Source organism: Physcomitrium patens, chromosome 19 (genome assembly GCF_059467195.1).
Source record: "Physcomitrium patens ecotype Gransden chromosome 19, ASM5946719v1, whole genome shotgun sequence".
NCBI classification, from domain to species: Eukaryota; Viridiplantae; Streptophyta; class Bryopsida; order Funariales; family Funariaceae; genus Physcomitrium; species Physcomitrium patens.
The window spans coordinates 13,464,867-13,609,045 of record NC_143428.1 but is presented as its reverse complement, the minus strand read 5'-3'; the positions used below and the strand labels follow the sequence as shown (position 1 = coordinate 13,609,045).

Here is a 144,179-nt window from a genome sequence, read left to right as displayed (position 1 = left end):
TTATTAGAATTTACTCTTAACTTCTTTCTAAAGATGCTTATATCTTTTATTTTTTTAATCTACTTTTTTTTGCCTTATTTATGGTCCTACAAAGTAAGTAGAAGTCACCATTCTAAAAAGACAGCATTTGTATTTTTTAATTTTGCTACCCTTTTGACTATTAACTATATTTCTAAGATAATTTGCTCTATTACTTTGAACTAAAAATCTCCTACATTATAATAATTTCCTCACTCTTTTACCTATTAGTCATGTTACATCACAACATCGTGACCAATTCAATCAAATAAAGATTTACACAAAAATAGATCTATGAAGAGAATACAACTTGGTCTATATTAAAAAAAGGAGGTGGGCAGAAGATTACTTTTCAAACTAGATATAGACATTTTGAATATAATGTCATGCCTTTAGGACTCATGAATGGATCAACTATTTTTCAACATTTCATGAATGATGTCTTTTATGAGTTTCTTGATGATTTTGTTGTTTGTTATTTAGACATCATTCTAATCTACTCTAAAAATATAGAAAAATATAAAATTCATATTTATTGTGTATTACAAAATCTTAGATTATATGCAAAGATAAAAAAAATATGTATTCCATACTATTCAAGTTGATTTTCTAAGGTACATCATTTCTAACAAAGGATTAATGATGGATCCTAAGAAAGTCCAGACTATCATAGATTAAAAGATTCCAAAAATAGTCATAGATGTGCATTATTTTTTGAAATTTGCCAATTATTATAAAATCTTCATCAAGATTTTTTTTTTTTTTTTTTTTTTTTTTTTTTTAAATTACAACTCCTATTATATATTTCATATGCAAAGATGAAATTCAGTTGATCAAAGAATCAAAAACATCTTTTAAAGCCTTAAAGACAATATTTATTTCTATACTAATTTTGTATTTTGTTGATTTTTTGAAGGCATTCTTTATGAAAACAGATATATTGGACTTTGCTATGGATGTTGTTTTATCACAAATAGAAGAAAATATTAAGCTCAATCTACTTTCTTTTTATTCCAAGAAATTTTTAGCAACTAAGATTAACTACAAGATCTATAAAAAAAAGCTTCTTGCAATTGTGGATTCATTTTAAGAATGGCATCATTATTTAGAAGGTGCTTCTAGTTGAATTATTGTATATACGAATCATAAGAATCTCAAATATTTTATGTCGGCACTTGTTTTGAATTTTTGCCAAGCCTATTAGAGTATATCTTTGTAAATATTTGATTTCAAGATCACTTATAGATCTAAAAAATAACAAGGTTAATTGTGAGTCCTACAAATTCATTGTAATTGGTGGATTAATTAAAAATATATTTTTAAGTTATTTAATTATATAAATATTTAGATTAGAAAGTCTATTTGACTTTTTAAGTATTTATTATAATTTAGAAGTATTTATAAATTAAAAAAGTCTTATTAGAAAGAAAGTTATAAAAATGGAATCTTAATAATTCTTAGAGACAATTATCTTAGTTAGTTTAGTATTTTTTTTTATTCTTAAGTAGTAAAAATTAATTATTGAGACTAATATCTTCATTGGCTTCTTATCTACATGTATAACTTATAAAATCCTATCAATGATTAGTTAATAGTTAGAAAAAGCATGAAAAAGAATTTCATGACTTTTTAGTTAATTATATAGCAAATAGGATTTTTAGTAGATTTAAATTAATTTTATTACTATAAAAAATCACTAAGTTATAAAAATAAAAAATTATATGGATAATAATATTATAGAAATATTATAATATTTATTTATAATTTATTTAGAATTTATTTAGGATTTTTTATGAATTTTTAGAGAAAATTTCAAGACTTTGATAAAATTGAGTTTTACCACCTTGAGAATCATTATGAAGAAATGAAGCAAGATTTTGAAGGCTACTTAAGATTTATAGGCTAATTGGGTGTTTTTAAACACCTTAGTGAAGTCAAAAATATAAGAAAAGTAGTTCTAGTAATAGAAAATAGGAAGACCAATAGCTAGTGTAGTTCTTGTAGGAAGAGAGGTGCATAATTTCCATATTGGTTGTAGCACCTCAAGTATAGGTAGGAAGATAAAACTAAGGCCTCAAGGCCTCTTTAGACAACCAATGTATACTACTTCTGAGCCTTGGTGAGGCTTGAACTTCTAATTTCTTAAGCAAGTTACCTTTGAGGTAAAAATTATTTACTAATTTTTTTTGTTATTTATATTCTATCTTTAATCTATCATAAACTATTCATAATAATTTGAAATTACATAAATTTTATGTCATTGGAAAGATAAAAAATTATCTATCTAATTTTTTATTTTATTTTATTTTATTTTTTGAATTAAAATCTAATGAACAAATTGTGACTTAGTTTTGGATGTTGAGATTACTTGATTTCATTTCTTTCACTTGTATTGTGGTTGTTCTTTTTTCGTCTTTTGTAAATTGCTTACTTTACTTCACACCACCAATTACAAGAAACTTTTAATTGACGCCATCTTATAATTGACGTTGAAGAGTGAAATTTACACTCACATTTATCAAATATTTTTTTTAGATATTCTTATCTTACATCAAAAGAATAAAATGCAACTTTTGATTAATAAAAAATTATTCTCTTGAAGTTAGAATTTTTTTTATCTTTGAGCAATAAAATCAACATTGATTGTTGATTCATTTTTTATCAAGAAAATTCAATCAAGTGTATTTTTTGATTGTCTTGTTCATGATTTCAAGAATAATTCTTTTAAGTCTCATGATACTTCTAAGTTTGAATTTTAGAATAATCTAATCTACTTTGAGGGACAATTATACATTCTAAAAGGTGAAGCATGATTACATAGTCTTTAAGCTTGTTATGTATTTCCAATAGTTAGATATTTTGGATACAAAAAGACTTTGGAGATAGTATCTAGAGATTTTTCGTGGCCTCAAATTTGGAAGATAGTCAAAGACTTTGTATAACCATATGATATTTGTTTAAAATCCAATATTCCTTATCATCGACTTGGTTGACTTTTTTAGCCATTATCTATTTTGGAACAATAATGATCTTTTGTTTCTATGGATTTTATCACAAATCTTCCAATCTTAGGTTTGTATGATTTTATATTCATGATAGTAGATTGTTTTATCAAGATAGCACATTTTATACCATATAAAAAATCTATAATAGGTAAAAAAAAATAACCAAGTTTATTCTTGACAATATCTATTGCTATTATGGATTTTCCAAAGATATTATATTAGATAGAGAGATTCAATTTATATTAAGATTTTAGAGAATCCTTTTTAAGATATTAAAGGTGGATATAAAATTCTCTTTGAATTTTCATTCTCAAATTGATGGATAAAAAAAATAGATGAATGAAGTTTTGGAGCAATATTTGAGGTATACTATCAATTATCATGAAGATAATTGGACAATTCTTTTATCATTGACAAAATTAACATAGAATAATTTAATACATTCTTTTACTCAACAAATATCTTTTTTTGCTAATTATGATTATCATCTATGACTTGATATTTTTAACTTTTTAAAAGTTGATAATCATACAATAAAAGATTTAGTAAATCATTTGTTAGAACTACATGCAACAATGAAGGCATAATTAAAGGAAGTTCAAGAATAATAAAACATCAATGTGGACACTTATGACAAGGAATATCTATAATTCAATATAGGTGAGAAGATATGTCTACCTTGTTGCAATGTCAAGAATACTTGTTTTTGTGACAAGTTGGACTATTATAGACTTGGACCTTTTCTTATTAGTAAATAAGTCAATCCTATTGCTTATCAATTAAATCTATCAGAGCCTATGAAGTTCTATCTCATATTTCATATATCTCTTCTTGAGCCATATAAGACAATGAATATCTCAAAAAAAAGACAAAAGCTACCTCCTCTCATAGAAGTGAATAATAATCAAAAGTTCAAAGTAGAAGAAGATTTAGATTCAAGGTGGTGCCAAAATAGATTAAAATATATTATTCATTGTTACGGATATGATATTAATGAATGTACATGGGAGTTAGCAAAGAATCTTGTAAATACAATAAAAAAGGTTGAGGTTTTTTATTGACAATATCTATCAAAATCAAGATGAAGAATAATAAATCTTTATTATGAAAGAAACAAGATCTAAAAAAGATAGCATTCTATTTCTTATTCTTATTTGGTATTTTTGTCCATTTGTAATACTAAAGAGATGGAGAACCAACAACTAGCAAATTCAACTCAAGAGCTATCACTTACTGATTTAATAAATGAAACATTGTGATTGTCACAACTTTCAAGATGATGTAATTAAGATGAAAATCTTAAAGAACAACATGTTATTCTCATTGTGTTTAAGCTTTAATATACCAAAGTAATTAAACTAATAGAGGTGGGTTCAAACATGGAGAAAGACTGGTTATATGAATTGGATGTGTTAGTGTCACAATTGATTGTACTCTAGCTATCTAAAATCAATTATCAACTACAAAATACCAAAGCGTTCTACTTTCATCTTAATTCAACCCATAATCCATTCTACCACTATCAATTCAATAATACTTCCATATTCTTATCCGTTCATCTCCCACTTACTCTCCTAGTGGTTTATATATATTCAATTACTGATCTCCAACTTACCTATTGTATTCAGTTTTTCAATTCATCAGGCAAAATTTAATATCTTGGCTTACGACTTTCACAGTCAAGCACTCCAGACTAACTTCTCAATATTCAGAAACTATCCATTACTCATCAACAAGAAAGAAAAAAAAAAAGAGATAGTACCAAACTTGCCTCGACTTATGACTCTTACAGTCTGGTCTTTGACTTACGACTCTCACAGTCTAGCCCTGATCTCTCTTTTGTCAACCTCTTTATCCTACCAAAAGATGGATCATCAACTAGTAGATTCCAAAGGTTATGACCGTTTGAATTCTTAACCATGTATTCTACTAACAACCTAATGTTACCAATTAAACTACCTAATCATCAGTCTAATTCTCAAGATTATCAATAACCAATCAATAACTTATCACAAAGTTTATTTATCTATTCTATATAGCCCCACTCCTAATTGTACAGCATCCTCATAAATATTATTTAGCCTCAACTTATAAAGATGTAGCAGCGTTGGCTTCTTGAGTCAATGACATTGGCTTACTACCCTTTGAATTGGTTACCTTCTCCTCTTTACATCTTTGTCATCTGCCTCAGTATTCAAGGATTCTCCATCCAAACGCACCATCAGAACTTCATTCAACAAATCCAATTCCCATACCTGAGACTCACGTTAGGCAATTTGGTTGTCACGCTCCTCCAATATCTTCTGCCATTCTTTTGTCGATTTCAAAGGTATCTTCAAAGGTGTTGTCGCTAAAACTGACATATTGGTCAACACTAAATTATTGGCCTCCTTTGCTAATACGGCTAGTTTATTCTGTAATATTGCAACCTCTACTTGCAGCCGTTCTTGCCGTTCCTTCCAATTGATCTACAACTTTGCTTTCTCAGACACTATGTTCGCTATCTTCTCTTTAACTACAAAAGAAAATACGATGCTTGTCAAGAGTCCCTCTCCTACTTCTTACTATGGTCCAATCAATTGGGTGGACTCCCCCTTATTTCCCACGATTCATCATGATGAAATATCCTATCATCATCATTATTTATCTCTCCCTCCTTTTTGGAACAGAAAACCCGTCCCAGATTTATGTATAGAAAAGTTTAAACCAATTGCCATTGATCCATGTCATAAATTTAGTATCCATAAAATCTTCCAATTACACGGAACCATTTGGAAATCCGTGAATAACTCGATATGGCCCATGCCATCGAACTTGAAATTTTCTTGGAAATTTTTTAAATTGACTATCATAAAGAAGTACCAAATCATTTGGCATAAAAGCCTTTGGTCTAAGCTTACTATCATAATAAGTCTTCCTTCGTTTTTGTGTAGTTTCCATGAACATTAATGCATTGGCTCTAGTTTCATCTAATTTTTCTAATTCTTCTAAACGGTGCCATAATGAATCCTGATCTCCCAATCTAGTATCTATAGCAATTTGTAAACTTTGGACTTCGAATTCAATAGGTAATATTGCTTCCTGGCCATAAACTAATTAAAAAGGGATAGCATTGGTAGTAACTTTATATGCAGTATGGTATACCTATAAAGTTACAAACAACTTAGTGTCCCAATCTGTTCCCGCTCCTGACACTGTTTTTGTTAAGATTTTACATAAAATTCTATTAGTCTTTTCCGTTTGTCCATTGGCTCTAGGGTGATACAGTGTAGTCTTTTGATGTTTTATCTCGTATTTAAGCGTGAGTGCTTCGATTGTACTATTTATAAAATGAGTTCCTCGATCACTAACCAATTCTTGTGGACAACCAAACCATGTAATAATATTTTCATACAAAAAGGTTGCTATTGTACTTCCACTATTGGTTTTCGTAGCTACGGCTTCAGCCTATTTTGTTACGTAATCTGTTGCTATCAATATATACTATTTTTTTCTATTTCTCGAGGTTGGTGCAATTAGTCCCACAAAATCAATTTCCCATTTTTCAAAAGGTGCTTGAGCTAGAATTGGTACCAATGGCATTGTTGAAGTTCTAGTAGGTTGATCCATTCTTTGACATGGATCACAATGATGGATGAATTGGTGGGCATCTGCAAACATTGTTGGCCATCAATAACCAGCCTTTAAAGCTTTACGCGCTGTGTTGTCTTCCGCAAAAAATCCACCATAACTATCCAAGTCGCAACCTTTTACTATAGTACGCACTTCAATCTGATAAATAGAGCATCGCAAAACTCCATCCTTGCCTTGTTTATATAAAGCTTTACCAATCATCGTATAAGGTGCATATTTTAATATTAAGCGTCGTTTAAGCTTTTCATTAAAATTGAGTGGGAAGGTTTGAAATGTCAAGTATTGAATTATTTCACTATACTTTGGAGTAATTACATCTACCACAAACAGTTCTGCATCGGATAGTGCATCGTTAATGGATTCATTACCTAATATATTGGATAATCGAGAAAAATGGTTCACATTGGAATGTGATTTTTCTGGTCTTATCTGAATAGTAAAATCAAATTTATATAATAATAAAACCCATTGTGTAACACAAACACTCAATTGAGGCTTATTAATCATATATTTTAAAGCAACATGGTCAACATAGAAAACAAATTTATAACCAAGAAGATAATGTCAAAACTTTTGTACGGAATAAATCATCTCCAATGCTTCTCTTTTGGTTGTTGTATAATTTCTTTCAAATGCTACCAATTGATGACTTATATAATAAATAGGGTGATCAAAACCCCAGTCATCTTTCTGGCTTAGCACAGAACCAATCACGACATTAGATACATCCACATAAACTTGGAATGGTTTTGTCCAACAAGGTGCCACCAATATTGGTGCTGAAACCAATTTCTGTTTCAATGTTTCAAATATAATTGTACATTCTTTTGTCCAAAATAGACTGGTCCCATCAGTTGGTGGTTTCTTCAAGAGATTTGTCAAGGAAAGGTATATAACAGTAAAAAGATAGATAAATTGCCAATAATAACTAATATGGCCAACAAATGTTTGAACACCCATAGCAATGTCTGCTTGCTTTAATTCTACTATAATCTTTATTTTATCCGGATCTGTAGCAATGCCTGCCATCGAAACTATATGATCCAAAAGTTTACCAGAAGGTACACTAAATTGATATTTTTTTAAATTTAAAGAAATTCCATATTTGACACATTGATTCAAATATTGACCTAGACATTCTAAATGCCTGGCTCTTGTACTAAATGTACAAAAATCATCTAAAAATATTTCCATTAGAATTTGTAGATAATCTTTGAACGCTTGCATCATTACCTTTTGAAATGTGGCTGGTGCATTACAAAGTCCAAACGGCATAACCTTATAGGCAAAGGTCCCCCAATCTATAGTAAAAGTAGTTTTTAACTGGTCTTCTTTTGCAATCTTAACTTGATTATAACCAGAGAATCCATCAAGAAATGAATAACATTCATGTCCAGCGACAGCATCCAATATACTATCCATGAATGGTAAAGAAAAATAATCCTTCTTGGTAGCCGCATTTAATTTGTAGAAATCTTGACAGATGCAAAATTTTCCATTCTTTTTCGGTCCCATAACAATTGGTGAAATCCATTCACTGAAAGGAACTCGATAGATAAATCCAACCTCCAAGAGTTTATCTAGCTCTTTTTTTACCATAAGTGAGTATTTTGGATTAAGTCAATGTTGTCTTTGGTGTACTGGTGTAGCGTTCTCCTCTAATATAATTTGATGCTCACAAACTTCAGCTCGAATTCCTTTCAAATCTGCATATGACCACGCAAAAGCAGTTTTATGCATTAAGAAGTAATCCACCAAAATTTCTTTTTCTTTGCCTTTTATACTGTCGTAAATTTGAATGATTTGAGGAGCCTCTCCTATACCTAAATTAATTAGTTGACATCGTAGAATTTCAAGAGTCTCTAGAATAATATTTTGCTCAATTTTAAAATCTTTTATAAAATCCGACAAATTAGAACTTTTCAACTCCAGTTCCATAGTACTAAAGTGATTAATATCATGTCTATTCATCCAATATGTTATCATATGATCAAAATCATCAATAACATCTGGAGGAACTAAGTACTCTCCCGGTCTCCTACACTGATATTTCATTCTAGTGTGCTCAATAACTTGCCTTGTATCAGTATAAATTAGGTGAGATGCACCAATTTCTTCTTCTGTAGACTCATCTTTACAATCCGATATGAATTCCGAACTGGCAACTTGACTTTCTCCGTGATATTGGACAAGGTATATTTGAAGCACAATTTTATCATTATCTTTCCCAATTATCAATGTACCATGGCCCCAATCATTTCGAGCTTTAGCTTGATACAACCATGGTCGCCCTAATAAAATTGGGTATGACAATATAGAGCTTCACAATCAAAAAATAATATAATCAATTTTGTAGGTAATCTCCGGAATTATTGTATCAATACTTCGTAAAATATCCATAGGTTTAACTCGACTAGACTCAACCATTTTTAAAACTACTATAATAGGTAATAAGTGATCCAAATCCAACTCCTCCATTGTAGCGACATTCATAAGATTTACAGTAGATCCTCCGTCTACTTGCACTCCCAATAATAACACTCCATCAATTGAGACATCAATCATTGATGCATCCAGATCAGGATTTAAACTTACTTCTTATATTTCTTTATTTTGAGATCTGCAATGAATTAATGAGGAATTCAAGATAGTTCGACACTCAGGTGCTACCGCCAATAGTTGCTTTATAGAGATCGTGGGCTGTATGGTATCCAAATCTTTTAGAATATCATATGGTTCTGTATTAGTGGTAATTCCCAATGTTCATTTCTTCTTCCCAATCTTAGACACTGACACAGATAAATTGGTTTTTTCTATATTGGAAATTGGTAAAGCTATTGGAACTAAATTTGACGGAGCCTGTAAAATCGTTTCTTTCAATGGATAAGATTGTTCTCCTAATTGGGCTGATATTGGTTCCTAATAATTCTTGCCTCTTAGAGGATCTTTCAACAGAAAGGACGTTTTTTGAAACTGTGTAGGAAACGGAATAGCTTGACACAAAATCGAAGCCTCCGTAATTGGTACTTCATTGGGGTCCATAACTGATTCAGGTCTTATATTGAGTAAGGGACCCATGTCAGGACCTAGATTGGATGGCCCCATAATTGGATCCAACTAGCCCTTCGCTTCAAGATCATCCAAATATTAAATTGGTCCTTTCTACTTTTGCTGACTTCTTGTATGGATAGCTTAGACAACTTTTACTTGATGAACTGATGATTCTTGTATCCCGTTATTTTTTTCCTTTACAATTTACATAGTCAATTGTATCTTCTGATCATGATTATTAGGGTTAAATGAAACATTGCATTGATAATAAAAATGACCCAATTACTTGTAATTTCCACATACTCGAGCATATTCGTCTATAAACCTTGGATTAAGACATTTACTGGCATAATGACCAATTAGTCAACACCGGTAGCAATGTAGTGGTTTTCGATCCATACCGTCAGGTACACTTGGAGTCTCCACTGGAATATATCTACTAGGCCGATTCCAAGTAGCTATAGTAAATGATCCTGACTGATCAATTGCTATTGGTCGAGAATTGGACTACTGAATTGGTATAGCTTGGAGATTACCTCCTTGATTATTTCCACTATTCTGCATCTTTGTTCCATAAACTGAATTATAATTAGTATTTTGAAAATCCCCAAAGCCATGATTAGGTCAATTTGAGCGATTACTATTCCAACCATCCATATTTTTAGTTTGTACTTGATTAACATGCCATTGAGTTGACTGAATCGTTTGTTTATTGAACTATTATTGCCTTTATAAATACCAGCAGTTTTGGGTAGGGTGCTTTCCTTCACAAAATGTACATTGAACACCCATTTGTCTAGGTGATGGACATTCTGTATCAAAATGACCTTGTCCCTTACAATTATTACACCATACATTAGGTCTCGTATTAGAAGGCTTATGTCGTTTCTCCTTGTCTTTAGCTAAATTCAAGGCCAATTCTTCCATCTTCTTTCTTAGATTTAATAACAAGGCTTTATTTGGATCTTTAACAGTCACATTTGTGAGCAACTCCGATTGTTGACAGGTTGGCAATGTATAATAAGGTATCATTGTTATTTACGCTATTGCTTGGAGTAGTGTAGCATTAATTGATTTTTGCAACATAACATTCTTCATATTGGATGCAGCCATTTGTGGATAATTACCCATCAACACATTTTTCAATTATATTTGTTGGCTTCCTGAACTTGGAATCATCGTGGCCCCCACTGTTAACAATTGATCATAATGACATTCTTCCCATACCTTTGCTCGTGCCAACGATGCTTCTACCATAGCTAGTCGAGCCTCTTTTACAAACATTTTCAATTCTCGTGGATGCAAACCATTAGATAACATTAGTTTGCATTGTTTTTGTGAAGCGGATAGGGCTGAAGATGCAAATGATAGAATGTCAACAACAAGATATGTATTCTTTGTTAGAGTGGGAGTAATTTCATGGAATTGCAAGAGACAACCAATAATTGCAAAGTCAACAATGGAGGCGGAGTATATGGCAGCAAGCCATGGTACAATAGAGGCAATATGGTTAAGACAACTTTTGGAGGACATTGGAGATATGTAAATGGAAGCAATTCCAATGAAGTGTGACAATCAAGGATGTCTTGCATTTGCAAAGAATCCAAAGCATCATTCAAGGACCAAGCACATTGACATTCAACATCACTTTATAAGAGAGAAGATTGAAATGGTAGTGATTGATATGAAGTATTGTGCAACGGAGGACATGCTTGCTGATTTGTTGACAAAAACATTAGTAAAGGATAGACACCACATGTTGACAAAGGTATTAGGCTTAAAAGGCATTTGACTAATAGCAAAGTGGGAGTATTAAAGTAAAAGTAGAAAATATTATCTTGTATAGGATATTACCTTAGGTAAGTTGCTAGTGGTCAAAGGTTTGACTCTTGGTATATGGTAAGGGCATCCAATGGATATAGGACGAAGTCATGGACCAAGAGTCAAAGTCAAAAGGATAAAGTATTAACAAGGAAATATCCCAAGACTAAGTATGAGTCATTAGTGTGTGTCATAAGAGACCCTCATAGTTCGTGAGATGCTAAAGGATCCTAAGAGCATGTATATAAGATGTAAGAGTAATTAGTATTGGACATAGGATACTCTTGGGACTAGTGAGATGCCAAAAGGATCCTAGGGCCATGTGTGTAAAAGTCAAAGAGTGAACATTATCTTTTAGGGCAGCAACTACCACATATAAGTAATGGGTGTTGGAAGTGAGAGATATCTTATTCCATACTCTCTTTGTGTGCAACCTTGCTGATGCTAAGTATTGTGTCTTCTAAGTACTTATTTTCTTAATAGTTATCAGTGGTCTCGTTACTATTTGAATCTGAATTTTTCTTCCTTTGATTTTTCTTGGACCTACAATTCTTTTTTGTCGTTCCCATAGGATATTTCTTATGCATAATCGCTCTTGTCTTTCTTTCACATATTGATTAATTCTTTGATAATCCTCCCTTTCATGCTTATCACTCATAATCTTTCATTCTTCTTTACAAAAACAATATTGCCTTGAATTATAACTCATATATTTGTAATCCTAAAACTGATTCTACTTACATTCTCATTCAACATATAATTCCATCTCTCATACAATCAATTTCTAGCATTTCATATTATTATCATTTTTCCATCAATTGCGCCAAAATATTGTTCTCGTTGTGTTCAAGCTTCAATATACCAAAGAAATTAAACTAAAAGAGGTGGGTTCAAACATGGAGAAAGACTGATTATATGAATTGGGTGTGTTAGTGTCACAATTGACTATACTCTAGCTATCTAAAATCAATTATCAACTACAAAACACCAAGGCTTACTACTTTAGTCTTAATTCAACCCATAATCCATTCTACGACTATCAATTTAATAATACTTCCATATTCTTATCCGTTCATCTTCCACTTACTCTCCTTGTGGTTTATATATATTCAATTACTGATCTCCAGCTTATCTATTGTATTCAGTTTTTCAATTCATCACACAAAATTCAATATCTCGGCTTACGACTCTCATAGTCAAGCACTCTAAACTAACTTTTCAATATTCAGAAACTATCCATTACTCATCAACAAGAAAGTAACAAAAAAGAGGTAGCACCAAGCTTGCCCTGGCTTACGACTCTTACAGTTTGGTCCTTGGCTTACGACTCTCATAGTCTGGCCTCGATTTCTCTTTCTTCAACCTCTTTATCCTACCAAAAGATGGACCGTCGACCAGCAGATTTCAAAGGTTATGACCGTTTGAATTCTTAACCATTTATTCCACTAACAACCTACTATTACCAACTAAATTGTCTAACCATCAGTCTAATTTTCAAGGTTATCAATAACCAACCAATAACTTATCACAAAGTTTATTTACCTATTCTACAATGTCCTTCTTTGAATAGATGGTAAGATACAATGTGTTTTATATCACAACTTTGGAAGAAACTCTTAATGTTTGGTGATTTTATTAGAAGTCAAAACAACTCTTGACAATGTTTCCAATATTTTATTTTGAAATGAGTTATAAATGCCTCAACAATAATCAAATAATAAGGTGGTCTTCTTGCCTTAATATGGGACATTATTGGTAGCTGAGAGGACCTATCAACCATCTTTCAAGAAAACATAGATCAAAGTAAATGGCAAAATAATTTCTTCTATCTTAAATTTACTCAACATATAATGACTGTTCTTTGTAGAATTTGTTTCTAGAAGAAAAGATAATATCATAGACACACATATTTATTCCAATATTTATCTATATGATTAAATATAATTGAGTAAAAGCAAATTTATTTTATAATATTTTTTAAAGAAGCTTCTTAGAAGCTCTATAGATATTGCTTTGATTTTACATATATTTGTAATTAATTCGTAGCTTAAAAACTTAGTCAACAAATTAAACATGTATTGATAGCTTGCAGAACAAGGTAATTATGTGGCACACATATAAAAAAATTCTCTTGCAGGTTAAAATATGTTGTCATGATGTAACACAACTAATGAATGAAAGAGAAAAAAATATTATATTATATAAGATCTTATTTTAAAATATTATAGTAAATTATCTTAGAATAAAGATAATAGTCAAAAGATAATAAAATTAAAGGATATTATTGCTACTTTTTTATGAAATAGGCTTCTACTTACTTTGTAGGACCATAAATAAGACAAAATAAATTAGATTGGAGAATATAATAAAATAAGAATGTGTAGAAAAGAATTAAAAGTATATTTTAGAAAAATTTACATCAAGTAGTTAAGAATTGATGCCCAAAGAGGATTGGTTGTCAACTTGGATTGAAATTAGACCTCAAGGCACAAAATCATGCACCGACAATGACATTGGGGTTCTTTGGTAGATTGGAGAGTGGGATTTGAGATCAAACTTGATAGGATTTTCATGAAAATTAGTTTTTTGTGATTTGGATTTGTAATGAATTTGTAAGAGCTTTACAAAGTTAAGATTGATTCAGATGACTTGGGTTTAATGAAATAAAATAGGATTGATAGTTTAAAAAAAATTAGAAGTTTTGTAATAGATCTATAAATATAATTTCATAGGTAGGTAGATATAGTTGTGCTTGATGTGTATTATAAATTTAAGTTCAATTAAACAATTAAATCAAAGCATGTAAAATTTTTTGTAGGTTGAGGTCTCAAAAATTGGAATTTGAGAATTAGTGAGTATTTTTAACATCTTTAGCAATCTATTGATTGAATTGAAGTAAGTTTTTTAAAGTGGAGACTAGATTTGATTTCTAACAGTTTAAGTGAATTTTGGAAGAAAATAAATAGTTCAAATGGAAGATATTGGCACTAAAAATTCAATATTTAGGTTGAAGTAAGAAGTCAACTAACACTCAAGTGGATTTTAGGATTTGTTTTCTATTTGATAAGTACAATTATCTTTGATTTTGTTGTACTTATTTTTAATTAAGAGGTTGAAAGGTGTATAAATTTTTAAGCAACAATGGTTTAATCAATAGATATTGGAGTTTTAATCTGCTTTAGAATTGAATTAAGTTTATTTAAGGCTTAAGATTTGTCAAGGATTTTGTAAGGATTTAAGATTTGTTTAGGATTTGGATTAGGATTTAGGATTTTTTTAGGATTTGATTTAGGATTTAAAAATTATTTAAAACTTAGAATTTATTTAGGATTTATTTACGGCTTAGGATTTAGGATTAATTTAGGATTTGATTTAGAATTTAGGATTTTTTTAGAGCTAAGATTTATCTAAGATTTGATTTAGGATTTAGAATTTAGTTAGAATTTTAAAAAATATTTAATTAAGGTCCATTATGATTTCAATTAGAATTAAAATAGGACTTGATTAGAAATTATTTTATTTAAGATTTTTTCATGTTTCTTTTGTAATTTCTTTTACATTTCTTTTGGATTTGATTAAATCTTGATTAGCATTATTAAGATTTAATTAAAATTTATTTAAGATTCTACTAGAATTTTTAGGATCTTATTATTATAATTTCTTTTTTATCTTCCATAGTCAAGTGCCCAATGCATTCTCATCAAAGACTTCATATAATACAACAACGTGTCTTGCAAAGTGAAAATGTTTTGGAGGTTGTATAAAACACTCCCATATAGCTATTAGTTAAGAGTATATATAGAAGCAAGAGTGAAGCTTTTTTCACTCTTGTTAACACCTTTCTAATTCTTAGTCTTATTTCAAGACTTTCTAATCTTCTTATCTTTAGCAATAGCCATTCTAATTTAATACTATACCATCATTGATTGATATTTTAGCCTCTTTGAGTGACATAAGAGTGTATTGAGGTTTTCTTTCTTTAAGATTCATATCCTTGATATTAAACTTCTTAAATAAAGTAATTTTTAAAAAAATATTAGACTTATAAAAATAAACACCATTTAAATTAAGTATAATAATTAAAGATGCCTTGGATTTACAAAGAATCTAAATTACAAACCTTGAACCAAATACATTGATGTTCAACAACACTTAAAAGAAAAAAAGATTAAAGAAGAGATAAGAAACATAATATATTGTACAACAAAGACAATGTAATAGATTTACTTACAAAAGCATTGATAAATAATAGATATTTAAAGTTTTAAAATGTAATAGGTTTGAAAGTCTTGAACTACTTGCAAAGCATTATTATGTTATGTAGAAACATACCTGGGAATGCACTAAACATCTTAATATGGATGAATTTGAACTTATCTTATGGTTTAGTTTATAATTCAATATAATACATAAGATGTTTAGAAGTAGCCTTTTATATCTTTAAATAAATTAAATAAGCTAAAAATTATCTTAAATATATCCTATTAAAATTTTAAAAATAATTCTTAAATTTTTTTAACATGCTTTAGTTAAATTTTAATTAAACCTTCATCAAATCCTAAAAAATTCATAATAAAATCTCATTCAAATCTTAAATCCTAAATCTTAATCAAATTTTAACTACATTCTAATAAAATCCTTAATAAAAAAATCCTAATCAAATCTTAATTAAATCCCAATCAGATTCTAAACTCTAAATCACAATCAAATTATAATTAAAACCTAAATATTTTAAAAAATCTAACTAAATCTTTAAAAATCCTAAAACTTAGTCAAATCTTAAATCTTAATCAAATTATAATTAAATCCTAGTAAAATCCTAACTAAATCTTTACCAAATTCCAAAGAAGGATAAAATCTTAATATTTATTAAATTAACTATTGATTTCAATTCAAACTTTTCTTAATTTTTAATTTATTATTTAAAAATAATTTTAATAATTTTGAAGAAGATTGAATATCTCAAGTAGAAGATAATCCTTATAATCTTCTTGGATATTGGCCAATTTTTTTCTCCAACCTTGATTCCAATCTTCTAGTGCCAATATCTCTTGATTCCACTATTTAATTGTTGTCAAACTTTGCATAGATGTAGGATTCATATTTGCTATTAGTATGCAAAATTTTATTTCAATCCAATGAATACATTGCTACAAGTCTTAAAAATCTTCACTTATCTTTTAAATTCTAATTTCTAGGACTTTAGTATTTTTTAATTTAAACAACCTTCAAATAAATTGTTTAATCAAGCTCAAATTTATAACAAATATTCAACACAATTATAATCATACAACTAAAAAATTTTGACCTATACATCTATTACCAATCTTTTAAAAGTTTCAAAAATATAAATTCTTTATATTTCTCAAAATAACAAAGTCACTCCTAAACAACCTTAATTTTGCAAAGTTTTTACATAATCATCAAAAATTCAAATTATTCAAAACTAATATCTAAAAAACTTCTTTCTAGTTTTCTTTAAAATTCCACTTTTCAATCAACAAAAGAACCCTAGAATTATCATAGATGCGTGATTTTATGCCTTGAGATTTGATTTTAATCTTAGTTTGTAATAATCCTCTTTGGATATTAATTCTTGATTTCTTAAGATAATTTTTGCTACACACTACTATAAATTTCTTTCTAAATATGTATATTTTTTTTATCTACTTTATTTTATTTCATTTATGGCTGTATAAAATAAATAGAATTCTATTTTGTATAAAAGAGATATTAGAAATTATTAGTATTATTTTTTCTTTGACTATTATCTACATTTATAAGGTAATATATAAATATATTTAAAATTAGGTTCTTTTATATAGTAATCTATATTTTTTTCTTTCACCTAATTAATATATTATAATATGTCAACATAAATATTGAAGTAAATAAGACTCAAAAATAAATGTAGAGAAAGTGAATCGTCTTTACTATAATAAGTTATTAATTATTAAAGGCTTTGTAAAGATAATATATTATAAGTGATGTGGTGGCTTAGGTTGTATAGTAGATAGAAATATTGACTTTTTTATTCTAGAAAAAAGACCAAATTATTGTTACAAATATATTTAGAATATAAAATAAATATAGAAAAAATGATGGATTTTGATATTATAGATTAATCTAAAAAAATAAATAGTTGATAAATGATATTTTGTATGGACCAATCATAAAATGATAGATTTATCAAGATAAGAGGATCAATAGTAAGGCATCATAAGTTGTATTCGCTACCTATGAATAAAGAGTTGTAGATGTGATAGACATCTTAGTCCACATATTCTTTTGTATATCAATCTTGGTATTTTGATAGTTATTTTTTTATTAATTAATAAATTATTTAATATAATTTATAATTATAAAAAAAATTAATTTTTGTCAATATATATCATAAATTATTGTTAAATTAATTTAAAAATATCTCTAAGATAATTTTTCTTGTAACTTGAAATTATTTTACTTTTATGTCATTTATTTTTATTAAAAAATATTTACAATAATTTATCATAAATGAATGAAAATAAGTTCTAAAATTAATTTATAAAGTTTTTTCTTTTTTTATTGAGAATCAATAACAAACACATTTATTTTAAGACATATTATTTACAAGATTTTCAAATGAAGTACTTCAATTTTTCTTAACTTTCAAGGTGTCAAAATTAAGATGAAAATCTTCAAGATAAACATGTTAGTTCTTGAGTAGATGACAAGATATACCATGTATTGTATCATTATCTTGAAAGAGATTTAAAATGCTAAGTGATACTACTAAAAGTAGATACTATACTTAATAACATGCAAAATGTGTTGTTTGAAGGTAGTTATATAAATCTCAAAAATAAAATTAAATAGATGGATAGTATTTTTTTCTAATAGAAAATCTAATTAATAGGTAAAAAAACTAATCAACCACCTTTGCTAAAAAAATCATCAAATTTTACTATTAACATCATTTGAAAAAATCTAAAACTATTAATTTATAAAATTATAAAGTAGATATTCAAAATTATTCCATAAATTATTTAATTCAAAAATAATTGCATTAGAAGAAATCTATAACTTGACTTTTAAGCCATAAATCTTATAGTTTTTACGAAGCTTCTTTAAAGCCTTCTTAAATATTGAAATTTTCCTAAATTTATATCCTTAAAATAACTTCCTACGGATTAGAATTCTTTAGATAAAGTTTTAGTCATATCTCAATTTATTTATCTTAATTTTTAGCCTTCTTGAATCTTTATTGGATGACATCTTTAACATATTTAATAACCTAATTTAAATATCATATATTAATTTTAATTAATTAATAAGTATATATATATATATATATATATATATATATCTTTCTCTCTCTCTCTCTCTATATATATATATATATATATATATATATATTTTTTTTATTTTTTTCTAATTTTGATCAATTTTCTTAAAAAAATAAATATAAAGTTCCACTGTTATACTTATCAAATCCTTTACTATTACATTTTTAAACTTAAAAAAATAAAAAATAAAAAATCATGAATAAAAACCACAATAAATAAGAAATATAATTTTTCAAATAAAAGAATGTTTTATATTATTATGTAAAAATCTTTCTAATATCAAAAGAATTTTCTAAAAGTCTAAGTAATAATTTATAATACATTAGAAATAACAATTTTATACTTGATTTATAAGTTCTATTTGTTTATCAATTTGAAGATAAAAATTTCAAAATAGCTTGATCTCACATTTTAAAATATTAGAAAATATATTTCGAAACCTCAATACAAATTAAAATCTCTAATAAAATATAGTATTAGTTGAAAGTCCATAATATTGATACATGTTGTCTAAGAAAAATTTGATTTGATTTGATTTTCTAATAGTTTTTATATAAGATATACAATATATCCTTTTTATTAGAAAATCCACCATTACAAAAATAAAGTTATAATTATTTGAAATTAAAAGGTTTATTATAAAGTTTGTTGAAAAAATTGATTAAGATTGCTTTAGAATAGATAGAAGTTAAAGAAGTTTATATGATTGATGATGTATAGCCTTTGCTTTAGAATAAGTATTACAAGATTAAATAATTAATTTGATATCTTTTTATATTTGAAGCCTTCTATAATTATCTTGAAGTTTGCTCCAATTTTTTTGACATCCAAAATGCCATGTTGTTGGAAAGGCATGCCATGTTTGAAGTACTTGTAATTATACTTAATAAATGATTATGCTTGAATGTATAAATATCCTTCATAATAAAGAAAGTTATCTTTATAATAAAAAATAGAATTATTATAAAGGTTATTTTTAGTATTAAAAATATAAAATCTATTATGATATTCAAACGAACTTCTTTACAAAAATAAAAATAAAAATAAAAATATAATAGTGAAAATAGTTGACTAATGGTTTAAAGATATACTTGTTGTGGTTTGAAAAATCTTTTGTTGTTGATTATAGATTTTATAGCCTTTTTTATATAATATATTTAAATAAAGAATTTAGGATTTTTTTTATATTATAATAATATATGATATCAAATATAAATAGTTTTAAGAATAGTTTATAAATCCTAAATATTATTAGATATTTCTTATAGCTCTTGGAATTGTTCAATCTATGATATTTTGTATCTTCTTAGAATCTATTAATAAATTTTTATTTAAAATTAAATATACTAAAACATTTACCTAAATTATGTGAAATACATATTTTTTAAAATCTTAGCACAAGTCCAAGTTTTTGTGTTACAATATAAATATGTTTTTTTTTATATTTAAAAAAAAACAAGGATGTTGTCTAATAAACAAAAAAAATCATCTAAAAGATCATAAAAGACATTATTCAACAAATGTATGAAAGAAGCTAGAGCATTTTTAAGTGCAAAAGGCATGTCATCATATTTTTAAAAATCAAACCTAGTTTGGAATGTAGTCTATTATTTATCTTTTATTTTTTTGTATGCCAAATTTTAGATTCTTTTTTGATTTATTTTAGTACTGATTTTAAGTTTATTCAGTTGATTAAAATCCTTAATATCAAAAGCAAATGATATTAATTTTTGATAGTCAATTTTTTGAGTCTACAATAACTTATATACATTTGTAAAGATCTATCTTTTTTCTTTATAAAGAGAATTTTTATACTTGCAAAAGATTTTGAATGTCAAATTAAATTCTTTGGAATTTTTTCATTAATAAATCTATTTAAAATAATAAAATTTTTTCTCAATGAATTCTTGATTGATCTAAATAATGGTTGAGCTTATTTTTAGAGGTTCATTGTTCAATCATTAGGTCAATTTTTTGGTAATATATTAACATTTTTCCTCTCAAAGATGTTTTAGTATTTCTTAAGATATTTTAAGATTCTATTACAACTTTTATTTGAATAAAGATTTAATGCTATACAAATTATATATATATATATATATATATATATATATATATATATGTTTTGAAGCTTGGATAAATACCTTAGCTCTTCTAAATTTAAAGTTGAAATAACTTATAACTTATTAGTACTTAGACTAATACTTAAAGTGATTTTTTGTAATCTCTAATTAACATCAAACTTATATAATTTGAACTAAGAAAGGCCTAATACCACTAGATATAAAGGACATTGAATGATATCAAAGATAATATTGGAAACTTGATCTTCTAAGGTGAATTTCAATGGCTTCATTTCTTTTAAAGTATCTCAAATATAATTGCTTGATTGATAAATTGTTGTAATGAATTTATTTTTAACAATGTCAAAAAATTATTTTTGACATTATCTTTTAAATCATATCAAAATTATTTAATAAGAACCTTATTATTTTATACAAGCAAGTTATTAGAATATATCATAAATAATAGCTAAATATGATTTTTATTTCAATTATTCAAATTTTATTTTTATTATCTATTGTTAATTATTCTTTTTAAAGATGGTTGTAAATACTTTCAAAAATATATTTAAGTTATATTAAAATTGTGAATCTTTTTCTATTAAAAATAAAAATTTAAAAATATTATTTTTAACCAAAATTATATTTATAAATAAAACTTAAATAATTCCATTAATATGTTAAAAAATCATAATCCTAATATATATATATTCATAAAATTTTGATCTTGTTGTATTGAATTTCTTTGATATACTAATCTTTGGTCTTTTATAAATTTAGTAACAAGATTATTGAGATTCATTTATAAAAGAGTTCTACTTATATTTAGCTTTATCAACTATATAACTTTATAATCTAAACATTAGACTTTATTGTTGACTTCTTTTGTAAGAAAATAAATAGTGATTCTATAATTGAGATTTCTATCACATAAAAGTTTTGTTCAATAAGTATTAAAATTCTATTTTTTTTATTTTCTACTTAATATAGCCATTGAAGTTTATTTTTCTTCTATCTTAAAAATAAAAATTCTAAAAAATCCACAAGTCAAATTAAAAGAAAGTAATTCTACATCTCTAATTTTAAATTTAAAAATTATAAAAAAAAGTGATTTATTTTCTTTAAATAAAAATTTAATGTTAAAAATAAAAATATTTATTAAAAAGTAGATAGTTTACAATTTTAAAGAAAATAAATAGACTTTTTAAGAAGTATCATATTCTATTGTTAAAGATTAGAACTCAAAGAATGTAAATAGATAAGTGAGACATATACTGAAGAAAAATAATAAAAAAGGAATAAAAAAATATGTATATTCACGAAGAAACTAAAATGACTATTGTCAAAGTTTTAAAAATTAGAGATTCTTAAAACTAGACTAAAAAAAATGAATTGACAATAGTAAAGAAGGCCTTATTCTTACTTTTATATATACTATCTAATTAAGAGCTATATAACAACCTTTTATAAGACTTCAAATACATGTCCAACTTGCAAAACAAATTGTTGTATTATAATACAATTATATACTAAAAATATAATCAAAAATAAATTTCTAATTAATATCTAAACATCTTGGTTCAATAATAATTCAAGACATTTAAACATGGCTTTTATAAAAGCATCTTTGGTTTTATTTTTTTCTTATCTTAATAGATACTAGATTAAAGGTTGGTTAGTAATTTTACCTTCTAGGCTATAAAAATTCTTTTACTACCTTAGAAAGGCTATAAATTAATAAAAATAGGATAAATGAGATAAATAATGAATATAGTTGATATTAGGATTAAGTTGATGATAAGGTTGGGCTAAAAAATTCCTATGATAGATTTGATTGATACTCAAGGGTCAATTATTTGTGGGACAAGGTCGAAATCAGACCTCTAGCCACCAAAATGGCTGCCTAGGGCAAAGTGTAGAAGCATTTGGAGATTAGTGACTTGAATTGAAGAGCTAGCTTTAAGGTTTTTTTCAAAATTGTAAGGCTCATTTTCATAGGATTTAGGATGACTTTGTAAATTTTGTTCAAAGTTGAAATTTACATTAGTGACTTTGGATTCATGTAATACAATTAAGGCTAGTACTTTCGGCTAGTACATGCAATTGGTATCATATCTAAGGTTCAAAATTTGATAGTCTTCTGTTGATTTAGTGTGCTAATTGTGCCTAATTTTTTGTATTAATCTAACAATGCAATTAAAAGATATCTAGTTTTTGGTACAAGAGGATATTGAAAGTTGGTAATTTAGGATTGGATAGGATTTCTATGATATTTGAAGTTCTACTAGTTAAAAAAAGATGAAATTTGGCATGGTTTTAGAAGACTTAAAGATCAAGCTATATACCAATTTTAAATAAAAGTTAATAGTTGAAGAAAGAAAAATTATTACTGTAACATTTTCATTAACTTTTGAATTTGTAGTCAAGTGACATCAATGCAGTTATTTTGGATGTTTACTCGCAATCTATAAGTTGGATTGAGCTGAATTTTTTTGAGTATATAAAAGACATATAGTGGCATTTGTGTACAAAATTGTGCATCAATCTGTAAAAGTCTATAGATCTAATTTATGTCTAAGAAACTTTTTTAAAGCTACTTAAAGAAGATATGGTATTCCTAACATATTTCTAAATATTTCTACTTGATTCTTTTATTTCTATTTATTCAAAAAATATAGATATTTTTTATTATTTTTTAATAATAGTTAAAATTTATTACAACATAATATCATAATTTAAGATAAATTAAACTATCTCTAATATTTTAGGCTCTTTTTTATATTAAAAATTCATATTACATAAGTTATATATGATATACATCAAAAATCCTAATTTATATTCTATAAATTATGTTTTTTTTGTCTCTATGATTTGTTTTTGTTTTGTTTTTTTTTTTTTTTTTTTGATTTATTATGTATTTTTGTCATTCATATATTAATTTTTTTTATAATTTGTTAAATATTTTTTCCAACCTTGATAAGTAAGATCATATTTTTAATTATCATAAGACTCAACATTTATAATTTAGTTCTTGTCAAATACTTTGAATCTTTAAATGTTTTACATTTTATGAAGATAAGAAATAAAAACATGCAATTAATTGGTAACTTCTTAAATTCAATAAATATCTTTAGTATTACTGTTATTATTTTATAAATATACAGTAGCTTGTATTTAAATATTTTATTCTTTTTTCTAAATTCAAAAACATAAAGAACTTAGATACATGTAAGATACCTTTATTATAATGTTTTAAAAGAACCTATAAAGGAATTATAAAGAAATTATCTAAATAACACCTTAGTAGAGATTTTAGAGTATTTATTCTTGCATTTGTGTATTACCAATATATATATATTAATTAGTTAAACTCGTGTTATTGTCACAAAAAATATGTTGTTTTATAATTCAACAATACAAGTTATAAATCTCTTCAAAATCTCTTCAAACCACCCATCTCAACATTATCTTTCTTGTCAATTTGTGATTCTTTTCCTTCACATGAAAATCCTAAAAACAACTAATTAAGGTATCCAATTGCAGTCAAAATAATAATAATAATGAGAAAAAAAAAAAAAAAAAAAAAAAAGCTTCACAAATATCTACAAAATGTAAAATGATGATACTTCTGGATTAAAGATAGTACTAAAATATAGAGCCAATCTTACTTAAGAATAGGGAGCAATTTTTGGATCTAAAAATGCTAAATATGACCACTTGTAATCTGATTACATCTTGATCACTTTTATCATGCTATGTAATTATGTTATAGTATTGCCAAAAAAATCATGTAATAGATCAGTAATAGATGTAGTAAGGTGAAACTACATGGTCAAATTATTGCAAAGTTGATGCCACAAATTCACTCCTTTATTCAAAATTTGTAATAGATTGTACATTTACAATTAAGCATTCATTTATGCTCCATACATACAAATTGGACATAGGTATGCCCTGTACATATTTTATATATTATATTTTCTACATTTCTACAATTTGATCTTCAACTCACTCACCCACACACACAACACTCACACATATACCACAGGCCACCCCACCTACTTCCTACAACCATTCCTTTGCTTTGCTAGCATCAAAGAGAAACAACCACCATTTCCATACACCATCTTTCTGCATCAAAGTAATAGAGGGCAGGTCTACAAAATACATGTGCACCATACTAATTAGTGCAATCACAACTCCATTACGCATCTCCCAGCACAAAACCAACCCAATATTCTTCTTCTCCTCCTCATGGATTATGTTGCAATAATGTGAACTCTCCACATAGATTAGTTGCAATTGAGTTTTATAAATGACCTCCAAAATATTCTAAGCATCATTGAGCTGGATGTCATTGAAAACAAATTCAATCTTGATACTGTGTATAGTATGCCTTCACTGCTCTTAAACATTTCAAGGCTCTCTTAAGGCCTTGTGAATTGGCATGGCCATGGTTCTGCTAAGGGATTATAAACTCAACTTTTGGTTCCCTTTTAATAAAAAAAAATTGATGAAAATAATGTGATATGCAAGCAATTACAGAGGGGTTTTGTCTCTTCTTGTTTATCCCATGTATTTATCCCATGTATTTATCCCATGTATTTGTCCCCCTTTGAGCTATTTTATGTAATGCATATATATATATATATATATATATATACATATATAGAAAATAAGAAATCAACACAACTGCACTTTAATCTAAGTGGTAGTTTCTCTCCCCCATTAAACAGAGCATTAACCCACTTTGTCAGTGGCTATCCTAATGAATTATCTGAAACCTAATACTACCCTTTTAAACCATAACAACAACAACAACAACAACAACAATAATAATAATAATAAAATTCCGGATATCAACACCCAGTATCTTGCATCTGTTCTGTAAAGGGCATGCTCTTGTGAGCCAAAGCTCTAACAGAGGGGAGCCCTTTTGATATCATGTCCCCTTTAAAAGCCTCCTCAGGTTCCAAACCCAGTGACCACGATCCACAACGATTTAAAAAAAAAAAAAAAAAAAAAAGAAGCAAAAAAAGAAGAGAAGGGGGGGTCCTATCTCCACGTCTCCCACCAATATCACGTCACACACGGACATCAGTCAGTCATTCAAGCACAACCATTTGCTCATTGCCAAATCTTTAAAAAGCTGTTTCTCAATAAAGTGCTCTCAAATGGACCCCTTTCACAACTCACTCCCAACTCACCCCTGGCGAACCCCATTCACATTCGACACGTTTTTTTCCCTCTTAAAACGTCCCAAAATCATAATCGAAAATTCCCTATGAACCAATTTCCACTATTATTATTATTATTACTATATATTTCCAATAAGATTGGGTTGAGAGGCACGGTGGACTGCGCAGTCGAAGCAGCGGTCATGGGGACGGTGCCAAGCTGGACACTGCCACGTCGGTGGAGAGAGCCCGGGATAGTATCCAGCTCGTATGACGCGGCCCAAGTGGGGGGCCCGAGGGCGGGGGCGGGGTAAGCTGCTGCTGCGCCCTCTCCTCGGAAAGCGAAAGTGCACCATTCAAAAAGGAGTGGATCGTAAGCGGGACAAGTCTGCCCACCCCGCGAGATCTTCCCTTGCTCCGATGTGCTCGCTCGCCATTGGTCCCGTCCCCGCCATCGATCTCGTCGCCTTGTGCTATTCTGGGCTTCGCCGATGCCGAGGTGGACCTTCTCGTCGACGCGGCCTCACCCTCGACGACGCACTTTACCCCATGCGGCCTCTCCTGAATCGCCTCTCGCCTCCGCCCCCTTGTTGGTTGCATCTCCGTCAGTGGGACTGTCGGGCGAACCTCGAATCTGCTCTGCCTCTGCAGCAAGCAGCCTGTTGGTGGGATTGGAGCCACGAATCGTCCCGTCTCCCGGCTGCGTGCGGTGGAGAGTGAAGGGGGACCTGTGCGGTGAACGGGATTAACCTCTATGGTTGTCTCCGCTGTGAAATGTAATCGGATGCCGGGACTGGGCTTATTAGGATCTGAGGTGGACGCTGGAACGAGATCGTTGGAATTGGGGTTTTAGTTCGGAGAATGTGAGCTGGGGACTGAGTGGTGGAGCTCTTTGTGGGCCGCATTGTGGGAGTGATTGGAGGAGGGATGCATTATCAGGGCCGGACTTTTGGTTTCGCGACTTGTGTGGTCTCGCGTGTGGTTTTTCTGAGAGGTTCGATGTTTCGCATTGCTGGGATGCGGTGCTGTGGGCTGGAAGACAAGGAGTGGTGAGATGACTATGAAGCTGTAATTACTCTATCGGCTTAGTATGAATAGATGGAAGAGTAGTTGGTTTGTGTATGAGAGTGGAGAGCATTTGCGCAGAGCTCTGGTCGCAGGCTTGTACTCGCGGAACATTGAAGAATCGCTAGTTATGTTCTTAGATTTGAGGCTGAGATCCTGTTTCTACAGTCAAGCTGCACTCTTGAGTTACCAGTGTTCAGCCGAGAGCTTCTCCCTTCGATGATCGCGCACTAAGTGACAGTATTCACTAGTTAGTCTGTCAAGAGCAAAGTTGAGAAATCATGACTTTTAGCGAGAATTCCTCTAGGCTCTGGCATTGCAAGAACTGTAGGTACTGCGAGTTGCGTTAACCCGGGCATAAATTGGTGAATACATAGACAGTAAAGCATGTTTCCTGCTGTGGTTGATGTCTAGGTGTACATTGTGAAGCACGGCATACCCTTGGTGCAGCTGCTGTATGATGGATGGCAGATTGAATGAGGGTTTGAATCTGTGTTTTAATGGAGTGAATGTATAGCGGCAGAGGCTAAAAATGCAGCAAGTTCCAAATTCGGAACCTTCCGGCGGCAGGGTCGTTTCAAACCACGAAGCTCATCGTTGGAGTAGGGTACCTAGGGTGTCGCTTCTGCGCAACAAGAATGATCAAAGGGTGCCATTGTATCTTGACCAGACAGTTCCAGTGTGGTCCACTCGTGAACATACACGGGGATCCTCCACAAATGCCTCGCCCTCCTCTAAAACCCCTGCAGACGGTATGTCCAACAGAGAGGAGGAACAGGGTCGTGGCCATGGCGTACAGAAATCTGCAAGAAGATGGTTGGCTTCTAGTCAAACGGCGTGGTTTCGTAGAGTTCTGAGGGCATCAAGCACTGAAGATCATGCTTTCAATGTGAGCGAGATTTTACAGGGTTGTTCTATCAGTTCGTCAAACTGGTCCGGAATTGAGCAGGATCTGTTTACCTGCACCAGTGTCGACCCCAAGGTTTTTGTGGTACCAACAGCTGAAGATTTTGTTACGAACAAAAAGAGCAAAAGTAGCAACAACCCTCTTTCTTGAAGAGTCCTCCCAATCCGTCTCTACATCTGTAATGTAGCCACGTCCTAACCTGCTGGATCGATACGATTAGCTTAAAGAGAAGATTGTCACGAGGACGTTTGGCAGCACCCTGCAGGGTCCCAGACGGGCCTTGAGGATGACAAGCAGTTTTTGATTGAGGTGAAATAGACGGAAGCGAAACCAATTCATAGATTATAGTCGAAATTCTTACCAGCTCTTAATTTCTTTGAATTGATATCTTCATTTATATTGTTTGAAAGCCACCAGCTACTCAGGACGTTACTTGTAGATTCTCACGTCCTACCCATGTCTGGTCGAGTTACAGTTCGAAGGTCTGTATTGGGTGCTTAGATGAGAAAGTGTTCCCCTCGTTTTTATGTTTTACTAAAATGTAATTCAGGCTGCTGATTACAGCTCTACGATCAGCTAGGTACATGATCATTTGTAATTAAGCTGGTATGGCTTCAGAATGTCCCGCACTTGGCGATGAACATGGGTTATAGTGATTCCATTTGGTGTAATACCAGCACGTATCAAGTGACTTTACGTGAGGTATCGTTTTCGAATCCTATCTGTAAAGAGGAGATAAAGTTTTTATGTAGCTGTATGTTTTTAGACACTTTGATCCGACTTCATATTGATCAGACCGATGTCGGGATGTTGGAGTCGATGTTATGATTGCATGATTGGACGAGGAATAAGCGCCTGTGGTATTTCTGCCCCGAACCCCGAGGCGCTTTCGATGGTGACACTTCAAAAGTAAAAATACCGATTTGGACCGACGCGGTTGGCAGAATGGGACTCCGAATGCACGGTAAGCTCTTGAATGCAATCTGCATCAAATCGCACATGCTGCAAACAACTTCTCTCTGAGACTTTTGAAGTGTGGACAATAAACCCCCACTAGGAACAGGACATTATCCTCTCAACACAGGCCGGAACAGGAAACATTTTCCCGTTTCAAGCTTCAAGTCCTGAGGCATCGCTAACTTTGTGAATTTATTGCATCGGCAAAACCAGGGTGGCAGGATTTCAGCGGCAGCTCCACGTTCACCCGCTTACCTCAAACAATTGTAAATGTCCATTGATGAGAATACCAATTATAGAGGGAGTAGCATATCTCTTTGGACTGCTTTTCGTGTAACACAAGTTCTTCTGAAGTGTGCATCTCACGTCTGACAGGCGAGGTGACCTGTTATACCTCTTTTGGAACCCAATTACCTGCCGTCGGGAATATGCTTTAATTTCACCCAAAGGGTCACTGCATTGTCCACATGCAATGCAACAGAAAAAGTGCAGTGGCATAGTTTTCCAGTATCACTACAATCGGAGAAGAAAGGTACTAGGCATCACAGATGCGAGTTATCTTTTCACCAGTTCGGAAATGGAAGTTGCTTTTCTTTCGCAATCTGAATAAGCCAAGCACAGTCAAACTTACCTTCAACAGTACTCAGGTTATGGTATACTATTTTTGGCACATATACTGATCTGGAATCCGATTCAATGCTGCAAAAAGACATATATCAAATCTGCTGGTGGTAGCAATAATTTTGAAAAAAATATTCAGATTTGATCCAAGATTTCCTACATCATTCACTCCAGGCGCAGTCAATCGGAAAGCGATGGTTGACAAGCTTGGAACTTGCATTGCCACCGTCGACTTCTTGAGCCTTCTTGTGCTATCTGTTCAGCTCAGAAAGGTGAAATTAAGAAGTTGAAATTTACGTTCTCTTGCTGCAATGCTTTCAATCCCTTCACGCTGTGAGACCAAACTTCGCACTAGAAGTGTAGAGCACATGATCCAGACAAATCAAGGCTTTCGCAATGAGAGGACACCATAGAACTGGAAGAAATGAAAACAAATATTGGAAGGAGTGAAGAACACCACTGAAGCATCAACAGCAACATAGGCGGCAACTTAGACCATGAAAAAGAAGGTTAACTCGCATTTCACAGCGTGTGTCAGAGGATAGAGCAATGTTCAATATTCAATGAATTTGTTTCACAAGGAGTATTGCAAAGAGAATCCTTGAAGCTTGGAAAACCAGGAAACTAAAATTCTACATTATGCTGCTTGAGAAACAGCTTCACACAGTAGTAATCAAAATCCGTCTTCTGCAGTAATAAAGGCAGTTCGACATCATCAGCTCTTGGAATGCTCCGGTCCCTAAAAGTTGGTATCCTCTCCAAACGTTGTCCCTCTAATTAAGTCATCTCTCATCAACGGATCAAGAGCGGTCATGCAGTACCACTGTATTTGACGGGGTTACCACGGACATATCTTCGCTTGTTTGTCTCCATTCAGTTCACGAAGTCAGCACCCAAGTGTCATCGCTGCAAGGAGAAAGTTGTAGGCGGTGGCCACGGACTTGGAGCCATGGTATGATCCTAGGAGTGTGTTCCATAACCAGCTTTACAGTCGTGAAGTCATCGCAGCATTAGATGAAACTATGCAAAGCTGAGAAAGCAAACCTTCGGCGTAGCCTTACATCGGCGATTACAGACTTGAGTGCTTTGTACTTAGTGATCTGAATCTAGAAACGTGATTTGTAGCCATACCAGACAAGGCATGTGGCCGGAGCTGTTATCCGATGCAAAATCAGTTATAGAAACTTTTCTAGTTCCTTGTGCATCAGATAAATATAAAATTGGACAATAAGATAATGGATTCTCCAACAGTGCATATTGTGGTAAAATCAAACCCATCCGACTATCATCCATTTCCTCTTCAAATCTTATAGTTCCAGTTTGCCGGCCTTGCTAAATTTTGCTCTAATGAAGTGGATATCTCAGCTATATATATATATATATACACACGGGAATGTTGAGAAGGCCCATGTTTTTACTAAATCAACCTACCCACCCATGATGAAGAATATGGCAATCACAATTAATGTGGTTGGTTTTCATTGGTTTTTGATCTGGAGAAATGAATCTAAAATTCTACATTATGGTATAGCACATAAAACATATTGTCTAGTTCATTAATGTAGTGTTATTGCACTTATGTATTTGTCTAAGTTATTATTTTTCTTTTCACAATATAAAAAGATAAATTATTATTTCTAAAATCATTTAAATGCTGAATTGTAAGTAACTAGAAAAGAAATTGAATTTACTCTTAATTATTAAATGCTTGAATTATTTTATGTATTTTTTGTTCACTTTCTCTAACATCTAAACAAAACTCTACATGTTATTTTGTATAATTTTCCAATCTCAATCCCCTTACTTTGAACTTTAAATTTTTGATTTAGCATATTAAAAACAAATGTTAGTGTTTTGACAAATATGTTTGTTTGGGAACCTCACTAGGAGTTTTTTTTCTTATTTCTTTTATTCTTATTGTAATATAAAATCCTTGTAAAAAAAACCTAAGTATGAATTAAAAATCTGATTGAATCCAAATTTTGTTAGAACTTTTATAACCTTTAAAAAATTGGAGAACCTAATTTATCTTTTGAACCTGATTTATCTTTTGAGATAAAACTATAGTTGCAAACAAACAAAATATATTTTAACAGTAATTTAAACTATGTATTATCATAATAACTTCACAATACAATGCAAAGAGATGTCTAAATCTCACTACAAATGCACAAGCACTTTATAAAGATTTGATTTAGAAAACATGAGTCCTTAATAATTTGATAGGAATAAAGACAAAATAAAATAACAAGGTTATAAATCAAAACAATTATAAGGATTTCAAAGACCAATTCCACATAATGTACTAGAATGTGACACATGGTTATGTCTTCCTCTTTAATTTACTATGTGAATTGCTCTACACAAATCCTTAATTGGATTTATTATAAACCATTGTATAAACCATGTAACATATATTAAATATATAAGAATAATATATATATATATATATATACATGTTGTTTTAAAAAATATAATATTTTAAACATTCAATTTTATGTGAAATATTTTTTTGGATTTTGGTTATTACTTTATATTTTTGGTAGAAGATGATTTTTTTTACAAAAATGAAATAATATATTTTTTTGATTTTTTATAAGAAGCACTTTTAGCAACTATGTTATTTATTCATCCTCAAACTTCATATATGTATTATGCTCTTAGGAGGTATTGAAAATTTACTAAGCACTTTATTAAATATCTTTAATATTTGGTACATGTGCAATACATATTGATATAAATAGATTTTTTATTATTATTTAAAAATAATTAACATTCTGCTTGTTCTTTTGTAACAAAATGTGGTCTAAGAACATCTTATATAAATAAATTACAGTGTAATTACATGTTTTAACTTAAGTTTTGATGTGCGCCTCTGTGTTTCATTATTAAAGTTTTTGTGTTAAAGAATAAATCATGAATTTCGTATAATTTATGTTACAGTTCATATATTTATGATTTGTTACAATGTATATGTTAAAAAAAAAAAAAAAAAAAAAAACACAATAAATGAACAAACATCACTACTTAAAACTACATTCATGTACTTATGTTTGAAATATCTACACGGTTCAAAGCTTTAAAAAAATAACACATGGTAGGGCTAATGCATTATTAAAGGAGGTTGATGCAGATAATTATAGAAGCGCAACTATTGAATTATCAGGTAAAAACTAAAATTCTTTCTCATCTTTATATATATACACAACTTGATAAAATTTAATAATTGGTAATAGTTCTGAATAATACCACTACTTATAAAATTATAGAAAATGATATTTAGGTCGTTCAGGTTTCGAGGAATGGATGGGCACGCGAAGTGCAAGGTTCATCCACAACATCCATCCACACTATTCATAAACATTCCACCAATAAACATTCTTCCACTTCGATTCATCCACATCCATCCTGACCTAAAAATGGGGTAGCAGAGTCGTAGTCTTCGTGAAGACGGGGGTCGAGCATCGACGAACTAGGGTTGGAATTCGGTAACGCGATGAGGCGATGAGCAACGAGTGAGCGATGGCAGTGGGAGAACACGGTGCGGCGTATTGATACCACTGCTGTTGTGGTGAGGCGGGCCGGGCATTCATTCCCTCCTCCTTCGACTCCTCCATTGTGGCAAACCGGGGCGGGAACTCGCCGTCGCCACACCGCGGGACCAGAGGATCTCACGGCACCCTCGCGCTACTGGACCCGAAGTGCAACCACGACTAGGGTTGCATCTGCGTCTCGTTTCGCTCCACCCTTCTCCTTCACGTACGCATCTACTCTGCCCTCTATCGTTTTGAGAAGGATTCTATGCTCCGGTTATCGGTGTTGAGTTCGTATTGTGGCGTGCCGATGTTTGGCGCGGTTTAGGGTTTTAGGGTTTTTAATTTTTTTTCGTTTTGTCCTTGGGTTCAAACTCCACCCAGGATAGGAGCGGGTGCGGTAATTGCTTCTGTCTGGGGTCATATATATATATATATATATATATATATATATATATATTGCAAGCGTGTTGGTGGGTGGTGGCATTTTGCGTATTTGTTAATTGGTTGATTAATATAGTTTTCTTTGTCGGTGAATGAAGGCGCATTAGGGTTTGAAGTTTCTGATCAGCCATGGCTGCCGCGACGGGGGGTACGAGGAATCGGATGGGGCGAGAGGAGCTCGAGGAAGGTGAGAATCTCGTATTTGAGACGAGCGCGGGCGTGGAAGTCATTTCCAGCTTCGATCAGATGGGTATTCGGGAGGACCTGTTGCGAGGCATTTATGCTTACGGGTTTGAGAAGCCGTCCGCTATTCAACAGCGAGCAGTGATGCCTATTATAAGTGGCCGGGATGCTATAGCCCAAGCGCAGTCTGGAACAGGGAAAACCTCTATGATTGCCCTAACCGTTTGTCAAATGATTGACATTGCAACCCGTGAGTGAGTGTCTTCTCCTCCTGAGTGCCTACACTTCGTGTATTGGTAACGTTCTCGTTAGAAAAATAATCTCTGTTTGATGAAACTGTCTTAATGACAATCGCACTTCATGGCATGCACAAATTTACCAGGGCTTACGTAGGGTTGTGTGAAAATTTAGATTTTAGGACGCCTTAATTTTAAGGGTCTATTTTTTGGATTCATTGGACTAGATAAAGTCCTTTTAGTTCTATGATTTTCAGTCACCTGCATGATAGGTGAAACTGGTTGCTTATTGAGACTTGATATCGAAACACTTGAAACTCCATTTCTCTAACTTACTTTTGATATCAACAGGGTGCAAGCTCTTATATTGTCACCCACCAGAGAGCTTGCTGCTCAGACGGAGAAGGTGATTCTCGCAATCGGCGACTTCATGAATGTTCAAGCTCATGCTTGCATTGGGGGGAAGAGCATTGGGGAAGATATCCGGAAGCTTGAATATGGTGTACATGTTGTATCTGGAACTCCTGGGAGAGTTTATGATATGATAAAGAGAAGGACGTTGCGGACGCGGTCTATCAAGCTCCTGATCTTGGTATGAATATGCCCCTTCGTCACTGTGTTAAGAACCCAGCTCGTAGGGTCTGATTCGCATACCTTTAACGTGAGAGAACCCGGTCAAGTAGTGGAAGAAAAGAGTATTTAGGTACTCTTGCACTGGATGTAGTTCTTTATGTCTCCAGGAGCTTTTTCTAGATAAGTTCTACATAATTGAATGAGTTTACGAAGTGTTAGTTAGTTCTATATATCCTTCTGGTTATTTCAGTTTTTAACGGATTTTGGTGATTCAGGATGAATCGGATGAAATGCTCAGCAGAGGATTCAAGGACCAGATTTACGATGTTTATCGTTATCTGCCCCCTGAGTTGCAGGTAATTGTTGTGGCGAGATTTTTTCGAGTTTTTCTACGCTGTTATCATGAACTAAGTATTTAGTGGAGAAACGCAGCTGTAGTGCGAATTGCCATATACATTCATACTGCCACCTGTAGGTGCGCCAAGTGTACATTGAAATGATCTACCTGGATAACATGTGTGATTCGGTGTGTGGATTGATACAGGTTGTATTAGTGTCTGCAACTTTGCCTCATGAAATTTTGGAAATGACGAACAAGTTCATGACTGACCCTGTACGAATCTTGGTGAAACGTGATGAGTTGACTCTGGAGGTGAGACCATGCATCTGATTCCTCATTGCATAGGGTGCAATGTCTGATGCCACCACTCCCAGGATAAATGACCAGCGGCAGTTGTACTGTTATTTCTATTTTCCAATCACTTTTTTATCTTGTTTTATCTTGCTTTCGGTGTATGTCGAAATATGACATTTTTATTGGGTTCCTTCTTTGAAAGGGAATAAAACAATTTTTTGTGGCCGTCGAAAGAGAAGAATGGAAGTTCGATACATTGTGTGATCTCTATGACACACTTACAATTACCCAGGCTGTTATTTTTTGCAACACAAAGCGGAAGGTAAGTATATCACCCATGCGTCCTGGTCTGACTGACGAGTTGAATCTAATTGCTGATGGTTGGTTGCTTATGACTGTCAGGAGCTAAGTTGTTTCGTTATTGCTATCAGTGATGTTTTACAACAGTTGGATAATTTCTGTAAGCCTAAGTGTGTACAAGTTAGGATTTGGTGATCTTATGTCAAAGAAAAATCAGTATATAGAGTCAGTCTTGGAAATAGCTGAAATTATTTGTTTTTGCAGGTGGACTGGCTGACAGAAAAGATGAGAAGTAACAATTTTACCGTGTCTGCAATGCACGGCGACATGCCCCAAAAGGAACGTGATGCAATCATGGCCGAGTTTCGGTCTGGCACTACACGGGTTCTCATTACAACAGACGTCTGGGCTCGTGGTCTTGATGTGCAACAAGTAGGTTTTTCCTTTTGTTTTCTCGCCTTGTTTGTGTTCATATTTTGCGAAGTAGATGTGGTAATGGAACAGTGAAGTTCTGTACCATTATGCCGTTATTGCAGCAACTTTTTAGATGTCTTGATTCTTTTCAGAACATGTCAGTCCCTGTGCTTGAAGGATTTCATGACTGTGTTTACAATGGTATTTGTGTAGTGTGGACATATCCATGGCTTTTGATTAAGCCCTGTATTTGCGAAATGCTCTCTACTGTTCAGTACGATGGTTTTCCAGGTCCCACTCTTGTTTTTATGAAGGTTCTCAATAGAGAGCATCGATGTGACTTTGATTGTTCTGGCAGGTCTCTTTGGTAATCAACTATGATCTTCCCAATAACCGTGAATTGTACATTCATCGTATTGGTCGCTCAGGGCGATTTGGGCGGAAGGTATGTCTTTGCCTTTCTTTTATTTGAAGCAGGTTCTTTAAAGTGTAATTTAAGATTCCTTTTATTTTAATCTCTCAATATCCGGACAACTTATCCCACCAATCGATGTGCAGGGTGTAGCTATTAACTTTGTAAGGAGCGATGACATCCGAATTTTGCGAGACATAGAGCAGTACTACAGTACCCAAATCGATGAAATGCCTATGAATGTAGCTGATTTAATATGAGGAGTCAGGGATAACGTTAGCGTTGCTAAAAGGGGCGGATTAAATTCCCAGGCTTATAACTAATCATCTGCTTTTGTAAAGTAGACTTCCCGAAAGCCCTTGCTTTCTTAATAGCTTAGAAACTGTTGATAAGGTTTTTGGTTAGACGACCTTTCGCGTCTTATGTCTTCTGGTGAATTTGTAGTTCTTGCCATTTTTCTTGTATGAATTAAACTTTTGGAAGCATTTGTTTGTTAGTCATTGCAAGGTTTTTTTTTCCATCGTAGTGATAACATTACCTTCGTAAGTTCTGAGTCACGCACCCTTTTGATTTGAAATGATTGGATGCTGAGCTTGAAATCCGCAGCAGTGAATTCGTTGTGCTTTGTACGATGTGGAGTATTTTCAGCTTTTTGCGTTTTGGTAATATGTATAAACCATAGTTTAGGAGTGTAAATCATAGCTTTGTTTTCCCACACCAGTTACGCATTACAGACCGCTGCTTCCATTGGTGTGTTTTTCTGGTTAGTTTTCGAAGTCTGGTCGGATAGATTCTGTTCAAACTTACAGTAATTCGTAACTCACTTATATTCAAAGAATTTTAGGTTTTATTTATTCAATGTAAGAGATGATTAGAAATAAAAACTCAGGTTGAAAATTGATCGGAATACGAGGGCGTGGATTGTCAGTCCACTGTGGCACGATTTTTGAACCATTGTTTTAATTTTCCAAGATTTTGTTTGTCTAGCCGTTGAACAATTCCCACCATTGGTACATCCATAATCACATTTGGTAATGTAGGTCATTTAATGGAATAAGTTAGAAACATTGTAATTATTAAGGACTTCTCGATATAGAGAAAATACAGAACTTGCTATTTTAGTTTTTTATAGAATCATATTTTATGAATAACTAATTAAAAGTAAGTTATTTGCACCTGAAGTTGAAAGATATTGTTTGGATTAGTTTAGGAACAAAAATGCACTGATCAAAATATATCAATTTTGAGTTTAATTATTAACATATTGCTTTTAGTTCAATTTTTACTGCAAAAGAAAATAGATACAGTCTCGAAACGAATCAAATGATATGTATTATAAAGTTTACTTACCAAAAAGTGTATTAATGATTAAGTGTATTAATTTTATAACACAATAAGTATAATAAATTGCAGATAAAGGTGACTGGATGCATATAATTAAAATTAGATTAATTATGATATGGATGTAAAGATTAAATCTTAAATACTACAATAATATTTGGGTATAATATAAAAATTAAAAATTAGAAATTATACATAATAAAGCAAACAAAATTTAAAAAATCATATGAAAATGATAAAAAATCCTTGTTTTTATGTAATAAAAATTATACAAGTTTTTAATAATTCAATTGCTTAAATTATTAACTAGATTATTTATTTGATTTCACATTATTAGTATACATGCTTATTTACTTGTGTAAAGTGGATTTTTTTAGTTTAATATATAATATTAGAAAGTGCATGTACAAGTCAATATAGGAACTATTACTAAAAACATGATTGATGCAAATGCAAAACTATATAAATAAATAAAATTATGTTTTAGTTAGTGAAAGTTTAGATATACAACATAGTAAAAAAAGAAGTAGATGATGATGATATAGCCATTTTGTTTAGTAGCTGAAAAAATATATTACTACTTGACTTCATGAATATATTATAATACCCTAAACAAAATTGTGGTTGGATTACACCATCTTGCTATGTTCCAAGTTGCATTTGTAGTATAACTAAATAAAATTAGGCATGTATCTTAAGTTACACATTCAAAAAATATGTAGTTTATTATAATTATAATTATAATTGTTGTTATTATTATTTTTAAATTTTTACAAACTTATGTAAAATTTAAAATATAGTGTGAATTCTTTTAATTTAAATTAGCTTCATATATAATACAATATATTTTACAACTAATATATTACAAATGTTTTCTATTAAAAATATAAGTCACATATTTAATAAAGTTCTTTTAACTTTGTGTTCATTTTTATATTTAGTTCTAAAGATTTTAAAGATTTTAGATTCTTTGTCCTCAACATATTTAAAAATATAATTTAATTTCATGAATATCTATACTAGTTTAGATTTTATTTTCATGTTGATATATATATATATATATATATATATATATATATGTATAAAATTTCATGTTGATACATATATATATATCAACATGTGTTTTACATCAATGTAATTCTATCTTATTATAATACATCCCATATATATATATATATTTTAATCTCTTATTTTGTTTATGCAGTCCTATTTGTTTGAAATAAATTAAATTCAAACATAACAAAAAGACTAATATAATATCATATGTACATACAAAATTTTAAAAAATAGTAATATTATTTATATGAAGTTAAGGAAGTATAAATAAGTAATTTTAATCCATTAAGTAAATATTGTATTAAGATCTATACTTTATGAATCAAATTGTACAATTATGTATTATACAATTTATGAATCTTAGATACAATTGTATAAAATAATATAAATAATTGTATATTTTATTTATATGTATAAAAGCACAATACAAGATAAATACAATAATAAGTATATTGTGAGCTAAGATGAGATTTTACTTTTTATACTAATTATTTTTAGATAAGAAGTATATGATGATATTCCTTGTAGTTGAATTTCAAGGTTCCTTCTTTTTAGATTCCTTCTTGATAAGAATATCTATAGGGTGACTTTTCCAAAAACTTAAGAGTCACTTGTTCTAGCCACTACTGATTCCTCTTGCCTTTTGATTGTAAACAACCTATCTAGTAGATGCTTCTAAGTCTTACGTATACTAAAAGTTTTACTACATTACAAATTTCAACTTTATATTCAATTGCATTATAATAATTCAATATAAAAAATTATTATTGTACATAAAACTTATAAAAGGTTAACCTAATCATAATCATAATTTTTAATATTAAATAAATAAATAATAAATAAATAAATTCTTTTTATTTTTTAAAATATAAGTATACTTCTTCAAACATAATATTCATAATTTAAAAGAAAGATTAAATGTATTATAATTAAATATTTTTTATACGTAAATTGAATAAAACATTATATTTTAAAAGTTATAATATACTAATAATTTTAAAATAACATGTATGTATATGTATGTGTGTATTTTAAAATACATATACATTCCTTGTTCCTAGCTGTTTCTCCGTTTCTAGCCTGTTCCTATATTCTCAACTATCGCCTTCATTCTTAAAGTTTCTAGCCCTCCACCCCTATTCTTAGTAACAATTGAGAACAAAGAACAGCTAAGAACAAGGATGGAGGCTCTAAGGGTGCAATGATGCTTTAGAGTAGAACATTTTAGTAAAAATTTGGGTAGCTTTCTCATTTTCTTCTATATATATATATATATGTATATTTATATATTTCTTAGTTTTTTTACATTTCAGGGTTTAGATTTAAGTTTAGAACTGAGAAAATTTTCTTTTGTTGCAATTATGAAAGTAATGTGTAATAAAAGATTAATCTTTCATTCATGTCCATATTAAATGCATGTGCAAAGATATAAAAGATATATATTTTATTAAAAAATTATAAAAAGAATCCGAGGAATTTTATAATAATATACTAAAAGATAATGACTATATTTTTTTTTAATTTTTTTTATTAATATACATAATGGATTTTTATTTTATAATTTTATATATATATATATATATATATATATATATATATGTTATGGATTGAATACAATAACATATTATATAGTTTTTATTTTAGAATTACATATATAAAATTTAACACACACACAAACATATATACTCACATACATACATATAACTACTAATTTGTATCTAATTGAAAATATTTTTTTATTAATATATTTTTCTTTATTTTTTATAATAATTAAAAATTATTTTATAAATTTATTTTATTTTAAAAAAATTATTTAAAATTTTAAAACTAATCTTTGGAATAACTAATTTAATTCATAGAATAGATGAATGCCAAAACTATGTTATTTTATTGTTTTTCAATACTTAAGTTTAATAATTTATATAATTAACTTGACATAATAAAAATAATCAAAAGAATTTTTGTTGATATTAATATCTTTAATACACTTAAATATAGATTAAATCATTAATTGAATGGAAATAGAATATCTCCAATTTGTTCTATTTTTGTTTATGTAGTCACATTTCTAAGGCATAAGATAGGATACTTCTTAGGATAGTTGAATGATTTAATGCATGAATCTAACAACAATATTTTTTCTTTGAAAATTATTTTGTTAGTTGCTAAATGATGAAATATCCTCTCTTTATTTTATTATGATGTTTTAAATTCTTTGATATTTGTACGATTTTGTTTAGATAAATAAAGTGAAAGTTATACTTAAAAACTAATTTTTATTTCATTAAGAGCAATAAAAGGTCTTATTAGCAAATGAATTGAATGAGGATTAAATTAATAATTTAATGGAAATTTAATTTAGAAGTATATTAGATCATTTAATAAGCATATCAAGTTAATATTGTTTATATATGACAAAAATTCAATAGATTCTAATATCCTTCATTGATCAAAAAATAAAGTTTCTAGATAAAAGAACATATTTTAGCTGCAAAATTAAAAATTATATTCTTTTATAATTTGTAAAAAATAAAATAAAAATATTGAAAAGATAAATTCTTTTTTACAATAATAAATTCTTGAATAAAGTTAAAAAGAACCATTTAAGTTAACTATCTATTTTTGTTGAAACAATATGCTTGTTATATAGACTTTATTTATAATGTTAAAAGGTTTTGAGTATTTATTACAACCAAAATAACTTAATTAAAATATTAAATAATATATACAGATGTAAATAGATTTATATTATCAGCCGACACATTTAGAAGTAATTGAAATTGACTTCCTAAGATTCAAAAAAATTAAGAAACTAAGCAATAGAATCTAAATCACATATATGCCTTAAGAAGAAAAAATTAACTTTGTTAGAAGTCCCATAATTGGAAGCCTCTATTCTTATTGTTTATGCCAATGTAAGAGCAAAATAATTATGCATTGACTAAACCATACAAGTAAATTTGAATAATTGTGTCTTCGTTCAGCATAGCTGAAAAATAAATATCAACAAGTAGAAGGGTTACATTTTGTACTTTTAGCACTGGATATTTTAGCAAAAGCTAAACATCTAAAAACTTATAAATAACAGAGATTTGGTTTAAGTCTATTCCATCTTTAATAGGGAGTAATATCCGGCAAAAAAGAATGATGAGATAAGTTTTGTAAATAATAAGCAATAAAATTGTTTTAGTCCAATAACTAGTTTTGATATTGATGCATATAATATAGTGTAAGTTAAATTGATAAGTATCCAAATTTTATGTTCAATTATACAATTTTGAAAAGATATATAAAAAATTTTAAAATATCAAATAACACCATAAAATTCATAATAAGTAGAAGTCTTTACTTATAATTTTTTTATTATTATATATTTATAGTATTAATAATAGTTGGCCAAATTGGGTGGTAATACAATAATAATATTTTTAAAAAGAAAAAAAACTTTGGATTTCTTATTAAAAAAAATATTGATATAAAGTGCAAGTAATCATCCAAAAATTATAAGAAAGAATAAGTTCCTTCAAGAAAAAGAATAGCCATAAGACCACAAAGGTTGAAATGGACTAAAGCCAACAATGTTGTTCTGTATATGGTAGATATTTTGAATGAAGGCATTTTATTATATTTACTATAAACATAACCTTTATAAAAAAAATAAATTATTTGTTAATAAAGATAATTTTAAAATAAAATAATTATATTCTAAATATTGCAAGCTAGAATAATTAAGATACCTCAATTAGTGATGCTACATCATTAGAATATTGCTTGAATTTGAAATATGTGAATTTGAAATTGGCTCACTATTATCTAAGATTAGATTCTTCAAAGCAAAAGTGCTTTAGGCATCCACACTAGCAAGGATCTCTTTGATAGAAGCTATGTAAGTTGGGCCATTTGAGCTTCAATTATATAGATTTGGACAACATGAAGTTGAATCCTAGTTAGACTTACTTGAGTTACGTTGATTGAGGCAACACATGGTTGGATTGTACTGACTTAGATAGTAGCCAAGTGAGCCCACATCAAATGAAGATTAATGTGGATTGCCTTATACATCCACATCACCAAATTACAGTAGAATGCAAAAATATAGAATTGATATGGTAAGAAAGATTTGAAGGATGCCGGCATTAGTTTAGGGTTTGATAAAAAACAATAAAGCATGGTTAGAGGTCAAACAACACATCTAATACAAGGAAGACATTGCAATAGCCTTGTTTGTTAGTGGAGAGTTGTTGATGTTTTAGCTAGAATTACCAATTTGAAGTGTATCGCTATCCATGGTAGAATTATTGCTACTCATAAGTAATTTGGTCTAATCAATTGCTGAGGTTGTGATAAGAAAGACACTAAGACTTGCAATTAGGATGTGACTTTTAACTAGCATAATGGAATTAGGTAAATCAAGTACTTATAATTAAAACAAAGTGTTAGGTTTATTGGCTAGTAGATCTGGTATTTTGATGCACTTAAATTAAATGCATCAAAGTTATTTGGAAGGTAATTAGTTTTATTTGTAGGAGAGAACAATATAATGCTAATACATTTATAAATTTAAATGGGATTTAAAGTAGGAGATTGTTACTTTGAATGAGCTACTATAATTTTCACGAATATACATATTTATCATATTAATTATCTAGATAATAAGAATAGGTAGAAGTAAGTCAAAGTAAATAAATATGATAATATTTTGTAGAAAGCTTCCTAAAAGCTTCATAGATCCTAGTTTGCCTTTATACATGTCTATAGGTCATTGGTAGGTTGAAAACTTGGCCAACAAAGAGGCTACATGTCAACATGTTGACCACTTGTAGTACAAGTTGGACATTTGGTGCACACCTAGGAAACTTGCCTTGTAAATTAGACATGTGTCCTGCGAGTTGAATACGTATAAGAGGTCCTATAGCATGTCGCCATGTATTCTTTAGTTAAGTAGTATATATAGAGGCAAGAGTGAGGCCTTCTTCACTCTTATCAATTCCTTTCTTGGTTTTTAGTCTAGTTTCAAGAGTCTTATGTTTTCTAATCTTTGGCAATAGCCATTCCAGTTCTTCCTTGAATATATATACTTTCTTCTATTTTGTCACTTTCCTTTTGACATAGATTCCACGACTTTATGCATCTTCTTCTAGTTTGTGTCCTTGACAATAATAAAAGAGATCTTTGAAAATGTATAGGAAGAGGGTCATGGAAAGTTTTGGACAATGACATTCAAGAGTAGTTTGGATTTTTTTATGCCATTTATTTTATTTTTATCTTTTTGTCTTGAAATTTTGAAAGAAACTAGATCTCATTATTAGCTTTCTAATAGGCTTTTTTACATAAAAAAGAAGCTATTATAAGAGAGATCCATGCTAATTTGTAGATAGGAATTTTGAGGGCTACAGCTATAACAAGCATCTAATTTTTTCTTTGCTTTGGCTCTCAATTTCTATGAATTTTTTTTTATTGACTTTGATATTTTAAAGTTTATAGCTTGATTTAAGATCAATGAATTAAAATTTGTATAGATTTAATTAGCAACAAATAAATTATAATTATTTTATTAAGAAGAGGTGTAAATTTGAGATTAGAATTAGATATTAGGTGCATCTTGGCATCTTGCCATAAGAAAGGAATTAATTTAAAAATTATACTAAGTCTTTGGGCTGATTTTATATATTTGAATTCATTTAAGAAAATATTGTATTTTCTTACAACCTACTTGCAATCAAAGACCTCATATTCTGTTATGAAAACATACTTTTTTGACACCAGATCAGGAGCTACAATTAATAGTAACTTGAGGTTGGCAACCATAAGAAAATGACGATATACAAGTGATTCTAGAATAATAGTCAAATTTGGATTAGTAATTGTAAGACAAAGATATGAGCAATTTACAACTAACTTTGGATTGATAGTCAAATTTGGAGTAGCAATTCCAAGACAAGTATGGAGATGATGTGCAATTAACTTTAGATTGGCTTTTTTCATATAAGGGTGAGGATAACTTGTAGCAAAAAGGTGATTTGCAACCAAGTATGGATCACAATTGAGGTAAGAAAGGATAATGTTTGACTGCTATGAAGTGTTGTTGGTAAACATTAAGCAAAGACATTCATTGACATAGCTAAGGGTTTCAACAATACATCTCTTAGAGTTTTATTTCACCATTCTTAGTATTGATCTTATATTCATCTAATTTAATCAAATTCTTGTTAGTTTTTTTTATTGGAACTCTTCTATTCAAATTCTTGTTTGGTCTCCCTTATAGTATATCCATGATAGTTTGTCAAGACTGCCTCCTTATCAATACTAGAGATCAATCATTCTTAATAGAGAATGGATTATTCTTCTTTTTAAAGGCATCTAAGCTCTTTAGAAGTTACAAAGTACCCTCTTCTATTATTTTAAAAACTTTTTATTTCATCTATTTTTTTAAATTTTTAGAATGGCTAGAAATAAAGATCTTAGTATTGTTAAGTTTTTCAAGTTGAATTTAAATGTTATTATAAATACATTGAATGCTTTAGCTTTTAGAACTTCTGAAATTGAAGATTTTTTGCAAGATTTCATTGTGATACAATACTTAAAGCGAATTAGCCTATGATACAATGACTTTTTTTAAGCTTTTACATCCAAAGAGGTAGTGGCACCTATACATCAACAAAAAAATTTACTTATTCAACAATGTAAGGAGCCTCAACTTAGCCTTTTAGAAAAGTTTGATGGCACATGCTTAAAGTTCTCAAGATTTGTTAATCAAATTTAATTAGCAACTTTTTTACAATTTAAGCACTATCCAACAGAAGAATTTTGAGTTGGTTTAGTTGGAACTTTATCACAAAAAAAGCTTTATTTTGATTTGTTCTTTTATTTGAAAAGAGATCTCCAATCTTGAGCACCTTTGAAGCTTTTTTAGAAGTATTTACAAAGATATTTAGAAAATATGACAAGGCTTGATGGTGACAACAAAGATTTGCTCATTAAATCAAAGATCATATTTTGCATCAATTTATGTATTTAATTTTATGTAATTGACTTGTGACATTAATTGAAATGAACAAGCTCTTATGAGTCAATTCTATAGGAGACTAAAAGATGGTGTGAAAGATCTATTATTATTACTTGATCTTCAAATATTCAATAAAGCTATCAATTGAGTTGTGAAGTGCAATAATTGATTATTTCAATACTTTTAAGATCAAGACTTGTGGATTTTGATAAAGCAATGTACTAGAAATTTTTACTTTGTTGCTACAATAAATACATTACCTCCACACTCCAAAGCTAAGGATATACAAATTAATGCATTAAAATTCAAACCTCTTATAGCAAAAGAGAAGAAATGTTGATTTCAACATGACCTATGCCTATATTGTGGTGAAAAAGATTCCAAATCTGAAATTTTTTCAAAAAAACAACATACAACTAGAACTAGAAGTGCAATTATTCAAGAAAACAAAGAGATCCAATGATAATAGGGACCATGTGGCTCAATATTTCAACATCTCAAATTCATCAAGGTTCCCCTCTTTTTGTCTGACCTGCTTGTTATTTTACTATATCTTTATTTTTTGGCCTACAAAAACTTCAAATAAATGTCTTATTAGATTCAAGACCATCTGCTTGATTCTTGAATGAAGAAATTTTCAAACTTCATAAAATTCCTCTAATATAGAAATCAAAACCTGTAGATGTAGAAATAATAGATGGTTGATCTTTATCTTCAAGCAATGTTACTTATAAGATCATTTGTTATAAATATCATTTGAGGGCCATAGTAGCAAAATAATATTCAATATTATTAAAACTCCATCCCATCCTATCATATTAGAACTTTTGTGATTAAAAAGATATAATCCATCTATAGATTGGAAGTTTCATAAGATTAAATTTTCTATATAATTCTTTTGGGTAAAACCTATCGATAAGTTATCAACAACAAAGTCTTTATTTTTTAGAATAAGGACTATTATGAAGATAGCTATAAAGAAAAATGCCATTTGTTACTTATATAACTCCAATTCATAAAGAATTAAGCTTGTTAGTAGCTATTTCAAAGCAATATAAAGAGTTTCAAGATGTCTTTGAAAAAAAGAATGCTAGCATATTGCCAGAGCATTAACCGTACGATTGTACTATTGATCTTCAAGAAGAAGATCAACTACCATTTGATCCAATCTACAATCTATTACAAAAAAAACTTTTGGCATTAAATAATTATATCAACAAAAATCTTGCAAATAACTTTATTCAATATTTCAAACCTCTAACAAGTACACCAATATTTTTTGTGAAGAAAAAAGATGGATCTTTGTGAATGTCTATTGATTATTATGACCTCAATAAAATAACAATGAAGAATTGTTATCCATTACCATTGATATCAAGACTTTTGAAGCAACTCGATGAAGCCAAGATCTACACCAAAATAGATCACTATAGAGTATACAATTTGGTATGAATTAAAGAAGGAAATAAATGGAAGACACCATTTTGGACAAGGTGTGGACATTTTGAATATAATGTCATGCCTTTTAGATTAACAAATACTCTAGCTATATTCTACCATATGATGAATGATATTTTTCAAGAATTCTTCAAAAATTTGTTGTTTGTAATCTTAATGATATCTTAATTTATTCAAAAATTCTTAAAGAATATGAAGAATATATAATATTAATCTTACAAAAATTATAAGATACAAGATTATATGATAAATTAAAAAAATTATATTCAATCAATCACAAGTAGAATTTATTGGATATATTACATCCAATGACGGCCTTTTAATGGACTCAAAGAAAGTTCAAGCTGTAATAGTATAGACAATTTTAAAGACAGTATGGGATATACAATGTTTTCTTATACTTGCTAATTTCTATTAAATATTTATCAAGAATTATTCCAAAGTTGATACTCTTCTCACTTGGTTGACATCCAAAGACAATTGGAATAGGGGCCTTAAGCACAAAAGGCTTTTTAAGATTTGAAAGCAGCTTTTATTACAACTCCAATTTTGTTTCATCTAGATTTCATAAAGGCTTTCTATTTAGAGATTGATGCTTCTAACTTTGCATTAAAAATCATATTATCATAGATGAAAAAAATAGAAAGTTCTACTCAGTTGTATTCTATTTTAAAAAGCTTTCTATTTTAAAAATCAATTATGAGATTTACAATAAATAGCTTCTTGTGATTATAGACTCTTTTTAAGAATGATGTCACTTGTTGGAAGGTACTATACATTCTAAGATTGTATACATAGATCACAAAAATTTGGAGTAATTTATATCAGCTTTGATTTTAAATTGTTGTCAAGTTCATTGAAATATATCATTATATCATATTTTACTCTAAAGGTTAGAAAAGCAATATTTGATTAGCAATATACCACTTGTTTGAAATTAAAATAATTTTATCTTTGTGCTACTTCTATTGTTATACATGTTAATTCAAGTTTTTTTGAACAAATTTATATAGCATTAGTTAAAGTCTTATTAGTTTGTAATTTTAAGTATCACCTTGATAACAACAAGTTTAAGTTTGTTAAAGATCTTTTGTATTATAAAGATTGTTTATATATTCTAGAAGGACTGACACGACTTCATGTTCTTCAATCTTGTCATGATTTTCCAATAGTAGAACATTTTAGATTTAACAAACATTGAAGCTTATCTCTTGAGATTTTTGGTAGCTTCAAATATGAAAGACTGTGACAGACTTTGTTCTCTTGTATAACATCTGTTCAAGATCCAAAATATTTCAACATTATCTTTATGGATGTCTACAATCACTACCTATCTCAAAGCCACCATGGTCTTTAATATCAATAGCTTCTATCATTGATCTACCCCCATCAGTTATATTTTATGCTATTTATATTATTGTAGATCGACTTACAAAGATAGCATATTTTGTGCCATGTAAAAAGATAATTTTTAGAGAAGAAATAACAAGTTTCTTTCTTGATAGAATATATTGACATCATGGCCTACCTGATGAGATTATTTTTTATCAAAGATCTCAATTTATATCAAAGTTTTAGAAATCTTTTTTCAAAATATTAAAAGTAGATATTATATTTTTTTTGTCTTCTATCTTTAAATAGATGATCAAATAAATAGTCAAACAAAATAAATCAAACAAGTTTTAGAGCAATATTTGTAATGTACCATTAATTATTAGCAAGATAATTAGACCTGTTATTTATCTTCAATGGATTTTACTTATAATAATATTTTTTTACTTCTACTCAACAAACACCATTTTATATCAATTATTGTTACCATTCAAAGCTTAATTTATTAAGTACATCAAAAGATAAAAATTTAATAATTGAAGATCTTACAAAATAATTTTTATAACTTTAAATAATTTTGAAGCTGTATTTACAAGCAGCTCAAGTTTCTTACAAATCATCTTCAAACAAATTTAAAAAAGAATTTCTTACTTTTTAAGTTAAAATTAAAGTATGGCTTCTTCAACAAAATATCAAGATTAATTGGTCTTGTAATAAATTTGACTATTGAGGACTAGAGCCATTTTGTATTCAAAAGCAAATCAATCTAATGGCTTATTGATTGAAACTATCTACATCTATGAAGGTACATCCAGTCTTTCATATTTTTCTTTTAGAGGCTTAATAAGAATCAACTATTGTAAGAAGAATACAACCATCAGTGCCTTGTATTGAAATAGATAATCATATGGAATATAAAGTGGAAAAGATCATTGATTCTTGATGAAAAAGAAGTAAGTTAGAATGTTTTATTCATTGGTACAACTACTATATCAATGAACATACATAAGAACCAGTAAAAAATCTAGTTAATGTGCTACAAAAGGTACAAGAGTTTTATTGATGCTATCATCAAAAATAGAACCTATTTTAGGATGACTTTTCTATGAAGCTATTACTAAGATTCTATATATAATAAAAAAAGAAAATATGAAATCAATGCTTCTCATAGAACTTGGAGTTAAAAAGGGAGGTAATATTATCAACAAGAAGATTTTAGAAATATTTTAAGAATATTCTATTAGGTTCTAAAAGATTTAAAAAGGTTCTTAAAATATTCTAATAGATTCTAAAAAGTTCTAAGAAGATTAAGGAAGTTGTTTGAGAAGCTATATTGAAACAAGCCTAGGAAGCTTCTCAAAGTTCAAGCAATATGGAAACTTCTTGATGAACTTTCTAAGGTTGTTTTATCTTCAAGAAACATGAAAACTTCTTAAGAAGATTCTTAATATATTTTGGAGTTGAGGGTGAAGAGATCCTCAATCTCAACAGCACATGTCTTAGAGTTCTAGCTCACTTCTCTTAGAATTGATCTTGTGTTCATTTAATTTTATCAAGTTATTATTAGCTTTCTTGTTGAAAATTCTTGGATAGTCTCTTGAATAGTATATTTGTGATAGTTAGCTTTGAAATTTAGATATCACAGTTAATCAAGAGTGTCAATAAATACTACCATTAATAGGTAAAATGGTACCTTAGCAGTATACAATCTTATAAGTTTTGATATATTCATTTGATTTCTTTGCTTCTTATGACATGCTAGGAATTTGTGTCTTTGTTTTTCACAATAATGGCAAATAATAATTTTAGTTGGTTGATTCAAATATGAAGAGTAAGATGGTTTAGAATAATATTGCTAAGAAGAATTAGCATTTAATTTTGGAGTATATGAAGGTCTATTATTCTTAACAAAAAAAATTATATTAAATATACTAATTTTTGAATTATTATATTTAAAATAATTAATAGTTATTTATTATAATATATTAAAGAATAATGTTAAAAAAATATAAATCACTAATTCTACTATGGATGGTAATAAATGCACTCAATGAATTAGAAAGAGTAGTTAATAATAAATCTACTTGTTGAGATTTAATGAAAACACAATCAAGAATAGCAACTACTTTGATGATGTATTATCAATTTTCAATAAAAGTATAAACATCTTAATTTTTGTCTATTATTAAATGACAGAGTTTCTTATCGAAATATACATGAGAAGCTTTGTTTGATAGTTTATAAGCATACTTGATGTAATCCCAAATTGCCTTAAATATAGGTAGTTTGTGTATGTCACAAGTTGTTTATCTCCACAATACTGAAGTATTTCTGCACACACTTTGACATCCTTCAATTTCCAAGCATGATACTGTATCAAATTGCTTGCATCGGATGCAACTTCAATGTTATTAACTATTTTACATAATTTATTCAAAAGAACCTCCAATTTAATACTTTCAATGCAATAGTTATTTACAAACAATAAAGATATTAATGGAGAGCGAGAAGAATTATGAAAAGACATAATAGGTAGAATTTTCCACTTACACTAAAGAGAATAAAATTAGTGCTTTTATACCATGTAAGAGAAAGAACACTAAGAATGATAAAATAAAGCATGAAGTATATTAATAAAAAAAAACTTAATTATATTATAATGATAAGAGCCTTTTATATTGTCTAGTGGATAGAAGTAGTTATAACTTCTTCATAACTACTTTGTAACTACCTAAATACTTTGTAACTACCTAAATTTTATATTTATAAACATGTATTAATTAATCTAATATATAATAAATTATATAGTAAATCTAACATCTATCTGGGTTCTATACTTGATATGTCGGGCCTCCGACTGCAGGTTCATCACTGGTGTCATCACAAGACCTAGTTTGAACCCCTCGAGACCGCATGATTCTGTTGTTGGATTAATGTTGCTTGGAGACTTCTCGGTTCATTACCAGTGTCATTAAACTGATGTTGATTCTGTGGGGCATGGCATTGACGATGAGGTCATCATCGTCTTGCATGAACTTCTGCAGGAGATGCGGCTGAAACCATGTGGCAGACAGCGGTAGTGAACAGTGGTCCTGAACACTGTGTCCGAGCAACCAGCTCCAATTAAAGTTATCCAACGCTGTTGAATACTGGTCCTGTTCTCGAGATCGTGGTCTCTCCCTTAACCGCCCGTTTTCCTAATACCAATCTTCGGGAAGTTTGAGCCTCGGTCAGTTGATTCAAACCAACAATAATCTACAAAGAGATGGACTTCTTGCCACTTTGTCATTAAGTCCAAAAAAATTGGTAAAGAGAATGACGTCAAGCTTTTTTTTATATCTCCAGGACTGAGCACAGACACCCACCTCTAGCACAACGTGAGACCTCCACCTGCTGTATTCTGTATCGATTCAGTATGAACTGGAGCGTTCTTCAAATGGAGAATTCATTCTCTTTGACAAAGTCGAGTTACAGTTGAATAACATCCCGGATTTGGCTCCAAGGCCAGAGTCAAATCAGCAATGTGTCCATAGGGTGACATGCCTCAATTCGAGACGCTTCAACGAAGTTATTTCGTGCCATTCTGGTTATCGAAGGTGAACTTCTCCGACTATTACTTCAAGGTCCAAATTTCTAGGTTCTGAAGCAATATGTTTGACAGGTAGACAGTGCAAGTTTCATATTGAAAGTTTCCATCAGAACATTTAGCTAGTGGTCACCTCATCTCAGTTTCATAACCTTGATTCAGAGAGTAATCCTGTGATGGTGCAGTGTTTTGTTCAGTGCAGAGAACAAGTCCTGCAGAGTAAAAGAGTATTCGTTCTTGAAAAATATGTAAATTACGGTTCAAATGAAAGCCAGAATCTTAACCGTCAGAACGTTTGCTGTACAGGCATCACATTTCCAGCTTCTGGTACGTACACAGAGCCAGAACAACCTAATTAGCCCGGCTGCATGACATGCCCTAATAATAAATACAAAAACACAAACACTACTGAAACAAAAGAAAATTTAACCAGGTCTACCACTCTTTACATTGAAATATACGATCAGTACCAACAAGTTATATAATACTACTCATAAGCACAGTGAGACCAAGTCTTCTCAATCATGGTTGTTCACAAGCATGGAAAAATGGAACAGGAATCTACAGCATGTGCCAAGCTATTTTACCCCATCTTAATAACCTGCTTCAAGCTTCACGGACAATGAAGATCACCATCCAGGATGTTGTTAAAAGTGCAGTTAATGCTGTCTAAAGAATAAAAAAAATCGTTTCTTAGAGCTTCCTGTGCAAACGTGACCAGTTGCAAGAAGAAATGGCAGATCTCAGGTCCAAATTGCAGCAGTTCTTTGAATCAAGAATTTTCAGTAAGGCCTAGCTGGAATTTAAACTGCACCAGATTTTTCTTTCCCAACTAGTCATTTATGTTCACATAATATAGAAATTTAAGCGTCTTCTATGTCAGTCAGAATAGGTACTCATGTATATCATCGTCCCTTAGTACCGGTGACAATTAAAGAAGATACTGGACAGAAATCATAATTTATCTACACCCTGTTCGTCCTTATGTGGATCGAAAGTTTCAGAGAGCAACAACTCTCACATGATGAGGTTTAGGAATCCAAAGTTCGTTTTAATGACTAATTAATGAGCAAGCCTTGGAGTATTTTGCCCAGTGACTGCATCTACATGTACAATGAAGTCTTTCTGATGGAACGCTCTGAGAATCCACCGTCTCAACCATACTAAATGATTCCAACACAAGGAAATGAAGGAAATAATCCTGATGATAATCATGAGCTTATACCTTGTAAGAAATTTACAGAAACTCAAGATGATCGTTTACAAACCCTTACCTTATACAGTAGTAATAACCCACAGCCTGGCTGATAATCAATCACTACATAAACCTGCATTAAGCGCTCCTCTTCAAAAAGTAAGTCCACCTCTTCAAAAGCTGGGGTAAAGGCCTCACTGGTAGGACTGAAGCTGCTCTGTAAGGCTTGCTGGGGTTCTGAGTCGCGCGGGGTTTGTTGCATCTCGGGCAAGGCCACTCTTTGCAGACATGGGGGTCAAGCTCCGCAGAAAAATCGGGTGTTGACGGAGAGAAAACATGATCCTGGAACCCGGTGCACAGAGATTCAGGCACGCCTCTGTAGAATGAGTTCTCGAATAAAGATGCCGACTCAAATGACGCATGCCGGCCGGAGGATTCATAATCTGTTGTCTGCGCTGCTGCAGGCCACTCTAACCCTGCACCACCGAGTGACACGCATTCTCTCTGCAACATCATCGACTCAGACGTTATTCTAATTGCAGTAGACCTTCCCGGTTACGAAAATCTGTGGACAACGGGGGAGAGAGAGAAAATCATTTCCTGGATGTGATGTAGGAGAAGGTTGTACATCTCTTGTGAAGATTATTGAGAGTATTCTAAACTTTTCGACGTTACAAGTGGACGGCTAGAATCCGTAAGTATCGTTTATGGCTTCCGTTACCTACTTTGTGCAGATGCACCGACACGGCCGCTCGGGATGTGGTGTCATCTAGACCACTGACTTCGCAGACGAAAATCAAACCTCGTTCGAAATAGTGTAGCGGGGTGATCGATACTCCGATTGTTCTCTCGTTGAAACAAGGAACCACGGCGTGAGACAGGGATATTCAAATGCTGCAGATAGAGGTGGTCAACTTTCACTCTAGACTTTATCTCGCGATCAAGGTGTTTGCCACAAGAGAACGTACGCAGGAAGCGTATAGAGGCAGGCCAGGAAAGAAAGCTAGTTGGATTGGAAGGCAGCAGGAAATTGATTAGTCTACTGTCGATCACAAATGTCAATCTAGGAAAAACAAACCATCGTTCTGGAAGCAATGCATGCTGCAAAACGTGAAAACTTCTAAAGGAAATTCTCTATGTTCTACTTGAATGGATTCACTCAGAAGCTCTATTTGTTGTTAGCAAACACAAAAACCACGTACACCAAGATATGAATCAAGTGAATATATACATACCTGTAGTTAAGTGAGAGTGTCCTTGGGAAAATCTCTCTGAATTATTATGCTTGTTTATGAACTTGATTTAGACATCTCTCTAAAATATTTCAAATATTATATGTTCATATTGAGTGATTAGAATTGAAACTTGCTACAAAATTGTTGAATCAAGCTCCTTATCCATTACTCTTAAAGGAAGAGTCTTGGCATTAGAATGAAAGCAAAGTTCATTTCACTTCAATGTGCAAATTCAAATCACTCAAAACTAACATATAATGCTTGAAAGATTTCAAGCAGATGTCCAAACCAAGTTCAACAAATACAATAATAACTATGCAAATGCTGTGAAGCTTTCAGACTAGTTTAAACAGTCCATGTTAGTCAACCTCTGCCAAGAAACATATCTATCCCAAAACAAAAATAAGAGTTTTGAAATTCAAGTGACTTATAAAGCCTATCAACCTGATCAGTAAATGAATGCAAGAAATACTACATGAAGGTCTCTCGAGGTAAGCAGTTCTTAGAGTCATGACAGGGTCCAAAATAAGAAAAGCCAAGCCGGTTTAGATGTTCGAGAATGACTTTTGAAATAATGGTAACCGAAGTTCAACAACAAAGAGTTTTCAGCCACATATGTACCGACCTTAGAAGAGTCGGTAATATATAAAAATAGCTTTATCTCTTTTCTAGGCACGATCTGCCCGTAACGAGCGGTGGCGCAGCAGCTCTGATGACATCACATGACTTCCAATTGCCCTCCGGTCCGAAGTTTTAAACTGATTCCTCTCAACCAGTGGTTGTGAGTAGCATAGCTTCAGAGCAGTCATCTCCTTGCCATGGCGTGTGCGTTCATGGTCACCACTGTGACAAACCGTCGCAAGTCCTCATGAGCTTGACTCGCCTTCGTTTCTGTAACTTGACGTCATTCAGAGTTCCATATCTAGATTCCGATCTGGCCCATATCTGATCAAGACTGGAACAGCGTACGGTACAATCGCTGGGCCCATCGTTATCCTGAATCACTTGCCATTAATATGTGCTGGTAAATGTTGATTCATGTTCCCAGCACATCCGTAGGCTTCAGGGCACTTGTGAGTAGACTGATCACCCTACGGTAAAAGAAACAAACTAATATTATCCTCAAGTTGCAGGAATTCTAACCCAGATCCGTTGTGCCGACAAAGCGTGCCAGATCCAAAGCGTCTAATCTTGTGGCCAGTCTTGCTCTCTCAGACGAACCAACGAAGTAAACCTGATCGAAATCCATCACCCTCGAAGCGGCAGCCCAGACTTCGAGTGGCCGTTATAGCGGCATAAGGGTTTCAGATGACGGAGTTTGATACACAAACTGTAGAGTTCGTTTGGAATCTGCATCACAGACACCACGATATCTCGAAATAGAAGGATCGGTATCAGTTTCCACCACCAGGTTTCCCGACCCCTCATCGAGCCTCGAATACGCTGTAGTGGAGGAGGAGGACGAAGACGAGGACGAGGAAGATTTATGCCAGTCCGCCGCGAGCACGGTGAGACGGTACAAGTCTGGGCTGTGAAAGTGCATGCATGAAATGGTGGCATCATCCCACGAGGAAGATTATGCAAGCAAATAAGTTGAATACGCATTTTGGTATTCACTTTGGAGTCATTTTGGACCATGTGTTAATGTATCCAGACATAACAGAACACGTCTACATTCATAATAATATATCATTTCTACAAGTAATGGCTTGTGTCATTTTGTTTAGTGGTTCTTATAAGCCTTGGCTATTATCTTGCTTTGAAAATGTTTTTAGTTAATTTTTTCTATTATTTTAGAAAAGCTTCTTATTTAAATTGATATAGTAGTACTAAAAATAAATAAAAATGAACTATTGACCTAGAAAAATATCTTTTTGTCCCACGTTTACATCTTTATTATTTGTTTTATATGAAGTTTATCAAAATTGTGTCATAGAAGTATATAAACTCAAAATGATCAGATACTTTTAGTAAAAGCACTCTTTTGATTCTTGATGCACTTCAGAAAATTATGAAGTTCATGTTACTTAGTTCTCTGAAATTTTCAATATTATTTATAATTTGAAGCTTTTCAACATTCTTAATACTTGTGACAAACCTTGTTCTGTGATGCTTTTGGTGATAATTTTTGGAAAATTGCATATCTCAAATTCCAATCTATATTTAGTTAATTTGAATGTTTAGCTTTTTTCTTTGATTCCTAATGTCTAGGTGGGTACTTGAAAAATAAAAATGAATGCAAGCTATTAACTTATGATTGTTGTTGTAATTTATAAAATGGTCTTAGTTTTTCACGTATAGTAGAAAATTCTTATTTATAATCAGTGGTGGTCATATTTGTTTTGATTTTCAATTTAAGAACTTTCACAATGCTCATTTGCTTGTTTTTACAGATGAAGCATCATAAATTATTAAATAAATAAATAAATAAATAAAGATCATATAATAGTCACAGTATGTCATGTATTATTCCTACTTTATTTCTTAATGTAAAATCAAAACCAAGGTCTAAAAAATGGATTTAATGATTTTCTACTAAATATTTAAAGAACCCTGTTATTGCTATTGTTTGTATGATTATTGTTTTTATGATTTATTCTCTCAGATTTGTGTATTACTTTGTTAAGCAGAGAATCAGTCTGTCCAATGCATGATGGGAAAAGAATATTCGTTAAATGGAATATTCTCTCCCCCTCTTTTGGCCTTTGTTGATTGTTGTGCACGAGAGAACAATCTCATCCTTCGTCAAATTGGTATACTACCATGCATCATGGTTTTTTTTGGTTGTGGGAAAGAAATAAAAAAAATGATTCAAAAATACATTTGAGAGATTTTGATAAACTTATTAAATAGTTAAATAGAATGTTGAATGAATTCCAAAAAAAAAATATAGGAAGAAGAATAAGAACAAGAAAGCAATGAAGTATTGTATTGTTCAAGGACTTCTTACCATATGTTGGATTTGGTGTTGGGCACTATTGTCAATTTGTTGTTGTAGCTTTTCTTCTTGTTGTGGCTTTTTAAGATTAACTTGAATTTAAAAATCATATTATGCCTGAAGTTTTTATTTTACAATATATCACTTCCATCAAATTGGTTAGTATTTTTGCAAAATTACAACAAACAAGCAAAGTTGATGTATATGAACTAATAGACACATTTGAATCAATAGAATCATGAAATTTGAATAACTTGATTTCAATAAAAAATTATACGTTGAATGGCCATCCTAAATATATTACAGTTAATTTAAGTATTAAAATTACAAAGCACCAATAAGACAAATGTATGACAAAGTATAAGTTCATAAAAGGTTTGAATATTTTTTTAAATGACACATTTTACATACTAATATATATAATTTTTATTATTTGATATAAATTATAATTTTCAACAGCATTTATAAATTTAGGTGAATGTTATAAACATCAGAGTCTTATGTAATATCAAGTTTAATATATTTATGTTATAAACATCTCTTGTAAAAATAAAATGTATTGTACATGTGTTTCTTTGGTTCATTGTGTAAGCTTTCAAAGGTAAGCAAAATAGTGAAACGTTGGATTAGAGCTTTTATAAAAAAATAAATTAATAAAAAATTAACCTTAAAACAAATGAGGAAAAAATACTAATTAACATATATATATATATATATATATATTCAATATTTTGATATAATTAAAATGATTTTTAAAATATTTATTAAATATAATATTAGAGAAACTTCTTTATTTGAGAGTAAACTAGTTATGTTTTTTTTATATCACAAATCAATATGAATTTAGACAAACAAAATCTACCATTTTGTATCTAGATGCAAATGATTTTTTGTTGGATATTGTGTATTAATAAATAAGGTATATTGTCAGATATTTAAAGCATTCGGTTTAGATTTGATAGAGAATGTCTTTTCACATAGGAAATTGTATGTTGCATTCTTATACATATTACTTTAAAAAAAAATATTATTGTGATATTAGAAATTATTAGAATAATGCATAACACTTTACACGTAACAAAGTGCTCTAATAATAAGCATGGTTGGCTTGTAGCTACTTTTTATTTTTAGAAGATTGTTGAAAGTTTAAGCGTCTATGAAATTAAGGCACATGAAAAATACCGTCCAAAATAAACAGATCACAATGAAAATAAATAATAATTTCATTTTAAAAAAATTAGCTTCATAAGCCCAAAAAAAAAAAAAAAAAAAATCTTACATATTATAAAATACAGACTCACAAATGATATAGTGTCACGCAAGAAACAAAATCGCGTAACATAAGTAAAAAAAACACAAACGAAAGTCGAATTCATCCTCCATACATTTCAAAAAATAAAAATAAAAAAATAAAAATGCGTAGTGGTAGCACTCGCCAACTAGCGATACGTGACCCGTCGACGCTGGCGACGAGCGTCGCGTCGCACGGCGAGAGCAGCGTCACGGCTCCGCACGAGAACGGGATTAGATCGAAGTCTCCTGCATCGTCAAGTCGTCGCGATTCTGGTAAGCTGTACCGATTGGTCCTCATCTTCAGTTGGAATGCCGGGTCGATCGAAGGATGGGCTGGTTCCTTCGACGGATCCGCACCTGAAAACTACTGTAGGGAGTGCGGCGGGGAGCTGCTGAACGTCCCGTGCAAAACTGTGGCGATCTCTTTCACGCTCATGCGGCAGAGGAGACCCATGTGCACATGGAACGAGAATAAGACCGTGTGGTGGACGGTGGTGATGTTGGTGTGCAGCACCGTCAGGGCCAAGCCCTCCAGGGCCATCACTGTGCGCAGCAGCTGACCGCTTCGCCGCGGCGCTAAGACCTTCACCAGGGCTTGGTCGATTCTCACCATCTTCACATTCACGCTCGCCTGGTCCGACTTCGCCTCCCCCATGATTTCGTGTCCAGTGTGGGGCTTGATGGGGGTGCTGGAAGAAGGGTTGGCGACACTGGTAGCCGGTGAGGTGAGTAGAACCTCGAGTTGTGTGAGTTTCGTGTGGTGTTGCTGCTGCTGTGGGTGTCTGTGGACACTCCCTGCGAAAATGAGCTTTGATCCGTAAGTCTCTGCAGAGAAGAAGAGAGGATTTTTGCCGTGAACAACAATATTGAAGGTTCTGAGTTCCAATCCTTTTATTTATTTATTTTTCCTGGGAGGTATCTACCGAAAATGGAAAATAGCCTGGGAAAAGATTTCATTCCAATCGAAACGCAAGAAGGCTCAATGAAATCGCGACATGTCGGCTTGTGAATGGAAAGAGAGGTCTTGAATTACCTGGGAATTGATGAATGACAGAGGGGGCAGTGTCCGATGAAGTTGATCAAGGCTTGGCATTGCTGGTGGACAAATCGAAGGGTTCCCGAGGTTTGAAATGTCGCTCTGCGCTCGCTGTCGCTTTTGTGCTTGAAGGCAATGCAGTAGGTGCTCGAGTTCCCTGACGAATTCAATGGCTCCCCCAATGATGGATGCTTGATCGCCCTGTCAGTGCATTACATCAACGCAGAAATCTTGAGAGTCTAAAACCTATGTTTTTGGGTTTGCTGCACACATTTAAACCTCCATTCACATTTAAAAGAAGGACATCGTTTGTTAAGACTTCCACACAGTTTTTTGGAGATTGAACATACCTTCTGGATGAAGTAACCTGGCATGAGAGCACGAAGAGCAGTCAAATGCTCGTTCATCTGCTTCCTGCGGTTCCTTTCTACAGCAATGTGTGTCATCCGTTGGCTCTCCACTTCATCTCCGTGTTTCTGGGTTTTAGACCTCTTTCGTTTAGGCTCCAAATTGTGCATGATGCCACTTCCTTCATGCATTCCCGAGACAGATGGAGTGGCTCCCTCACTTGGGGCATTTGCTTCGTGGGACTTAATGTTCTTGCTCTCATCGCTGGCTGCAATTGTCAATCGACCAAAACTTTCCATGTTGTGATCACTAGAGGCTGGCTCCGCACCATGCAGGACCTTGGTAAATCCTGCTGTGGTGCTGCATTGTGAACCTGGATGCTTGTTGTGAGGCATTTCCCTCAAGTCCAAGGACATGCTCGCATGGAATCTGGGCGATAGCCAAGAAGCTTTGGCATTGCGTTGCTTCGTTACTAATTGGAGGTCAAATTCAGGATGTCGGAAACTGGATTGTTGCATAAGGGGGTTGTGGAATGCCTGAGAATCAAAGTCATGGTCAAAATCTCGAGGTATAGAGGAATCGGAACCAACATGGGCAGACGAATTGAAAGCTCCGAGTTGGTCTTGTGTATGACTAACGTCACGGTGATGGAATTGAACCCTAAGACCGGCGTTGTCAAAAATCTCGCAAAACTGCATCTGGCAAGAGCCAACGTGCACAATTAGAAGAAACTTGATTTAGAAAATAAAACATCTAATAATCTGAAGAACTTCTCAATGATTACCGCATTCAGTGCCTTATGCTTCTGTGCATATATGAGTCGGTGATTTCAAGTATCATAAAAATCATGACTAATGGCTCTGTGAAGTTCCAACGTTTTTTCAAATTGATATTGAGCAGCTAAACTGGAAACTAGTCGACGCATATGAGTTCGTGACGACCTCAGAATCAAGAAGACAGGTTACATGGACAAGTTTTATAGATGGAAGCAAGCAGATTGATCTTCTGCAAAAGCACTAGGGTTTTCCACAGCAGTTTTCCGATCTCACCCCTTCAGCGCCATGAAATAGTGGCGACCCCGAAATCCACGAACATTGAGAAGTGTCGACCACACTACCAGCTGAAGCATTCGCACAGCATGACTCAGATATTCCTCTTGATTCCGCGCCACCTTCAAATTTCTCGTCAAGGATGGTCTGTTGATACGGTCTTTTAAACACTTTATTATTGCCTCCATTGTCGCATGTCGAGCTAGTTGATGGGAATAGTAACGTTGAACAGCACGAGCCTTCCATCGAAGCCATTGTGGAGGCTAGAGGTTTGTAGAAGGAATCAAGGAGGGCATCCTCGGAGTTCCAGAAAGTTTTTGACGTTGAGAATTCAACAACGTCGGGGTAGTCCATGACACTGGCTTACTTTTCTGTCAAATGTTAAGTCCGGTACCACGTTTAGCATTTTCAGGCAACCTCAGAAGGCAATGATGGAGATGCATACAAATTGTGCTCAGCGGACTGAAGATATCCGTTACAAATGACGCAGGTCAATGCCAGAACATACATACTAGTAGTACAACGAAACTACACTCGCAGAAGTGATTATCTATAATCCAGTTCTTGACCATCTCGAAACTGAGTACCCACGTTTCAAATCTCCTGCCTACAACTAGAATTTTTGATCTGCGTCGTTAGTGTGACTTGAAAACAATGGTAGGTCAAATCACGCAAGTTACACGGTGGTTTGGTTAAGAGTATCACTGCATCTTCCGCAGGCTTTACCGATTGGAGGATCCTTCTCTCACTACGCTTTCAGTAGTGAAATCAACATTAGCGTTCCAGGACAAGAATTATCTAGAGATTGAAGGTACGAGAGGAGTTTCACGAGGTTTCATGTTTGATCAACAGTTGTAACCTCTTTTTTTGCTGCCTTGACAGTCAACTGTAAACCGATAATATCGTTTGATATGCGACAAGATTTTTACTAACAAAATCGAAGTGCCAAATGCTGCTAGATGCTATGGTTCGTGATCAGTATAATTATTCATTTTCTGTAGCTTTATGCTGCTACAAGGTGTGCCCTGTAATTGTTATTTCAATCCTTCTAATGGAAGGATTCTGGTTTGGCATTCAGCTGTTATAACTGCACGGCAACGCGAGCTACGTGAACACGTAAGTGGAGGTCAAAATGACTCGAAGGGGACCGAAGGAAGACAATTTCAACTGTTCACTTGTAAACCAAGTCATCACTGCGAATCAGCTACCAATAACAGTCCGATCTGGCTCTATGAATTCGATCTGTAGAACCTCGAAAATAGATTCGAGTTTTCAAGAGTTACAAGGATGAGTAGGTGATGAGTAATTCTCAGATGTTCATCAAATCACAAGCTAAGAGTGCATTCACTCTTGTGTAAAGTACCTCAAATATGGATTCCCTTGGTCGCTCAACGCGGAAAAGTAACTATTGAATTCCAAGGCCAGAGAAAATGGTCTAAAATCGCCAGGCTAGGAACTGTTCGAAATAATCGCAGCTTTGTCTCCCAATTGAGTCAGAAGCAGCGAACTTTTGGAAACCTCTGAATTGTTGAGAGAAAAATGAATATTCTAGCAGCAACTGTCAGCCGAATCCCTGAATAAGCAATGAGGAGCACTTGTGCGTCTTACGTACTGATGGAGGAGAATAAACCCTACGGTTTCTACTGTTCTCATGTGCAAGTCGCAACCCCCGAGGTGCCACAGTCTGGAAAAGACGAGAAAGCGTAGAGCCGCAGATCACTGTTTTACCTCAGAGAGGAGGTGGAACTGGATAAGCAACTCTTTAAAAACTAATGGCACCTGCGCAGAGCAGATGGAGACTTCGCGCACGTAAAGTCTAATGTCTCCTTGATAAGGATACGTCAATTGCACAAAGGCCACTCGCTCCAAGCCACCAAATAGCTACGATTTTGAAGGAAATTAACAGAGTCTGTCGATAGCTTTTACGTCGAAACGATTGCTTGCAATAAAGTCTTGATGTAAAATAAACAACTCGCGTTAGGTGAGATGGGAAAGAGTCACTTTCGAGACTGTTTTTTTCTCGAACTATGGACTTCTTTACATAAATTGAGAACAAGATGAAGCTGAAGGTTTTCACAGTTAACCAAAACAGTATCGGGTTCCAGGTAAGGGGGAATGATAACGCTTGACAACTTTCCGACTCAAAAATGCAGATTACCTCCCGCTCAAGACGTGGGTTTCTCCAAAACAATATTCCCAACTTGAATATAGTTGGTGTCTGTATCCTACTGCGAGAGCAAAATGTTTCGTGTGGACGACGGATCTACAGCCCGAATTTGAGTCCATATCGCCTGGTCGCGGATTCAAATATGTCTAGATTAAAAACATTATCCGTCGACACTGACGCATTCAAGGCAAGCAACAGTATGATTGCTTCAACCGAATCATACCGGCCCGATTGTGCAAACACAAAGTAAATTCTACGAAGTAAGGATTCTGGCGATGCATTACCATTCGGTGAGGCAGGACGAGTAAGTGATGCACTGGAGCTTGAATGTGGGTTTTTCTCTGGATAGGATGGTGAGATGAGTCCAGAACCGCCTGGGCTGGCAGAGTTGCTAAGTAACACAGGCTTTGATGTACCAAAGTGTCACGTCGATGTCTTGTCCATTTGCTCGTTGACATGCCCTTGCAAAGTAGGAATAGGCAGGGTGCAGACAAGCTGTTGCTCTCTACCTGGTCTGTATCTAGTCCTCTGCAAAGTTGCAGAAATGTTTTTTTCCTAATTTGTTTTCGGTTCAGAAAATTATCTGGTGTCGCTGCCACCGAGAGAACCCAATCTCGCACTGATCAGCACGGCGTGCTAATTTTCAAATGTTTAGCTCGTTGGCTTCACACTTGCGGGTTTTAGTGGAAATTCTGCGGCAAAGTAGATCATCTAAAGTAGATCTAGTAGAGATTGTATGCAGATATTTTATAGGTGTCTAGAGTTCAAGCAGTTCTTTACGAGATGGAGCAAATCGTGCACCTCCCTATGAGGCTTGAATTTGGAGGTTATGCTTCAGTCGGCAACGTCAGGTTACAACGCCACAGAATGCCATAACATGGTGAACTAGAGGGAGACTTTGCGAGTCCTCAGAGAGTAGATTTTTCCTGCAGAAATCAGGTGGAAATCATCAACGTGGAATCGAAAGCTTACACACGGCGTTTTCAATGCACTTTTTTATCAACCCCCGACCTGGACTCATAAAAGTTCAATCTCTGGCCTCAACCAACCTCTAAGTTTCACCCATAAAGAAACGTGGCTTGGGGTAGCTACTAGCATTATGTTTTCCCGTCATGAGCTTAAGAACGTTGCATTAAAAAGATTAAAAAAAAAAACAAAAAAACAAAGACGATAACAAGATAAGAATACACTCTATGGTGGTGTCCAGAACAAGGTACTGTAGTGGCTACATTTCGACGTCGAAAACTTCAGTTTGTGAGCTGAATTGTTGGCAGAAAAAACAGACCCAGTTTAAGAAAACGTACAGATGATCCCTCTTCTTCTCACACTTGACCCAACTGCACTTGGCTGCCTCCACTAAGAGGCGATGAAGGTAACCTTGTTCAGAAGAGCTGCTTTTATCCAAGTTCCGCGTGGAACTGAAATGGTGTTTTCCACTGTAAAAAAGACGTACCCCAATTTGCAGGCTTCTAGCAACTGTTAAGCCAGGCTGCCTATCCATCAACCTCATTTGGGTGGCATGTGTCATCCAAGGCAGAAACTGAGTTGGATCATGGCCAAGTTAACCAGCACAATGAAGAATTACAAGGGCTGACTTGCTGCAGAACTGAAGGTCTTTGTGCATATTTTATTCTGTTGATATGGAGTTTGTATGGATCACATCAGGAAGAAAACCATAAACATCATGTGAAAAGGTGTCGCAACCCTGTTTTGCTAATTAATGGTCCGCTGCAAAACATGTCCATGCAAAGGTGCAGGGAAATTTGACACTTTGCAAATGGAAGTTGTTGTGTTTATGTTGATAATTGTTGATTTTATAAGGTACTGACAAGTCTTGTTTGGCAGTCTTTTGTAGAAATGTTATGAAAAAACTTTTAAATATTAAAAAAAAAAAAAAAAAAACATTTTATTGTATTTCATTGTATTTTTTAAAAAAGTTTAGAAGGTTCCAAAAATATGTGAAAGTTGCTGCTTGTAAAAGTATGTCTTATTCTAATAGAGAATTCAATAAGGAACTGTTGGAAATTATTGAGCTATGTTTATAAAAATTTACTTATATGTCAAAAAATACTCATTACATATTTTTCTTTTTCATACGTTTACAGTGGTGTTCAAGTCTACAAAATTGTTAATGTAGCTTGATAAGAGATTTTATTGCTAATGAAAAAAAAAAAAAAAAAAAAAAAAATACTTGTTTTGTTATAAGTACTTAAACATGATTTGAAGACCATGAGAAAATATAAATTGCTTTTTATTTAAATCATCAAGAAAGAAACAATATTTTTTAAAAAGATAAGTATGATGTGTTTTATAATTTGATTGTAAAATCAATTAATATCATAATTTATTTTTTACTTTAAGCTCATAGAGGATTCTGTTACCAATTTATTAATAACCTTAATATAAAGACTATAATTTTATTTATTTCAACCAAACTATTTATTGTGATTTTTTTAATATGAGTATTTTACTCAAATTATGATAAATTATTACTTACCTAAGAACTACATGAAAACTAGAAAAAACTTAGATTATCTGTTAATTTCAGAAAACTGCAACCTGAACCTTAAGTTGAAAGTTTTAGAGCATAATATAACTTAAATTTTTTTATTTAAAACAACAGCCAATATGGCATTGATTTATTTTTTTCATTATTGAAAAATAATATTTCTAATAAAACATAACTTAAACCACTTGAGAGATTTTTTAAGCTTCATTTAATTAAAAGTATACTTATTCTTTAAGAATTTTGGAAGTTTGATTTTTATATACCAACCTTTCTTAGTCTTATGTTGCATAATTTATAAGCTTGTATCAATATTTCAAAATATTATAAAAACATTGTACTATAATTTAAGTATTTTTCATTATTTCTAGCTATTAAATTGATTTTATTGATAAATTTATAAGAATAAAAAAATGATTTGTAATATGTAAAAAATATTTTGAAATTCTATATATATATATATATATATATATATATATTTCTAATTGAAAAAACTATACCCCTACTTGTCAAAAATATGAATCTATATTAACTTAATAGAACCTAATCAATTAATTATTTAATTAATTATTTAATTAATTATTTAATTAATTTAAAAAATTAAGTATATTATTTTTAGAACTACAAAACACCTGAAATGGTTATTATTAATCACAAAAAAACCAAATAATTGTGAATAAAGACTAGAATATAACAATAATAATAAAAATAAGACTAAAGATGGATTTAGGCTTGCATTATGTTATAAATAATAAGAGACTTTCTAAGGACTATAAGACTTGCTGAATAATCATCTAAATTGTGAAATACTTTTATAATAACTTTGAGATTTAAAAAAAATCTTAGAGACGTTTGTATGACTATATAGAAAATCTAAAAATACTTGTAGATCCATTTTATATCTTTAAGTATTTTTCAATATTTTTGAAAGATAATAACATCTATTTAATTTATTTCATTCACCAATTTTACAAATGATGACTCTCATTTTGTTGATGAAAAGTGCAAATAGATTTTGTTGATAAAAAGCAAGTCTTATAGTCCTTAGAAAGTTAAAAAGCTTTTTAACTTTAAAAAGTTAAATAGCTTTTTAAAAAGCTAAATAGATTTTGTTGATACAAAGTTCAAATATATTTTGGTGTATTTGCAAGATTTTTAGATTGCTCTAATAGGAATTTATTAAGATCATAACTACTTTAGTTTATTTTTATTAATTAAGTATTTATAAAATATTTGAATTTTTTATATTATAAGAAATCTATATTCTTGTAACTAATCCTATTTTTATACACACATATATATATATATATATATATATATATATATAGATTAAATGTATGTATTATATTTTGGAATATTTTTTTAATTTATGCCTGAATTTTAATGTCTTTTGTGCTCGGTTTTCGACTCTTGATAATAAAGAATTTTTAAAATTTTTATACAAAAATCTATTTCGGATTGTTCTTTCTAGTATTTAAAAAAATACATATGATATATTATTAAAAAAAATTAAAGTTTGCATTATTTTTACAACAAATATTATTTAAATTCTTATTTAAATTCTTATTCAAACAAGTATAGTTATAAAAATTCTACTTATTTAAATTCTTAAGAATTTTTCTAATGTAGGTTATATTATTTTTTCCATGTGAACTTTTGGATTTCATCAAAAAATTTGTGTGCACTCACTTCTACTGCTTTGTACAAAAAGTTTTACAAGTTGATTTTATCCATGACAATACATTTTTGCTTCATCATTACTATAATATTAGTTGTAGACTTCTATTAATTTTTTCTCCTCTACAAAATATTTTAGCAATATCAATTTCATCAAAAATATTGATAACAAAAAAATACACAATATACTATCTACATGTGCAAATCCATGTATTAATGTCTAATGAAGGTTTTTAAAATGACTATTTTTTGATGAATGTAAAGCCTTTTTACATTCTTTTCATGTGCCAATCATATCAAAGTTCACACATTCTATTATTTGAATTTTTTCATAAAGAATGAGCTTGTTCTACCACATTTTATTTAATAAAGAATCAATTTGTAGTAATCAACCTACATATCATAGGTTTGATTATTCTTTTTAAAATAATCTATTTAGTTTAAGGACGAATACAAGCAAAAGAATAAAATCAAAATACATATTTTTGGAAATTCTCTATCTAATATTTGACAAGAACAAGTGCCAAAGTTTGTTGAGCTATGAATTCTACAAAATAGGATTGCATGTATCAAATATTACAAAATAAATTCAATTTTACACATTCCATCAAAGTATATGAAAAAATTCTTGTAATTTAACATTTCATGGTAGATATTGTATAAAGAATTTGAAAAGGCAAGCTTCTATAGCAATTTGACATGTATTCTATATCAAACTAAAGCATCCTCTAACTCAAGAAGCTTCTCAATATTATTGTAATCTTCAAGAAATTTATAAAGTGCTCCATATGTCCACAGAATTAAATGGTATAGAAGAGTTGAAGTGAAAGATGAGCTTCCAAAATCATTTAATCAAGTTTCACCATCATTGCCATTGTTTCCAGCTTTATTTTTGCACAATCTATAAAGCCAAAGTTCAATCTCACAGTTCACAATTCAATTCTGCATCTCAAAACAATGCACATTCTTTTTCTTCTTCTTCTTCTTCTTTTTCTTCCTTTCTTTTGTTCTTCTAATAGTTTAATTTCCTCTTCTTCTACTTCTTCTACTTCTTCTTCTTCATTATTGATACCTTCACGACATACTCATGATTGTCTCTTGCACAATTATAATTCATGTGTACATAGTCTTCATTTTTTATTTATTTTTATTTTTTTATCCTCTTCTAATTGTTCCTTGTTTATCATTAACACTTGTAATTTCTTCTTATTTAAACGGTTGCACCTCAAACATGTAATTTATGTAAATTTCTTATTCTAATACCTTTTCTACCATTATCTCATTTTTTATTTAAGTAACAAAGAAGATTTGTACAAAAAACTACATTTCAAACTATATTTTCTATATTTTTTAATTATTTTATGATATTGATGATTCATTTCATCTACAATGTTTTTTAAATTAAAAATAACTATCCATTAATGATGCAAGTCTTAAAATAATTTCTACATTCTTACCAATTTTAGATCAATCTTTAATCGTTATATGTCCAAGCACATGCTTTCAAGAATTTAAATGCAATAGGTGTCTTCTTTTTTTCTTTTTTTCTTTTTTTTTTGCTAATCCATATTTTACATAAAAAATATCTTTTCTTAATTACTAAACTAAATAATATTAATATGAATTTTTTAAAATCATAAGTTATAGATATTACATTTAAAGTGCTATGAGATGCTTTAACTTTTTATAAGCTTAAATTTTGAAATAAGGTGCAACACACTATATTTTTTATACTAAAAATTGTATTAGTTAAAGATCCTAATTTTTTTCAAAAAAAATTATCTTACATGCTTTTATGCACAAAATTCTTCTCTACCATTGAATATCTGTTATTTTTTTATTAAAATCTATTGTATATATGTGTATGTATATGTATATGTATATGTGTATATATATATATATATAACAAGTTTAAATTTGATAATAACATATATTAATCTTAAATTTTATAATAACCAAATAGTAATTCAATTAATAGAACTATATGGATTAGTAGCATCCATCACTACAAAAGAGCAGATACAACTGTCACGGACATATGCATGTAAGCTAGTAATTACATATATAAATAGGTAGAAGTAAGTAAAAGTAGGTAAAAGTAAGTTAATTCTATAATATTTACTATGAAAGCTTTCTAGAAGCTTTATAGACACTGCTTTGACTTTATAGGTGTCTTTAATTGATTTTTTGGATTAGAAACGTGATCAACAAGTTAGCCATGTGCGACACATGTTATTAGCTTGAAGACCGAACTAACTATATAGCCCACACATAGAAAAACTTGCCTTTAAGTCAAAGCATGTGTCCTACAAAGTCAACACATCTTGGAGGTCCTATAGAACATTGCCACATAATCCCTAGTTAGATAGTATATATAGAGACAAGAGTGAAGCCCTCTTCATTCTTCTCAATTCCTTTCTTGCTTCCAGTCTAGTTTCAAGGGTCTCTAGTTTTCTTGTCTTTTGGCAATAGCCATTCAAGTTTCTTTCTTAATATACATATTGAGTTATTTCTATTTTGTCATCTTTCTTTGAGAAAAGTCTCAATTGTTTATTTGTTTTTATCAAGTTCTTGTCCTTAACACATTAACAAGAGCACACTTATAATATCAGAGCTTTGTCTAATCTTGATTAAGAATGGATTATCTCTTTCTCTTGATAAGACATAAGCGTATTAGAAGTTGTAGATTACTCTCTTCTAAACTGATATTGTCCTTAGTGTTTTCTTTGTTCTCAAGTCTTCTCTTCTATTTATCTTGAGTGATATTAGACATCTTTTTTTCTAAAAGTTATCATGGCAGAACTTGCTAAAATGAAGAGTGCAATGGCACAAATGCAAGAGCAATTGAGGGAGTTAATGCTTGTGATACATCAATTCAATTTACCACCACAAGGAGCAATAAGATTGGCAAGAAGTAAAGATATAGAAATGATTGAAGCTGCTTCATCATCTGCACCAAATCATGTCCCTTCTCCTATGTTAGACACCCTTTTAGTATTAGAGAACTTAGAATTGCCCTATCCGAGAAGTTTGATGGCACCAGATCAAAGTTTAGACGATTTATCAATCAAGAATAACTTGTAATTGAACTTCAACCTCAAAGCTATCCAACTCCAAGATTGCAAGTTAGATTCATTAGTACGCTTCTTTTAGGTTCAGCATTATCATGGTTTTCATCTTTTTTTTTAAGGACAAGATCCAATATTAGATAATCTGGAGGCTTTTTTAATGGAGTTTTGATCCATGTATGGAAAAACATGATGAAATTCGTGTTGTAACCAACAAGATCAGTATTTTGTAATAAAACAATCGATTAGTAACGTTGTATGCTTTATAGTTTTGATAACTTGTAACTGATATCAAGTGGAATGTTGTTGTATTTTTTAGCCAATTTTTCTATGGATTACAATATGAGGTAAAAAAATTAATGCTCAACTTACTTGATCCTCAAACATTGAGTCAAGCAATTGACTTTGATGTGAAGTGCGATAATAGTCTTTTTGAATTTTAATTTGAGAACCATACAAGTGGACCTCAACGTTACTATAATTCAATGGCAACACCAACATCTCTCCAAGACATACATTCGAAAGTAGAGAATATGTAAATTGATGCGGTACGCTTCAAACTTCTTACTGAGCAAGAAAATACTCATCGTTGTTAGGAAGGATTGTGCTTATATTGTGGAGAACCTAAGCACACTGCTCAATATTGCCCAAAGAAGTGACACAACCATAAAATGAGCAGTACGGTGATCAAAGAAGATAATATGTCAGAAAACGAATTTGTCCAACTATAGTAAGAATCTTGCGGCTAGAACCTTGTACAACGCCTAGTGAAGATCTTATCTTCTCCTCAAAACCCTCTCCATGTTTTACAATAAATATTATTCTAGGACCTAAACATCACAAAGCCTCTGTCTTGTTAGATTTAGGAGCCTCAGCATGTTTTTTAGATGAAGAATTTGCTAAAAGACATAGCATACTTTTAGCGAAGAAAACTAAACATGTTCATGTAGAAGTCATAGATAGTCGTCTGTTGTCTTCAAGAGATGTTACTCATAAAACTCTTCCTATAGAAGTAGCAACTAATGATTATAGTAGCTTTGTAATATTTAATATCATTAGATCTCTCTCTAATCCAGCCATTTTAGGTTTATCATGGCTACAAAAATATAATCCTAAAACAGATTGGACTTCTTATAGTCTTGACTTTTATGAAAATATAACTAAGAGCATAGTTAATCAAGTAAAAAGTCATAAGTTTAATACAATTAAATCTGTATTTGTAGATGCAAGAGCTTTCTTGCATGCTGCAAAAGAAGGATCGCATTGTATCATTTATGTCGCAATTGTTTTTACTAGTGGAAAAACATCAAGTGGTATTATAAGCCAATATCAAGATTTTCAAGATGTATTTGAGAAGAAAAATTCGGATACTCTTTCGAAACATCATTCCTATGACTGCTCAATTAACCTTCAAGAAGGAACACAACTGCCATTTGGACCAATCTACAATTCATTACAAAATGAGTTGGCTGAATTGAAGGAGTATATTGAAGAGAATCTGGCCAAAAACTTCATACACCATTCCAAATCTCTAGTAGGAGCTCCAATTTTATTTGTGAAGAAAGAAGATGGATCATTGTGAATGTATGTCGATTATCGAGGATTCATCAAAATCACCATTAAGAACATGTACCTCCTACCTTTGATTTTTGGATTCCTTCATGTGTTGAATCAAGCTAAGATCTATACAAAAATAGATCTACGAGGAGCATAAAATTTGGTATACATCGAAAAAGGAGATGAATAAAAGACTGTGTTTTGAACAAGGTATGGACATTTCAAATACAATGTCATGCCTTTTGGACTTACAAATGTACCATCAGCATTCTAACATCTAATGAATGATGTCTTTTGAGAGTTTTTAGATGATTTTGTTATCTATTACGTAGACGATATCTTAATCTATTCTAAGAACATAGAAGAATATGAACTTTAAGTTTGTCATATGTTACAAAAACTAAGAGATACAGGACTCTATGCAAAGATAGAAAAGTGTGTATTTCATACTACTTAAGTCAATTTCTTATGATACATCATTTCAAATGATGGACTTATGATAGATTCTAAGAAAATTCAAACTATTATAAATTAGAAGATCTCAGAAACAATAAGAGATATCCAATATTTTTTGAGATTTGCCAACTACTATCAGATCTTCATCAAAGACTTCTCTCAAATTGTAGCTCTACTTACATGTTTGACTTGTAAAGACAAACTTCAATGGAATCAAGAAGTGGAAGTAGTATTTGAAGCTTTAAAGACAACCTTTGTTTCTCCACCAATTTTGTACTGCATCATTTTTTCAAAGCCATTTTTTATGGAAATAGACATATTAGACTTTGCTTTGGATGTTGTATTGTCACAAATGAGAACAGATGATAAACTTCATCCAATAGCTTTTCATTCCAAAAAATTTTCAGCAGCCAAGATCAATTACGAGATCCACGATAAAGAACTTCTTGCAATCATGGATTCATTTTAAGAATGGCACTATTATCTAGAAGATGCTTCTAATCTAGTCACCATTGTCATATTACATGCTATCTAGCTTGAAAATACATTGGACGTCTAGCTATGGAAGATAAAATAATTTTTTGCAAGTATCCAAGTAGTCTAGTGGATTTCAACCATTTAAATACAAACTATTTCGGATTTCAATGTAAAAGCTTACTCCCAATACAAAGTGCTTAGAAATACTATTTTTAATAACTTCAAGATATTATAAGCACAATTTCTTTTATTATTTGTTAGTTTTTTATTTTTTTTTATTTTTTTTTTTTTTTTTTATTTTTTTAAACCCTAACCTTAGACAACAAGCTTCAACAAGCTGTAATTCTCAATCTGACCGTCCGATTGTTGTGAAATTTCTACCACTAGTGTTTTTACAAGTTTTCTAAATGCTAAAGAAGTTCAATCTAATCTAACTTACAGATTGCAAGAAAACACCGTAAATCCACACTAATGTCCCTTGACCTTTGCCTAGAAGTTAATGACGAACTGTAACTTGTAATTTTTCCTTCTCTAATTGTTAATTCTCATTCAAACTTTGTATGCAGCTTCGCCTTTAAGTCCTCGACTTATCACGTTAAAATTCACCTTATTCCACTTGATAGATCTCTAGATATTATAGAAATCTTAAATGATCCCAATATGCCAACTTCTGATACCTCTTTACACTAATGATCAAATATCCTCTATCCGTACCGTTAGATTAACACAAATTTTTGCAAGAAAAAGGCATACACAATCATCTAGATACCTCTAAAATTTCAACTGCAGATGTTTCTCCAATTTTCACAAAACAGTCAAGAGTACTAGCCTTAACTTTATTGCAAAAAAAAACCCAATTCACCAATACAAACACTGACTTTGAGCAACAATTGCAAAATCCTCCCAAATCCTATGAAACTAAGTCTTACACCTTTCGAAGGAGCTTGAAGCTAGCTCTTCCATCCCAAAAATCCCCGATCTCCGAATGCCCTCTTTTTTTTCTTTTTTTTTCTTTAACTCTGTGAGGTCTCCTATTCTTCCTCCCTGGACTCGGAATTAGAACAACACACCGCGCTTCCATGGAATTTTTGCCTCTAAAAGGATCTTTCAACACAAAGATGTTTCTCTCAAAATGGCATAGAGAACAGAACAGCTTGAAATGAAACCGAAGCCTCCGTATTCGGGACCTCATTGGGTTGCCCAATCGAGTCAGGTCTCCTAATAGGTAAGAGGCCCGTAATAGGACCTAGATTGGATGTCCCCATAATTAGGTCAAATTGGCCCTTTACATCAGGCTCATCCAAATGTTGAATTGGTCCTTTCCTCTTTTATCGACTCCTGGTAAGAACAGATATTCCACTCGATTTACCAGAGAATCTTGAGGACCTCGATTTATCTCTTCAATTTTTTCTTAGCTTTGAATCTGCTGATCCCGATTATTGAAATTGAACGAAGCATTACATTGTTGATAAGTATGCCCCAACTGCTTGCTATTCCCACACGCTGGCACGTAATTGTCATTGGCTCTAGGGTTGAAACATTCACTAGTATAATGACCAATTTGTCTGCAATGGAAACAACAAAGTGGTCTTCTGATATCTCCATCAAGCATATTAGGTGTCTCCATCGATATATACCTACTAGGCTTGTTCCATGTAAGGTTAGAAAATGATCTTAGTTGTTCCATTGGTATGGAGGGTACTTGATTCGATGGCGATGGTTGAGCAAATTGCTAATGTCATGTACGGTGGTATAGCTTGCAAAGGAGTGATACTAATTGGTCCTTGAATATTGGCACTGAAATTGGCCACTATTTCTAACATCAAGATGACTAAATATTAATAAAATCTTTTTCATTTATATTTTCACCATATAATCGTATTATAACACGACACCATGTATACGGATCACAAGAACCTTGAATATTTAATATCAGTACGTATTTTGAATTGTTGCCAAGTCCATTGGAGTATGTCTTTGTCAAGATTTGAATTCAAGATCACTTATCAACCAAGAAAACAACAAGGTTTGTCAAATGCACTCTCTAGACAATCTTACCTTGCATTAAAGGAAAGAGATGCTGCTTTTGATCAACAACGGATAATTCTCTTGAAGCTAGAGTATCTTCATCTTTGAGCAATAAAATCAATATTAATTTTTTATTCAACTTTCATTAAGCAAGTTCAGTCAAGTATGTCTTCTGATCCTCGTATTCGTGATATTAGGAGAAACCCTTCAGAGGTCTCATGATACTTCCAAGTTTGAATTCAAAAACAATCTACTATATTTCAAGGGACGCCTATAAGGTGAAGCTCGATTTTGTGCTCTTCAAGCTCATCATAACTTTCTAATAGCAAGTCATTTTAGATACAATAAAACTTTAGAACTAATATCCAGAGACTTTTCGTGGCTCCAAATGTGGAAAGCAGTCAAAGATTTTGTATAATCTTGTGATGTTTTCTGAAGATCAAAAACTCCTTGTCATCGACCTTACGGACTTCTTCAGCTAGTACCCATTCCATAACAACCACAGTCTTCTGTTTCTATGGATTTCATCACGGATCTTCTAATCTCAAATTCTTATGACTCTATATTCGTGATAGTAGATCGTTTTACTAAGATGGCACATTTTATACCATGTAAAAAATCTTTCACATGTGAAGAAACAACTAAGCTTTTTTTTAACAATATCTATCACTATCATGGATTATCCAAGGATATTATATCAGATAGGAGAACTGAGTTTGTATCAAGATTTTGGAGGAATCTTTTTAAGATTCTAAAAGTAGATATAAAACTATCTTTGACATTCCATCCTCAAACTAATGGACAAACGAAGCGTGTTAATTAAGTTTTGGAGCAGTATTTAAGATGTACCATCAACTAACAATAAGATGATTGGATAATTCTTTTGGCATTGGCAGAGTTTGCTTACAATAACACGGTACATTCTTCTTCAAAACAAACACCTTTCATTGTCAATTATGGTTATCATCCACGACTTGATACTTTTGACTTTTCAAAAGTTAATAATCCTACGGCAAAAGATTTGGCAATTCTTTTGTCAAAGCTACATACAACAATGAAGGTGCAGTTAAAAAAAGCTCAAGAACAACAAAAGGTCAATGCGGATGTCTATCGAAAGGAACAACCACCATTCCACTTGGATGACAAGATATGATTACTTTGTCGCAATATCAAAATCACTTGTCCTTGTGACAAGTTGGACTATCAAAGTCTTGGACCATTTATCTATTTCTGTACAAATCAACCTATTTGCATATTGTTTAAACCTATCGGAGTCAATGAAAATCCATCCAGTATTCCACATGTTTTTTCTTAAACCATACAAGACAGTGGACATACTAAGAAGAAGACAAGTTCCACCTCCTCCTATAGAAGTGGACAATAATAAAGAGTTCGAAGTGGAAGAAGTCTTAGATTCAAGGCAACGCCAAAATAAATTAAAATATCTTGTCCATTGGTACGGATATAATATTAGTGAACGCACATGGGAGCTAGTAAAGAATCTTACAAATGCAAGAAAGGCGGTGGAGGCTTTTCATCAACAACATCCATCAAAATCAAGATGAAAACCTTCCTTATAAAAGAAATAAGATCTAGACAAGATAATATTCTACTTTCAATCCTTGTTTGTAGCTTCTTTGTAGTTGTGATACTGAGGAGATGGAGAATCAACAACTAGCAGATTCGACTCAAGAGCCTTTGTTTGTTGACCTGCCGAATGAAATATTACAATTGTTACAACCTTCAAGACGATGCAATCAAGATAAAGATCTTCGAGAACAACATGTTCTTCCTTGAATAGATGGCAAGATATAACGTATTGGGTATCACAACCTTGGAAGGGACTCTCGATGTTTGGTGATTTTACTAGAGGTAGGAACAACTCCTGGCGGTGTTCCAAATATTTTATTTGAAAGAAGTTATGAATTCTTCAACAACGATCAAATAATTGGGTGGTCTTCCTACTCTGGTATGGAACACTATCAATGATTGATAGGCCCTATGAATCATCTTCAAAGAGAACAAAGATCAGAGTATGTGGCAAATATAATTTGTAACATCATAGATTTCTTCAACATATGATGATCGCTCCTCTTGGAACTCGTCCCTAGAAGAGTGGATAATGTCATGGACATATGCATGTAAGCCAGTAATTACATGTATAAATAAATAGAAGTAAGTAAAAGTAGTGTAGTTTCAAGGATCTCTAGTTTTCTTGTCTTTTAGCAATAGCCATTCTAGTTTCTTTTTTAATATATATATTAAATCATTTGTATTTTTCATCTTTCTTTGAGAAAAGTCTCACTTGTTTATTTATTTTTATCAAGTTCTTGTCCTTGACAACAACTTACCATGTAGATGACTTCTTTCTTGAGTAAGCATTAAATTAGAAAAGATGTGTTGTAGCTTTAAATCAAAATTGAATAATAATTTGTCTTATTGAATATCAATCTAGAAACGGCCTTTTGTGTTGAGTTGGCAAGTTATAGACAAAATTCTTGTTTTAAGGAGTTTTACATTATTTATTAGTTAAGTTTGACTACATACAACTTAACTTCAGAAAGGTGGCAAGAAATGAGCTTAGATGAAATAAAATAAAATAAATATATATAAGAGATAAATTAATAACTTCAAAGAAATGGTATGGAATTAATAATTATTTAAAGAAAAAAATTATATCAATAAAAATAAAAATAAAAATATCTTTGCATAGAATATTTGATATTATTTGATTTTTCTTGTGTTCTTTGCATATGCATGTGCTCTCATAATCCTATGGCCTTTGTAGTTACTTATATTATTTTAATTAATTAAAAACTTTTAGTTATCTTTATATGAATAGTTAATCAAATTTGTTCCATCTCGGATCCCAAAATGTTTAATTCTTACTGTGATTACTCGTTTTACTTATTTTGGAAGAAACCTCCTAAAATAAACCCGTATAAGGGGGTTCGAATACGGAAAATGACTAGTTGCTTAAGCATTCATGTTAGGGTCATACAATCAATTACCTCCTGAATGTATCGTCTCTACTTCTAATATCTGAACATACAAAGAAACTATAATCTCCTCCTTCATCTTATCGGTCTCTTCCTTACAGCAATTCAGTCATACCAATAACTGCTATTTCTACCAATATATTCACCCTGATAATCTCCAACTGTAATACTGCACCCTCACAACTTTCAGCAGACAATTACCCTCATTCCAATCACTAGAATTCTTCACACAGAACTGCCATTCACATTACAATGTTTCACACAAACACAGACTCATTCTCTCTGCTGAACTACAATCAGATTTCAGCATTCAATCTTTCTTCTTTTCAAATAATACCAATCACATTTCCATTCCATAATTCACTTCACAATATTCAGAAACTTTCAATCCTCTTATTCAAAGAAAATAACAAACAAAAGAAAAGAGGTAGCATCAAGCTTACCCCGGTTCACACTATCACAGTGATGGTCCTCGGCTCATGACTATCACAGTCTGGCACTCGGCTTACGACTCTCACAGTCTGGCATCTTAATTAACTTCTACAACTCCTATATACTTTCTCCTGATTCTCTAGATTCTAATCGTAATTCTGTAATTAACTACTTTTAAGAACTAAATCACTCATCCATCCTCTTGAATTTCCTATTATATGGACTATTAATATATTTTACTAATACCTTTCAAAAATGAATTAATATCTATTCTACATAGCCCCACTCCTATCTGTGCAGCGTCCTCGCAAACATTCAATTGATACCTATCTAAAAATTATCTAATAAATCTCCACAAAAATTGCGATCCCTCTGGCCTATCTAATTAATCAATTGCCGCAGTATCTGTTATTGGTTCCACTGATTCCGGTTCCAACTGCAAATCTTCTTCTTCTTCCTCCAATCCTTCCATCGGCTCCTGCCTCAACTGAGTTGAAAGGTCTTCATTGTACTCGCCCAGTTTACAGATTTAAGCTTCCAATTTCAAGATCTGGGCATCTCTCAATTCCAATTGTTGTTGCTGCTATCTCATCCATTCTGGAACATCTTCAATCGACACTTGTGACTGGCTCCTCATTGTTAACTTTTATTTGGAACTACTATTCTCGAAAACACAAGAAATACAAGAAAATGGTACTCCAGCCAATCCAAAACAACACCACAGAATGACTTTAATTGGTGCCCCACTCCTATTCTTTTACTACTTGGTGATAATGACAATATGTTACCCATACTATCCGTGAAAGGTAATGAAAAGTAATCTTTCTTAGTGGCCGCATTTAACTTTCAAAAATCTTGACATATCTTGATTTTTCCATTCTTCTTTGGTACCATCACGATTGGCGACACCCATGCACTATGCGGAATAGGATAAATAAAATCCATGTCGAGAAGTTTATCTAATTTCTCTTTCACTAAAAGAGAATATTTTGGATTAAGCCAATGTTGTCTTTGACAAACTGGCGTAACACCCTCCTCCAGAATAATCTGGTGCTCACACATGTCAGCTGGAATCTCTTTCAAATCCGCATACGACCATGCAAAAGCAGATTTGTGATGAACAAAAAACTATTTTCAAGCATCCAATTCTGTACCGATAATATCTACATATATTTTAATTAGTTGTGGCATTTTGTTGGTGCCCAAGTTAATAGATTGACACATAGGGTCTTCAACAACCTCTAATTTAATTGTCTTCTCTTGATCTGAATATCTTGTATTATCCGACATATGGGAACCATCCAAATCTGGTTCCAATGTGCTGACTCTATTGACTGCGGGATTGTTCATCCATTCGACAATAGCATGATGCGAGTTAATCACATCCTCCTGATGCAGTAAATATTCACCGGAACTTCCACATTGGTAGACTCCTGCCTTTGCTGTTGAAGTGTTTTGTCCTACCCCAAATTGCGGTGAACCTATAGCATCATCATCTGCCTCAATCGATTGACTCTCATTGTGTGATGTAAATTCTGCTTCTGGCAATTGAGATTCTCCATGATATTGTACCGGATACATCTGTAGAACAATCTGGTCCCGGCCTTTTCCAATTGTCAATGTGCCTCGGCCCCAATCGTTCTTGGCTTTGGCTTGATAAAGCCAAGGTCTGCCCAATAAAATGGAATATGATAACATAAAACTCTGTAATCGAAATACAATATAATCGATTTTGTATGTCAATCCCACGATTACAATGGCAATATTGCCTCAGATTTCCATTGGCTTTACCCAACTATGATCTCCCATTTGCAAGACCAATGTCGTAGGTAGCAATTGCTTTAGATCCAAGTCCTCCATTGTATCTGCATTCATTAAATTCACACTAGAGCCACCATCAACTTGTATCCCTGGAATTAAAACGCCATCGATTGATACATCAATTGTTGGTGCTCCCGGATCTAGGTTTAAGCTAATTTCATGAATTTCTTTAGTACTGGATCTTCATCATATTAACACTAAATTCAATATGAATCGACATTCTGGTGCTACAGCCAAAAGTTGCTTCATTGTAATTAAAGGCTGAATAACATCCAAATCCTTCAGAATGTTGTAAGGTTCCATATTGAGAGTAATTCCCAATGCTCTTTTGCATTTCATTGGTTTCAATTTTACTCCATGAGGTAAGATATTCTTCCGCCCTGGACTCGAAATTGGAATAGCAGCCAGGGCTTCCTTGGAATTCCCGCCCTCGAGAGGATCTTTCAACGGGTAGGATATTTCTCGGAACTACGTAGAGATTGAAACTTCTTGTAATGGAACCAAAGCCTCCGTAATTGGGACCTCATTTGGTTCTGCCACTAATTCAGGTCTCATACTGGGTACAGAGCCCGTAACAAGACTTGAATTGGATGGTCCTCACAAATTGGCATGTGGAATCAAATTGGGTTCCTTCGTCTATTGAGGTCTCAATATTGGGATACGTCCCAATACTGATATTGGTTCGTTTAGCCATGTGGACGATGCTACTTGCTCTCCTGCGATTGGTTCATCTATGTCATGAATTAGATTCGTGTCTTTTTGTTGGCCTCTGGTAAGCACTGCGTTCACCACCTCGACACAATGTACTGGTGCGTCTCGTTGAACAGAATCTTTGTCCTCCGCCGGTTGGCTTATTTGTATTTGCTGGTCTCGATTATTATAATTAAAGGGCGCACTGCACTGCTGATAAGTGTGACCAGACTGCTTACAATTTCCACATATTAGAGCATAGTCATCACTGGCCCTTGGATTAGGACATTCATTTGCATAATGTCTGATTTGTCTACAAAAATAGCAATGAAGTGGTCTCTTGCCAACTCCTTCAAGGATAATAGGTGTCTCTACTGGTATATAACGGCTAGGTCTATCCCATGTCGGATGAGTAAAGGATCCTGGTTGACCCATTGTTATTGTAGAGTCTGACATTGGATTCATCATAGGTGGATATTGATGGTATCTTGGTTGGTTCATTGCCAATCCATGAGTATTCGATACACCTTCTTGGTGAAATTCAGAGTTTAGAAAATCAGAATAATTCTTGCTTTGTTTATTCGCTCAATTTCCATTCCAACCAAACCTATTATTCGTTTGTACTTAATTGACATCCCACGAAGTTGGTTGAGTCATTATGTGGTTACTGAGTTATTGTTGCTTCCGTAAATTCCAATAATTGGTGGTAATATGCTTGCCCCCGCAAAATGTACATTGTACAGTCATTTGGAGAGGTGAAGGACATTCTGTTACTAAATGACCTTGCCCCTTACAATTGCTGCACCAGACATTGGAATACATATTGGTTGGTTTATACCTTTTTTCTTTATCTTTGGTCAAATTCATAGCCAATTCATCCATTTTTTTCGTCAATGTTAATAGCAATGACTCATTGGGATCCCTTGATACCAATGCATTTGGCAATTCCTTCGTAGGTGTTGGTTTTTGATATGCGGAATAAGGCGCATACGAGTGTGATGATGATGGTGGTACAGCTTGCAATGGAACGGCATCCACTATTCCCTGTGGAATTGTACCATAATCATTCCTTCCCATATAACTTTCCTATGTATCATTCCAATTTGTTATTTGATAACCTCCTTGAGATGGAATCATCCTAGCTCCAACTGTTAAGTTCTGGTCATAGTGACATTCCTCTCATACTTTCGCTTGCTCAAGAAATAATGCTATGGTGGCTAATTGGGCCTCCTTTACAAATATCTTCAATTCTGGTGGGTGTAGTCCATTAACCAATATGGACAACACAAACGATTCTGACATTTGGTTATTTGGCCATTTTCGAAGTATATCTGCTACACGACCATAATATGACTGTACCGCTTCCTCTGGTACTATTCTGCTGGTCATTAATTTTTCTCTAAGATGTTCTTCAAAACCAATTGGTCAAAAATGGACTAAAAATTTATTTTTCAATGCCTCCCAATTGATAAATTGTCCCACAGGTTGGCGGTTATATCAATCAAACGCTGTGTCTTTCAATGTCGCTGGCAGCCATCTTAACCAAATGTCTTCTGTTCTTCCATTATTGGCTACACACGCCATCAAGAATTGAGACAAATGTTGATATAAATCTGTACCTGACAAACCCCAAAAAGTAGGTAATGGCGCGACACTAGTTGTACGATCACCTACTGCACCCATTTGTACTGCAATCGGAACAGCTGGTCCTCCTGACGCCATTGAATTTCTTGTTCCGCTAAACTCCATTTTAAAATAATCTCTTCTTTCCCTTATTCTAATTTTTGAGCTCTCAGTGCTCCTCGATTTACTGTTATTTTTTGCAAATAGTTTTATTGGTTGAATTGCAGGTGAAAACGTCAGATTTTGAAATACAACATAGTTATCTTTATTGGCGACCAATTTGTGCCAATCTGAAGAGCCACTATTACTCGTTTCAGCGGTACCCCCTACTAAAAAAATACCCAATGGAGTACCAAATTCTTCTACGCCTCCTTCTCTTTCAGTTAACGGCCTCAAGATTTCCACTGAAATGTTAACAAAATTTCTCGCAAGTGTTCTTGGTAGTTTTTCTAATAGTACATACGATTGTAGAATTAACAGTCTGTCCGGTTCTTGATATCTTTGGATACGCTGACAAGCTTGTAACTATGATTTAATCCAATTATGTCCATGCTTCCTTTTAAGATTATGTTCTTGCTCCTCTCTAAGCAAGTTCCTTCCTTGTGCTCTTCCCTGTCTTTCTCTCAACTGATTTATTTTCCTTGATGCAATGCTCTCGTTCTTATTAACCATAATCTTGCTTCAAACACTACTGAAATCATCTTCCATTGCCAATTTTCTCACACGTTTGGTAATTAATTCCTAACACTCAAAGCTATTATCACTCTCCAGTAGTGGCGCCAAAATGTGATTGCTTGTTTTACTTATTTTGAAAGAAACCTCCTAGAATAAATCCGTATAGGGAGATTTGAACACGGGAAATGACTAGTTGCTTAAGCGTTCACGTTAGGGTCATACAATCAATTACCTCCTGAATGTATCATCTCTACTTCTAATATCTGAACACACAAAGAAACTATAATCTCCTCCTTCACCTTATCAGTCTCTTCCTTACAGCAATTCAGTCATACCAATAACTGCTATTTCTACCAATATATTCACCCTGATAATCTCCAACTGTAATACTGCACCCTCACAACTTTCAGCAGACAATTACCCTCATTCCAATCACTAGAATTCTTCACACAGAATTGCCATTCACATTACAATGTTTCACACAAACACAGACTCATTCTCTCTGCTGAACTACAATCAGATTTCAGCATTCAATCTTTCTTCTTTTCAAATAATACCAATCACATTTCCATTCCATAATTCACTTCACAATATTCAGAAACTTTCAATCCTCTTATTCAAAGAAAATAACAAACAAAAGAAAAGAGGTAGCACCAAGCTTACCCCGGTTCACACTATCACAGTGATGGTCCTCGGCTCATGACTATCACAGTCTGGCACTCGGCTTACGACTCTCACAGTTTGGCATCTTAATTAACTTCTACAACTCCTATATACTTTCTCCTGATTCTCTAGATTCTAACCGTAATTCTATAATTAACTACTTTTAAGAACTAAATCACTCATCCATCCTCTTGAATTTCCTATTATATGGACTATTAATATATTTTACCAATATCTTTCAAAAACGAATTAATATCTATTCTACACTTACTTTGGTGAGTATTTCTAATCTACCTTTCAATGTTTGGACTTGGTTTACCATGCTAGTTAACAATCTTTAAATTTGGTTCTTAAGAACTAATTTTATTACAAATAATTATATTTCTGCATTCTTTAACTGAATATTAAGCATGATTTTAAGGATTTTTTTAAATAATTATTTAACATGATTTTTTATTATGAAAAAATATTTTATATAATATGAATCATTTATAATATTTATTTACTTTTAAAATTATTAGCAATGCGTCCTCATTTAGTCAAATTATTAACAATTCATCAATTTGAATTATTACAAATATCCATCAAGTTGACAAGAATAAATTTCTTTTTATTTTGAATTACATGTTGACCAATAAGATTCTTTTTCTTTAATGATTAAGGACTTTCAAAGAACTAGAGATATGAACAATAATTTTTTTACTTCTTAATTGTAGGGCTTTGGTAGAAATAAAACAATGAATATAATTCATTGATACTAATTCTTTTTGTTTAGTTAATTTAGATTATATATCAAACTACGTATTTAATTTATAAATATTTTGAATTATAATACCTAAATAAGGATATTTTAAAACTAAATATAAATACATATAAACACATATATATACATACAAGTATTGAAGACCTTTTTTTTATGAATAATATATTAAAGAAAATTAAGGATGTGTTATAATATATAGTATAATACAAATAAAAATTTAATAAAGAATTTCACTGTCATATTTTATTATTATGTTTGAAATTTCAAGATAATTTTAATAATTATATAATTGAATAATTATGTTTTTGAAATAATGAAATCAAAGTAATACTATTATATTTCATCAATACCACAAAAATATTGAATGAAACAATGAAAAATAAAATACACATAGAATCAAAAAATAAATAAATAATCACATGTATAAATAATAATAATTAGAAAGAAAATTTAGAAAAAAAAAAAAAAACAAAAAAAAAAAAAAAACAAAAAACAAAATATGCACACTTTTATATTATACTTGCCAGATCAAGTTCAATTTTACAAAGGCTTTTCTTGAAATATACATAGAGTCCTAGCCTTTTAAAGAATTTTCTTTATCCCACTAAGCTTTCTTTCTATCTTAATGCAATGCATAAAACATTTATACAAATTATTAATACTTTATGATGTTGAAAAAACGAAAATACTAAATATGTTAGTGCAACAAACATTAATTCATACATGTGTACTTTATTGTCATGCAACTTGAAATTGTTGCTTTATTTTAATATTTATATCTAATAATAATTTTAACTTATATTTATCTTTATATATATATATATATATATATATGATTTATGATATATGACCGATTTATAATTATAGTGTACTTTAAAATTACTTCACAACAATCTCTATTAGAGATAATTTAAATTCTAAATTATAAACTCTTCAATAAAGTATACAACGAATCATTCTTGATTTTTATATGCATAATTTTTTTGAGATCTATGGTGTTTTAAAAATTTTAAATTTTAATAAAAATATATTATTATAAATTTTATGAAACATCTTAAATACTTTATCTCTTAATTTATTAAAGAAAAAAATAAATGATGAATTTTTATTTGTATCTATATAATATGCATTTATTTAAGATGGTTACCTTTATTTTTTAAAAATTAAGATAAATAAGAAAAAAAATTAATCATAACATTTTTAAGATATATTGTTCTGTTACTGATTGGTGCTTCTAAACAATTCTGCCATTTTATGAGAGACTCAAGGAATGATTATGATGAGTCTGGATCAAAAGTATCTTTAATGAATTATATGTTATTAGTTTAATTTTATTCTTAATTATATAGAACGAATCATTATTTTTACTTGAGATTTGTTATGATTAGTGATCAAATTTTTAAAAACACTCATGTAACAATAAAAAAGATTCTACGCTATCAACATTGAATAATTTTGAATGAAAACTATTTGTTGCAAAATGTTATTAAAGATAAATTGTGTTTAGTAGCTAAATGAGATTTTTTTAAAATTTCATTATTTATTGTTTATTTGTCACAAAAATAAATAAAAATTGATGTTGTAGAGGTTTTAGATTTAAGAATAGCATTACGAAATTTATTGGAAAATATTGGATGTCTACAAGATGTAGATTGCCAACAAATTAACTCTTTTTGTGCCTAATTGCTTTAAATGTTACAAAAGAATGCCAAACTAATGTTTACAGATTTCTGAAAGCTAAAAATATGAAAGTTCATATTAAAAATTAATTTATTGTTTAACTCGTATGCATGAGTCATGTTACCTCGCTATAAAAGCTTCGAATCTTTCCATCTGATGCAATTTTTTAAGCCCTTAGGCATCAATATTAATAGAATTTGTTACAAAATTCACAAGTTTCTATAACTAAACTTGTAATACATCTGATAGAAATCGAATAAACATAGCTCAAAACATTTCAAACCACTACAGATACTTATAAATTTGATATCCAACTAAAACAAACTAAAAGATGTCACACTCATTTACTCCTAATTTTCTCTCTACCAAAACCATTCCTACACAATTCTTAACGTAATAAAAACCCTCTCCAAAAACAAAAACGTCATGAAGTTGTCAGTGTGTTTTGTAATATAAATTCACCTCGACATAGACACCATGACATCTCACAGCATTCCAACAACGCTGTCAACCAACCCTTCATGGAATCCAATCTCGTGTCAAAACAACAACATCAACAAGCTGCCTGCCATCACTTGCAACACTATGCACTGATTCCAGAATGAGGCAGGCATCAACAGCAACAACAACAACAACAACAACAAACCCACATTGTTTGAATAAGACGAAGAATAACACAACAAGAACAACATCGAGGGCGAGTGGGGCACCATGAGCTCCGTGACTAGTGTGCAGGCTCACGCTCAGGCTCAAGCTCAGGTCACGGTAGGTACCGCATCGCGGCAGCACGTTAAGGGTGAAGCGTTGATGTGCAGCCATGGAGAGAGGCAGGCAGGGCAGGGAGGTGGTGGGCAGAGAGACGTCAGTGTGGTTATGGGTATGGTGTGAAGAGCTTTACAGAAGGGGGAAGAATGAAGAGCCGGCTTAGTTAATGCGCGCTACCCACTCTCTCACAGCGTACTTAATGGTTCTGCCACCGCGTTAGGTAGTGCTGCAGTAAAGATTCACGCACCGCGTCCGATTTCCACCGCCATCACCAGTCTCCCATATAAACGATCAGCGGCAGCGGCCCTTGCAGTCACTGCTGGTTCCACTTCTCATTCCTCCACCTTCCATCTACCCATGTCTGCAGCTGCTGTTCCACGTTCAGGCTGGTGCTGTACACGTCCAGGTTGCCAGGTTGCTGCCCTTCCTTCGCCGGTAAACTAACTCGTCCCACACCTGTCGTTTTTTTTTTTTCCGGCTCTTGTATCGACAGGGTGCCACTTGAGGCTGCTGATGGATTTCGTCTCAGAATGTGTACTGGCGGTGCGGCTTGATTGCAGTGATTTTGAATCTGCTAGGGATTTGTATACCGATGTTGGTTGTGTCGTGGACTGCGGGAGAGTGATGGGTCAAGTGGCGTTGTAGTGAGGAGGAGTCGAGAGCTGGGCTAGCTGGATTCTGCTGCATGTCTCGAGAGAAATGTAATGTGTATGTGAGTGTGTGTGTGAATGTCTATGTTTGTATAAATGTACACTTCGGTACATGTCAGTTTCTACTCAGGTGGTGTCCGACTGGGAGATGAAGCTATTAGGGGTGCAGGGCTGGCCAGATGAGGTGAGGTGATTATGTGCCGGTTGGTGGGTTGATAGTGCTGTGGTACGTTGACCTTTGCAGGGTTGAGGCTCGTCGTCCTCTCCGTGGTGGGCGTCGTGAGACTAGGGTTGTATTCTCCATGCTTGCGTCGCCGCTGACGCTACGGTGGAGTAGTTCGGTGTGAGTCTGGTTGTGTGCTGCAGCTAGTTCAAACCAGCTGAAATAGCTGAATCAGTAGCATCGGAGGTATTCCATTTTATCTCACGCAACTGTACATAGCTCTTCACTGGACCAGTGCCTTCGGATCCACCTGTTTTTAATTTTTGGTTCGGGTAGCTTTCTATTGGGCGTTAAGTCCGTCTGAGTTTTGTGATACTCCGTGGCTTCGATAAACACCTTCTTGTCTTGAACCTGGAAATGATGCGTCATGAGATATGTTTTTGAAGCTTTACTCTATTGCAACTAGGATGCCTTTGAGTTAAGGTACCTTGAATGCTGAGAGTGCAGAGGATTAATGGAGTAGCTCGATGTCTATAATAGCGTTCTACAACAGTATTCTTAAGCTTCGCGTCGCATTGCAGGTGATACATAAAAACCGGGAGTTTGAGCTCATCAGAGGGCCATGGCGCCAGAAGCTCCAAATGGAGATGCTCTCACTAGAGTGATGGGTCCATCAGAAGAAAACTGGACCAAGGCCACAGCACTAGGAACTGGAATAGCTGTGATGACTATTGCGATGCGGCGTTTGGTGGAGTCGCACCATGTTGCTCAAGCATGTCGTGAGGTCATGTATCAGCACGCAATGCTGAGGGCCCAGGCAGTCGAAAACGCAAAGGGAAAGCTCGCGATTCTCGTGAAGAATGACTCGGTCGCACCTTGTCTAGAGATTTGCCCTTGGCCTCAGACTTCCTCCAGCTGTGAAGCGGGTGATGTAACCATTGAGGGTGACGATGATGGTCTCGCTGACGCTGTCAACAAAGTGGTTCGCGATGAGCTCAATATCCCTTTCGTGAACTCTGAAAACAACCCTAGTCCTCCTTTGGACTTTTTTCAAGTAAGCACACTGCACTTCAGAGTCGCCTTACTCGTTGCTGAGTGGATCCTGATATTGTGTTGGGTGTTGTTACTCTGATGAGGTGATGTTTGTCTTGTAAGACGGTGAAATTGCTGCTGATATCTTACGCTTGGCAGGTTCACATGTACACCGAGACATCCCGTTCACATACCATTATAGTGTTGCGGTTCCACAGTGGAGGTCTTGACAGGCCATCTGCTTACATAGCTTCGCGTCAATTCTTGACCGCACTGAATGCCATTGTTGATGGTCAAACGGTTGGTCTTCCACTAAATCACGGCAAGGATGCTATCTTGCCGACAATTGAAGAACTGGTGCCGAAGGGAAAATCGTCCAAGAACATTTTCCAGAAAGGTTTCGACACAGTGGGCTACGCCTTGAGTGCGAACAAGTACACTCTCCTGCCATTCCAGCCTAGCTTTGGCGAGCAGAAGAAGGAAAAGTTCAAGTCCGATATCTTGACATACTCCCTCGGTACAGTAGGTATGTTACACTATTTTGTTAAAAGCTTCAGTGATTCTGTGCCTGGACGTTTCTACCGTGGCTCGTCCGTATGTTACCTGTATTAGCTTCCATGTGTGCAGCCTAAAACTTTATGCAATGGCCACATCTAGTTATTTATTTCTCTCTTTTGACTAGAAACTGCGAGACTTCTCGAAGCATGCAAAAAGGAGAAGACAACTCTGGCAGCAGCACTGGGCGCAGCCTTTTTGAAGACAGCAGCGAACGTGAAAGAGCTCAAGGACAAGAAAAAGGACGAATTCTCCTTCACAAGGTGTGTGCGTTAGGAGTTCAGCTCCTCTATCAATAATATGTAATTTTAATCGCATTTTTCTTCAAACGCATGTTGAAGATTCTCTTAACAGAGTGGCAAAAGCCGATAATAAGCACATGCTTGTACTTGATTAGGGTTGTTAATGTAGGTTGCCTCCATGCGTCTTCATAACACGAAATGATCTTGCGCAGTTTGGTAGATTGTCGGAAGTACTTCGAGCCAAGTCTTTCCGCCGATACAATAGGCAACTTTGTGGCTGGTGTTCCTCAAGGTCAACAGGTAAAAGAAGGGGTCTCTTTTTGGGACCTAGCGCGAAGCGTGTCAGCTTCCACTGCCAAAGAGCTGTCTAAGAGCAAACAGTTTTCGGAGATCCCTGTTCTTAACATGCTCTTCTCTCAGGTTTGACCAGACTCTTATCTGCTCCGCACACTGAGAATGGATATTTCACCACAAAGGATTCTTCTCATCAAATAAATGCGTCTAAGAACTGTTTTCATGATGTGCAGGTGCTGAAGCATCCCAATTTGACTCCGCAATCGTCCATGCGAACTGCACTATTCTCCTTGTTTGTGGACGAAGCTCCGTTGCAACTTTACAAGGAGTACCAGAGATTGCAGGTGGCTGCGGTGGCTGGACCATTCCCCTCAATGCACGGAGTTGGTCCTTGCTTTGCAGTCAGCGAGGCCTTCTGCGAGGGCAACAACCTTTCCATCTCTCTTATATACCCTCAACCTGTGTATACTCGCTCACAAATGCAAGCTTACGGCGCTTCGGCTATGGAGCTCTTGAACACCGCTTCTCTGGACAGTTGAATGCAACATATCCTGATACCAAATCAACGACGTTGAGTGCGGTCAGCATGCGATTAATCCCTGGTCACCAATGGATTAATTCCTGTCCTGGTTGCCGCAAAGCTGATCAGTTTACCAATTCCTTCGGAACAGAGAGTATATGGTTATGTGGATCGAGTCTAGATTATAGATAGTGCATACAGTCTCTAAACCTGTGGATACACATAATTTTGTTATTGCTAAACAATTTGCACATTCTTGGTGGTGAGGACCGTAGTCCCCCGCCCACACCATCCGTCTAATATTCATTGCTTTGAAGCATTTTTCATTTCAGAAGATTCTTCTCTTCTGCTCAAATTAATTGCAAAGGCTGATTCTCTTCCCGAGTTCTTGTGTGGAGAGATTTTGGAAAAATTCCCTGTCACATTTATTAGGCAGATAGATAGAATCGCACACTTGTGAAATGGGTAGTTGCTGTTTACATTGACGCCGCAGTCACCTACAGTAAACATGCTTCTTCTTGATCAATAATAATGAGTAAAGAGACAATCACCTTAAGCTCAGTACTGCAAATAATTTCTGGTATAATTTAATTACATTTCTGCAGTTTCCGTTCATTAACACTATATTTGCTAACAAATTCGATGAAAACTGACACTATAAATTGATTATGAATCACTCGCGGACGTCTGCATATTCAAGTAGATCATCTACATCTATTATAGAAAGTATGTAACACTCAAAATAACAAACACTATACGTAGAAAAACTTATTCCTGAATTATCTATGTGTCAGTACTTTCCCGATCTCTTATCTTACAACTCTATTGAATAAAATAACTATGAACCCTTAACTACATGCATGAAAAAGTTCCTGAAATTCAATCATGGCCATTACCGTTTGTAGACTAAATGCATCATTGTTGAAACATTTTTCCATCCACAAAACAAATGAGTACTACTATTCCGTAAACATAAAAAGGAAGATAAATAAATAAATAAAACGTACATAAAATATAGACAAAACAGATTAAAATTATTACTTTGATTCAATGCATTGATTGTCATAATGTTACAAGTTTCACAATAGAGGAACATTCACTCAATACATTCAGCATTAGCTCAATGCAAATGCACTCGTTTCCAAGGTTTGAGATCAATAATAAAGGAAGAAAATTCCTACGCGAAGGCAATCAAAGGTTTGTGATACAGGTATTTCGTTGAGTTAAAGAATGTCAGACGAAGAATCTGTAGGATACACGATGAGCACGGAAATTATCATGCTGGAACCGACTAAATGAAGGATCGCACAACAAAGATGCAACTCCGAACCACGCACTCAATCTGTGAGTTACGCTCCTGAATGACGAGCTACAAACTTCTCTATTAGCGGGTTCACCAGATGAGGAGCTTCATCCTGCGTCACCATTCATTCAAGGTGAGGAGATGTACATGTGTGCAATTTTCCATAATCAACACTAGCATTTGAAGATGCGCTAGTGCTGCTTTTTGAGAGCCTGTTTTACTCTCTCCTTCAACACTCCACAGTCCCCTTCCATAAAATGCAATACAACTTCAGAATTCAGGCTCATGTTCTCCAAACATAATACTTGCGAAAACCAAAAGAAATCTTTTAAAATTGTCTTTTTGAATAAAGAGGTTGGGAAAACGAGGGTATTGAACCTGTGGGCAATGTCCGACGTTGGGAAGTACAATGAAGTCCTCCACTGTGTCGAACTCACCGTAAGCCTTCCCCAAAGCAATTGGTTCCCAAGGATCCTTTTCTCCCCATGCAATCACCACCGGGACCTGCACATCATCAACACTGAAGACTTTACTTCGAAGACAGACACCCCTAAGATAAGCCAAAATAATTGGGCATTACGGACTAATATAGTTATCCAATAACTGACGGTTAAGGTTTCCAGTTTAGTGTCACGATGGTGGAGGTCATGGAAATGTTAGATCCAGCAACCGCGGATTATGACATGCATGCCATCCGCAGAGAGTTGCTATAATCACCCGTTTCGAAGTAAAATGGAGAAAGCTACCTAGGTCTTCGACACCCAAGATCAATGATTACCCCCTCCAGGTAAGTGATACCGAAGAGAAGGCATAGGCTCTGAATATTCTCAAGCTGACTAAACGTTACGGACTACATGAGAAAATAGAGAATTATAATGCGGGTTAGTAAATATATTCGGAATCCAACACGGATTATTGTTGCTCCAAGTGACAGAATATCACCTGCGATTAGCATTAGTAAACCTGACATGCTTAGCGCATTTTTAAACAGCAGACTAAAATTTAACCTCTCCACTGTGAAGAGAAAACCGCTCTTAATAATATTGGAAAACTGGAGTTGATGTTCACCTTCACTTGAGGTAGCATTTCTTCAGGAAGAGGGCCACCAGAATAGCAGATGAAATCTAAGAAGACATCGACTGCTCCTGGTTGAAGTCCCGGTGTCAGGATTTTTTCTACTAACTCATCCGTGACAGCGCTGTCATCGTGATAACACTGCACTCCACAAGTGCAATATTATTGTGCCCGAGCACACCTTAAATAAGCACAAAGAGTTGGAAACTAAATCTGGGAAGAACTAACCTCACGCTCACTCACAGATGATAATAGTTGCACAACTCTTTTCATTCAGCTATTCAATAATTGACTCAAATTAGATTTCTTTAACCTCAAATTACTTTTAAGTCTCTCTAAACATGCACACACATTCACAAACACAAGGAGCAGGCTTTCTCCATACACCTCCACCCGATATTACTCGTGGGTGAGCGTGGAGATCAACACGCTCGGGCCGTAACCAAGAGAGCTTGCAAGGCAGCACAGGTGAAATACTAAATGTGAAAAATGTAACTTAGTAACTGCTTTGAAGCCTAAAGAGTAATGAAATGTCGAACCTCACGAAGGATCTTCTTCACGGCTTCAGGTTTGGCAACCGACTTGAAAAATTGTTGTCCCAAAGTAGTTGTTCTGCAAAACGAGATTCAGTAAGTAACCTTGATTAATTGTTCAAACTTGGCTACAAATTACAACTGAAAGCGAGAAGATTAACATTGCGAATAAACACTGCAACTAAAACGCACATGAACATTCTGCAATACCTCCAGCAAGAGTTCGACTCTAAACAACTTTCTGAGGTGAAGAGAATATGATGGTTATGTACGAAGTTGGCTCACCGTAAGACATTCTGGAGTGCTTTGACGAATGGACGCACATACCACTGCTGCTTCTTCAAGTGCAACATACGTAGCGATACATTGACCAACATTAATCCTCGCACCTTCTGTGGGTCTTTCAGGGAGGCTTCTAAACCTACTACCCCTGAAACCTCAAACAATCTACAGTAAGATGCAAGCCTCGGAACTACAAAGTAGTTTACAGGTGGAGCATTAAACGACACAAAAATAGAAACGACAGAACGCAGGATTACAGTGATATGTTAACCGCAAAGGCGTCTAGAAGATTACCACCAACAGAATTGCAAATAAGGAACGCCCGATCATTAACGACATCAGATAAGAAGTCCAAAATTTGACTGCCCCATGTCTCAAATGAGTATAAGGTGTTGGGTGGTTGGTCACGTGGATTGGGCTTGTCAGAAAACCCGTACCCCAGAAGATCGATGGCAAAAACTCGATGCGACTTGGCCAGGTATGGAATGTTCTTTCGCCAGTGATCACTGCCAAATCTCAACAAAAGAGAGTTGATCACCACCACTTGCAATCCATGAAATAATTATCTTTTGGTTCCCCAGAAACATTCTATCTGTCAGAAACACAATTTATATCTACGTAATTTCAAACACAACACCAAATTATCAACACGGGATAATAAGAAACAAGCTGGAATTCGGATCAAAACCTACACCATCCTCACAATACACATTGTAAAGTAGTGCTGCCGTGCAATACCCCGCTTAGACTGGGACATTCAGTGGTACATTGCGATTGAGAACCAGTGCCGGACATTTCATTGTTCCCATGACAATATCCTGAATCACATGTGATTCAATGAAAAGAAAATAAAATCGTGTTCTCCACTTTCTGAAAATTTTGAATCTCGCCTTTTTTGTTCTGAGTGTACGCTCTGGGAATGACCAATTTGACATTGCAATGGTCTTACATGGAAATACGAAGTCAGGCTTTACCAATGAGGCGAAGTTTTTCGTTACACCTACCAGTTACCCCCGAACCCATGGATGAGGACTACTGCTGGTCCAGAACCGCCGGCGCGCTGATATCGTATATTGTGCTCTCGCCACTTCCACGTTCTGCATTACATGTCCCACTCCTACTACCCACCTTCAGAAACCGCGAGTTCCAACAGCGTAACAGCAATTTACAGCCCTAATTTGACGGAGGACTCGCTTCCCCAACCATAGCTTTCTGAATTCAGTCGCAAGTATCTCCGATCTTCCCTGTATGTAATTCTCGAACAAATCCGTGCACATGCTCCCCTCAACTCATTTCCAAATAAAATTCATCCCAATCAATGAAGCCCATAACCTAAAATCAGAGCAACAAATGCAGCCAAATCCAATTACCCAGTCTGAACAGCAATTTCACCGCTCTTCCCCGACTCTGAAGCAGACACGGAATCATTCAGATCCACAGCCTGTTCACTACTTGCGCCTAATTCAGCACATACTCTCAATTGTGGTCGCCGGCTCGTACTGCACCCTTTGGGAAGCTGAACGCAGCGAACTTGCGACTCTATTCTGGCAAGCGGTAGCTCCACATTCTGGTGGCTGCTTGACGACGTTGAGGCGGATAGAGGGGAAGAGACAGAGGATAGGAATGGCGATTGCAATCGACAAGAGACCGCCATGGCGACGAGCTGCGACCAACGATGCCCACAACCAGAACTCTTCCTCTCGACCCTTACAATTCAATCTGAAGGGGCTTGGCAGCCCGGAAAAACTCGTAAGAGACCTGAAATCTTAGCTCGCGCCACGAGCTTCGAAGCTGGAGGCGGAGACTGCGCGACGTGGTCCTAGTAGCGCTGCACACATTCCAACGCATGAAAATACGAAGCGAGCTAGCGTGTCTTCCGAGGTGGGGCGGAGGAGGAATATTCTTATATATTCATCTTCCCACGAATTGTGGGGGTAATGTGGTTTTCATGCACTTCATTTACTTGTGCTTGTGAGTTCATGGAATGATCGTATTTCTATGATATCTTCTTTCACTTTTAGACTAAAAATGATCATGGAATCGACATGAAAAGTGATTAGTGGAGTGATTGGTGAAGTAATATTTAAGTATTATGTGAAGTTAAAATTAAAAAATTGTTAGTCAAGATCTTGAACATGAATAGAATTTTATACCAAGTATTAAACAAGTTGTAATGAGTTCATAGATTAGGGGCTTATTTTATTATTTAAATATGGTTAAAAGAATTGAGATGTTCATTGGATGCAAGGCATGTGTGTAATTGTGGTTCTTAAAAAATCTACAATTTAGAGACAAGATTGGCAAAACTTGTGATACTTGGTACTATACATTTAATTTTTTAATTATTATTTAATCCAATTTTAGTAACTTGTACAGATTGTGAAAAAAAATTGGATTAAATAATAAAACTAATGATTGTAAATTTATACTTTTCAAACATCTCTGTTTGAATATATTTATTATGTGTAGTACTTCAAGATATATGAATTTACATTAAAAAATTATTTTTAATAAAATATAACTTATGTTGTGTTTAGCTCTAATGAATTTAAACAAAATATAGATAATGATTGTATAACACATAGTTATAATTTAATAGGATATTGCAACATAATTTGCTTAAAAATATTATGTTACATTTAATATTTTTAAAACTTTGATATTAAACTCCATGTATGTATGTATATATATATATGTATAGAAATGAAGTAAATAAATGACCTCAAGATGTAAATATATATAGAGAGAGAATGAGAAATGAAGTAAATGAATAATATATATATATATATATATATAGAGAGAGAGAGAGAGAGAGAGAGAGAGAGAAATGTTGTAATACCAAATCCAATTGGATTTCCATTTATCTTCAAGTATAAAACAAGACTCATTATGGTTCAATTCATAGTATGAACTGAATTCACTAATATTGTTAAACGTAGGCTTTTTACTTTCTCCCATTACTTTCTTTTCTTTGCTTTTCAGGTAAATATTGTAAACACAATTAACAGAGTACACGTGATCTCACTTTGGTTATAATCTAAGCTTACAAATCTACTTGGTTTTTTGATTTACAGACTGAAATGTGTGCCTGTATCAAACAAGAAAATAATTTAAAATGTAGGAGAAATTCAAAATGCCATAGCAAATTTTAAAAAAATATTCAGAAATTTCTACTTGTAAACAAAAATTGAAAATTGAAAATCGAAAATGATATTCTAAGGAAATAAATTCAAGTCATTAACACAGCATCTTATAAAACAACGAAAAAAAGTACAGCCTTACGAGGCTATATTTAAAAGCTAGTGTTTTAATAACATGAAGATTTGCAAACATCATAATCAACAAAATTATAAAACAATAGGTCACAAATTTACATCTTAAGATTGTCTAACATAAAACTTCCTTACAAACAAACAAAGGTGTATGTGGAAAATATACATGTCAATCATCAAACAATACAATAACAAACACTAAAATGTTGGAACAAGAGGTTCCAACAATTACAAGCAAAAAGCCAACTCCAAGAGGAGTGCCAAAGCCAAGCAGATAAAGAGAACAAGAGTTAGAACAGGAGTTACAGGGGGTAGTGGTGCACAACAAAGAATGTGGTAGTCGCACAGAAGAATGTCACTGACTCCCGTTGCTACCAAAAACCTGCAAAAAAAAAAAAAAAAAAAAAAAAAAAAGCTGACGTGCAAACACACGGAACTACCATGCACATTCCTCGGAACCCACCCCCACATTACAAACGGATAACTACCCTGCCCCCACACTGCCATGTAGGCCTGCCCTCCCCCTGCCCAGCCCTGCCCCGCACCATTACTCTCGTGCGCACTCCCGCCCGGGATGTGCCGGGCGGGATAGCGGGAGGATTCCAGAAGAGTGCCAGGTTGAGAGCAGAATCATCATCACCAACATCAACATCGTAACAATAGCAGCCGCCGCAGCCGCAGCCGCGGCAGCCATGGCTGCTGAACGACCTCGCTCCCTGCACTGGCCCTCCGTCCCTCCGTCCGTCCGTCCGTCTGTCCCTCGCTCGCTGCGCTTCACTTCACCCGGGGCTGCGTTCAGACGAGGAGGAGGAGGAGGAGGAGGAGGGGGAGCAGTGGTGAGCCGAGCTGCGCAGCGCCGAGGGAAGGGAAGGAGAGGGAAGTGGTAGTAGAGGGAGCACGGGGAGCGCGAGGGATGGGTGGGGGCGGAGGAGGATCCACGATCCTCGACGATCGTCGACGATCGTCGGAGCCAGCCACCCACCCACCCACCCAGGAGCATGCGCCGCGCCAAGTGGCGCCGCAGCAGTTGCAACACCCGCAGCGACGGTGGGTCGGATCCCGCGCTCTCTCTCGCTCTCGCTCTCTCCGTCTTCCTTCTCCACGCTCTCCCCCTTCATAACCAACACCACCTCCATTGCCGAAGGTTCTCTCGTCGGTTTCTCTCTCTCTCTCTCTCGCATCCCCGTTTTACATATTTTCCTGCAGTGAGAGTCGCTTACCCATTCCTACGCACGCGTGCAAGCACGCGCGTGCCCGCTCTTCGTTTCTGTCAGACTGTCTGTCTGTCTGTCTGTGTCCCCGTTTCTCTATCTCTCCTTCTGTGTGCGTGTGTGAGTGTGTGCGAGTAAGGTTCCCATTCATCGTGGGACTGTGTATGCATGCTTTGCTTGTTCTTAGCAGCACAGCGGTTCCAAGGAAGGGCGAGAGTGCACCGGTTTCTTGGAGGTTGGGTGGAGGGTGGAGTGGAGGGAATTGGGAGCAGGTCGGGACGACAAGAGCGTGGTGGGGGAGGTCGAGGCGCAGAGGTGGTGGTGCTGAGGCGTACCGACAATGGCAGCGCCAGCGGAGTCCGCGTATGGGTTGGGAGGCAATGAGCAGCTGAAAACCGCGAGCATCGACGAGGTCGATCGGCAAGGACCCAAAGTTGTGACGGGGTTGTCGGCGGAGGAGGGCGTGGGAGTGGACGGGCAGAATGGGAGCGAGGCGGGCCCGGAAGGCAAAGAGGGCGAGGCCCATGGCGAGGAGCAAGTAGCGAAGAAGCCGAGACTGGAGAAGGAGGAGAACGGTGGCACAGAAGAGTCTGTGGAAGGTGTGGCGGCCAAGGAGGACGCGGAACACCACAACGGCAACGGCGTGGCGAAGGCGGAGGAGAGGAACGGCGAGGGAGACGAGGAGGAGCAGAACGACGACGAGGGCGACGTGGTGGGTGCGGAAGAGGAGGAGGAGGAGGAGGAAGGCACGGACGGTGCAGGAGCGACCGGGAAGGAGGGTGGGGACGGGGGTCTTCGGACGCTGCTGCAAGAGGGCGAAGGCAAGAAGAGCAGCGTGGCGAAGAAGGGCGCGGACGCGAGTCACGTGTTGAACGGAGCGTAGGCGGAAGTGGAGTGGAGGGGTGGTTGGATTTTGTGCATCATCGTCGGGGGTTTTTTTTTTTTTTTTTTTTTCTTTTGATGTAAAGAGACATTTGTGTGAAGGGGGCATCGGGCCAGCAGTAGTGGCTATTTTCGAAGATGAGTGCAGTAGGTCCTTCTTGTATAACACGGGACGTTCCATGAATGAATCAATGTGTTCGTTGCCTACCGATTGCACTTGAGCTTGGCATTTCTGATGCACATACATCTATTTGCTCAATTTTCGAGTCATCTATCGTACTGAAGTTGCGTTCAAAAGGTATCGCACACTTATTCTTGTTTATTGATGTGCGGGACTTATGAAGTGGGCTGTTTGTCAAGTTTATTCTGGCTGTTATATAGAAACTAGCTGTTCGAAGAACAGTTCATGGAATGGAATTTCAGGACTAGTATACATTAGAGTTTCATGCTTTGGGGTTCTCTGCAACCTTCCCTGAGCAGCGATGATTAAGTTAACAAGTCGGAATAATGGTAGTAGATGACGTTTGGGGTTTTCTGTGTATCTCGTTTTATCTCTTAACGATTAGTCCTGATGTTGTCTGCAGGCATATTACACGTACAATGTGCACTAAATATAGAAAGAAACAAATCGGGTAGATGCTTGAAGTCCCATCTCTTAGAGGTACTTTCTTCTGAGTGGTTAAAAGCGCTATGTTCATGGTGTGCTATTTTAAGCTACAGATTGCAGAACCTCGAAGCTGCTGCACGTAGTTATTTATTATACAATTCTGAAACCGCCTCGTCGATTCGCTCCAGATATTCTCGTTGGATTTCACCTCGGTACATAATTTATGTACTGTGCACGGATGAACGTGAGGAAGTTCCTAAACGAGAGACTTCATCTCGCAGGCCAGGTGAGACATGTAATCTGGTGGTGTTCCAGTTCCAACTCCTCTGTTTCTGGATGAGAAACAGGTGCCTTTTGCAAGACGTTGGGAGACGCGGTGGATTGGGACCAGAATCCCATGTCGAGGATGAAATCGCTTTTCCCACGTTCCGTCCTCGTGCTGCTGCCCGTACTTTTATGAAGCTCGCCTCGGTTCTGCGAAACTTCCCTAGGCGCCAATTAACTCCTTTTCCAGATCTTTGCACCGGAATCGACGCTGGTTGGCAATTTAGTATGATAAAAACTGCCACACATGTCGTGGTGCAGTCCTTCATGTACATTGTCTGCGATGTTAACTGAAGAGCCCTGGTCTTCCCTTGGTTTATGTGGAACCATTCATGTGCAACCACTGGAGGGGCAAAATTATCCCAATACAGGCTTGTCATGCCCATTCTGCCCAGGCACTGAGAGACCATCTTGCATAGGTTCTGTGATTGTGCAAAAGGAGTGTGTACATGGTGGTGGTGCAGCTCTCTTCTTCAAGCACTGGAAAAGAAGCCAAGTACTCTGGCGAACCCACTTACATTTGGTTGGCAGCAATTCTTATTCTCCAAACCTCTACCTGAGCAATTTGGGAAGTTTAATCTCATTTGGACATTGTTATGAGGAGTTACCCATGGAAACTTTGGCTTGAATAAAAACACAATGGTATTTTAATGTCAAAGAATGGTCTCTAAAACAAACTACATCTAGGATACGGCAATATTTACATGATTATGGTTGCATTGAATGGAATCAATTATCCACAAAGGATAATGAAGCCCCGGTAGAATTCAATTTTTAACACTTTGATGATACAAGGGAAAAAAACCAGATGCTCTGCACCAAGATGGATAATAGAATACATTGGCATAGTTTTAGTTCTTGTTGAGAATGTTTAGAAAGACACAAGAGTAATAGTAAGTCATACACACATAAGAGTAGTAGTAAGTCATACACACATAAGAGTAGTAGTAAGTCATACACACAAGAGGGTTTCTCAGGAGAGAGAGCTTCACACACTCAAAAATTATAGATCTAGTTGTGTCTCATATACAAGAAGAGAAAAGAGGAGAGGATAAACAGTACTTCTCCATTAGACTCTAAATACTGTAGCTATGGTATTTAATGTAGTCTACAGTAAATATTATGGAGAGAGTCGGCTACATTTAATGATCTCAACACTCCTCCTCGCCCATCATAATATTTACATAATATAAAATTTGTATAGAATCATGATCTATACTTTTCTGTGATCTTGCAAGATCAAGAATTGTTGCCTTATTAAAATCTTATCTAGGTAAATCTTATTTTATTTAAGGACAAAACCATAGATGAAGGAAAAAGAGTACAACATCATTTTATTTAATTATTTAAAGAGCTTGTTAACTTTCATATTCAAGAAAAGTAAGTTGCCTCATACCAATGCCATAAGTAAGTCGACGATGGTTGCTTAATGGAAGAGCTTTGGTGAAGAGATCAGCAAGGTTATTTGTAGATTCAATTTTCTTAATTATAAGTGCTTGATCAGTAATCAAGTCATGAGTATAACTAAAATACTTTGGATCAATATACTTTGTCATGTTGTCTTTAATGAAACCAACTTGCATCTGTGCAATACAAGCACTATTATCTTCATGCAAGATAGTTGGAGAATCATCATATGAAAATCCACAGGTTGTTTGAATGAATTTATCAATTGATTGCAACCAAATACATTCTCGAGATGCTTCATATAAGACAATAATTTCTGCATGGTTGGATGAAGTTACAGTTATTGTTTGTTTCACTGATTTCCATGATATTGTAGCTCTATGTCTTAAAAATACATATCCTATTTGAGATTTAGCTATTGCAATATCAAATTTATATCCTACATCACAATATCCAACCAATTTTGGATCTGCGGATTTTGTGTAGTATAATTCCAAGTCTTCAGTATCTTTTAAATAATGTAATAAATATTTGATGCCATTCCAATGTCGTAGTGTCGGACGTGCACTATGTCTTACAAGAACACTAATTGCAAATGCAATATCTGGTCTTGTAGATGTAGCTAAATATAAAAGTGCTCCAACCGTTGTGAGGTATGGATATTGGTCTCCCAATATTTCCTCCTCCTCCTCGCATGGACGGTATGGATCATGACCATCACGACCATGTCCAACCATTGGTGTGGACAATGGATAAGCATCAATCATATTAAATCTTTGCAAGATTCGTCTAATATATGTTAGTTGGTAGAAAAAAATGCTAGCATCTGTTAGATGCATAATCTGAAGACCAATGTAGAAAGTTGTTTTTCCTAGCATTTTCATCTCAAATTCACGTATAAGTAGGTTAGTAGTTATAACACATGCAGATGTAGTGCCCACTAGGTTAAGATCATCAACATATACAGCGATGACCACAAAACCAGTTTTATCTTGTTTGATAAACAAACAAGGGATTAGTGGATCACTTATAAAATTATTTGTAATTAAATAATCTCGAAGACGTTGATATCACATACGTCCAGATTGTTTTAAACCATACAAGGCCTTACATAATTTAATACCACGATATTTTCCTGGAGCGGGTTGATTTGGAGTTTCTGTTTTTAAGCCAGGTAGAACTTTCATATAAATATTTGCATCAAGAGAACCATATAGATATGCAGTAACTACATCCATCAGATGCATCTCAAGGGTGGCATGAACTGTCATTCCAATAATATATCGAAATATAATTGAATCCATGATTGGAGAATATGTGGATTCATAATCAATGCCAAATCATTGAGTAAATCCTTGAGGAACAAGACGAGCTTTATAGCGGGTTATTTGGCCTTGAGCATCTCACTTGCATATTAATACCATTTTATATCCCACAGGGCGAGATGTAAGAGTATCTACAATTGGACCAAAGACTTTCTTCTTACGCAAAGAGGCATACTCCTCCTCAATAGCAGTTTTCTATTTTGACCAATCTGAGCAACGCATCGCCTCTTCGATGGTTTGAGGTTCAGGATCGTCTTCCTCACAAGAAAGGGCTTCTATAATCATATATGCAAATGATTCATCTACCGTAATAGATGGTTTGTCCCAAATATCATCTGTAACACAATACAGAATAGATAATTCTTTACTCAACTTGTTCTTATTCCTTCCAATTCCAAGATTGTTTTTCATAGAAATTGAAGGTACATTATGCATGGATATATCATCATGAATTGGTAGTCTTGCAAGATGAATGGCAATTTCTTAAGAAATAATACCAGAATTAGTTAATTTTATAACTTTCTTCTTACGTGGTTACTTATCTGGTTCCCGAGTTCTTTTAATTGTTGTTGTTATAACTTGAGGTATTGTAGTCAATGGCACTGCAATCTGAGCAGGTGCATTCTGAGCCTCATTAATAGGAACTCTTGTAATTCTAGGTGCATCATCGAAGCCATCGGGTGTTTCATCCGCGATCCGTTTTAAATGTAAAATCTTAGTAACTTCAGTTTTTGCCAAAGATGTCTTAGGATCGGGATTCATTGTAAACGTTTCTAAAGCTTCAAATATGAGTACTTTATTTCTTTGTTGATTGGATATTCTTCTTTGAAGAGATGGAAATACATTTTCTTCAAAATGGCAATTTTGCAAATGTGCACGTAATAATGTGCCAATTGATGGATCTACAATACAAAGAATGCTTGGTGAATCAAAACCAACATATATGCCTTCTTGTCGATGAGCTCGAATGGTACGCTATTGAGGTTTTGGTATTGGAATCCAAGCACAGCAACCAAATATTCGTAAGTAAGATACATTTGGAACACGACCCGAAATGAGCTCATGTGGTGAAACAAGTTCAAGAGAAGAAGGGCGGAGACATATTAATGCTGCAGCATGTAAAATTGCATGACCCCACATAGATGTAGATAGATTTGCCTGAAGGAGGAGTGGCCGGGTAATGAGTTGTATACGCTTTATAAATGATTCTGCAAGTCCATTTTGAGCATATTCATATGGAACACAATATGTCAATTCAATTTCTGTTGCAGTACAATAGTCTTCAAAAGACTTTGATGCAAATTCTTTTGCATTATCCATATGCAATGTTTTTATAGGATAATCAGGAAAATGTGCCCGAAAGCGAATAAGCATAGATATAAGATTGGCAAACACCATGTTTTGAGTTGATAATAATGAAACATGTGATTGTTTACCTGATGCATCAACAAGGACCAAAAAATAACAAAATGGTCATAATATTGGATTAATAGGACCACAAATATTACCATGCAATCTTTCAAGCATTGGTGGCAATTCTTGTGGAAGTTTCTAAATTGAAGGCCGAGTAATCATTTTACCTTGCACACATACACGACATAATTTTCTAGAGTCTACATATGTAGGCTTTAAATTGTGCCCAGTTATACATGGAATGATCTTTCTAAATAATGTGGATCTTGGATGTCTCAATCGTCTATGCCAGAGAAAAACATGACTCTCTGAGATAGATGATGCAAAATTAAATATAATGGAAGGCCAAATCACAATTCGGTATAAATCATTTTCTTTAGCAAAAACTTTTTCAACAACTTTATGGTTCTTCGCAAGAACCAAAACCTCTTTTTTATTTAAAGTGGCGGTCGAGAGGTGATAACCATCAATATGCACATCTCGGTAGCTGATCAGACTCCGAGGTGCTGAGGGTACAAACATTGCTTGTTTACATTTTATGATGGAACCTACAGGTAATTTTACCATTGCTGTGCCCTCTTGGAAACAAAACGCATTTGCTCCAGCCATGGTTATCATATTTTTAGTTTGCCAAGTTGAAGATTTTTCAATAAAAAATCATCTATCTCGCAAGATAGTATGTATTGTTGCAGAATCAATGAGCGCATCATTTGATTCATCATTAGAGGTTCTATCATTCATATAAGCTTCTAAGTCATCAACACCAATTGAATGCATAGATGCATCCATAGTATGAACTTCACGAGCCTCAGCTCGCAATTTCTTATTTTCTTGGAATATTTTAATAAAATATTTTGAAGTACGCCATGCATGTGCTAAATGTCCAATCATTCCACACTTATGGCAAGAACGCATCTCTGATTTTTGTTTTCTACTATAATTAATAGTAGAACATTTATTCTTTCCATATGGATAGAAATGGTCTTGACTATGACTACCCTGATACTTATGAGCACGTTTCCCATGTTTATATAATTTCTTTTTAGACTTTGAAATATTAAATGCATGAGATTCTGGAACTGTAGTTCCAATAGGACGAGCTTCCGCATTGTGCAAGAGTAGCTCATTTTGCTTCTTCGCAAGAAGTAGATAGGACATGAGATTAGAATGACTCTGAAATTTCATATTCCTGTATTGTTGTGCAAGTATAGCAAATACAGGAGAAAATGTAGAGAGAGTTTTCTCAATCATTTCTTCTCTAGAAATGCTTTGTCCACATAATCGTAATTGTGAGACAATACTATACATTTCACTATTAAAAGCATTTAAATTTAGAAAATCCAAGACACGTAAATGTGTCCAATTATGACATGCACGTGGAAGAGAAATGGTCTTTTGATGATCAAACCTAAATTTAAGATTCTTCCAAAGTTCTACAGGATCTTCCATTTCCAAATATTGATGTTGTAATGCAAGTACAAGATGACGACGAAGGAGAAGAAGTGCTTTTCAACGAATAGCAAGAGGTATAGAAATACTTGTTATAGGAGATTCTTCAAACATAATGGTATCCGAGAGTTGTTCTGTAAATAAATTTACTTTTGCTATTTTTGTCCATAATAGATAATTGTTTCCATCCACAGTCAATGGTGGAAATAAAAGAGCTTGAAAATGTTGGGATGCACTCGTAATAGTTGGAACCATAGTAGAAGCAGTTGAAGATGTTGAAGCACTCATTATAAATAAATCTGTAAAGAAAATACAAGATCAAGTAGAAAAGTTGAGTAAAACGTATCTTAAAATATAAAGTCAAATAAAATAATAAAATTGAACTTGAAAATATATATATATATATATATATATATTTTAAGGAGAGAGTTGTAGATTAAGGCAGCAGAACAACAATAAGATGGTAGTAGTAGGCAGCGATAGGTGCGACAAGGTGGCAGCGGCGGACAATAGCGGCGGGTGGCAGCGGGCAATGACCAACGGCAGCGGCATGCAGCGACGGTAGATGGCGGCGGACAACGGGCGGTAGTGTTAGCGGCAACAGGGTGGCAGCGGTGGATTTGGCGGTAGCTCGATGGCAGTTCGGCGACAGGTGCGGGGCGCAGTAGGGAGCAGGGAGCAGGGAGCAAGCAGAGCAGCAGGGAGCAAGCAGAGGATAGAGTTGGACTGGATCAAGTATTCAGAGCAAGCAAGGTAGGGAGTGGAACAAGCGCTCTAAGCAAGCAGCTAATGTGTGAGGGGCCAGCAAGAAGAATAAGATCATGACGCAGATATTGAGCAAGGATAGCAAGAGGTTTGAAGAGTCAAAGACTAGAGCAAAAAATTGTGATAGTGTGTAGAAGAGAGTCGTGCTGATAACATGTTGAGAATGTTTAGAAAGACACAAGAGTAATAGTAAGTCATACACACACACAAGAGAAGTAGTAAGTCATACACACAAGAGGGTTTCTAAGGAGAGAGAGCTTCACACACTCAAAATCTATTGATCTAGTTGTGTCTCGTATACAAGAAGAGAAAAGAGGAGAGGATAAACAATACTTCTCCACTAGACTCTAAATACTATAGCTATGGTATTTACTGTAGTCTACATTAAATATTGTGGAGAGTGTCAGCTACATTTAATGATCTCAATAGTTCTCAGCATCTAAGTTAACTTATCTACCCTAGTTCAAGGGTTGTATTACTACTTTTATTTCTAGTCATTAGTCCAAGTCAGCTGGTCTAGGATTTTTTTAATTCTATTCTAAACCAGTTCTATATTGGTTACTCCCTACAATGAAATTTATTTTCACTTGTGCCAAAAAAGAAAAAAGAGAAAACCATTTGTGTGCACTTGTTTCATTATGTAGACAATTTTGTTGTGGCTTTCTCTTTGGATACAAGACTTGAAACACAAAAACATACCCCCATTGCTGATGAATTGGGGCAATCCACAACAGTGGTTGTCCACATTTGGTCTGGCGAGATGTTTCTTCATTGTAAATATGGGATATACAAATAGTCTTGTATTGATTTGAGTTGTGTGTGTGTGTGTGTGTTTTTTTTTTTTTGTTTTGTATTTATTTATTTGAAAACACCTAGTTTAAACAAAGGCACTAGATTGTGAATGACTACTAAATTGATTCTGTGAAGCTTCTGTATTAATACAAATAAGAATATTGAGCTAAAGCTATTTCAAATATGTTGAAAAAATGATACAATAAATTGAGATGAAGCAAAAGGATGACTGCAAAAATTAACAATTTGTAAAATTCAAGTCAAACCATGGAAAAGTAACTTGATTTACGATTGCACTATCAAAATCCTAAAATTATTCCATGGATATGGATCCAATGTTATACCTGAATTCTTTTTAATAAGGTCCAAAGAAGTAATACTGCATTCCTAAAGGAATAATAAATGAAAGCCAAATACTTAAGTGAATCTGTAAAAAATTCACAGGGACATAACCTTCTTGAAAAAATGGACTAAAACAAGTGGAAAACAATAAAAATATGCATCCGACACAAAAGCATGAATTTTTGCAAATACCTTACTCTCCCAATTTAGAGTATAGAAAACGAATACTTTAAAAAGAATCAGAAAAGCTGGTTTGGGAACATTCTTAAGCATTGAGCAGATGATCTAAGGTAACACATTTTAAAAAACATTTAAATCGAAAATTTGGCATTATAAAATCAACGTTGAATTAGGACAAATTTCCAACAATATTTATTGGGCATCAAAAACAATCTCCCAAGTATGAAGTGATTCAAACTTTTGGATTTGTCATCATCATCTCACCCCCCACCCCACCCCGAAAAATTACCACAAACTTTTGTTTTAAACACTTGCACATCAAGAAGAGTACTAAATGCTTGTTATTATTAGGGAAAGAAAGACTGGAGATTTAAGAAAGAACACGAAATTTAATTAAAGAATTTCTTACAAAAAAAACCTTTCCGCTTTCAAGAATCAAAGTTTGAAAATACTATGAAAAAAGACAAAGGAACAAAGGCTTCAACCGACAACTCAAACTGTACCATAATTTAGTTTGAACCAATTTGTGTACACCTCATTAAAATCCTCATTCTAATCCGATTCCCCACTTCGAATGAATACTTCTCAAGCAAACTGGATAACTCCAGCAACTCGGTTTTAAAAATGGAATAAAAAAAACGGGGTAATATATTGCAGACAAGGCGAATCCGGTGAAGGGACATGAGTGACTAACTATTTACCGCACAAATCCTGCACTAAGACGTGAGAAATTTATTTTTGTAAGTTTGTTTTAGTCACGCCCTGGATAATGAAGCTAGTAACTGTTCTGCAAAACCAGTAAACGAGCAACTGTGGACAGATGGTGGTCCGCAACAATTGTAATGATACCCAGCAATTGTATCTCCCACGTTGGTCAGTGTAATATTTATGGGGGTACCCAATAGTTTATGTGCTCCTCAGATCCCAAAGTGTGAGTCAAGCGCAGCAGATCTTGCCCATGCGACACATGTGTCAACAACAAAAGCAAGTACACTAAATTACTCGAATCCGGACTAGCACATGTCCACATCCCACAACGTAGAGTCATTTCTTCACTGGTTCCATCACACGACGTAGTGCACAATCATCAACACTAAATCAGGACATGATCGGAAAGTGGCCTGTCACCTTCTTCTTTTTTCCTTTATTATTATTTCTTTATCTTTGTCTCTAAGTTCGTGTCGGAGATTGCCAATCATTATCCTCCTGAACATGCCACTCTCATGCAAGGTAAAAATCGGGACATGCTAAAAATAAGCGTTAAAACTTTTTCCTGATGATTTTACGCTGCTCCCGTTTGAAACCTTCAGTGGAAGTGCCTTCAGTCGAGCTGGTAAGTTGATATGGACGAGTAATGCCATGATTAAGCATACTGACGACAAAAGAGAACTAAAAAGCTACAGTGTCGCTTCGTAGCTCTAAATTAATATCGTGTATCTGAACACCAAAAATGCTGATGAGTCGCACAACGAGCAAATTCGCACTGTGCCACTCGTAGACCAATCTTTGGCACACACACAGGAAATGCGAGCGAATGAGACACGGGGTCCCCACCAGTGACTACCCAAAGGTCAAGTGACTTATTTAAATAGAGTCAAGCGAAGGATAACATGAATGAAAGTGCCAAAGAAGTACATGGAAGCCATCAAGAAAGACAAAGATAGTAGTGTAGAAAACCGAACAAGATTTAGTTGACGCCATCCAAATTCCGCCGTAACGACGGGAAGCTCGAGTATTGAATTATATTCAACACGCGAAACACGGAACACTAAATTGGTGTGTTCTTCAACCAAAAGATTCTGCTCCCCAGCTTCCACGTAGGCCAACCGATGCAGTCAGCTTGCCATTCATACACATACACTAAGAAAGAACACGCTAATATTAAGGCCATTAAAACTGAAATCGGTGCAAAAAGTTTACGCGCAAAAGTATCCTGAAGATAATTTGACCCCGAGAACGCGTAATAAATTCGGGAATCTATTATCTAGTGTTCAGCAAAACCTTTCTCTGTCCACTTGTGGAAGAATATTGCCATTTCCTTTGAGGAGTAAAAAAGAAAATAAAGAGGTGAACTTGTACCGAGAGTGAGGTAAATAGGGGAACGAGAATAAAAATTCTGGAACCCAAAAAATTCACTTTGGAAGGCTAACTAAGGTAACTTTTATAAGATATACGCCCCCATGACAAGCCGGTATGACAGTTCCATCAAACTCCCCGGAAAATCGCTACAGTCAAATCATCATATGTAAGAGGGACACGCAACCGGGGCGTTAGTTCAAACAGAAGACATGACAACACTACAAAAAAGTCACTGACATAATGTCTATCATAACCTTCAACTTGATACAATGAAGCGATCCTAGATAAGGGGACTCGATAACGTTAGGATCACAGGACTCCGAAGAACTCGCCATCGTGCTGACGATCGGACGTCAACAGAGCTTCTTTTCGCCTCAAGTCAAATCTGGGAGCTGACGGTAAGCGAAGAGAGAAGGCATGTCACCACCATACCAACTGCAGAATAAAAGACATAGATGCATGTTCAGTCCCAACATCGGTGCAACACAATTGTACATGCCAGACTTGGGTGCAATCGGTAGGCAACGAACACATTGATTCATTCATGGGACGTCCCGTGTTATACAAGAAGGACCTACTGCACTCATCTTCGAAAATAGCCACTACTGCTGGCCCGATGCCCCCTTCACACAAATGTCTCTTTACATCAAAAGAAAAAAAAAAAAAAAAACCCCCGACGATGATGCACAAAATCCAACCACCCCTCCACTCCACTTCCGCCTACGCTCCGTTCAACACGTGACTCGCGTCCGCGCCCTTCTTCGCCACGCTGCTCTTCTTGCCTTCGCCCTCTTGCAGCAGCGTCCGAAGACCCCCGTCCCCACCCTCCTCCTTCCCGGTCGCTCCTGCACCGTCCGTGCCTTCCTCCTCCTCCTCCTCCTCTTCCGCACCCACCACGTCGCCCTCGTCGTCGTTCTGCTCCTCCTCGTCTCCCTCGCCGTTCCTCTCCTCCGCCTTCGCCACGCCGTTGCCGTTGTGGTGTTCCGCGTCCTCCTTGGCCGCCACACCTTCCACAGACTCTTCTGTGCCACCGTTCTCCTCCTTCTCCAGTCTCGGCTTCTTCGCTACTTGCTCCTCGCCATGGGCCTCGCCCTCTTTGCCTTCCGGGCCCGCCTCGCTCCCATTCTGCCCGTCCACTCCCACGCCCTCCTCCGCCGACAACCCCGTCACAACTTTGGGTCCTTGCCGAACGACCTCGTCGATGCTCGCGGTTTTCAGCTGCTCATTGCCTCCCAACCCATACGCGGACTCCGCTGGCGCTGCCATTGTCGGTACGCCTCAGCACCACCACCTCTGCGCCTCGACCTCCCCCACCACGCTCTTGTCGTCCCGACCTGCTCCCAATTCCCTCCACTCCACCCTCCACCCAACCTCCAAGAAACCGGTGCACTCTCGCCCTTCCTTGGAACCGCTGTGCTGCCAAGAACAAGCAAAGCATGCATACACAGTCCCACGATGAATGGGAACCTTACTCGCACACACTCACACACGCACACAGATGGAGAGATAGAGAAACGGGGACACAGACAGACAGACAGACAGACTGACAGAAACGAAGAGCGGGCACGCGCGTGCTTGCACGCGTGCGTAGGAATGGGTAAGCGACTCTCACTGCAGGAAAATATGTAAAACGGGGATGCGAGAGAGAGAGAGAGAGAGAGAAACCGACGAGAGAACCTTCGGCAATGGAGGTGGTGTTGGTTATGAAGGGGGAGAGCGTGGAGAAGGAAGACGGAGAGAGCGAGAGAGAGAGAGCGCGGGATCCGACCCACCGTCGCTGCGGGTGTTGCAACTGCTGCGGCGCCACTTGGCGCGGCGCATGCTCCTGGGTGGGTGGGTGGGTGGCTGGCTCCGACGATCGTCGACGATCGTCGAGGATCGTGGATCCTCCTCCGCCCCCACCCATCCCTCGCGCTCCCCGTGCTCCCTCTACTACCACTTCCCTCTCCTTCCCTTCCCTCGGCGCTGCGCAGCTCGGCTCACCACTGCTCCCCCTCCTCCTCCTCCTCCTCCTCGTCTGAACGCAGCCCCGGGTGAAGTGAAGCGCAGCGAGCGAGGTCTCTCAGCAGCCATGGCTGCTACTGGTGCTGTTTTGATGTTGATGTTGACAATGATTCCACCCGGTTCTCCTGTGGAATCCGCCCGCTATCCCGCCCGGCATATTCCAGAGCCCCGTTGTGGTGAGGCACCGCGAGTAGTGAACTCACATGGCAGGATAGGGGAGCTACGAGCAGTGCTTGCTGGTTCACCCCCCAATGAATCTCTTTCTCTTACTCTCTTCTTCTGGCAACGGGGCTTGCAATTGATAAGCAGAGGAGTAGTAGTAGTGTAGAGAATGCAACGCTGCTTAGTAACATGAAGTAAGTCTTCATGTTTGCAAATCTTCATGTTTGCAAATCTTTATGTTTGAAATTCTTCATGTTTTCAAATCTCCATGTTTTCAAATCTTCATGTTTGCAAATCTTCAGGTTTGCAAATCTTCATTTTTTCAAATCTCCATGTTTTCAAATCTTCATGTTTGCAAATCTTCAAGTTTGAAAATGTCCATGTTTTTAAATCTTCATGTTTGCAAATCTTCAGGTTTTCAAATCTTCATGTAGTGTAGTAACAATTCCATGGCCCTGACAAACCATGTCCAGTGAATCATGGTGCTGTGCTTTTCCCCCTCCCTCCAATGCAAACCAGCAATCTTTTGAGGATACCATTCATTCCTGGCTGGATTTCAGCGATGCTGCTGAAACCCATAATTCCGCATCTCTGCCATTCATTCTGCAGTGCAACGTGTGTTTGACCCTGGTAAATTTAGATTCTGCAATGCTGATGTGGCATGATGACTGATCAATGACCTAATTGGGGTGTAGCTTTAGCGGCACTGGTGGCGTCATCATTGAGGATGCCATGTCACTGGGGGCGATAGAAACGGCATGTTCGCTACATGATGCATCTGCAACGCTGTTTCTGGGGTCTGTGAGATTAACTATTGTTATTATTATTATTATTATTATCGTTTCCGAAGAGGTTTTTTTTTTTTTTTTTTTTTTTTTTTTCTTCAAAAGTCTTTGGGGCAACATGTGTGTAATGCGCTTTTAGGTCATGTTTGTAGGATGGTGGTCCTTCGTTTGAAAAGCATTTTGGTTGTTACTTTTCCTTTTTCTTTTCTTATTTGTGTATATTGAAAATGACAAGTGCAAGGTTTCATTGTTAGGATATATTAAGGGTATTACAAAATTTTAAATGAGTTAATCTGATCATCTACTTAGTTTCGCTATATCATTTTAAATGCACAATGTTAGCTCAATGGTCAATGTTCTTTTGTTTGACTGTTGTTTATAGCATGTTGATGTAAATGTTGCAGCACATAATTCAATGTCCTGATTTTATATCTATTACTTTTGTGTTTTTACAAAACCAGATGGATTGAATGTCACATGACTCTTACTGTAAGGTAAATTTATAAATTTAAAGGTTGTTTTTTATTGATAATTATGTAATCTGTTTTTAGAGTTGTTGCATTGATAATAATTAGAAAATTATCCCATATATTTATATACACCTTATTCATATATATATATATATATATATACACACACACTTTAGAAGAATAGAATATCAATTTGATATCAAATTTATATAGTTATAAAAATAAAAGTACAATTTTATTTAGATAAAGTCCAAAAATATTAAGAATAAATTTGAATGTCACTACTTTCATTAATTATGCTTTTAAACTTAGGAATTTGTTGTACATCATCGAAATGTATTTATTCCATTTTTGTGCAAATTCAATATTCAATTAACACTTTAAGTTCATGCGTTTTCTAACATATGACAAGACTATAATCATTCAATTTCATCAGTTAGCTTGATTTATGATGTACACAGAATTTTCAATCATCTGCTTGCAGAATTTGTTACAAATTTAATCAACAAAGCACTTTTATATAAATCTGTTGATCATATATATATATATATATATATATAGTACTAATTATAAAACTTAAATACTAACCACAGAAATCCAACATTCTTTTTGTATCTTTATTAAATTATGGAAGTAAAATAGTGATTCTCTTTCTTGTGTAATGATCTTTCTTTCTAAAGTCTGCTCAATGATGTCTTAAAATGCCTTACAACTAATTCAATTATTTTATCATGATTGTCTTAACCTTAAAACTAGTGCAATTGGGCACTTTGTTGACATCTGCTTATTGTGAAGTTATTAAGAACTTATTTATTTCTTTGATTACATTATATTATTGTTGTTTTAGATTTATGAAAGAGTCTTTGTGACTTGAAGTCTTCACCACCTTATAATCTAAAACTTAACACCAATATATATATTATTAATGTCTGTATGTAAACATATATTATTACTTAGATTTATATTGCCATGCATTACTCTTCTTCTTGTCTATTTTCATCATGCAATTGCAAAATTCAGGACATTACACGACAGGTATTTTTTAAAAGAATGTTTATAAAGTCCATTTCAACCAAATGTTGTCAGTATTGTCATTGAATATCTATTAAATAACCATTGAATTTCTCTAATAAATAACCATTACAGTTTAGTCATATACAAAAAAAAAACGAATCCACTCAAGCAATTCCCGTTTAGACACGACAATTCACAAAATATCCAAGAAAAAATCCATACGAACTTTGCATTTCGGTCAATCGTGTTATTCTTTAGCTTGGATAAGCATGTAGGATTGCAACCCTACCTTCTCCTGGCAAGCTTTGAAGAATCCTCAGTCCCGATGAGAAGCCTGTGACGTAATACCCTCCTCCATCGATGCCAAGCTTCCACTCAGCCAAAACTCCAGAGTAGTCTGTCCACATAGACGGAAACTGTTCCCATCAGTATACCAAAGATTACTCTTTTTTTGACTCACTTTAGTACTTTTTTAAAATTTTTTTTATTGAGAACCCGACTGATCTTTCCTAAACTCTACACTTTCCGCAGTCGGAACACATGATCCGACTCACGTAAATGAACGTGAAAATAGTTGGGGGAACTATTTACAAAGAGGGCTACGTCTATGAAACTGCAGCACGCGGGTGTTTCACGCCACTAAAAACAATATAGACATAGCCACACATCGCTACCTATCAAACTCACTTGCGTCAAATTTTTCGAAAACAATCATTTCCAAGCAGGGTTTGGAATCATGGAAGGATTAGTACAACATAAATCCCTGCTCTTGATAGACTCCACTTCTTCAACTTGATACACATTGGACCCCATCAACGCAATAGTAAAGTACATGAACAAGCACTAATTGTGCTTGTATTATAATACCAGTAACGCTTCCAACATCACACTGAATGAGCCTTAGTTCTAAAATGAAAATATACACCAGCTCTTAACTATGTCCGAAGATATCCCACCCAAAATAAAGCTGCTGGATAGTTGCTATCTACAAGTTTCAACCAGTCCTAGAAAGCTGCTCATCTATGCTAAAATCGGAGCCATCGAGAGCTGGTTGCCAACTCCTATTCCAGACATTTTTATCCTGCAATTTCTTCATACAAGAGCTATAAATGCCTTGTGAAGTAAAGCACACCGCTACGGCTTAGAATCTTTCCCCGTAATGGAGAAGGACACCTTTCGGCCACTATCCTGTAAGTGGGTGGGTTGGACCACCTCCTTTCCACCATCCTCCTTGTCGTCATCGTCTTCCCATTCAATGTCATCGTCCATATCGCGAAAAGTCGTTCGTGTCGGTACGTTCAGCTGGTAATTCGGATAAATTAGGGTATCTGCTTCAGGAGGAAGAGAAATGCCGTGCGTGCCTATGATCTTCGGCAGAGGAATACTGTTCCGGGCTTTCGCTAAGTCCACCAACAACTGCCAGAACAGACAGCCATGGCGTGCTCGGTGGTTAATATGAAGCCATCACTACGGCGCAATTTTTTTCCTTCCATTAGACACCAGCTAAACCATCCGAAACCCTAATTCTGCTCTCATTTATAACGAACCGTTCAGTAAGTCCACTCCTGTGCAGCAGCCCTCACGAACGAGCTAAGTTTTCTTTGCGTAAGGAGTGACTTAATTCAAGACAAATGCAAACTATACTTCAATAGCAAAGGATTCTGGCAAAATTAAAATCTTCAAACCCTCTTCTCCGTCGCCTACAATGCCAACCCCAACCCAATTTGCAGAACTGGTCCTGCCAAATTGAAGCTCACAAGGAAATGACTTAGTCCGTACCCACCATCCTTCCCCTAAACCTGGAACACACTTCGCATCATAGAAAAAGCAACAGACTCGACCATGCCAAAAACCATAACCATACCTCCCGAGGAGGAGGCTGCTGAAACGAGGAATTCACTCGCGACTGGATAGCCAGCTTCACGTCGTCACAATCGATGGCGGCCTTCCCCGCATGCTCGGCGTACGTCTGCGCATCGCCAAGCACGTCCACGACGTAGCGGTACCACAAATCCAGAAATTGGTTGATGACCCGCGGCTCAAAGCGCGTCACGCCCATGGATTCCAAGATGGTCTTCACCGTCTTAGCATCGCGGGGCATATCGTCTTCCTCCGCCATGATTGCTCGCCCAAGGCTGCAATGCAAAAAAAACCCAATCCGGACGGTGGCTCGAGCTTTTCACTCTCGTCTCCCAATCCCGACTATACCTCAGCACAGGGAGACGCAATCAATCTTCCCAAAACCTGCAACGCCAGGCAGCTCCAGTTGGTGCGATCACTGACAAGAACCCACGCAAAGATTGCTTGCCAATGTGGGTGAAAATCTGCGGCAATCGACACCGAACTGCGCGTCATTGATTTTCTCCGCGAAGGCTCACCATTGCGATGGCAGCAACCGAGGCCATTCCGGAATTAGGGTTTCGTGAGAGGCGCTGCGAACCAGAGCTCGCTTACGGTGCTTCTGTATCTAGGAAGAGGGTACACTTTCCGTTGGTGAGGGATTGCGTCCAACGTCTCTCGAAGATTTTCGATGGTTTGTTCAGAGTATGGAATAATGGTATTGCTAATGCCACCACAATTTTATGAAAATTTTATTCAGATTTTAGTTAATTTTTTTACTGTTTTATTTATTTTTTATTTTGGCTGTAAATATAAATATATAAAGGAATGTTAAAATGATCCACTCATTTACTAAATTGACCCAATCCTAGTTCTCATCCCAATCCCCCTATTCCTAGTTTTCATTTCAGTGATGTATTGATGTGGGGGATTGAAGGCATGGTGTGGCATTTGTTGGGCAAACAAATGATATATATATATATACTTAATTGAAATAAATAAATAAATGAAGCAAAAGAAATATGTCAAGGGGGTGGCAAGTTGCGGTGGCAATAACAAAAAGTGTAGTGGCATTAGCAACATCCAAAAGTAAATCTAAATGTATATATTGTTGTATTTGGCTATAGTGTTGAATTGCATTTACTTGATGTAAGCATGTGAGTTATTGAGCTGTCATATGTTATTAGTTTTAGAAAATCTGAACAATGTTACAATACTGAATATATTGTAATTTAAAAAATAAAAATAAAAATCGTAATTTTAAGTATTCTTAATAAAATCTAAAAAAATATATTAAAAAAAAAATATAGGTTTTATGTGGCTTACATTATAATATTTGCATTTAAGTTTAAAATAATAATGCTGATGTTTATTAGGTTGAATTGATATATTTCGAATTCAAATGAGATACATTGTAAAGTTTTAAAATAAATAAATAGGAGTTAAAAAAAAACAAAATTTTATTATGAAATTATAGTTTTTTTTTAAAATGGTTTTTTATTTATTATTATTTTTTACTCACTATTATTAAGTGTTGCATCAATTTGCAAAATTGTATACGAATAGGCTACATCTCCAATACTGTAACTTCAGAGAGAGAGAGAGAGAAAATAAACCTGTTTGAGCATATTATCGAAGATTGAAAAATTAGAAAAGATCAATTTTGTAATGTGTAATTAAATATCAAAGATACAATTTGATATCTTAAATTTGTATGGATAATTTCTTACAAAGAGGATAAAATAAAGAAGCAGCAAAGATTACCCATCTTAGATATCAATTTAGATAATTTTATCTATAAATAGGCAGAATGGCACCAAAGTATGTAATATTTAAGTTTTAAAAAATAGATTGATAAAACTTAAAATTAGACTAACTTTTTCTTCTATTTGAAATATTAAAAAACTGGAACTGATTTTTTTTTCTACTTTTTTTAAGGTTTCAATATATATCTATATATATATATATATATATAATTTTTATATTATATAATTTTTTTAATACTTCTAAAAACTGCACTTGCTTAAGCTACTTAAGGAAATTATCTCATAACAATAATTATCTAAGAATGTGCAAAATAAAAATAAAGACTTCAAAATTATAAGTACTGAAATATTATTAAAAAATCTAGTGAGGTGCAGAAGGTTTTTACTTAGAGTTTTAAAGTTGATATTTGAGAAGCCACTTCTATCTTTTCTAACAAAAAAATCTACGAATTTTGTTTAATATTTAATGTCTTCTAATTCTAAAACATTGTAGACATAATGCAAAATAAATTTTCGATAACATGTATAATTAGTACAAGGATTGTTTTATCCAGTAATCATTTTTAATGAATTCATTTAATGTAATTAGATATTTAACTTTATACTTGTATCATTTTAATTTTTTACAAGCATCAATATATAAATTAAATATATATATATATATATATATATATATATCCTTAAAAATGATTCTATAATACTAAGAAGTCAATGTAAATATTAAGAGTAATTATTTAAAAACAAAAAAAATAAATTTGCATGATTAATTAATTAACTAATTATTCATTCTAAAAATTCCAAAGATTATTTTACTTAAATATATGTGATTAGGTCAATCAATTATTGCTAAAAATACATTTAAAAAATGCAACAAATTCCTAAGAGTGATTTTGGTATTTGTAAAAGATTATATTTGTTTAAGTACTCAAGTATAATATTATTTTACATCTATATATTCATATATCTTATTTTCATGTTATTCTTTTACAATTTTTTACTTTTTATTCTTTACTTTTTTTTCGGATATTTATTTCAAATTGTATAATGCTAAAAAATATTTCATTTGGAGGTGTGAGCAACAATTACAAATCATTAAAAAGAAAATGACAAAAAAATGAAAAAATGTCAAAGTATCTAGAGATTTTAGAGATGCTTGATTTTCTTATAAGTTGTTACATATAATAATAATAATAATAACAATAATAAAATACATGTATAAACGTCTAATTAATAAAAATATTAAAAAAAGAGATTTAGATAGATTTTTTATAATCTATTAACAAAAAAGATAAAAATCTTAAAACTTGTATAACTTTAATCAATATAATCAATAGTATTTAATAAATTTTATTGACTGAACTAATACAAGTTATAATATTTTATCTTTTTTTTAATTAAATTTGTTAAAGAAAGAATTTATTAATTCATTACAACATAAAATAAATATGAAAAATAAATATATTACAATATAATTTCTTTAATTTAATGGTAAAGCAAAACTTTTTAGAATGAATCTTACACTAAACTCTAAAAGTGCATATGAAGGTTATAGGATTTATTAAATTATGTAATGAATTTATGATATGGTTCCAGAACAATCCTTATGGTCTTTGCATATATCAGTTCACAGATCCATAATATTTATAACCACAACATAGCACCAGGATTCTCTATAGTTGAATTTTATAAATAAATTCTAATGTGTCAAGTCCAATGCTTGAACTGGTAGAATAATCTTACAAAACCTTTATATAATTATAATCTATGGTAATTACTACTTTCTTATGGCATATCTTTAAATTATCATTTGAAATAATATATTCTAAAAATTCTATTAAAATTGTATGAATTTTATAATTTCCTATCTTACAATATAACCTTCCATCATTAAATATTTATAATACATTATAAACATATTTTCTGTGTTCTATTATATTCTTAGAAAATTAAAGAATAATTTATAAATAAAAAACAATAGGATTAGCTATAAATTGATAATTATAACATTCACGAACATTTAAAAAGAAATCCCAGCATTTGTAAGAATAAACAGTAAAAAACTGTATTGAAATTGTTACGACTATTTTAAAATGTAGCCATTTATTTATTTCTTTTATTAATTTGTATTAGATTATATTATTCTTACATATGTATTTAAATATAAATCGTATCTGGGGACAATTAGTCGACAAGTTTAATTATTTGAGGAGTTAAAATTCAAATGTAAAAAAATCAGAATTTTTGATAGTTAACTAAGCATTTGTAAAGATTTGTTTCTTTGTTTGTTTTTGTTTTGTTTTGTTTTTTTTTTGTTTTTTGTTTTGTTTTTTGTTTTTTTTTTACAACAAAAAATTGATGTACCTACATATAAATTTTAATATTAAGTAATTAATTTTATTAATATATTTCTTGAAGGTAGCTATTTTTTGTCATAAGTTGTAAATTGGTCCAAATGGCATTGAACTTCTTCTTGAAGGTTAGTAAAACAAATTTAAAGACAATATTCAAAAAAAATGTTTACATTATATTCAGATATCATGAAATATTAAAAAAAAAAATTGAGCAATTAAAAAAATATATAAAATCTTATAAAAGAATGCAAAAATATATGGTTTTTTTTTTTTTTTTTTTTTTTTTTTTTTTTTATATATATTCTAAACAAACTTGTATTATAAAAGATAAGAAAAGAATTAGAGTACAATATGCAATTTTGATAAGATAGTACTGCATGATAAACAATTTTTTGGTCTTTAAAGTAGTCGAGGAATTTGTTTTGAAGTTTTGTTGATATTATTATTATTATTATTATTATTATTTATTTATTTATTAATTATTATTTAATATAATTATTTAAACTTTGATATTTATTTATTTATTAAAATAATATTATCTAATATAATATAATATATTAAAATTAACTTTGATATTTATTTATTAACTTTGATAAGTTTAGTTTTTATTGAATAATATTTTAATGAATTTTACTAAAGATATTGAAGTTGAATAGTTTTCTACTTAGAGTTTAATTAATATGTGTATGTAATTGATATATTTATAATATTTGATATTTATATTATTAAAATATTATATAAAAAATTAATCATTTCGTCAATAGACGTTGTTACGTTTCTATAATAATTAAAAATAAGTAAAAAATACTCAAAGTAAATAACTACAAATGGAATTGTTGTCATTTTTTATTTAATCTAATAAAAAATTACTCTAAACATTAAAAACTTGTGGTAGTGAGCAAATTTGATGAATTGCATACATTGATTATTTTTAATTTTTAGTTTTTATACAATAGAATTATCTTTTTTTATTAATTAATAAAAAACTAAAAAAATATTAATTTTAATAATAAAATAAAAATAAGAAGAAAAAAATAAAAATACAAGGATATTAATATAAAGAAGATTAATCTAAAATTTAAAGAAAAATTTGATGTTTCTAAAGAAAATAAGTAGTTTTATATTTATAAAAAAATTAAAATTAAAATTATATTTTTAGTCTTATTAAAATATCATGGACATGAATCAAGATAAACTTGTAAAAAGGCAATATATTTATACACAACTAAGAAGATATAGAAATGACTAAAAATAAGTATATTATTTAGTAGAAAAATATTCAATAACTTTGCTAAGTTAGAATAAATTATTATTCTTATATGAAGACCAGTCATAAGATTAAAGATAAATTTATTCTTGCATTTTATATATAATGACCAATAAAAAGATCACATAAAAGCTTTCTAAGACTTTGAGACTTATAAACCAAGTATCTAAGTTTTTAGACACTTCTTAAATAATTTCTTAAGAAAAAATTTGTTTTTAAAGTTACATGGCATGCTACTAGATCTAATAATGTTTAAGAGGCTTCTTTGATATTTCTTTAGAAAGGTAACTTCCATCAAATGTCTTTGTACTCATCTCTATTTAATTCTTTATAAAAAATATTTTAGATATTTTTTTTAAAAACCATTTCAATGAAAGTAATTTGATATGATAATAAATATATAATAATAATCATTTTCTTAAATTTCTAACTAATTTTTCCACTTTAGATTTATTGTGGCTAAAAAAGTGTGATTCATAGATGGATTAGAGATTTTTTAACTACAAATATTTTATTAATTAGTTTGAAAATAAAATAAAAATTAGATTTTAAATTTGAAGTGATTAGAATTATAGTTTTTAGAAAAAAGATATTTAGTAGAAGTTGCATGAAAAACTTGTTTGTTATTTATGTAATACAAAGTTTTTATTTCAGCTAATTTTTTAAGAGAAGTGTTAGGTAGACATCTCCTTTTTATTGGGTCGACATCTCTTGTATCATGCATTTCCACAAGCAACAACTAGTTTTTATTTTAGGTCATGGTTCTTGTTATATTTACTATTTTAATACAAAATTCAATATATCTTATCTAGTTGTATTCTATGGCTTTATATTATCTCAATCATCAATTTTTTACTTGCAAATCTTTTTAAAATTAATATTTTGGATAAAAAAATATTGTAATTATAAATTTATTAATTATAATAATATGATTTATGATTACAATAATAATAGTTTATGAATCATTATTTTCTATCGATATTACTTAATTTTAAATAATCAAATAATCACAGTAATAAAAATACAAAAAACCTCATTTAAATTCAAAATTAGTTATTTTTTGCAGGATATGTATGCATAAATGTGAGGCAAAAGGGATCTTCACGTAGTAAAAGAGAGGTGTCCACCTAATATTTTCTATTTTAAATTGGTATTTAAAAATTAAAATAGATTTATTACAAGGTATTTAAAAAATAAAAAACCTTTTATTTATAAATTTTCTTATGATTGCATAATTTATCCTCAAGAAAACAATTATTGACCATTGAAATTAATTTTCTGTAATAATATATTAATTATATAAATATAAACAGATATATATATATATATATATATATATATATGGATTATAGTAGACTTTAAAAAAAATATGATTATGAATCATTATTTTCTATCTATATTACTTAATTTTTTAAATTGATCTAATTAAAGTAATATATATATATATATATATATATATATATATATATGTGTTAAAATTAATTCACAAAACCATACAATCTAATATTTGTGTGTATGTATATATATATATATTCACATGTACATACATATTCATGTATATGTATATATATATTCAAGTTATGAGATGGATAAATAGTAATTTTAAAACTAAGTATTATTTTTAACTGAGTATATTGATAAATGATATAGATATTGCACCAATGATTTTGTAATAAATTATTTATTACCAAAGTTCATTCCAGATATATATATATATATATATATATATCTAAAGACGACTCTAGTTCGTCTCGATCACTCTATTTCAGCAACAACAAAGAGCATTCACAGCAACGTTGATAGGTTTTTCAGCAACACCACCCCACCTTGGGCGATGCTTTTGTATTCAGAAACTGCCATTTTGTGCATGGATTTGGTGACGAAAATCAGTCGGTACTTTGAACCGTGTAGAGTCTCCACTGGTGATACGAAGTGCCAAAGGCAGGCTCTAGTCCATGACATTGGATTTGGCAAGCACACAAACTGATGTTTCGACCATTCAAACTGGGCACCAACCCAAATCTATGTAAATTCTTATTCATGAGAATGATGTGGTAATCATCATACCGTGCTCGGAGAAAGTGGCAAAGTGCGCATTGGCAAGTGTGGAATTTGAGTGGACATTAGTGAGACTGATCCAGCACTTTGTACCAAAACACAATTAAACGCAAATTTTATTAGTCCAAGGAAGTGATGAAACCATTGTCTCAAGTGAGAACAATATACGAATCCAGATCTTCCTTCTTAATTGAGAAGACAGCTTCAACACAAACCTTCAGAGTTGGATCTCATTGTGAAGTGGCTTTAATCTAAACCCTGAAATGAATATCAGATGGTTGGCAAGCAAATCTGTATCATCAATGTGCAGAGTTACTGGCAGCAATGGATTGCCGTAATTTAAAACCATAGCCACGACGCCGAACCTGCTTAATTTGCTCCACAAAATGCAGGAACTAGACTGAAGCCCCAAACAAACAAACTCGTGTGAACAATCACTATTCTTGACAATATTGGGACTAACAATGAGAGTCATAGTGCCAGATATGGGAAGCAGGGGATGTAGTTCCCTTCCACTCCAACGTTAAACTTTCTCCGTAATTAGGCAGTAGCACATAGTGCTTTGCCAAAAAAGAAAAAAAAAAGACATGGAGAAGAGTGAAAGAAAGAGTAATTTCTTAAGGAAGGAAGTTTTGTTTAAGAAAATACAAAGGTGGGTTTGTGACTGTACAAAATGAACTAACAAAGTTTTGAACAGTTAACACATGTGGACCAATCCAATAAGAATATGTTTTAGAGTATGTAATACAATTGCTTTGCTATAGTTTGTGATTTTGTTTAGTCTTCTTGATTGAAGTCACAACAAAAAAAAATGTATGATTGTGTTTGTTAGAATAGATACATACATATATACATGATTTATAGCCATTGTTTGTTATTTTGGCATTGTATAACAACATACATCATGTGCAAGACAAGTTGTGACTTTGCTCTCACTTAGAGCCTAAAAATTGCTCAAATAGATTAAATGACTTATTCTTTCTCTTCCCTCTCCTATTTCCAAATGATTTGATATTTTGGTAAGACTTTGGATGTCTAAGTAATTAAAATTTGAATACAAATTCAATGAAATTAATTAAATAAGATATCAATAAATATACATTTAATGCTTTTGAGGTAGTATTTTAATAAGAATTATTAAAAATAAATTTGTAAATATAATAATATGATCTAATATTTTATTAGATATCATTCTAGTAATATAAAAATAATATATATATAGATATCAAATTTTCTTTTGAGTAGAAGAATAAAATTCTTACACAAGATGTCTATGATGTATTTTTACATTAATTATTGAGCATTAAAATATAGAATTTATTAAAATCTTAATAAATATTACCAAAAATCTCAAATAGAATCAATTTATCAAATTTATTAAATTTATTAAATAATTATTAAACAAAATATAACTGTATAAAAGATTCTAATTAACATGATGTACAATATTATAATTATCAAATTTAAGATTTTTTTTCTTGAAAAATGTAATTTTAAAAAATATTATAGAGTTTTTTATTCTAATAAAAATAATTTAAAAGATTATTCATCTATAAGGAAGAAAGAGTTTTTTTTTTTTTTTTTTTTTTTTTTTTTTTTTTTTTAAATAGATACCTATAAAATATTAATTTTTTATTTATAAATTTTAAAATTACATAACTTAAAAAAAAAATTAAAATTTTTAACTTAAATATTAGTTTAAAATATTTGTATTTAAATTCCTAACTAATTATAAAAAATCAAGGATATAATTTTAAAATGATATAATTTTTCTGGAAAAAAATTAAATGAGTAAAATTTATTTAATTGTAAGAAAATATTTTATAGGTTAAATTTAGAGATAAAGTTTTCATAAATCTCAAATGTTAATTAAAGACTAATACTGATAAAAAATAAAGCAAAATTTAAGATTATTGATACAAGTATTTAATTTTTCTTGTAAGAATTAAGAATATAATTTCTTTTATAATATATTTTTTTTCTTTATTTATTTTAAGACCAAAAATCATCCAATTTTAAAAACCAACATCATCAATAGGTATAATTTTTAAATTCTTGAAATAATTCTAAATTAATTATTTTTTAAAATATTACCAATATATATATTAAATATTTTTAAACAGTGCCCAAAAAATATAAAATAAAATACATATATTTTTAATTTTTTGATTATTTTAATTAATAATTATATTCAATTGATATTTATAAAATCCACTTTAGTATAATTTTTTTATGTATTCTAAAAATTATATATAATATTTTAGTACGTCTTGTATTAGAAAATTTTAAAATAAATTACTAAAATCATAGTTTTACTTTATTTATTATTATATTGAATAAAATCTTAAATCAAAAGTTTTAGAATTATTATTAATAAATCATGTTTAATTTTTTTAGTTTTAAAGAAGATTCAATGAAATAATTTAAATAAATAATAAATAATAAAAATAAAAAGCTAAAATTAAAAAATTCTAAATATTAAATATTTTTTTCAAATTTAGAAATTTATTCATATATATATATATATATATATATATATATATAAATTAAAATTAAAAGAAAATTTGTTATAATTGAAGAAAATAAATTATTTTTAAATTATGATTTATTTCAAAAAAGTAATTTATTTTCTTGAGGACTCAAATTTCTTAAATTTTAAGCATATAGAATAAAAAAATCCCTTACAATAATCTTATAGGCCTTTGTTTTGAAATACTATCTACAACTAAGGCAAATTTAATTGACATAGAATGATTTTATTTGATTATTTAAAAAAAAATTATTAAAAAAATTTATTTAATAATATTAAATTTATTTTATTATTAGAAATTATGAAAAAGTTAAAAAATCAATAAAACTTACAAATTTGTTTAAATTTTGTAATAAATTCTAAGGAGTTGCTTAAGCAATATGTCCATGTTGTGAAGACAACATCTTCTTGAATTTTCTTGATTAATTCAATCTATCTTCTATTCTTGTCTCATATCTCATGTCCTTAGTTCCTAACCTCTCTATTCATATTTCTTATTTTTACTCTATTATTTGCTATATATTTTTTTTAATTTCCAACTCTTGTTTTTGGTTTTCAATCTTTGTTCTATGTCTCCATTTGTTGTCTTTATTAAAGACATAAATTACAAACATAAAAACCTCATTATATCCTTATGTTCCAAAAAAATAATAGAATTTACTTAAAGATAGTATAATATTAAGACTACAATGGTTATTGTCAAAGATAAAAAGACTAAAGGCTCTTTAAATAAGACTAAGAATTAAAAAGACATTGACAAGAGTAAGAAAGGCCTCACTCTTACCTCTATATATACTATTTAATTAGGAGCTACATGAAAATATTCTATAGGACCTTTGACTTACAAGTCACATTTATAACTTAGAAGACAAATTTTCTACATATGTGCTTTCATATTATATAAGGTATTCTTTCAAAACGCTGTTGTATTATGTAAATTCTTGCTTGAGAATGTGCCAGGCACTTGGCTATAGAAGATAAAAGAAATTTGCAACAATAAGTCCTAACAACTCTAATAGAATTATATATAAATTATAATTAAAGCTTAGCAAATATAATCAAATATTGATTAAGTCTAATTAAAATTTTAAATAAATTATAAAAGAAACACAAAGAAATTCCAAATAACTTTTAAAGAAATCATAAAGAAATAATAATGAAATTCAAAAGAAATTCAAAAAGAAATCCAAAAAAAATCCTAAAGAAATCCAAAAGGAATATAAAAACAATCTTTAATAAAATCCAAAAGAAATCTTTTAGAAATTCTAAAAAAATCCTAAAAAAATCCTAAATTTTAAATCAACTCTAGTTAGACTTAAATTATAAATAAAATTCTAATAAACCTTAAACAAATTCATAATAAAACCTGATCAATTCAAATAAATCCTAACCAAAACCTAAGTAATTTAAATTAATACTAGAATAGTTTTAGAATCTCAATATTTATTGATTAAACCATTGATCTTTCTTAAAACTTTTACATATCTTTCAATCTCTTAGTTAAAAATAAGAATAATAAATTTGAAGAGAATTAAACTTATAAAATAGAAAAAAAACATCATAATCTACTTGAATGTCAATTAGCCTCCATCTTTGATCTTAATGTTGATCTTCTAGAAATAATAAGTGCTAATTGAACTATTAACTTGTTCTCAAATTTTGCACAAGTATTGAAAGTCAATTCAACTATGAGCTCTAATAAAAATCACTTCAATCTAACTAGCAAATTATTACAAATCTTAGATAATCTTAGTAGAAATAAAAATCCAATCTTTAAGACCTTAATCTACTTGAGCTTCAATTACCTCTAATTTAATATTTTAATTAAGCTCAAATTTGTAACATATATAAAGCTCAAATATATTCACAACCTCACAAAATTTCACTTGTAGATTTGCAATAAAACTCACAAAATTGTACAAATTATAAATCCTATTTTATTTCATAAAATCCAGAGTCAATCAAAACAACCATGACTTTGTAAAGCTCTTACAAAGTCATTACAAACTCAATCACGTGAAACTAATGCTCCAAGATATCCTATAAAGTCTTCTTCCAAATTCTACTCTCAAATTTGCAAAATGACATTAGAATCACTGTAGGTATATGGTTTTGTGTCTTAGGGTTTGATTTCAATCCAAGTTGACAATCAGCCCTCTTTGGATATCAAGTTTTGTCTTCTTAAGGTAATTTTTTCTAAAATCAATTATTAACTTCTCTTTACATGTGTCCATATCTTTTATTTTTCTAATCTACTTTGTTTTTCCTTATTTATGGTCTTAAAAAGTAAGTAGAAGCTCACTTTGTATAAAAAGCATCAATTGTACTTTTAGTTTACTACCTTTTGACTATTATCTATAATTCTAAGATGATTTGCTACAATATTTTGAAATTAGACCTTTTAAAATATAATATTTTTTTCACTCTTTTACATATTAGTTGTGTTACATCATGATAATGCACCAAATACTTAGTTATAGAAAATAAATTAGAAATTGCAATAATAAGGTTTTAAAAATTCTAATAAAATCCTTTATAAATCTCAATTAAACTTTAACAATTCTAATCAAATTTTAATAAAATTCAAAAGAAATATTAAAGAAATTATTAAAAAAAATATAAAAAATTCTAAATTATTTCTAAAAAAATCATAAAGAACTTTATAAATAAATCTTATAGAAAGCATAAATAAATCTTAAAGAAATATTAGAAATAAAATCTTAAAAAATAATAAGAAATATTTTAAAATATCAAAAATAGAAATATTAAAGAAATAATAAAAATCCTTTAATTAATAAAAATAGAAATATTAAGTAAATTCTAAATAAATCTCAATCAAATTCTAATTTAGCTCTAAAAATCCTAAAAACTCCTAATGAATTCTTAAACAAATACTATCTAAATCTTAAAAAAATATTAATAAAATCTTAAAGAATTTTCAAATAAATCCTATCGAAATTCTAATAAAAAATTAATTAAATCTTAAATAAATTATAATAAAATTCTTATAGTTTTTTTGAAATTCTAATTATAACTAATTGAATTTTTGATTTTAACAATTTTTTTTATTTTTTATTTATATATATATATATATATATATATATATATATATATATATTTCAATCTTCAAGCAAAAAATAAGCATATAAAATTTGAAGAAAATCAAAAATACCATTTGAAAAAACGAACTCCTAATACTTTTAAGTATTGGCCATTTATCTCTTCTAATCTAGATGTTGATCTTTTAGTAACAATTATCCTCCATTGAACCATTTAATTTTTTTTTCTAAATTATCAAAATTATAGATAATCAAGTCTGCTATGTATTCACAATCTTTTGCTTCAATAAAATAAATTGATTTCTTAAGATCACAAAAACTGTCATTGATCCTAAAATTTAAATATCTAGGATCCTAATCCAATATTCAAACAACTTTTTTTTAAGTCAAGTCTATTCTCTAATTTTTTTTCTTTATTTAATAGAAGAGTCTCAAATTGATGTAGGTGCATGATTTTGTACTTTGAGTTTTCATTTCGATTTTGGTTTACAATATATACTCTCTAAGTATCAATTCCTAGTTTCTTAAGATGATTTTTGCTACAAACTACTTCCGACTCCCTCCTTAAGATACCTATTTTTTTTTTGTTTTTTTAATCTATTTTATTTTTCTTTATTTATATCAATATAAAGTAAATAAAAGATTTTTTTACAAAAAGGCAATATTAATATTAAATATTTTTATTAACTTTCAATAATTTATTTATCTTTTGATATTATATTTTTTTATTAGATATTTTTATAATAAAATATGTATATATATATATATATATATATATATATATATACATATGATTGTGTTATAATACAATAATACCACATAGTCAATTTGTATAAAAAATTATCAATATGTGTAATATGTGGAAAATTTGTTAGCCAAGTTTTTAAACTATCAATTATCTTTAAATATGTAAAAAGTACAATTTTCATTTCTAAAGCTTCTAAGAAGCTTTTTCAGAAGATGTTTTTAAATATACTTACTTCTATTTTTTTACTATCTACTTCTTTTAATCTAAATAAATATGTATGTGTATGACATTATTCCTATGTTTTAAAAACAAGTTCCACAAGGAACAATCATCTTATGTTAAAGAAATTCAAGATGCAACAAATTGTATTTGTTATATACTTTGATCTATGTTCTATTTGAAGGTAGCTGATATGTCCTTTCAATTATTAATAATATTTTATATTAATAAAAAAATCACTATGTTATTGAATCATTGTTGAGAACTTTGTAACTTCTTTTAAATAAAATATTTAAAATATCATTAATGGTTGTTTCTACCTCCAATAATGTCACCAAATATTAAGAGTCTTTTTCAAAGTTGTAATACTTAACATATTGTAAGTTATCATCTTTTTTTAAAAAAAACATGTTATTTTTAAGAATCTTAAGCTTTATTATATTATTTTGAAGATTGTGATAATTTCAATACAATATTTAATAATTCATTAATAATAGCTCAAATATTGAATCTATTAGTTATTGATTCTCTATTTCTTTAAAACCACAAATATATAGAAAATACAAAAAATGATAAAAGATAAAATATAATCTTTATTTAATGTTCTTTGCTTTAAAGCAAGAATTTTTTTCATTCTTCATTTGAATTTTGATGGATGTTATTAATGAAAAGTATCAACTTTTTTTTGCTGTAGTTATAAGATTTTTTGTTTGTTCTTATGTGCATTCACTAATATTATACTTGCACCAATGTATAAGATATTTTGACTCATTTTGATGCAATCTTAAATCTAAAACTTCTTTTTCATCAAATCTTTGATTATTATTTACTACCATAGGAGGAGGCGGCATTTGTCTATTTCTTAGTATATCCATTGCTTTGTATAATTCAAAATGAGATACATCAAATATAAGATAGATTTTTATAAACTTTGGTAGTATAATCAATAAGCAATTAAATTGATTTATTTATAAATAAAAAATAGTTCCAATCTATGATCATCCAACTTGTTACAAGGATGATTAGTCTTAATATTACAAAAAAAAATCATAGCTTATTGCCAACATGAAATTGAGGTTTTTTCTTTCAATAGGCATCTACATTGATAATTTGTTGTTTTTGAGCTTCTTTTAAATATACTTTTATAAATTATAGATTATCATCCATAATTTAATATATAAATCTAATAAATAATTTGTTAAATCTTTTGTCCTAAGATTATCAAATTTTAAGGAGTCAAAAGTATTAAATTATAAATAATAATCTTAATTAATATAAAAAAGCATTTGTTGAATAAAAAAAATATACCATATTATTATATGCAAAATTTGCTAACAACAAAAAAATTATCCAATTATTTTGAAGGCAATTAATAGTATATCTCAAATACTACTTCAAAACTTGATTCATTCATTTTGTTTATCCATCACTTTGAGGATGTAAAATCAAAGATAATTTTATGTCTACTTTCAATATTTTAAAAAGAATTTTTAAAAATATTAATATGAATTAAATAATTTTATTTAATAAAATATCCATTGGCAATCTATTATAGCAATAAATATTACCAAAAAAAATAGTTAGTTATTTCTTCACATATGATAGTTTTTGTACGTAGTATAAAATATACTATTTTGGTGATACAATCTATTATCACAAATAAAGAGTCATATAAATTTGAAATTGAAAGATCCATGATAAAATTTATAAAAACAAAAGAATATAGTTGTTTTAATATAGGTGTCATGGATATATACATTTACTCCAATAGTTACTTATATAATTAGTTAGAAGAAGGTAAATATAGATTAATTTTATAAAGTCTTCTAGAATAACTTTCTAGAAGCTTCATAGATGTGGTTTTGACTTTAGATGTGTTTGTAGATTAGAAACTTGGCCAACAAGTTAACCATGTGTTAGTAGCTTGTGGAACAAAGTAACTATGTAGGACATACATAGATAACTTGTCTTGCAAGTTAAGACATGTTGCTAGTAAAGTCAACACATTTTGGAGGTCTTATAGGACATTGCTACGTAGCTTCTAGTTAAGAGTATATATAGAAGCAAGAGTGAAGCCTTCTTCAGTCTTGTCAATGCCTTTCTAGTCCTTAGTCTTGTTTCAAGACTTTCTAGTCTTCTGTTTTTGGCAATAGCCATTCCAATTTAATATTATATCATCTTTAAATGACTTTCTAGTTCCTTCCAGTGACATAAGAATGTATTGAGGATTTTCTTTCTTTGAGATTCATGTCCTTAATAATTTGACAAAAGTGCTAATATATTATTTTTGGTTTGTTTTAAAAGTAAGTGGATTATCCCACTTCTATTGTTGTGTTTTGAAGGTTACGGACTACCCACTTTTGAACAAAAAATCTTATTTTCTAATACTGATCTTTTTTTTCTAAAGAGAGTGGATTACTCTTCTTTGTGGAAATTTTTATTAGAGGTTGCAGATTACCTTCTTCTAATTTAATTTTTTGGATTTTTTTGAATTGTCTATAGAAGGAAAGATTATGGATGCTACTCTTAGTAGAAGTGAGAATAGATTTACAACTATTACGGATCTTCACGAGCTTATCAACACTCTTAAGGTAGAAATTTCATGCATCACCAACGTCAACTATAGGAGTACTACTTCTATACCTATGGAAGAAGTCCAGAGTCTATGTCAAGAAGTTGTGTAATTAAGGGAAAGAAGTCGATCAGTCTCACAACCAAATTCAGAGAGGTCTTCCTTCTACAAGCTCAAGAGAGGCAAAAACTAGTATGCTTGAGAAGTTTGATGGAACAAGATCAAAATTTTGAGGATTTTTATAATTAGTTAAGCTCTACTTAAGGTTACACCCTTTCCAATATACAAATGGATTTACTCAAGTCACCTTCATAGATATATTTTGATCTAGAAGTACTCTTTCTTGGTTTGCACCTTTGATGGAAAAAGATTCATGATTTCTTTATGATTTAAATTCATTCTTAGAAGTAATTATTGCCACATTTGGAGAAATTGATTGAGAATGAGTAATAGAAATCATACTCTCATCTTTATGACAAGAATCACAATTAGCAACCACATATATTGTTGAATTCCAAAACTTCGCTTGCGACATGGACTGGAATGATAAAGCACTTATCAATCAATTTTGATATGGGTTAAAGGATAGTGTCAAAGATTTGTTATTAATAATGTCAAAAACAAAATCTTTGAAATAATTTATTACACAAGTCATTGCATGTGACAATCAATTATTTGAAAGGCATAAAAAATAAAGACTTGCTTGAAAAGAAATAAGTCAAGTAATGGCGGCAACTTCCAAGTTTTCCAAAAATATATTCATTAAGGGTAGAACCAATGCAAATTCCTACAATACATTTTAAACTTCTCATGGAGTAAGAAAAGACTCAATGTTGCTAAGAGGATTTGTATTTATATTATAGAGAAGCTAAGCACAGTGCTCAATATTGTCTAAAGAAGCAACACAATTATAAAATGAGGAGCAAAATTACTAAAGAAGATAATGTATCAAAAAACAAGTTTCCCCAACTACAATAGGGATTGTGCGGCTAGAATCAAGTACAACAACTAGTAAAGGTCTTTTTCTCTCTTCAGACCCTTCACCTTATTTTACAATAGATGTGTGTTTAGACCTAAAAATCACAAAGTCTTTGCCTTATTAGATTTAGGAGCCTCAACCTATTTTATAGACGAAGATTTTGTTAAAAATCAAAAAATATCTTTAGTTAAGAAAATTAAACTTGTACTTGTAGAAGTCATGAATGATCATTTGTTGTGTTTTGAAAATGTTACACATAAGACTATTCATTTAGATGTAGCAATTAAAGATCATAACATCGTAGTAGTATTTAATATAATAAGATCTCTCTCCAATCTGATTATTTTAGGATTATCATGGCTAGAAAAATATAACCTTCAAATAGATTGGATTTCTTGTAACTTTAACTTTTCTAGTAGTATAATCCAAGATCGAGTTAGTGAAGTAAAAGCACATAAGTCTAATATATTGAAACCTTTATTGATAGGTACAAGAGCTTTTATGCATCCTGCAAAAAAATGGTCATCTTTTGTTGTATATGCTATACCTATTTCTAATGGTAAAAAAATATCGAGTGGTATTTCTAGCTAATATCAAGAATTCTAAGAAATTTTTGAAAAAAATAATGCTGATATTTTTTTAAAGCATCAACCTTATGTTTGTCCAATTGATCTGCAAGAAAAAGCTCAACCACCATTTGGATCAATCTATAGCGTATTGCAGAATGAGTTGGCTACATTAAAGGAGTATATTGATGAAAACTTGGCAAAGAAGTTCATGTGCTATTCTAAATCTCTAGCCAAGGCTCCTATCTTATTTATGAAGAAGAAAGACGGATCTCTATGGATGTGTGTGGATTATTAAAGACTCAATAAGATCACCATCAAAAATAGGTATCTTTTGTCTTTGATTTATAAGACTTTTTGACCAACTCAATCAAGCAAAGATCTATAACAAAATAGATCTATAATGAGCATACAACTTAGTTTGTATCAAAAAAAGAGATGAATGGAAGACTGATTTTTGAACTAGGTATAGACATTTTGAATATAATGTCATGCCTTTTGGACTCATGAATGCACCAGATGCTTTTCAACATCTTATAAATGAATTTTTTTTGAATTTTTGGATGATTTTGTCATTTATTATTTAGACGACATTCTAATCTATTCTAGGAATATAGAAAAACATAAACTTCATCTTTGACATGTGTTATAGAAACTCCAAGATACAAGATTATATGCCAAGTTAGAAAAGTGTGTATTCCACATTACTCAAGTTGACTTTTTAAGATATATCATTTTCAACGAGGACCTTATGATGGATCATAAGAAGGTCTAAATTATCATAGATTAAAAGATTCTAAGAACAGTACAAGATGTACAATGCTTTTTGGGCTTTGCTAATTACTACCAAATCTTGATCAAGAACTTTTCTCAAGTTGTAGCTTCACTTACACGTTTGACTTGTAAAAAAAAACTTGAATAGAATAAAGAAACAAAAGCATCATTTGATGTTTTAAAGAAGGAGTTTACTTTTGCACCAATCTTATATTGCATCGACTTTTCTAAGGCATTTTTTTATAGAAACAAATGTATCAGACTTTGCTATGGATGTTGTATTGTCATAAATAGGAACAAATGATAAACTCCACCTACTAGCTTTTCATTGGAGAAATTTTTTAGTAATCAAGCTTAATTATGAGATCTATAAAAAAATACCCTTTGCAATTGTAGATTCATTTTAAGAATAGCATTTTTATTTAGAAAGCACCTCAAGTCCAATCACTATATATATGGATCATAAAAACTTCCAATACTTCATATCAATATGTATTTTGAATTGTTGTCAAGCCCATTGAAGCATGTCTTTATCTAGATTCAATTTCAAGATCCTTTATTGATTCAAAAAACAACAAGGTCTATCCGATGTCCTTTTTAGATGTTCTTATCTTGCACCAAAAAAAGAAGATGTATCTTTTGATCAACAAAGAATAATTCTCTTGGTACTTGAGTATTTTTATCTTTGAGCAATAAAATCAACATTGATTGTTGATTCAACTTTTGTCAAGTAAATTTAATCAAATATGTCATCTGATTCTCTTATTCATGATATCAAAAATACTTCTTCTAAATTCTATGATACTTCAAAGTTTTAATTCAAAAACAACCTAATATATTTTAAAAATTGCCTATATATTTTAGAAGGTGAGGTATAATTACATGTCGTTTAAGTTCGTCATGATTTTCTAGCAGTCGGACATTTTGGATACAACAAGACTTTGGAGTTAATATCAAGAAATTTTTAGTGGCCTCAAATATAGAAAAAAATCAAAGACTTTTTTTTAATTGTATGTTCATTGATGTATGTAGCTTTGATAAATGATTTGCTAAACCTTCCGTTGTAGGATTATCAACTTTTAAAAGTCAAAAGTATCAAGTTGTAGATAATAACCATAATTAGCAAAGAAAGGTGTTTATTGAGTAGAAAAATGTACTGAATTATTATAAGCAAACTCTGCCAATGGCAAAAGAGTTGTCCAATCATCTTGATGATAGTTGATGGTACACCTCAAATACTATTCTAGAACTTGATTCATCCATTCCATTTGTCCATCACTTTGAGGATGAAAAGCCAAAGAGAGCTTAATATCCACATTTAAAATCTTGAATAGGATTTTTCAAAATCTTAATACAAATTGAGTCTTTCTATTTGATATAATATCCTTTAGTAATCCATGATAGAGATAGATATTATCAATGAAAAGCTAACGTAGATGCCTATCATATAGAGCCACAGATCTTTTAATCTTAGGTTCATATGACTCTATAGATGGCAAAAGACTAACACAAATGCCTATCATAAGAAGCAACCAAAATTTAACATAGGTGACAAGGTATGGTTACTTTGTCGCAATATTAAGATTACTCGTCTTTGTGATAAGTTGGACTATCGTAGGCTGAGAATTTTTTTTATTTGTAAAAAAATCAATTCTATTGCTTATCGATTACATCTATTGGAGTCTATGAAGATCCACTATGTATTTCACATGTCCCTTCTTGAGTCGTATAAGACAGTGAATATTTTGGGAAGAAGAAAAATGCCACCTCCTCCTATAGAAGTAGATAATAATCAAAAATTTGAGGTGAAAGAAGTCTTAGACTCAAGGCAGTGCCAAAATAGGTTAGAATATCTTATTCATTGGCAAGGATATGATATTAGTGAATACACATGGGAGCCAACAAAGAATCTTGTAAATGCAACAAAGAAGGTTGAAGCATTTCATCGACGACATCCATCAAAACTAAGATAAAGAATTATAAAGATCGATGAAAGATGATGACTACTTCTTGTAGACTTGTCTTTAGAAGGGAGGGTAATTTCATGGACATATACATTTATGTCAATAGTTACTTATATGATTAATTAGAAGTAAGTAAATATAGATTAATTTTATAAAGTCTTTTAGAGATGCTTCCTAGAAGCTTTATAGACATGATTTTGACTTTAGATGTGTTTGTAGGTTAGAAACTTGGCCAATAAGTTAACAATGTGTTGGTAGCTTGTAGAACAAGTCAACTCCATATAGTAGCATGTAGAACAAGTCAACTCCGTATAGTAGCATGTAGAACAAGTTAATTATGTGGCGCATACATAAATAACTTGCCTTGTAAGTTTAGACATGTGGTTAATAAAGTCAAGATGTTTTGGAGGTCCTATAGGACATTGCCACATAACTTCTAGTTAAGAATAAATATAGAGGCAAGAATGAAGCCTTCTTGACTCTTGTCAATGCCTTTCTAGTCCTTAGTCTTGTTTTAAGACTTTCTAGTCTTCTTGTTTTTGGCAATAGCTATTCTAGTTCAATATTATATCATCTTTAAGTAATTTTTTAGTTTCTTTCAGTGACATAAGAGTGTATTGAGGATTTTCTTTCTTCAAGATTCATATCCTTGACAATAGGTAGTGGTTGAAGAAATCCATAAAGTTAATAACAAGGAGTTTTTGGGTTTGAACAAATATCATATAATTTTACAAAGTCTTTTACTAATTTTTACATTTGAAGCCACCAAAAATTTCTTCATATGAGTTTTAAAATCTTAATATATCCAAAATATCATATAATTAGAAAATTATGACAAACTCAAAGAACATATAATTCTACTTCAATTTTTAGAATATATAAGCATCACTTAAAATAGTAAAGTTAATTTTTAAATTCAAACTTAGAAATATCATGTTATTTAATAAAATTATTTTTACTATCATAAACAAGAAAATTTCAAGATAGACATAATTGAATTTTCTTAAGAAAGGTTGAATTAAAAATCAATGTTGATTTTATACCTTAAAGATGAAATTTCTATACTTTAAAAAAATTATTTTTTATTGATCAAAAGCTATATTTTCTTCTTTTAGTATAAGATGAGAGTGTTTAGAAATAATAATTAATAAAATTTATTATTTTTCTAGTTGATACATAAACTTGAATTCAAATCTTAATAAAGACATGCTTCAATAGGCTTAGTGATGATTTAAAACATGTATTGACATGGAATACTTGAGATTCTTATGATATGTGCAAATGTTCACTAGATTAACAAGGTCATTTAGATAATAGCACCATTCTTAAAATAAATCTATAATTATAAGAATTTATTTGTTGTAAATCTTATAATTAATAATGGATGCTAAAATATTTTTTAAATAAAAAGAAATCAAGTGAAGTTTGTCATCTACTCCCATTTATCACAATACTACATCCAAGATCAAATTTGATGTATCTATTTTTATAAAAATATCTTGGTAAAGTTGATGCAATAAAAGACTAGTAGAAAAGTAATTTTTTCCTTCAAAGTTTCAAATGATACTTTCGTTTCTTTATTCTACTTAAATCTATTTTTATAAGTCAAAAAAATAAGTAGAGCTATAACTTAAAAATAATTTTTAATAAAGATATAATAGTAATTAATAAACATCAAAAAACATTGCACATCTCTTCTTTTTTTTAGAATCCTCTAATCCATAATAATTTAAACTTTCTTAAAATCCATTATAAAATCATCATTTGAAATCATTTATTCTAAAAAATCAATTTGAATTATGTAAAATATACACTTTTCTATCTTAGTATATAGTCATATATTTCTAAATTTTGTTATATATAAAAAATTTAAAGTTTATGTTTTTTTTGTATACTTAGATTAAGATAAAATATTATCTAGATAAAAATTAATAAAATTATTTAATAAACCTTAAAAAATATCACTGATTAGATATTGAAAAGTAGCTAATGTATTTGTAAGTCCAAAAGGCATGATATTATATTCAAAATGCCCATATTTTATTCAAAATATAATCTTCTATTCATCATTTTTTTTAATGTATATTAAATTATATGCTCTTTATAGATCTATCTTTATATAGATCTTTGCTTAATTTATTTAATCAAGTAGTTTTAATATCAACAATAGAAGATATTTATTCTTAATAATAATCTTGTTGAATCTTCAATAATTTATACATATCTATAGTGATCCATATTTTCTCTTAACAAATAAGATAAGAAATCCTACTAGAGATTTTAAATGATGTATAAAGTTCTTAGTCAATTTTTCATCAAAATATTCCTTGAGTGCAACTAATTTATTTTGTGATAAGTTGTAGATTGGTTCAAATAATAGTTGAGTTCCTTCTTAAAGATCAATTGAACAATTATAAGGATAATGCTCTAAAAAAATATGTATATATATATATATATATATATATATTCAAAAAAATCTTTATAATCTTTACACTAACTTAGAATGTTACTTGAAGTTTTTCTACCATAAAAAATGGATATTATATAAATAAAAAAAATAACATATCTTTTGCAATATGCTTGAAAGTTCTTATACCTATCAATAAGGATTTGGTTATATTAGACTTATGAATTTTTACTTTTAGTAAAAAAAATTTGAATTATACTATAGAAAAAATCTAGATTATAAGAAATTTAGTCTATTTAAAGATTATGATTTTTCAGATATAATAAAATCTAAAACAATTAAAATAGAAGGATATTTAATAATATTAAATATTATTAAACTTTTATAAAAATTATTTGCTTTATTTATAAGAATAATTTTATATTTAATATCCTTTGAAGATAAAAAATAAATATCTATAACTTCTATATATTTAGATTTAATTTTTTTAATTAAATGTATTTCTTAAATTTCAATAAAGTCTTTGTCTATAAAAAAAAATGAAAATTTTAAATTTAAGAAGGCTAAAGCTTTGTAATTTTTTGATCTTATACAAATATCTATTGTAAAATAAAGTAAAGAATTTGTAAAAAACAAATTACCTTTATTAGGTGTTGCTTTGTCACGGACACAGAATATAGACTTGATATCTACCAAGAAGTTCAAGAAGAACTGGCAAGAACTAGATTAATCAGATGAATACAAGAACAACACCAGAGAGGTGAGCTAGAGCTCCAAGAGATGTGTTGTCGAGACTGAAGAACTCTTCAGCCTCGATTCCAATATATACTCCTATTTAGGAAGCTTCTCAAGCAACTTCTATCAATTAGGAAGCTTCTAGAAGGTTCCAGAGACTTGCTTCTAGAAGGTTCTAGAAACTTATCTCTAGAAGGTTCTAAGGACTATGTCTCTAACATCTTCTACCAACTAAGAAGCTTCTAGAAGGTTCCAAAGACTTGCTTCTAGAAGGTTCTAGAAGCTTGTCTCTAGAAGGTTCTAGAAACTTGTCTCTAGAAGGTTCTAAGGACTATGTCCTTAACATCACCCCCTCTTTTAGCTTCGAGGTCTCCTAGAAGCAATGTTGTTGTCAATCAGTACCAACGCAAAAAAATTAAGATCTGTCGCATAACGTCTGTTATGAACTCCAACTGTTGTTCACGAGGTAAGTGGTTCATCGGCCCTTGAAGCCAATGGTAGTGGCCCACTCCTTCAACTTCTGACCAAGCATGAACTTCCGTGTCTTTATTGTAAAATTGTCCTGCAAATATGCCTTTAGGTTGACCATCGTAAGCAGGCTCGGACTCAAATACAATCACCAGTGATCGGTTACTTGGTATCCTCCATCGTTTCGTGGTGCAGGTGGTTCTTCATCTCGGGGTCGCCTTCGTGAACTAGTTGGTTGAGATAATCTGACTGGCATAGTATCTATCTTTTGGCTACACATATCAAAAGACCAAACTATAGCTACTGAAAAAATTCTATTTTATGTTGGAGAAAATAACTACATCAACTACGAATTTTGGTCGTGCTCTTCTCCTTTCTTATATTCTTGGGTGAGCAAGCTTCAGAAAGAAGCTATTGTCGAATCGGCTTAGGTTTATGAAGATGTTGTTGATAAAACTCCTCTACCTTTTGCAGCGCATTGGTGAGATTTTCAGCAGGCTCCCACGTTCGCTCATTAATGTCGTAGCCGCACCAATGAATAAGATACTCCAACTTGCCCCACCTTCACCGAGAATCCAGTACCTTTTTAACCTTGTATTCCTCGTGGTTCTCGATCTCAATACTAGGTGGCGGACATTGCACTCTTCCAGGAAAAGACGACTCTCGATAAGGCTCCAACAAAGAAACATGAAAGACTGGATGTACCTTCATAGAAGCCGGTAATTCCAGACGGTATGCCACTAGATTGATTTGCTTTTGGATGATAAATGGTCCCAATCTTCGATAGTCCAACTTATCACATGGTCGCTTGGTCTTGATATTCCGTCGAAGAAGCCATGCTTTATCTCCAATTTTGAAAGTAGGTGCTTGATTCCGAAATCTATCTGCAGACGCCTTGTAGGATTCTTGAGCGGATTGTAATTGAAGCTTCAACGTATTTTGAAGCTCTGATAGTTGTTTCGCAAATCCTTCAGCTGTTGGATTGTTATTTGTTGATGGACTCAATAAATCAAGCTTTAGATGATACCCATAGTTGAAAAAGAATGGTGTGTATTGAGTCGACGCATGGAGGGTGTTGTTATATGCAAACTCGGCTAGCGGCAGATATTTGGTCCAATCGTCTTGCTGATAGTTGATGTTGCATCGTAAGTATTGTTCCAAGACTTGGTTCACCCGTTTCGTTTGACCATCAGTTTGAGGATGAAAAGCCGAAGAAAGCTTGATATCCACCTTCAGTATCTCAAAGAGAGATCTCCAAAACTTTGATACGAACTGGGTTCCTTGATCTGATACGATATCATCTGATAGTCCATGATATCGATACACATTATCGAGAAAGAGCCTTGCTGTGACTTCATTGGACGCTGTCTTCTTGCAAGGGACGAAGTGTGCCATTTTTGTAAGCCGATCTACCACGACAAAGATGCTGTCAAATGAGTTCGATGATGGCAAGTCCGTGATGAAGTCCATGGAAATTGAAGACCATGGTCGATGTGGAATCGGAAATGGTTGTAGGAGTCCATAAGGGCGATGCCGAGGATTCTTGGATCTTGAACAAATGTCGCAGGAGAAGACAAAATCTTTCACATCCTTCCACATTTGGGACCACCAAAAATCTCGAGAAATAAGCTCCAAGGTCTTATTGAATCCAAAATGTCCCGTAGTTGGAAAATCGTGGCGAGATTGAAGAACTCGGAGTCGTGCTGGTCCTTTTGGGATATATAACCGCTCTTCAAAGTATAAAAGATCTCCCTCCACCTTGAACTTGTCGTCATTGGCACGCTGCTTAATATCAATGGCTACTGAATCTTCAATGGTTACGGTACGTACCTGATTCAGGAAGTCAGCATCAATTGGCATAATAGAAGCGCAAAGCTGAAATTGCTCTAGCTTCAACAATGTCGTACATTGTTGATCAAACGCTGCTTCTCCAGCCTTTGGTACAAGATATGATCTCCTTGATAAGGCATCAGATAGTCGTTGCTACTTTCCAAGTTGATAAGTGATAATAAAATCGAACCTAGATAGCAACATACTCCATCGAGCTTGACGTCGATTTAGAACTCGAGCCGACATGAAATACTCCAAATTCTTGTGATCTGTGTGTATGGTCACTGGATGTGCAGCTCCTTCAAGAAAGTGACGCCATTCTTGGAAAGAATCCACTATAGCAAGAAGTTCCTTATCGTGGATCTCATAATTGATTTCAGCAGCAGAGAACTTTCGAGAATAGAATGTAATCCGATGGAGCTTCTTGTCTTCTCTCATTTGTGAAAGTACAGCTCCCAAAGTAAAATCCGAAGCATCAGTTTCTAAATAGAAGGCCTTTGTAAAGTCTGGATGTACCAAGATTGGAGCCATAGTAAATGCGGTCTTCAGGTTTTGAAATACCTTCTCTGCTAGAGGTCCCCATTCCAGCTTATCCTTGCATGTCAACCGAGTGAGAGGAGTAGCAACTTGAGAGTAATTCTTGATAAAGATCCGATAGAAGTTGGCAAAACCAAGAAAGCATTGTATGTCTCTAACCGTCTTTGGAACCTCCCAGGACACGATTGCTTCCACCTTCTTGGGGTCCATCTTCAAGCCTTCCGTAGTCGCAACGAACCCAAGAAACTCCATCTCTATTTGGTGAAATAAACACTTCTCCAACTTGGCATATAGTCCTCGCTTGCGTAGTTTCTCCAATACCAAACGAACGTGTTTTTCATGTTCTTCCTCATTTTTGGAGAATATCAAAATATCATCCAAATAGATGACAACAAAATCATCAAGGTACTCTCGAAAAATGTCATTCATCATATGTTGAAAGACCGCTGGAGCATTGGTAAGACCAAAGGGCATGATATTATATTCAAAATGGCCATACCTTGTATGGAATGCTGTCTTCCATTCATCTCCTTCCTTGATTCGTACGAGGTTGTAAGCTCCCCTTAGATCAATTTTTGTAAAGATCCTTGCACGTCCAAGTTGTTCTAAGAGACCATAAATCAAGGGTAACGGATAACGATTCTTCTTTGTTACCTTGTTGAGGCCTCGATAGTCCACGCACATCCGCAATGAGCCATCTTTCTTCTTCACAAATAAGATGGGTGCTCCAGTTGACGATTTTGAATGACGGATGAAGTTCTTGGCTAGATTCTCATCGATGTACTTCCGCAACTCTGCCAATTCCGTCTGCGATAGATTGTAGATTGGGCCAAAAGGCAGTTGTGCTCCTTTCTGCAAGTCTATGGTGCAATCATATGGTCTGTGTTCTGGTAGCATGTGGGCATTTTTCTTTTGAAACACGTCTTTAAAATCCTTATATTGCTCCGGTATACTTGCTGTCGAGATCTTCTCCCCGGTAGTTGGAGCCGCATAAATGACAAATGGTGTGTCTCCCTTGGACAATCTTATAAACGCTCTTGCTCCAATAAATAAAGATTTCTCTATTCGGGGTTTTCTACTAGGCTTG

The 144,179-nt window shown here is 32.6% G+C and overlaps 7 protein-coding genes, 1 long non-coding RNA gene and 1 other non-coding gene across 13 annotated transcripts; 5 read left to right on the top strand and 4 right to left on the bottom strand.

Annotated features, from left to right (window-relative positions):
* Positions 1 to 26,665: 26,665 nt before the first annotated feature.
* Positions 26,666 to 28,816, top strand: LOC112295777 (uncharacterized). The gene is made up of 2 exons (XM_024547713.3): positions 26,666 to 27,142; positions 27,573 to 28,816. The coding sequence occupies exon 2, from the start codon at positions 27,691 to 27,693 to the stop codon at positions 28,213 to 28,215; it is 525 nt and encodes a 174-aa protein (XP_024403481.1). The 5' UTR covers positions 26,666 to 27,142; positions 27,573 to 27,690; the 3' UTR covers positions 28,216 to 28,816.
* Positions 28,817 to 33,128: 4,312 nt separating this feature from the next.
* Positions 33,129 to 36,868, top strand: LOC112272841 (eukaryotic initiation factor 4A-3). Its single transcript, XM_024500997.3, has 9 exons — positions 33,129 to 33,402; positions 33,719 to 34,057; positions 34,391 to 34,631; positions 34,888 to 34,968; positions 35,157 to 35,264; positions 35,449 to 35,568; positions 35,811 to 35,978; positions 36,319 to 36,405; positions 36,519 to 36,868. Exons 2-9 carry the CDS (start codon positions 33,750 to 33,752, stop codon positions 36,630 to 36,632), a joined length of 1,227 nt encoding a protein of 408 aa, XP_024356765.1. The 5' UTR covers positions 33,129 to 33,402; positions 33,719 to 33,749; the 3' UTR covers positions 36,633 to 36,868.
* A 14,786-nt stretch (positions 36,869 to 51,654) lies between these two features.
* On the top strand, positions 51,655 to 52,848 carry LOC141044489 (uncharacterized). 2 transcript variants are annotated; one of them, XR_012216054.1, is made up of 4 exons: positions 51,655 to 51,794; positions 51,911 to 52,161; positions 52,458 to 52,478; positions 52,709 to 52,848. XR_012216054.1 is itself a non-coding variant. In XM_090244819.1 (4 exons), exons 2-4 carry the CDS (start codon positions 52,105 to 52,107, stop codon positions 52,822 to 52,824), a joined length of 303 nt encoding a protein of 100 aa, XP_090100945.1. In that variant the 5' UTR covers positions 51,655 to 51,794; positions 51,911 to 52,104; the 3' UTR covers positions 52,825 to 52,848. The 2 variants fall into 2 exon arrangements, 1 of the variants encoding a protein (XP_090100945.1); XM_090244819.1 differs by having other exon boundaries at positions 52,349 to 52,478.
* Positions 52,849 to 58,366: 5,518 nt separating this feature from the next.
* On the bottom strand, positions 58,367 to 63,143 carry LOC112295936 (uncharacterized). Its single transcript, XR_016498698.1, has 4 exons — positions 61,246 to 63,143; positions 60,199 to 60,894; positions 59,846 to 60,049; positions 58,367 to 59,637 (listed from the first exon to the last, which is right to left on the bottom strand). It is a non-coding gene; the product is annotated as an uncharacterized LOC112295936 (transcript).
* Positions 63,144 to 87,616: 24,473 nt separating this feature from the next.
* On the top strand, positions 87,617 to 91,103 carry LOC112272656 (uncharacterized). 4 transcript variants are annotated; one of them, XM_024500633.3, is made up of 7 exons: positions 87,617 to 87,727; positions 88,187 to 88,351; positions 88,687 to 89,159; positions 89,297 to 89,663; positions 89,820 to 89,955; positions 90,147 to 90,354; positions 90,462 to 91,103. In XM_024500633.3, the coding sequence occupies exons 3-7, from the start codon at positions 88,728 to 88,730 to the stop codon at positions 90,765 to 90,767; spliced, it is 1,449 nt and encodes a 482-aa protein (XP_024356401.1). In that variant the 5' UTR covers positions 87,617 to 87,727; positions 88,187 to 88,351; positions 88,687 to 88,727; the 3' UTR covers positions 90,768 to 91,103. The 4 variants fall into 4 exon arrangements, with proteins under 4 accessions (XP_024356401.1, XP_024356404.1, XP_090101039.1 ...); XM_090244913.1 differs by lacking the exon at positions 87,617 to 87,727 and adding an exon at positions 87,766 to 87,835; XM_024500636.3 differs by lacking the exon at positions 88,187 to 88,351.
* A 673-nt stretch (positions 91,104 to 91,776) lies between these two features.
* LOC112272657 (uncharacterized) lies at positions 91,777 to 95,782 on the bottom strand. The gene is made up of 8 exons (XM_024500637.3): positions 95,311 to 95,782; positions 94,945 to 95,037; positions 94,235 to 94,446; positions 93,944 to 94,088; positions 93,665 to 93,737; positions 93,120 to 93,266; positions 92,430 to 92,555; positions 91,777 to 92,163 (listed from the first exon to the last, which is right to left on the bottom strand). Exons 1-8 carry the CDS (start codon positions 95,592 to 95,594, stop codon positions 92,098 to 92,100), a joined length of 1,146 nt encoding a protein of 381 aa, XP_024356405.1. The 5' UTR covers positions 95,595 to 95,782; the 3' UTR covers positions 91,777 to 92,097.
* A 3,681-nt stretch (positions 95,783 to 99,463) lies between these two features.
* Positions 99,464 to 100,602, top strand: LOC112272857 (uncharacterized). Its single transcript, XM_024501019.3, has 2 exons — positions 99,464 to 99,603; positions 99,890 to 100,602. The coding sequence occupies exons 1-2, from the start codon at positions 99,489 to 99,491 to the stop codon at positions 100,528 to 100,530; spliced, it is 756 nt and encodes a 251-aa protein (XP_024356787.1). The 5' UTR covers positions 99,464 to 99,488; the 3' UTR covers positions 100,531 to 100,602.
* Positions 100,603 to 114,367: 13,765 nt separating this feature from the next.
* On the bottom strand, positions 114,368 to 115,299 carry LOC149987402 (uncharacterized). Its single transcript, XR_016498454.1, has 2 exons — positions 115,176 to 115,299; positions 114,368 to 114,820 (listed from the first exon to the last, which is right to left on the bottom strand). It is a non-coding gene; the product is annotated as an uncharacterized LOC149987402 (long non-coding RNA).
* LOC112295795 (transcription initiation factor TFIID subunit 9) lies at positions 115,253 to 116,776 on the bottom strand. Its single transcript, XM_024547743.3, has 2 exons — positions 116,288 to 116,776; positions 115,253 to 115,839 (listed from the first exon to the last, which is right to left on the bottom strand). The coding sequence occupies exons 1-2, from the start codon at positions 116,540 to 116,542 to the stop codon at positions 115,558 to 115,560; spliced, it is 537 nt and encodes a 178-aa protein (XP_024403511.1). The 5' UTR covers positions 116,543 to 116,776; the 3' UTR covers positions 115,253 to 115,557.
* Between the last annotated feature and the right edge of the window lie 27,403 nt (positions 116,777 to 144,179).

Bases quoted from the DNA above. Each gene is read 5' to 3' on its own strand.
- LOC112295777 (XM_024547713.3), top strand. From the start codon at position 27,691: ATGCAGCAAGTTCCAAATTCGGAACCTTCCGGCGGCAGGGTCGTTTCA.
- LOC112272841 (XM_024500997.3), top strand. From the start codon at position 33,750: ATGGCTGCCGCGACGGGGGGTACGAGGAATCGGATGGGGCGAGAGGAG. The intron at 34,969-35,156 runs GTAATTGTTGTG...GGATTGATACAG, and splicing joins ATCTGCCCCCTGAGTTGCAG to GTTGTATTAGTGTCTGCAAC. The intron at 36,406-36,518 runs GTATGTCTTTGC...ATCGATGTGCAG, and splicing joins CAGGGCGATTTGGGCGGAAG to GGTGTAGCTATTAACTTTGT.
- LOC141044489 (XM_090244819.1), top strand. From the start codon at position 52,105: ATGCCTCAATTCGAGACGCTTCAACGAAGTTATTTCGTGCCATTCTGG. The intron at 52,162-52,348 runs GTGAACTTCTCC...TGTTTTGTTCAG, and splicing joins TGCCATTCTGGTTATCGAAG to TGCAGAGAACAAGTCCTGCA. The intron at 52,479-52,708 runs GTACGTACACAG...AAAATGGAACAG, and splicing joins CATCACATTTCCAGCTTCTG to GAATCTACAGCATGTGCCAA.
- LOC112272656 (XM_024500636.3), top strand. From the start codon at position 88,728: ATGGCGCCAGAAGCTCCAAATGGAGATGCTCTCACTAGAGTGATGGGT. The intron at 89,160-89,296 runs GTAAGCACACTG...TACGCTTGGCAG, and splicing joins CTCCTTTGGACTTTTTTCAA to GTTCACATGTACACCGAGAC. The intron at 90,355-90,461 runs GTTTGACCAGAC...CATGATGTGCAG, and splicing joins TTAACATGCTCTTCTCTCAG to GTGCTGAAGCATCCCAATTT.
- LOC112272657 (XM_024500637.3), bottom strand. From the start codon at position 95,594: ATGGCGGTCTCTTGTCGATTGCAATCGCCATTCCTATCCTCTGTCTCT. The intron at 93,738-93,943 runs GTGAGCCAACTT...CTCGTTTTGCAG, and splicing joins GCACTCCAGAATGTCTTACG to AACAACTACTTTGGGACAAC. The intron at 92,164-92,429 runs GTTCAATACCCT...ATGGTGACGCAG, and splicing joins ACGTCGGACATTGCCCACAG to GATGAAGCTCCTCATCTGGT.
- LOC112272857 (XM_024501019.3), top strand. From the start codon at position 99,489: ATGAATCAATGTGTTCGTTGCCTACCGATTGCACTTGAGCTTGGCATT. The intron at 99,604-99,889 runs GTATCGCACACT...TGTTGTCTGCAG, and splicing joins ACTGAAGTTGCGTTCAAAAG to GCATATTACACGTACAATGT.
- LOC112295795 (XM_024547743.3), bottom strand. From the start codon at position 116,542: ATGGCGGAGGAAGACGATATGCCCCGCGATGCTAAGACGGTGAAGACC. The intron at 115,840-116,287 runs GTATGGTTATGG...CTGTTCTGGCAG, and splicing joins AGCAGCCTCCTCCTCGGGAG to TTGTTGGTGGACTTAGCGAA.